The sequence below is a fragment of the Plecotus auritus genome, assembly GCF_963455305.1.
Source record: "Plecotus auritus genome assembly, chromosome: X".
In the NCBI taxonomy this organism is placed as follows: Eukaryota; Metazoa; Chordata; class Mammalia; order Chiroptera; family Vespertilionidae; genus Plecotus; species Plecotus auritus.
The window spans coordinates 108,489,481-108,611,376 of NC_137784.1; the positions used below are offsets into that span (position 1 = coordinate 108,489,481).

Sequence of the window (121,896 nt, forward strand, 5' to 3'; positions counted from 1 at the left end):
GGGGGGAGTGTTTTACTCTTCTCAGGACAGATTCATCAGGGTGGGGGCCCTAATGTGCTTACTGCTGTCACTGTGACAGGAGACCATGCTTGGAGCCCGCCCAGAGCCCAGAGTCCAGGCTGTGGGGTTTGGGAGGGTTTGCTCTGTTACATAAAGGCGACGCTATTGTTCTTGCCGAGGTATGTCTAGTAGAAAATATGTCTTTGACTCATTTAGTCTTTCACGTCAGGGTTCTGGGGACCAAACTTCAGGTACTGGTGGAAATGTGACCTTCAACTGAGGCTCTTGACGTCAGGAGCTTGCTCTGGGGCAGGTATTAGAGGCTATTTTCTGCTGTCAAGTAGGATGAAGCCAGGTATCTCCAAGGTCATCTTGGTGGTTTACCTCAATAGCCCTGGGACCTCAGGGCACATGTGGCTCTGTCCAGCCCTGGGGTATGTGTATGTGTGTTGGGAATGGGAACAGCTCCTTACAGCCATTTTAGCACCACTGATTGCAACACCTCTGCTTCTTCCAGCTCTCACTGCAGCGCTCCAGCAGTTTCAAAGATTTTGCCAAATCCAAACCCAGCTCCCCAGTGGTGAGCGAGAAGGAATTTAATCTGGATGATAATGTGAGTTTCAGAGCTTCCTTGGAGTGGGGAGGCTGGCTGCAGGCCCTGGGCAAGGGAGTGGCTGGAAGGGAGAAAGGGAGGGAGGAGGGGAAAGAGGAGATTTTTAAAAATTAAATCTTTATTGTTGAACGTATTACATATGTCCCCTTTCCCCCCCATCCACCCTTTCTAGTCTACTCCTGCCCACCCCCACACACACACGCCCCAGGCCTCCACCACCCTATTGTCTGTGTCCATGGGTTACGCATGTATGCATCCAAGTTCTTTGGTTGATCTCTTCCCACCCACTGGCACCCCTGCCTTCCCTCTGAGATTCAACAGTCTGTTCCATGCCTCTATGTCTCTGGATCTGTTTTGTTCATCAGTTTATTTTGTCCATTAGATTCCACATATGGGTGAGATCATGTGATACTTGTCTGGGAAAGAGGAGATTTTAGGATTGTTGAGGCAAAGTCTGCTTAAATACAGAAGGTCCACCTCTCCCACTCACCAAAATCCTGGGCCCCAAGAACCCACCTGCTTCCTTTTCAGTTACAAATTAATTATCAAATTAATTACCCATTAATAGGGCTGAGGACAGGACTGGAACTAAGAGGGAAGGGGACAGGAACTTCCCATTCCCACCCCTCCCATCCTCTGCTGGGGCCCAAAGGCCTCTTTCTATCCCTAAGTCCTGGACACAGGCAGTCATCAGGGTTCCTGGACTTCTTGTTGTCACAGATTCCAGAAGATGACTCAGGTGTCCCTACCCCAGAGGATGCTGGGAAAAGTGGCAAAAAGCTGGGGAAGAAGTGGAGGGCCGTGATTTCCCGAACCATGAACAGGAAGATGGGCAAGATGATGGTGAAGGCCCTGTCAGAGGAGATGGTGAGGCCTGGGATCCAGGGGAGGGGTGGGTACAGGTCCCACTCTGACAAGGTGTGAGCATGGCTACCTTGACAGCCACTGCTTAGATACCATGTCTGAAGGCTCCATTAAATATGAGAAGGAAGGTTACGTGGGAGGGGAGCTCACTCAGCCATGGACAAGGCACCATGGTCCAGAGGGAACAGAGTTAGGGTCTAATGAGGGATGAAAGTTAGAGTAACAGGAGCTTCCTGAGGAGGCAAATCTGAGGAAAGTGGGCCCTGGGATTGGAAAGGCTTGATTTAAAGAGGGGCCCCTATGAGAGAAAATTCGAGAAGGCTGGCTTTGGCACAAGGAGGGAGGGTATGACAGACATCTGTAGGGCAGTCACAGCCAAGCAGCTGAAGTCACACAGTGATTCTGGCATGTTCTGGAGTCAGTACTGGCTTATACCAGCTCAGGAAAGCAGCTGGCCAAATTTTCAGCAATTTTGCATGGAACATGACATTATTGAAAATTAAATGATATAAACTAAGAATTAAATAAATGATATTAAAAACAAAGGGACTACAGTCAATGCTCAAAACTGATCCCTTCCTAATTCTTGGACTGCCTTTCATTGTTCTCTATGCCCCTGAAGTTATTTGCATCTATAGTCTCTGTGTGGAGGAAATAGCCTATGATGATGCACTGCTTGGTCAGTGACTTCACTATAGTAGTCAAAGGTAGTAACTCTTCAGCACTACTGTATATTGGCCATGGTGGGGAGTATTAACAACACAGAGATTGATGACTTCTACACATAAAGGAGGAGTTCCCTCTGCACTAAGGTATGGTGAGGGGGGGGTGCTTTGGAGTCAGGCGGACTTGAATGGGGCCTGGGGCCTGGCCTTGGGAATGTTCCTCTATTACTTCTCATCTGAAAACTTGGGACAATCAAGTACTTATCCTCAAGTGAGGATTGAATGAAATGACAGATGTGCTTGGCACATGGGAGCACAGTTGAAGGTAGTAACTCTTCAGCACTACTGTCTGCATGACTGTGCCCCAGCGACAGCTCGGAGTCCAAGCTCTGGCACCAGCCTTCTCTGTATGTGCAATGGCTCTATCCACTGAGCCAAACCAGCTAAGGCTACAATGGCACTTTAAATGGACAGAGTATATTCACAGGGCCTCATTCTGTGAGATGGGCAGGGCAAGGACTTTTCACTCCCACCTTACAAAAGAGGAAGCTAGGGCTCTGAGAGTGTCATGCTGCCTGTAAACTGGGGATCCAGCCAGGGCCCAGTTCTCCGTCAAGCCCAAGCCTATTTCTTCTGCACCTGGGCTGCCCCAGTGCACCCCAACAGAGACTGCTCAGGGCTTCCTGTCACCCTTCCCCTGCAGGCAGACACTCTGGAGGAGGGCTTAGCCTCCCCAACATCTCCAGACTGCAGCCTGGACAATCCTGGCCCTGAGAAAATGGCATTGTCATTTTCTGAGCAAGAAGAGCGTGAGCCGCCAGCACTCAGCCGCCAGACATCCACTGGTAAGTAGTGGAGGTGCGGGGAGTCTGGAGAAAAAGACTGGGTTAGGGCAGTGCCGGTCATTGTCTGGGAGGGGTTAAGAGAAATGAACCTTTATGGTTTACCTGCTGAGAACTTTCCCAACCCTCTTCATGTTAAATCTTTACAACTTCATGGGGCCAGTACTATTATTATCCTCACTTTATTGATGTGAAAACTGAGTCTCAGGGAGGTTAAATGACTTGCTCAGGGTGACCCAGTCTTGAACTCAGTTCTGCCCTAAAGGAGCTTAGTTTGCTGTCCCCAAGCCTTGGAGGGCTCAAGGGCAGAGGAAAGCTCCCTTTGCCTTCTTTTTTTAAAATACATTTTTATTGATTTCAGAGAGGAAGTGAGAGGGAGAGATGGAAGCATCAATGATGATAAGAGAGAGTCATTGATGGGCTGCCTCCTGCACACCCCACACTGGGATTGAGCCTGCAACCTGGGCACGTGCTCTTGACTGGAATCGAACCTGAGACCCTTCAGTCTACAGGCTGATGCTCTACCCATTGAGCCAAACCAGCTAGGGCTCCCTGGACCTCTTGAACCAGCCCACTCCCACCCTTCTAAGCAGAGCTAGAGGTTCCAGCTGCCTGGGCCTCTGTCATCCCAGGCTGGTGTGGGGGTATAGAGCAGCCTTGGGCAAACTACGGCCCACGGGCAGGATCTGGCTGTTCTATCCGGTTCTCTTGCTCTCCCCTCCGCTCCTTTACTTTGAATTTATATTAGTTTACACAAACATTCCATCCATGCTTTTGTTCCGGCCCTCCGGTCCAGTTTAAGAACCCATTGTGGCCCTCGAGTCAAAAAGTTTGCCCACCCCTGGTATAGAGCCTCCAACTGTGAAGATTCAGACTCTTGGACCCCAGACCTTGGATTGCTGAACTTAGGGCACCACTTGGCATCTTCTAGATGTCCATGGGGCTAGGCGGGAGATTCTGACAGCCCTGCCTAAAAGAGCGACTGAGGCCTCTGGGCTGCAAACCTTCAGAGGCACTGCCTTTCCCACCCCTCAGGCTAGTACCAAGTTACCTGTTCTTTCTCTAGTTCCCCAGACCTGCCTGACCTGTCCCCCATCCCCTGCACTGAAAGCCATTTAAAATAAGCTTCATCCTGCTCTTCCCTGAGAGAAAGACCCCATCTGAGTTTCCAGGTAACTGGACACTGAGTTTTATTAAGAAAGTTAAATATTAATGAAGGATGTGGCTTCCTGGGTGGAAGGAGCACTAGAATGGGAATCAGGAGACCTAGAGCATAATAGACCCAGTGCTGCCAATTATAAGATGAGATGGGCAGGTCACTTGGCCTGTCTGGCCTCAGTTTTCCTCCTCTGTTCAGTGGGGTGTTGGCCCAATTGGTCTCTAGAGGCCTCCCAATTTGCCTGTTCTTTGGACTCTGAGCCATTTCTCCTGTGGTCAGCCATTTCTCATGTCTAAAGCCTCAGAAGTGAAGCTGTGCTCCTGCAGGGTGGCCCAGGAGATGGGTCAGAATCCCTGCCACAATGTGAGACTAACCAGCACCTAGCTTTCCCCCCCACTGTGTAGCCCTGGAACTTCTAGACAGACTCCCTGCAAGGCACCTGCTGAGCGAGGCCCCAGCTGTCCTGGGACAAAGGTGACTCTCCTCCCTGCCCCATATCTTGCAGGCAGTGAGTTCTGCAGTCCCAGCCCAGGCTCTAGCAGCTTTGGAGAGGAGCCACCTGCCCCCCAGTACACAGGGCCCTTCTGTGGCCGGGCCCGAGTCCACACCGACTTCACTCCCAGCCCCTATGACCACGACTCACTGAAACTACAGGTAAGATTGGCATCCAGGCCCAAGGTTGCGTGCATAGAAGGGGCTGGACTGAGTCAGGGTAGGACAATGTCAGCAGAAGCTGCGGGACCGCCCTGGCCTCTCTCTTAATCCACTCTGTTCTTCTCCCACAGAAAGGTGATGTGATCCAGATCATTGAAAAGCCACCTGTGGGCACATGGCTGGGCTTGCTCAATGGCAGGCTGGGCTCTTTCAAGTTCATCTACGTGGATGTGCTACCTGAGGAGGCTGTGGGGCCTGCCCGCCCCAGCCGCCGACAGAGCAAGGGCAAGAGGCCCAAGCCCAAAACTCTGCATGAGCTGCTGGAGCGCATTGGCCTGGAGGTCTGACCTTGGGCCTGCATTAGTGTCTAGAATCAAGGGACTCGCCCTTATCCCAGGGATGGTGGCCAGGGCACATCAGCTAAGTGGGGAGGGAAGGATTGGGGGGTTTGTAAACTGCCTAGCTGGTGGCCTGCCTCTGCCCACAGGAGCACACGTCCACCCTGCTGCTCAATGGCTACCAGACACTGGAGGACTTCAAAGAGCTGCGAGAAACACACCTCAATGAGCTGAACATCACAGACCCACAGCATCGGGCCAAGCTGCTCACTGCAGCTGAGCTGCTGCTGGACTACGATAGTGAGTAGGCTTCGGAGCTGGGTGGGGTGCCCCTGGCGGTCCAGGGAGGGGAGGCCTCTGCCCCGGGGCCCTGTGCAGTAGGTAGGAAGGCACTTTCCACACTTATTTTATGTCTTAATTTTATTTTTTAAAATATTTTTGTTGATTCCAGAGAGGAAGGGAGAAGGAGAGAGAGAGACAGAAACATCAATGATGAGAGAGACTCATTGATTGGCTGCCTCCTGCATGCCCAACACTGGGGATGGAGCCTGCAACCTGGGCATGTGCCCTGACCTGGAATCAAACCATGACCTCCTGGTTCATAGGTTGATGCTCAACCACTGAGCTATGCCGGCTGGGCCCCTTTCCACACTTTAATCCTAGTCTCAGGCAAAGTTTGTGGGGAGAAGGGGTTTTAGGGATGAACGTGCCCCACTTCCTTTGGGATCCCAGGGGAGACTTAAGGCCAGAGAAGGTAAGGCAAGTACTCAAGGCCTCAAAGCTGGGCAATGACAGAGGCAGGTTTTGGGGCTCTTGGCTTAGTGCTAAGAAGTTTAAGTTCTTGAGCCTGGAAACTACAAGAAGGGCAGAGATGGTGACAGGTGCCCAGAGGGAGAGACTGCCTACAGTGTCCCTACCTCCAGAGCCCCTATTCCCACACAGGGCTCCCTGGGGCTTCTGACCCACTCCCTTCCAAGGCCCAAGGCCCCATATTCCATCTCCCACCCTTGTCCTTGGCAGCCGGCAGCGAGGAGGCAGAAGAAGGTGCTGAAAGCAGCCAAGAACCAGCAGTGCACACCCTGTCAGACCCCAAGGGGGACATCCCACGTGACTCAGGCTGCTTCGAGGGCTCAGAGAGCGGACGTGATGAGGCAGAGCTGGCAGGCACTGAGGAGCAGCTGCAGGGCCTCTCCCTAGCCGGGGCACCTTGAGCACAGGTGGTGGCGGGCCAAGGCTGGGCCCGAGCAGCACATTCAACAGGGATGGGCCTGGCCTGCAGAGGTGGCCCAGGCTAGAGGACTGGCAGAGGACTGGTGCCTAGTCTGGCCCTGCTCCCCTTCCCTCCCCCCGTAGCACCAAGGGCCACAGCAGCTGGCCAGGGCCTGCAGACTTGGCTGGAGTGGATAAGGAGCCGCTGAGGACACACCACACCTGCCTGGCCCCTCTCTCCACCAGCTACTGACAGTACAGCCCACTCTGGCCACGGCTACAGCAAATAGGGCACCGAGGGATTACCTCACTCGTCCCTCAGCAAGAAGGCCTCCAAATCCTCCTCACTCCCACAGTACCTTCCCCTGTGGCACTGTTTCTGAAAAGGGACCAAGTATTTCATGTCTGTTTCAGGACCCTAAGGAAGTTGGCCATTTAAAAGGATTCTAATTGATCACGGGGAAATCCAGATTGTCCCCAATAAGGTTTGAAGAGAGCAACATGTACCTTTCCTACTTTCCTTCTTAACTTCCTGAGAGGTTTAGCCACTAAATCACCATGTGACTCAAATCAAATGCCTTCCCCAATTTGGGTCTAGGACTGGCTGGCATTAGAATGGATAGACACTGAGGGCCTTGCCAACTCGGACATTCTGTGACATTAAATGTCTGCTCTCCTGTTACCTGTGGCCCAAGATACCAATGGGGCTTAGGAAGGAGGCTGGGAGACCTCAGGCTCCCAAATGAAATGCCTGTTCCTGCTCATCAATTCTATACCTCCCCACATAACTCAGGCCATACTGCAACTTACTCCAGCTTAAAACAATGCCCATATCTTATAGAGTGTGCACTCTCCCTTTCCACTCCTGGCCCCCTCCAATGACACTTCTCTCAAGGGTGATGGCAGATGGCCAGACTTGGCTTCCAAAGATAAAATGGTCCCTCAGAAGCCAGATGTAGGTGCGGGCCCTGACTTGGCTTCTTGTGTGGGTCCTTACAAGCCAGGAAAGCACAAATTTGACATTGGGGAATCCATTACCCCACTTTGCTTGTTAAAGGTTTTGATGTGCCCTGAGCTCCCGAAGGGGAGGGATAGTATCTATTGGTGGGGGGCCTCCCTTGACCCCAGTACCGAATCTGTGCTCTGAATTCGAGTAACCCTTCCCCAGGGCCAAACTGGCTCAGGGACAAACAGTGCCTACTACATCTAGGACTGCTGGCTTAATGGACACATTTCTGGACCCACTACCAGGAACTTTGGTAAAGCTAGCTTGTGGGGGGAAGGGATTAGTGTAAATATGAGGGGGGTGAGGGGAGATAGGTTGGCAAAAATAAACGTAAGTAGAATGAAATTATCATCTCATTATCTTTCTTTTTTTTTATTTTGTTTTGTTAATTCTCACCCCAGGATATTTTTCCATTGATTTTTAGAGTGGAAGGGAGGGGGAGAGACCAAGAGAGAGGAACATTGATGTGAGAAAGACACATCGATTGGTTGCCTCCTGCATGTGCCCCAACCAAGGCTGGGGCTCCAGCCTGCAACTGAGGTACCTGCCCTTGACCAGAAACAAACCCAGGACCCGTTAGTCCAAGGGCCGACCCTCTATCCACTGAGCCAAACTGGCTAGGACTCCATTTATCTTTCTTATGGAGAGAGGGTTGGGAGAACACACCAGTCTCCTTCAAAGCTGGACTCAGCAAAACGTCCTCCATTGTCCTTTCAGGCCATCTGTCCCTTCCCTGCAGACCTAAAGCTTCAGTTTGAAGCTCTAGCTGGCTCTGCCCTTCCTGCTAACCAGCCCCCCTGATCTCAGGCTCCCAGGGCCATGGTCCTTGCTGGAGTCTGAGAGTTGGGAATATCTTCCTAGAACTATTCATTTAACAAGAGCCTTGAAGACCTCTACTCCATTGAGAAAGGGCCTGAATTGGGAGGTTGTTCAGTGTCCAGGAAGGGGAACTTTGAATTCAGCTGGGCCTTTCCTCTGAGGCCACCTCTTCCTGAGGCCTACCCTGTGATCACTGAAGCTACATCATCTCTTGGGAGGTGGGACAGAGACGGACCCCTGGATTCGTTTGTTTCTGTCAGTATTAACTCCATGAGAGATGAAAAACTGGAGTGAGCTGCCACCAGAGGGGAGACAAGGCCACTATGCTTCCAGGCTTTGTTCTCAGCTGCACTCGCCCCACAGCTGTAAGTAGCAGTGGGCCTCAGGAAACTGTAAGCATTATCTTCACCAAAGAAGCAAGGAGGAGCCCAGACGACCTCAAAGCCCCAAAGGCACTGAATAATGGCTTTAATTTAGTGAGTACTGACACATTTGCCAGGCATCAAGCGCTTTGCATTTCTTCTCATAATCATGTTATCCCCAAGATAGGTACCTTCACATTCCCAGTTTACAGAGGAGAAAACTGAGCAGCAGACAGGTTGAGGTTGAGTAGGAAGTCCAAAAAGCTTTCAGAGCGCCCCACCCCCACTCCAGCCCTCCAAAGGGCAATCTGACCCTCTGTAGTGTGCCTTTAACACCCTTTAACCCATTACCCTCCAAGGATTCGATCCACAGAAAGCCTTACAAGTACACACAGATACATGGACAAAGGTATTTGCAACAGCTTTATCTGTAAGACACTGAAAATAACACAAATGGGGAACTAGATACGTTATGGTCCGTTCACTCAATACCATGCAGTCATTAAACATGATGTTGTAAAAAAAATATTTGACACAGGGAAAACCTTTGTAATTTTTTTATTGTTTAATTTAATATTTTAAATTATACAATAATGTACAAATGTTCTTGTTGTAATAGAAGTCTGTGCTATGTTATGGGGAAGAAGCAAGTGCTAAAACATTATTTATAGGGTGATTTATTTTAAGAAAAGAATATCATACACAAGAATTAAGACCAGAAAGAACTGAATCAAATGGTAACTGGTGATGATCTTGTGAGGTGAGCTGAGGGTTGTGGAGTGCGATTGGGGGAGTAATGGAGAGAAGTGTTCATTTTCTACATTCTTGCTTTATTTCCATTTCAAAAGTATCTATTTTTTTTCCTTTTTTATCTATTATTTTTATATCTATTTAAAAAGGAAAAATATTTTAACTTGGGGGGAACTAAATAAATCAATACGTCCAAGCTTCTGGCCTCTAATTTGGGGTAACAGCAACGTCATTATCCTGCTGCCTTAGGCTCAGGCTTCTGGAAAGATGGGGAGTGGAAGTGAATAATGCCCCAAGTATTTTATTTTATTTTATTTATTTATTTATTTTTGCTGATTTCATCACCTGTTTTTTTTTTAATTTTTTATTGTTTAAAGTATTACACATAGTAGTACATGTATTTCCTTTTCCCCCCCATTGACCTTCCCCCCGTCTCCCCTACCCCGTCGTATGCCCTCATCCCACCCCCCCCAGTGTCGTGTCCATTGGTGTGCTTATATGCATGCATACAAGTCCTTCGGTTGATCTCTTCCCCCCCTCCCAACATTCCCCAGCCTTCCTGCTATAATTTGACAGTCTGTTTGATGCTTTACTGCCTCTGTGTCTATCTTTTTGTTCATCAGGTTATAATGATCTTTATTTTCCATAAAAGAGTGAGATCATGTGGTATTTTTCTTTCATTGCCTGGCTTATTTCACTTAGCATAATGCTCTCCAGTTCCATCCATGCTGCTGCAAATGGTAAGAATTCCTTCTTTTTTATAGCAGCGTAGTATTCCATTGTGTAGATGTACCATAGTTTTCTAACCCACTCATCTGCTAATGGAATGCCCAAAGTATTTTAAAACCACAAACACACCAAGGAGATTCCTAACCCTTTTAAAACCCTGGATAGCACCTATCTATTAAGTCTAAGCTGGGGAAAGGAAAATATCAGAAAAAGAAAAGTCAGGCTGAGAAAAGTATGTTTTTAACTCCTCCCCTGCCCTGGGGAGGGGACTGGAGGAGCTATAGGGTCTATAGGCTGAATGCAGGCTGAAAGGACTCTAATGAGTGCAGGTAAAGAGGGGCAACAAGGAAATGAAGACTGTAGGCCAAGACCTGAGGAGCCAAAAAGACAGTGCCAGGTGGGGCTATAGCCCAGGGCCTAATGCTCTTCTTCCAGGCAGGGCTGCTGGACCCTCCTGTCCAGCCCCATGGACATCCAGAAGATGGAAAGTGGCTCCCTGAGCCCTACAAACCAAGATCTGGGGTCCAAGAGGCTGAGTCTTCACAGATGGAGACCCTATACCCCCACCCCCAGCCTGGAATGTCAGAGGCCCAGGCAGCTGTAGCCTATAGCTCCCCTTGGAAGGATGGGGAGTGGGCTGGCTCAAGAGGGGCAATGGGGGCCTATGGTTAAGCATCAACCTATGAACCAGGAGGTCATGGTTCGATTCCTGGTCAGGGCACATGCCCGGGTTGTGGGCTGGATCCCCAGTGTGGGGCAGGCAGGAGGCAGTTGATCAATGATTCCGTCTCATCACTGATGTTTCTATCTCTCTCTCCCTCTCCCTTCCTCTATGAACTCAATAAAAATATTTTTTTAAAAAAAGAGGGCAGTGGGGTTCTTCCTCTGCCCTTGAGTCCTCCTGGGCCTGGGGACAGCAAGTGGAGCTCCTCTAGGGCAGGTAAGGCCTAGCAGTTAGGAGTTAAGGCCTACTTGAGTTCAAGTCTTGGCTTTGTCACTCACTTAGCTGGGTCATCTTGGACAAGTCACTTAAGCTCCTTGAGTCTCACTTTCCCCATCAATGAAGTGGGAATAACAATATTAGCACCAAGGGGTTGTTACGAAGATTGAATAAAGTAGTATACATGAAATACCCATAAAATCAACATTCAGTGAATGGATTCCTTAAATCTACAATACCTTGTACCTGCATTTCACTCCCTTCAAGGCCAATCTCACCTTGGACCCCTAGGTTAGTGTAGTGACAAAGAGCAAAGGCTTTGGAGTTAAACTAAAGTGTCTTCAAATCCTGGCTCCACCCCTTACTAGTTACCGGACTTCAGGTAATTACATACATACACATTTCTGAAAATAAGAATGATCTAGCTTGGCTGGCGTGGCTCAGTGGTTGAACATTGACCTATGAACCAGGAGGTCGTGGTTCCATTCCCGGTCAGGGCATATGCCCAGTTGCAGACTTGATCCCCAGTGTGGGGCGTGCAGAAGACAGCCGATCAATGATTCTCTCTCATCATTTATATTTCTCTCTTTCAATCTCCCTGTCTCCCTTCCTCTCTGAAATCAATAAAAAATATATTTTAAAAAAACAACAACAAAGTTAAAGGAGGTTTTTAAAGGGAAAAAAGGGCACTGATCACTATAGTCTCAGTGAGATTCAACACCTTTCCCCCCCGCCAAGTCAGGAAATTCAGGATGAGGTATGAGGTTTCTGAGCTAGGGAAAAGAAGTGGCTCTCCCACCTCCTTCACAATAGAGGCTACCTTCGCTTCTCACACAACGTCAGCCTCATTCTATACTATTCAGCCAACAACACAATCAAGTGGGAAGGAACTGCCTCCCCTCTAGACCCAGCCAAAACTCCTCCTCTAGGAAGGCCCTAAATAAAGGAATTCTATAGCACTTGATATGTAGGCTTCACCTTTTCCTATAACTTCACAGTTACCAATATAGCATTTGTATACCATTGCCTCTGGGACCTGCCAGGGATAGCGTCAGAAAGAGCCCAGGCAGTGGCCCTCACAAAGGGACAGCCAACTTGACTGTGGGAACCGACAAGGCAACTTCCTGACTTCCTGTGCTAAAGAAACCCCACCATCAGTTCAACCTAAGTGCAGGGGTGTGGAGAGAGAGTTAAGAGATTTAAGTTTAACACAAAACCCAACAACCACCCCCATATCAGCTCGACCATTTATAGTAAAGCCCTCTCTATGCCTAAAATGGAGAGACCATTAGTCAAATGAATCAAAAATGGCACCAAAAAACTTCTAAAAATCATTGCTGGTTCTCAACTCACTTACAAGAGAATGGGATCAGCAGTGAAATTTCTCCTAAAGTTAACCCTAACACATGGTCAGTTTTCAACAAGTATTTATTGAATGTTAAATAAATGAAAGAAAGGCTCATTTTAGTCAAGTGACACTTGGAGTTATTCAAACCCCTTTATCTGTGTCTGTACCTGGGTTATGCCAGAAAGCTCTCTGACAGGGAGTCCTGGCATCTGGGGTTCTGATCTTAGCTGTACCAGTAACTGTCTATGTGACCTGTGGTAAGTCACAGTACTTAATTTAATGAGTGAGTGCAAGTGGCACTGGCTACATGATCAATATGTTCCTTTCAGGGATATCATCCAACAGACCCTGGGTTTTATAATTAATAATCATCATGTCTGAATTTGAGCAAAAAAGTACAATGCTTTAAGTCATGTTGGAAGAGCCAGGTAGCTGTAAATGGACAGGGGCAGCAGGCTTGAAGAAAGTGAAGGGGGCCCTGGCCAGCGTTTCTCAGTGGTTGGAGCGTCGGCCTATGCACTGAAGGTCGAGGGTTCAATTCCCAGTCAAGGGCACATACCTGGGTTGCAGCTTCAATCCCCAGGCCCTGATCGTGTAGCTGTGGTAGGCAACCAATTGATGTGTCTCTCTCATATAGATGTTTCTCTCTCTCTCTCCCCTTCCCTCCCTCTCTTCCACTCTCCCTAAAATTAACAGAAGAAAATATCCTCAGGTGAGGATTAACAAAAACAAAAAGAGTCGGGCTGAGGTGGCTCAGTGGTTGAGCATCGACCTATGAACCAGGAGGTCACAGTTTGATTCCCAGTGAGGGCACATGCCCGGGTTGCAGGCTCAATCCCCAGTGTGGGGCATGCAGGAGGCAGCCAATTGATGATTCTCTCTCATCATTGATGTTTCTATCTCTCACTCCCTCCCCTTTCCTCTCTGAAAGCAATAAAAATATATTTAAAAAAGAAAGTGAAGAGGCATGGAATGTCAGGGAAGTAATTCTACTCCAGGTTCCAGAATTGTAAAACCACTTCTAAATCATGGCCCCCTCATTTCCTGGCCCATGGTGGAGTGTGCTATCAAACTCGCAATTTATGAACTGAGTAGCAAATTCCCTAATACCAGAAGGAAAATAAACACAGGATTTGGACAGCCAAGTTACAGAATAAAAATGGCAAGAAACAAGGCAAAGGGAGATGTGGGAAAATGTTTAAACTCATTATTAACAAAAGGAATAGAAAATAAGTGTAACTGAAATACCAGTTTACAATGATAAAATTATGGACTGTTTAAATGAGATGTGTTTAAATGTTTAAATGAGACATGAAGCAAGCTCTCTGAGACACTACTTGGCAGGACAAACTGGGACAGCCTTTGTGTGAAGCAATTTAGCCATATTTGCCAAAAGTCTTTCAAAGAACACTCCCTTTGACTCAGTAATTTCACTCCTAGGAATCTATCCTAAGGAAATAATCACAGATATGTTCACAGATTTTTTTAAAAAGCTCATCATGGCATTATTTATAATAATGACAAATGGGAAACTCCTAAATGTCTTGACAACAGGGGAAAAATTATGTACATATTATGGAGTCATGAAGAAATAATTTCTAATGATATGAAAAATGCTAATTTAAAAAAGCAGGATTACAAAACTATATTCATAGTTGAATTCCAGTTATGTTTAAAAATATACATGCACGGAAAGGACTAGAAAGAAATACACCAAAACACTGACAGTGATTATTATACCTTAGTCATGAAGTTATGGATGATTTTTAAAAATCTTACTTTCTTATACTTTCCCAATTTTCAATAATGGACATGAGTTACTTTTAAAATTAAAAAGCACATTACAGGTATGAAGGGAGGAAGAGGTTTGTTTATTTTCTAAGTTTTCCAAATATTTAGAAGTAGAAAGGGACATTTGAGAGTCCAATGGTTCTCAACCCTGTCAGCTCCAAACCTCCCTGGGTATATACAATGTTTTGTAATAAACCCTTTGCCACCCTGAAAGAAATTTCATAGTTATTATAACCTGCATATACACATAATTTCCAGAAGAGCAGTATAATACACTAACTATAATATAAAGGAGAAATAAAGGGAAAGTAGTTTATAATAAAATAATATGTATTTCAATATGTAAATGCCTGGGCAATACTATACTTTAACTCAGATGCTTCCACTTACATATGTAGATTCACTGTGGGTTCAACTGCTACAAAGGAAGATGAATACAGGTACATTATATTGGCAACTTAAAAATCCATGAATGGCATTGCTATTGGTGACACGATTTTCAAAGGACACAAATGTTATTAAAGTTTTGAACAAAATAAAGTACCATCTTCCCTGAATTGACACAATGGTTGCATTCCTGGAAACTCACTGTATATATTAAAACTGCAAAAACATGTTTTGTGTTTATTTGTATAATAATTAGGCCCAGTTAATTACACTAGGTTTTCCCACTTCCATTGATGTTCTATATGCCATTTGAAAGTTTACAGATACAGATTTTTAGTTCCCATTCTCCTTTCATATTTATTCGGAACATAAAATCTACAATGACTATCTTTTTTTGCAAGTTGGGCTTGCATCTTTTAAAGGTAATGATAGTCACAATTTTAGCCTTTGATACTATTTCTAAAACCTATCACCTAAGAACAGCAAGCAATGGCTAGAATGTCTTCTCAAAACTGACACAAATGTTTTTTGAATTATTAGAAACATTGCTCTTCTTTAATAGCACCAAAGCACGAGAACAAATTTTCATTTTAAAAAAACTATTTACTGTGATCCCTTGGTGATTCTCCCTAGCCTGGCCCCAGCCTCAGGAGTATAAAGTAAACTGAGCTGGAAGAAAAGAACTAACAGGGCCAGGCCATAGAGAGAGGGATGGGGGCTAAGTTGCTAGGTTACCACTTAGCCAACCCAAGTGGTCCCAGAGGGGTACCAGACACTAGACAGGCTCCTCTCTCTGCCCCACTAGGCTGAAAGCCCTCTCAAAGGAAGAGGGTCAAAAGGTAGGGGAGGGGGCCAGCCACTCATGCTAGGCACAAGTAAAGAAATGAGACAGAAGCACAAAGAAGCACACATCCCTGTATTTCTAAAACCATTCAAGTCTTCTTCATTAATTGGCTTTCCCCGAAAAGAAAGGGTTCTTTATTAAGAAATACCAGAGAGTGAAAAAACCACCACACGTACATATTTGTAGGTTCACACACAAATGCAGAGATTTACATATTAAATTGCATTTAAGTTAGAAAATAGATTTAAAAACAAAATACTTTTTCTTTCCCCAAAAAGGTAAAGCAATTTGGTCAGTAGGAAAAGGGCCCTTGGGATAAAGGCAGGTAGGTTAGCAAAGGAAGAATGGAATTTAGCTGCTATAGAATTAGAACCCACCACTTGCCCCTGGGGAAAAAAGCAAAGGGAGAGCAGATGCCTTCTGCTAGGGCAAGGAGGGCCCCAGAGCCAAATGGACATGAAGAAATGGTCTCAAATAGTCAAACCCCACCAACCCCGAAAGGTTTTGGACCTGTACCAACCATCCTCACCTGGGGAAGTGGGGTGCATAGGAAACTGAAGGAATGCAAAGGAAGGGAAGAGACAGAGAGAATGCAAGCCATTTAAAAAGACCAATTCTTCAATCTCCCCTCTGATCAAAACTCAGATGAAAGACAGTCCCAGATGGTGCATGGTATGAATGGAATAGATCTTCAGACCAAGGTCTTAAATACAGAAGAGTTATATAGGTAAAGAAAGAGAGCAGGAAGCATGAAAAAGCAGAAAACTAAAATATATTATTTCATACAAGAGATAGCTTTCCATGTTGACCCTTCACCTTAGAAAGAGAAAGCTCCTCTGACTGATGTAAGGGTCAGCAGAAGAGTGGTTGAGGTAAGTTAAGGGAGGAGAGAAATCAGTCCTAATCCAAGAGAGAAGATGGGCTGAGAAAGGATGGGCTCAGAACTGACTAAAAAGAGATTCATCTGAGTGGCAGGTTAACTGGAAAAATCTAATAGCTTCCAAACTCTCCAGGGTTGGCGTTATTTTGAACTAACTAAAATGTAACTACAAGGACTGAGAGAGCCAGAAAGAGAATGGTAAAGTAGAGGCAGAGAATAGAGGAATCAGAGTCTCTCTCTCTCTCTCTCTCTCTCTCTCTCTCTCTCTCTCAAATCAAATCCTGGTATAAGAAAAATAAAAAGACATAGAGAAAAATCTGGAAGCAGCCAAATTTCATTCATTCTGATTAACTGGAAAGAGTAAGATAGGAATTGGTAAGGAGTCTTGATTATAGACCTCTTAAAATGAAATATATACCTTCACTTATAAAAGATCACTAACAAAGTATTTCCCAGGAGAGGCGCTAATGTGCCTCCTTTAATAACCAAGGCTCATTTACAATTAACAGCATTCATCTGCATAAACACAACATCTCAATAAAGAACTTGTTCTCTAAGTGAATATACCCCCAACCCTCCCCATCTTACTAACATTGTATAATGCCTTGAAAGCCCTTTCTTTAGAGTCCAGAATAAGGTGAGCTTTGGCCCAGAATGTAGTAGAAATCAATGGAGAGTTTGGGAGCTATCTCTCCCACTCAAGGGTCCCCCAGAAAATGGAAGTATGGGTAGTAACTAGAAACCCCTTCTACTCCCACCCCAATCCCACCCTACCACACAAAGACACTCACGCCCCCATGGTGATTCTTGAAATGGAAGGGGAAGGAGGAGGCAGACAGTCTGCATTAGACACAGTTTAATCACTTTCAAATAGATTAAAAGTTCTGATTTACACGTCCCCCTCCCCGTAAGTCATCCAGACAGGACCCTGGCTTAGAAAGAGAAAAACACAGGTGCTTTAGGAAATACAGCCACATATAATACATAAATCTTCTTCCCTGAAATAGAACAGGTCCTGAGCAGAGCTGACAGGGGGGTCACAGCCCGCACCCAGGGGGAAGTGGCTCTGGGACTCTGCCTGTGGAAGTGGAAGTGCTGGAAGAGCGAGGCTGGCGGAAGCCCCTGGTGTGGTTATCAAGCCCGAGGTGGGCCAAGGCCTTGGAGTGGGTCACCCGGGAGGGCAGCAGTGCTGGGCTTTCCCTCCTCACTCAGCCGAGGCCTACTGGAAGTATTAGTTGTCTTTTTTTACTTTTTTCTTTTTTGAGGGGACATAGGGGGAGAGAAGAGGAGAGGAGATCCTCTCTGTGCCTTGGTTTCCCCATTTGTGCATTCAGGGCCTCTGCAGGCCTCACACAGGGAGTCTGGGGGGTGTAGTGTTTAAGTGAGCACTTGGGCTTATTCTGAGGAGAGGAATCGCCAAAGTGCAGACTTTTATTACTGCCATTCCTGCTCCTAATAGGAGCAAGAGTCAGAAGGAAAACAAATTAAATGGGACTAATGAGAAAGGAGGAGATAAGAGACAGAGAGTGCAAGGGGTGATGCCGTTGGCATCTCATGAATTCTTATTGAGAATGGCACGGGTATTAAAAAGTTTCTGGGTAATCTATAAGACATGTAAATTGTTATCTATTCTGCAACTACTTACATATCTCTAACTGGAAAAGAGTGGGGCTTGGGGATTAGAAAGTGGATGGCGGACAAAGGAGAAACTACATGAATAAATACAACAAGTGGAAGCTACCTGCCCCATTCCTGAAAGGATTTATGGGCAATGTTGGCACTTTGTAGCCAGGAGAATCCTCCAACCCCACTCTCCATCCTCTTCAATTATGAAGCCCCAAGAATCCAGTTAGGATTCCCTAGCCAGAGTTCTCTGTGACCACCTCTGGACTCGTGCCATGCAGCAGCTGGAGAGGATCTATGCCAGTCTCAAGAACCTTTAACCCCACAAATGGACCAACCACACCAAGCAGGAGAGCTAAGATCTGGAGGGAAGAAAGGGGAGCCCAAGGAGACTCCACGGAAAACCAGTGCAGGGGCCCAAGAGACCCATTTGTCCAGTTACCAGAGGTCACTGACATCTTCTATGACTGCCTTGAGTCCAGGAAAAAAAAAAAAACTTGCAGCAAGAAAATGCCAGTGTGCAATTGGCTGAATAAAGATCAAAGAAAAACAGCTTACTTGTTCTCCGTCTCAGGTTTATCTTCTCCCCTTAAATCTCTCACAGCCCTAATTAAACACAAACAAAAGTCTCTTCCATAGGTGGGCTACTTGTCAGCTTCAGCCACCTCCTGTGGTGGCTCTGGAGGTTCCGGGGGTGGCATCTCTTCAGGAGTGCTGTCCTCCGGCATCTCATTTGAGCTCAGATGTTCTGTTAGGGCCTAAGAAGGAAAATATATCAAATTCAATACAAAGCCCATCCTTGCTTGGCCAGTGTAGCTCAGCGGTTGAGCATCAATCTCTGAACCAGGCACATGCCTGGATTGTGGGCTCAATCCCCGGTGTGGGGCGTGCAGAAGGCAGCCAATCAGTGGTTCTCTCTCATCATTGATGTTTCTATCTCTCTCTCTTTCTCTCGTCTTCTCTGAAATCAATAAAAAAATTTTGTTTAAAAAGCCCATCCTCGCCCTAACTGGTTTGGCTCAGTGGATAAAGCATCAGCCTGCACACTGAGAGGTCCCAGATTCGATTCCGGTCAAGGGCATGTACCTTGGTTGTGGGCACATCCCCAGTAGGGGGTGTGCAAGAGGCGGCTGATTGATGTTTCTCTCCCATCAATGTTTCTAACTCTCTATCCCTCTCTCTTACTCTCTGTAAAAAAATCAATAAAATATATTTTAAAAAATAAAAATAAAAATAAATTAAAAAGCCCATCCTCAAAATCCAAATGGAGATAATCAGTAGACACTGAGCTCTTCCTCTGAACCCATCAACCACACTGATGTTACAGATATGCACCGGCACCAAACTCAGAACCAAGACCAGACTATTCTTATCTTCTCAGCAGAGTGCAACTGATGTTTCTTTGAATTCTTAACTGTTATGGAGAGATGCTTCCATTATTATTCATAATAATAATAATAGAGACCACAGATCATTACACAGGCCCCTCTCCTCCACAAGAGAATGTTATAACGTACTTGTCTAACAAGGCCTGACCCAGTGGGTCTCAATCTTGTTTCTGCCCTAACACTTGGCTCTCTAGAACAGTGATTCTAAACCAAAGAGAGTGGGGTGGCAAAATTTTCAGATGATATATGTTTGAAAATGCCCCCAAAGCAATTCTAAAATATCACCTTTTCCCACATTCAACTGAGAATTACTAATCTAAATTGTTATGATTTAAGACCAGACTTATCATAAACATTATATTCAAAATGATGATAATAAAATATAAAAACGGGTTTGCTGTAATTCAAAAAACAAACTTTAAGATATAGGAAAAGCAAAGTAGAGAACAATTATCTACCTTACAAAAAACATTCACCTCACTAGACAGTGAACTCCTTGAGAGCAGGGACATGGTTTTTGCCTTGTTCACTAGTGTATCCTGCATCTAGCACAGTAGAATGTCAAAGAAATGAGTAGATCCTAATCTATACCGCATGGGCACAAAGATCTGAGGCAATGTCAGAGCAAAAGCAGAGACAGGGAAGCTGGGGCTATTGAACACGAAATTGCCTAACTATCTCTAAGGTGTAAATTTAGCCTACACTCTCCATCACCAGCTTAGCTTTAAAATCTTAAAGTCGGGAACACTTACTGGGCTCTGTGGCAAGAGGCTACTACTGGTCTCTTGAGTGCTAGGAGGTCGACTTCCACTTTCCTCCAGTGGTAAAATACCTCTTCGATCCAGCACACTGAATAAGACAGGACAGTTAATAAAACACTTCCCATTCCCCCCTCCAGCCACCTACCCTCTGAACCTTGCAGTGTGGACTGGAAAACATAAACCTACCCTTTGGCAGTCTAGCCTAATCCTAACACATGCCTCCTATCTTCCACTCACTTTTTCTTCCACAAACCAGGGCATACCACATTAACCAGGGTAAGAAACAAATGAAATAAGAATGAAAGGTCATCTCTTTAAAACAATCATCCTGTGGTCTATGGTCCATGTAGATATGGCACCAAGGGACAATCCCTGGGAAGTCCTATTTGACACCAAGAGGTCACATTCAGAAGAAGGCATCATACCAAGCAACAGGATTGCTCAACCCAAGAGTCCCAGGACCTTCTAGTCCCCTGAGTACCTGGGGGGCAAGGGGCCACACAGCACTTCACAGCAGTTCTTCACAATGTTGCCATGGCTGTAGGGATTCTGGACTCGATTCTTCCCTGTCCATGAGCCTTTGATCTGCAAGATAAAAGTCAAGACCTACATTAAAATTTATGTTGAAGAAAAACATGCAGCATGGGAAGTTGAAAAAGTTATGGAGATGGGTGATGGTAATAGTTGCACAACAATATGAATATACTTAATGCCACTGAATTATACACTTAAAATAGTTAAGATGGTACATTTTATATAATGAATATCTTACCACAATAGGAAAAAAAAGAAATACAATGCATAGCCATGGGACAATGTCCACAATAGAGTAAAAAAAGCAGATAACTAAACAATATGTATCTATTTTAATTTAAAAATTCAAAATATATAGTCACATAAACGGGAACAAGTCTAGACAAGTCTAGACTATAAATCATATCATTAACAATGGGGATGTATAGAAGGTAAAGTTTCAGGGACTTATTTGATATGTTTGCTCATCTGTCTTTTTTGATTTTCTGCAATGAACATGGGTTAATTGGTAACTTTTAAAAAGCAAGGATTTATTCCGTGCACCTGTCCTTGTCCATCCCTAATCCAGAAGCACCAATTAGCCTTTAAAGATCTATGAATAGCTGAAGACCTTGTACCTCCCCTACCATTCAACCTCTTCTTCTTAATTCTCTACAGGCATTCAGCTCTAAACAAAGCAGTCTGCTTTCTTCTCCACACTTCAGATTTAACAATCTCCCACACTAGGTTTCTGCCTGCCTCAACCTCCCAGGCCCTGGAGATTCAGTTCTCTAGCAGGTAACAAGAGAATAGGCTTTGGAGAAAGAATATGTGATGAGCCCTAGCCAGTTTGGCTCAGTGGATAGGCAGGGGTCCTCAAACTTTTTAAACAGGGGGCCAGTTCACTGTCCCTCAGACGGTTGGAGGGCCAGACTATAGTTTAAAAAAACAACTATGAACAAATTCCTATGTGCACTGCGGGCCCGGGACGAGTCGGCTGCTAAGCAGGACAGGCAGCAGCACCCGGCGGGCTGGATAAATGTCCTCGGCGGGCCACATGTGGCCCGCGGGCCGTAGTTTGAGGACCCCTGGAGAGCGTCGGCCTGCAGACTGAAGGGTCCCAGGTTTGATTCCATCAAGGGCACATGCCCAGATTGCAGGCTCGATACCCAGTGGGGGGGGGGTGCGTACAGGAGGCAGCCAATCAATGATTCTCTCTCATCATTGATGTTTCTATGTCTTTCTCTCCCTCTCCCTTCTTCTCTGAAATCAATAAATAAATATACATTTTTTAAAAGAATATGTGATGAGAAGATGGGAAGGTTGACTCACGTCTTCATTGGTTGTCTGGTTGAGAGCCACAAGGAAAGTGTGAAATCCAGTTAGTCCCACGACGGACCAGAGTGTGAAGAAACAAATGAGTACTTCTAGAACAGTGAGGTATGTTAAGGAATGTTGAAGCCACACCAACAGACTCAATGCTTCACCCTTCTCTTTACCTCTCGGAACATGTCACAAATGGCTAAGTATCCATACATAACAGATGAATTCTAAATTCGCTGGGTACATCCCTTATGACAGGTAAAGGACTCCTGTCTGTTCACTATGAGTAACTCTCTAACATCTCTAGCATATTTAAGTGTTCCTCTGTTTTTAGATCATTAGCTTTTTGAAGGGGATGTTTAGGAGGGGGCCAAAGCTAAATAATGCTGGCCATCACTGCTAATGGAAAATCCATCAAAAAATAAACTTTATAAATGAAAAAATTGGTGGGAAAAACAGGATGTGATTTATAGAAATCCCATCTGAATTTCCTTTTCAGAAATACAACTGCTGTACAAAGTAAGCGTTAGCGATAACAGGAAGGTGGACTTCCAGCAAGTGACAAGAGATATATTGAGGCATAGATAGCCCACTACAGAGGCAGGGCTGAGTGTGTGATCAGAAGGAACTGGAAGGGAGGCAGTAGAGAAGGGGGTAAAGCAAAGGCCACCCTTTAAGTCTTGGTCATCTTCCATTCTGATTGCTACCACTAAGACTACACTTTTTCCCCAGAATTTGGCACTCTCTGATGTCTGAAAAATGAGATGATGGGATAACTGCAGAGAGAAAGCATGCTGGAAAGTAATTTAAGAAGGATTCACAGGGACATACTGCCAGGGGAGGATATGTTCCAGGAGTTTCTTTCAACGTCTCCAGGAAGCCAATTTTCAAGGATTCTATGAAATTGGGAGGAGTAGTAGAGAAAAAAATTAGTGACTTTAATTTTAAAAATGCACACTTATCCTAGTACTTACTCACTTCCTCCTCCCTACCCCTTGTTACAAGCTGGCAAGAAATAAGCCCTCACTCAGACAAGGGACTCACACCCCCAAGGAGGTGGTCTCTTGACCAAATGCAGGACCCGGCAATAGTCTAGAGCAGTGGTCGGCAAACTCATTAGTCAACAGAGTGACAAACCGCGGCTCGCAGTTTGCCGACCACTGGTCTAGAGAGTCGGGCAGAAGCCAAGCATCTGGCTCCCCTCCCTTTTCCTTAGTCCTCACTATGGGCATGCAGGTGGATATTCATTCATAGATAAAATAAATTAGAAACACCCCTAAAAATCCTCTCTCCTCACCAATCCGTGTCTTCCCTCCCTTGTTCAAAATCCAGCTGAGAACTCATCCCTTCCCAGGAAGTTGTTTTGATTAAGACCACTCCTTTAATTCCACATCCCCTCTGCCCTTATTTGTTATCTGCTTATTTATGTGTGTGTATGTGTTTGTGTACATGCACACACATAGGTGTGTATTTTCTATCTCCCAAAGTAAACCAGGAGCTACTAAAAGGCATTTCTCAGATATAACCCCTTCTACCACTTGGCACAGGGCAGATCTTATAAAGCAGAAGAAGAGAGGATGCAGACAGCCAAAATACATCCCCTACCTTTGGGATCACCTCAGAAATGCCTAGTACTCTGGGTACAAACCAGTTATTATGGCCATGGTCCCACTCAGTAAATACTGATTGATGTGAGCTAGGTTTGGAGCCCTACTCAAGAGCAGACAGTAGTGCTTATTTCTAGCGGGTCCTAACACACCTTCACAATGGTAAAGTCCCACCAGGAAACCCAACCACTCCCTTAAGCTGTCCTCAAGTCTTCTCCCATCCCACCCCCACTCCAACCATAGGCACTGCCCTGCATACTCACTGAGGGCCACATAGACGATATTGAAGGCGAAGACATAGATGGTGAGGAGGGAGAGAGAAAGGATGAAGAGGTAGAAGTAGCGGTAGTTCCTCTTTCCAACACAATTCCCCACCCAGGGGCAGTGATGGTCGAAGCGCTCTGTGGGAAAAAGAGAATCTAGTGTCAAAGCCTCCAAAACACAGTGCAACCCCACCATTCACATCTGAATAACTAATGCAAAGACCCCAGATCATTGCCTATTTGTAAAAAACTGGTTTCTATTTTTCTCTTTTACACAATGTTTTTTTTAAAATATACTTTATTGAGTTTTTACAGAGAGGAAGGGAGAGGGATAGAGAGTTAGAAACATCCATGAGAGAGAAACATCGATCAGCTGCCTCCTGCACACCCCCTACTGGGGACGTGCCCGCAACCAAGGTACATGCCCTTGACCGGAATCAAACCTGGGACCTTTCAGTCCGCAGGCTGACGCTCTATCCACTGAGCCAAACCGGTTTCGGCTCACAATGTTTTCATAGCCATCTCATTTGACCCCCACAATCACCCTAGAATTTGAGAAAAAGAAGATATCCTTTTCCCCATTTTACTGCAGAGGAAACTAAGGAACTGAGGGGTTAAGTGATCTGTCTCACTGAGTCTCTGCTTTTCCAAAGAAAAATCTTAGTAGGTGGGTCTACTAAGTTCAGGAAGAATAAATAGGTGAAAATAGCCAAGCAATTTTTAAAAAATGAGTAGTGTGGTTTTTCTTAACCTCCAGTTAGTAAAAGACATAAAATTACAACACTTAAAATGGTGTGGCATAGCCAGAAACACGCTCTACAATATATAAGAATTTACTGTCTTAATAAAAGCAGCATTACAAAATCAGTGGTGAAAGGAAGTACTTTTCCATAAACAACACTGAGACAATAGGCTATTTGGTGGAAAATAAGGTTAAAATTTTCCCCCTCACCCTATTTATCAAAATGAATTCCAGATGAATTAAAGAGTTAAATATAAAAACAAAGTGAGTTCAGCAACGTCCCATGCACCAAGAAGTCACCAGTTAGATTGCCAGCAAGGACACATGCCTGGGTTGCGGGCTCAATCCCCAGTGTGGGGCTTGCAGGAGGCAACCGATCAATGATTCTCATATCAATGTTTCTCTCCTCTCTCCCCCTTTCCCTTCCTCTCTCTCTAAAATCAATAAAAACATATTTAAAATTTACTTTTAAAAAAGAAGGTAACCGCCTGTAAGACAGAGAGGGAGGCCTCACCAGAAATCAACCCTGCCAATACCTTGATCTTGGACTTATAAATGTCAGAATTAATTTCTGTTATTTAAGTCACCCAGTCTGTGTATTTTGTTATGGCATCCCAAGCAGACTAATACAAGTATATACCCACGAGTGGAATTGCTGGACCATATGTTAATTCTATGCTTAACTTTTTGAGGAACTGCCAAACTTTTCCACAGTGGCTGAACCATTTTACATTCCCACCAGAAATGTATGAAGGTTCTAATTTTACCATATCTGTATATTAAATAATTTTGATTACAGTGTTATAATAATGAATAAAATGGAATCATAAATAATATCTAATGATAGGAAACTGCCTTAAAAAACTAGAATATAGCCATGTGATAGATTATATACAGTCATTAAACTAAAATATTCAAAAGACATGTACTAAAGGTGTAAAAAAATGCTTAAGATATAATGTTAAATGACAAAGGTAGGAATAAAAACTCAATCATGTGTGATCTAATTTCACAAACAAGAGTGAGGCTGGAAGGAAATATAGAGAAATGGAGAGTGAGTTTGGGATTAGATTTTATTTACACTTTCTGTACTCCCTGTATTTTCTACAATGAACATGTATTATTTAATGAACCAAAAAGGCACAAAGAATAACACATATCATTTTTAAAGGACAATGAACTGCATACTGTCAAAAATAGTAAGAATGATACATCTCCCAGTTAAAGGGCTACAATATATCTTTTCAGAAAAGAGAAGGAAAATGTAGAAAAGAATGACATGTTCAAGTCTTACTCTAAACAAACCTGTCATATAAAAACACTGGAAATGTACGTTTATACAGATATATTTTTACTGTACTTTAAATCACATTTTTTTCTTATAATACAAGCAATACAAGGAAACAAAATCACTCATAAACCCACAACCTATAGATAACAAACTAAGAGCATTCTGGAGTATTTCCTTTCATATCTCTTTACACATATTCATATTTTTAAAATGTCTAACTGAGATCACACTATACATATAGCCTGTCTTCTATTTTATTTCATTTCACTTTCTGGCATAAGGTTTTCCCATAAAAGTCCCCTGTATGAATGTTCCACAATTTATTCAACCATTTATTTACTGGTTGACAATGAGATTTATTCAAATTTTCATTATTATAGTAATCCTGAGGTACATATTTCCATACCTAAATCTTTTACCACATTCTTGATTATTTTCTTAGGAATTTCTAGAAAGGTAATCATTGACATCAATGTTTTAAGGTTTTTATCAATCTTACTAGAAGCCCAGAGTGTGAATTCGCGCGGCATCGCCCACCCACCTGCAGCCCTGCCTTGACACCCGAACCTGTCCAGGCAGAGCTCCAGCGCGCCTGGCCCAGCCCCCAAACCCTCTGGCCTTCTCTGGCCACTTCAAGCCCTGCCCTCAGTCCCTCAAGTCACCTCGGGCTGGTCCCGCCTTCTCTGGGCGCCTCCCTGCTCCTGCTCCCTCCACCACCCCTCCACCCCCCCCCCATCTCTGGAGCAACGAGGCAGCTCCGCCCCATCATGGCGCAGGAGGAGAGAGTGGAAGCCTCCCGCCTGCTGGGCTGTGCTCCTTCCCCTGGCAGGTGGGCCGCAGGGCACTCAGAGTGCCAGCGGTGGGTGGCAAAGGACTGGTGAGGGTGACGCTATGGGCTCTCACCCCTGCCCTCCCAGGCATGGGATGGTCCCGCCTTCTCCAGGCACCTCCCCGCTTCCACCCTGTCTCCAGAGCAACACCCCAGCTAATATGCTAATGACCTGGTCATTACCCATTAAGGCATCCTGACCATTAGCATATTAGCTGTTCATTAGTATAGATTAGGTTGCTTCCAAAAAGTTTGCTCCAAATTACACTCCTACCAATGCAGCACTAAGCATTACCAGGTTTTCCTTGCTTATTATCTAGATTTTAAAAGGTCCTGCTTTAATTTTTATTTCTTTGATATTTAGTAGGGATAAAATTTTTTCATGTTAACTAGCTAATTGTATTTTTTTATTTTGTAAACTGTCCATATTTCTACTGAAATTTAGTGGTTATTTTTTAAAAATCAATTTGTGCCCTGGACTGTTTGTCAGCACACATTCTGAATGGTCTCGGGTTTGATCCCTGGTCAAGGGCACGTACCTCAATTGCAGGTTTGATCCCCAGTCCCGGTTGGGGTGTGTGTAGGAGGCAATCAATCGATGTGTCACTCTCACATCGATGTTTCTCTCTCTCCCCCTTCTACTCTCTCTAAAAATATCAATGGAAAAAATATCCTCAGATGTAGATTAATTAAAAAAAATTAATTTGCATGAGTTCTTTATATTTAATAATATTAATAAGGAGAGGGAATTCTTTATGAAAACCTTCACATCAGACATTCTTGAAACATTAAGTTTCCTGGCTTATTTAAAATGGGTTTCAATTTGCCTGGCAAGTATGGCTCAGTGGTTGAGCCTCAACCTATGAACCAGGAAGTCATGGTTCGATTCCCGGTCAGGGTACAGGACCAGGTTGCAGCTCAGTCTCCAGTGTGGGGTTGTGCCCACTGATGATTCTCATAATTGATGTTTCTATCTCTCCCTCTCCCTTCCTCTCTGAAATCAATAAAAATATATTTTTTTAAATAAAAATAAATAATTAAATAAAATGAGTTTAAATTTCTAAAAATCCTACCTACATGTAGCTTTTTACCATATAAAGTAAGATATATTTTCAAGCTTTGTCTAAAGAACTGGATAATAAGAAGAAAGCAATGTACTCAGGCCTATTCTATGATATATATAAAGAACGCTGGAAGTAAGCCTAGTAATAATACAAGGAATTGATCATATTTGCCTATTGATAGACACATTTACAGACTGTTTCTGATCTTTCCCAGAGCTCAGTACACAGTAGGCAGTGATTACAACTAAGCCACATACATGTGGCTAAAAGCCCAGATACATTATGCAGACACATACACCTGAAACCCTTGTTAACAGCAGCAGAGAAAGAAGAAATGAGTTTGAGAATCATACCTATTCCAGCTTCATCTCTTACTAATTATATGAACCCACATAAAGGTGCTTCACCTATTTCCTCATCTATAAATGGGGATAATACCTTTTTCTCCTGGGATTCTTACAAGCCTTAAATGAGAGAAAGTGAAAACACTTCACACAGTGCCTAGTATATAGTAGGAACTCAATAAATGCTAACAATTTTCTTCTTGGGAATACTACTTCTTACAAAGTCCTTCCTTCCCCGATGCTGCCCTCCAGTAGACTAGGGTTCTCCTCCCCCTATGCAAGGTGGGTTCCACTTGAAACAGATCCAGTAAAGAAAATATAGATTTGAAAAACAGGTAATTTGCCTTAGCCGGTTTCGCTCAGTGGCTAGGCAGGCATCCTCAAACTACAGCCCGCGGGCCACATGCAGCCCGCCGAGGACATTTATCCGGCCCGCCGGGTGCCGCTGCCTGTCCTGCTTAGCAGCCGACTCATCCCGGGCCCGCAGTGCGCATAGGAATTTGTTCATAGTTTTTTTTTTTTAAACTATAGTCCGACCCTCCAACGGTCTGAGGGACAGTGAACTGGCCCCCTGTTTAAAAAGTTTGAGGATACCTGGGCTAGAGTGTCGGCCCACAGACTGAAGGGTCCTGGGTTCGATTCGGGTCAAGGGCATGTACATCAGTTGCAGGCTCAATCCTCAGCATGGTCGGGCATGTGCAGGAGCCAACCAATTGATGTGTCTCTCTCCCCGTCTCTCCCCCTCCCTTCCACTCTGTCTAAAAATCAATGGGAAAAATATCCTTGGGTGAGGTTAGTAAAACAAAAACCCAACAGGTCATTTATTTTCCCACTTACCAAAAAGGTTGTTTTTTTTTAGACTGGCAGATATTTAAATTCCAATTTGATCTACAGAAGTACAGTTGATTTATAGTTGTTCAGATGCTTGTTTCCTGTCTAATTCTAGCTTTCCTATCTACCCCTACTAACTTTTTCAAGAAAAAATTACCTTTACCCTCTTCTTCAACTCAGCCTTTCCCCCAGACAATGCCCTAATGATTTTACTCACCCACACAGTTGTCACAGATGCTGCAATGGGAGGCCCGGGGAGGCCGGAAGATCTTGCACGTATAACAGTATTTCAGCTTTACAATCTGGTTGTTAATCTGGAAATTCTTGATACGAGGGGGTGGTCGTTGGCCCTGGGGCACCGCACCATTGGTAGCTTCTGTAGATCAATAAAGATTGTTAACATCACTGCTAGCCATTGTTTGAACCCAAAGGTCTCACCAGTTGTCCAAAAGCAATGGGAGTATTCAAAGGTTCCTTAGGCCCACTGTCTTCTTCATACTAACATTTCCAGAGTAGACTCTCAACATCAAATTCCACTGAGTGCCATGCAATCCTTCTGTATGCATGTGAAAAAGTGTGTCTTCAAGTTTTTGGCTGATTACAAAGAAAAATATTCATAAAAGAAGAAATAAAATGGCTAAAAACAGAAAAGGAAAACATCCTACTTCGTTCATAATCAAAGAAATAAAAATTAACACAAAGATACCACTTCCACCTACTGTATTAACAAATATTTAAAAGAATAAAAATACCTAGTGAGCCCTAGCTGGTTTGGCTCAATGGATAGGACACTGGCCTTCAGACTGGGTCCCAGGTTCGATTCCAGTCAAGGGCACATGCTTGGGTTGCGGCCTCGATCCCCAGTGTGGGGTGTGCAGGAGGCAGCCAATAAATGATTCTCATCACTGATGTTTCTATCTCTCTTTCCCTCTCCCTTCCTCTCTGAAATCAATAAAAATATATTTTTAAAAAAATACCTAGTGATTCCCTGGCCAATGCTTCTAAGTGGTTAGAGTGTCCGCCCTCACACTGAAGTGTCATGGGTTTGATTCCTAGTCAAGGGCATGTACCTGGATTGCAGGTTCGATTCCCAGACCTGTCAGGTCACGTGCGGGAGGCAAGCAATTGATGTGTTTCTCTCACATCAATGTTTGTCTCTCTCTCTCTCTCTTTCTCTCCCTCCCTTCCACTCTCCTTAAAAATCAATGGAAAAAATATCCTCGGGTGAGGATTAACAAAAAATAAAAAATATCTAGGGTTGGCAAGGACAGGGAAAGGGTATTTTTATACATTACCAGTAAATAATGTAGCAGTGGCTACCAAAATTTTAAATGTGTTTACTTTTTGACCCAGAAATTTTACATTTAGGAACTTATCAAAATTTCAAAGACTTGTATAAAAGATGTTGACATAAGGATATTTTTCATAGAGTCCCTTTTATAGTGAAAATCTGAAAACAACTTCAATGTCACAATAGGAGGTTGGTTAAGTAAATTATGATACATGCATAGGATGGAATATTATGCAGCTTTTTAAAATGGTGTAGACAAGTGAATGATGACAGGAAAAGATTCACAATATCTTGCAAAAATAAAATATATGCATGGAAAAAAGGCTAATACTTAGAAAAACAATTATTTTAAAATAAGAATAATACATGTTTATTGTAAAAATTTTGGAAAAACAGAAAATGTAAAGAAAAAATAAGGATATTTTTTTCAGCTCAAGGATATTCATGCATTTTAGTGTATTTCCCTTTATCTTCCCTTAACAGATAAACATTTATGATTTTTTAAAATTTGGGATCATGTTATAAATGCAATGTTATACACTGTGTTTTTCACTTAAGATTATACAATAAACATTTTTTCTATTATTTTTTTTCTGAAAACATTATTATTGGCAATACAATATTCCATCATATGCATGTACTATTATTTATTTACTCATTAAAAAATTATGCTACATTCAAAGTTATGATATTACAAATAACGCTAAATTCCCTTGAACACCATACCCCGATCCCAACCCCCTCCTCCCTTCCTCAATAATACATTCATATGTTAAAATTAATTTCTAAAACATAAAGAAAAGCATGTTGAAGTCTGAGCAGTAATATATGAAGTTGCCAGCATTAAAATAGCTAGTGGCATATTAAGATGAAAAAGAAAAAAGAAAAATGATGTACTAAAAATCCTTCTACAGTAATTTGTGTAAATCTGTCTATTTCCTTTAGCTAAACCCTGACAGAAGTGGAATTACTGGGTCAAAGGGTATGAACCCTTAAAGCCAATATTACTATTGCCAAACTGCTTCCCAAATTGATAGATTTGCACGCCGCCCATCTGCAGCATATGAGAGTGCCTGTCTTGTTGCACCCTCCCTATGCAGGGTAATTCTAAAAACAGAATATTTTTTAATTCATTTTGGTTTTTAAAATATCTGCCATATGGTACATTTTTCCCTTTTTTGAAGAGTGGGGTGGATGCTGTGAAATCAAACAATAACAGTGTTTCATAAGTCTTACAAGAATGGGGATAGCTATTCATTAGAGGATATGAGTACCAGCATGGCACCTGCCACCTTAATATTCCTTTGTATGTGCTTTACATGAAGGCACCTGGAAGACAGTTCATGGTTCATCCTCCCTATGAAGTACTATGATGCAAGGGAATCACCCGCTTTCTTCTCTCGGTTCTCCTCAACCATAACATACCCAGTACAGTAAGTCCTCACATAGCATCTTCGATAAGTTCTGTGACTTTAAGTGAAATGACATATAATGAAACCAATTTTACCATAGGCTAATTAATATAAACAAGAGTTAAGTTCCTATGGTATCTCATCCATGTTATAATGAAACTATGTTGAATAAAACAATGTTATTCGAGGACCTGCTGTACACTGCTGAACACTGAATGTAAGTTGACAAAAACTTGTTAGCATAAAAATAAACATATGCATGAGTATGAACTCAAGAATGCACTCTTCTATCGAGAGAAGCATGTTAAATGCAGAGGTCACAAATATGATGTCTCATGCTTGGCCCCCAAACCCAGTGATCTGGCAAAACAGAGCTAACCTTGCTAAGGAACCTGTTGTGACATGCAGAAACACAAGTCAATTAATTATTTTTTTAGCCCAGCCAGCATGGCTCAGGGGTGGAGCGTCAACCTATGAACTAGGAGATCATAGTACGATTCCCAGTTGGGGCACATGCCCAGGTTGCAGGCTCAATTACCAGTGTGGGGCATGCAGGAGGCAACCGATCAGTGATTCTCTCTCATTATTGATGTTTCTACCTCTCTTTTCCTCTCCCTTCCTCTCTGAAATCAATAATATATATATATATATATGTGTATATATATATATGTATATGTATATGTACATGTATATGTATATGTATATACATATAAAATTATTAATGGACATAAAATTCAATCTGAAAATATAAAAAGACACTATTTTTTGGATAAGCATAAAAATGTAAATTCTCGCCCTAGCCGGTTTGGCTCAGTGGATAGAGCCTGCGGACTGAAGGGTCCCAGGTTCGATTCCAGTCAAGGGCACATGCCCAGGTTGTGGGCTCAATCCCCAGTAGGGGGCATGCAGGAAGCAGCCGATAAATGATTCTTTCTCATCATTGATATTTCTATCTCTCACTCTCTCCCTTCCTCTCTGAAATCAATAAAAAAATAAAAAATAAATAAATGTAATACCTATTAGAACCCCGACAGGTTTTTGTTTTGAATTAAATTAAATAAAATTTAAATTTAAAAAAATAAACAAACACACACCCTAAAAGAACTAAAGGCTAACCACAGACGGGTGCTCAACTGATGTAGCTTTTAGTCTTATAAATCCTGGGTCCCTTTCTTCTGCTCTATTTGGCTTGTATGCTGACTCAAGCTACTTGGGTACTGGAATTGACAACAATTTAGGCAGGCACTGTTGTTGGGTCTAGTGGGCTCTCAATCCCTGCTAGTACTGGCATCGCGGCTTTCTTTCCCAGTGTGAGTTCCCAGAGTATCCTCTCTAGCCCTGGGATGTCCTGCTTCGATTCCCGAAGCCACCCTGGCTCCTGGGCAGTGTAATACTCTATCTCTGTCCCAGAGAGTCCTACCCTTTGCTGCAGACTGCTCTGTAATGAAACTATAACTGCTTCCTTATCATTTCTAAAATACTCAATGGTTCCTGGCATCATAGTTGACCCCTCCCACCTGTGTGTTCTCCTAAAGCAGGAATTCTTGGTTATGGACCCATGAATGTGCTTCAAAAGTTCTATGAATCCCTGAAATTACATCCAAAATTGTATGTATGTGCATGTAAGGATACTAAGAGAAGGTTTATAGCTTTCATGAAAAAAATCAAATGAGTTGATGATGACCAAAGAGTAAAAAAACAAAACAAAATAACCATCCTTTTGGGAACAGTGCAGCAGACCTTGGTAACAAATCCCTCCCGAAACGCAACCCAACACAAGAAAAAAAAAAAGGAAGCATGATTTTCAAACCTTGTTTCAGCTGCCTTAGCAAATTCACAAGGCGGGCATGATCTCAGATTCAGGATCTCAGAGGGAAAAGCCTAGAAATAATTATTAATCTGCAACGACTATTATGATGCCACTAGTGGCCCGGTGCACAAAATTTGTGTGCATTAAAAGGGAATTAATTAGAGGAAATATTTTAATATTGCTATTTGCCCTCTCTCAATAATAGAAGTGTCAGAAATGAAAGAAAATTAGTAAAATGTATATGAAAATCTCCCTCCTGTCAGAGTCTGGGGCGTGCCGCGGGATCCAGAGTCAAGTCCCTGCCCACCCGCATGCACTTCAAAATCGCAGGAGACCCAGAACCGGCCGGCCCCACCCCCATCAAGCCCCTCTGGGCGGGGGGAACAGCCTCAGGTCCCTCAGCCTGGCACCGGGCGGGGGGCGCAGCCTCAGGTCCACTGGCCCGGCACCAGGTGTGGAGCGCAGTCTCAGGTCCCCTGTCAAGCCCCGCCAGGCGGGCGGTGCAGCCTCAGGTCCCCCAGCCCAGTGTTGGGGCGGGGGGCATGGCCTGAGTTCCCCTGACAAGTCCCGCTGCGGCCTGAGGTCCCCCATCAAGTCCCGCTGCAGCCTGAGGTCCCCCATCAAGTCCCGCCATGGCCTGAGGTCCCCCGTCAAGCCCTGCCAGGCGAGGGGGCATGACCTCAGGTCCCCCGGCCTGGCGCCGAGGTGGGGGTTGCGGCCTGAGGTCCCCCAACCTGGTGCCAGGGAGGTGGGCACACCCTGAGGTCTCCCATCAAGCCCCACTGAGTGGGGACGCAGCCTGAAGTCCCCCAGCCCGGTGCTGGGGCGGGGGGTGCAGCTTGAGGTCTCCCGGCCCAGTGTCAGGGCAGGGGATGCAGCCTGAGGTCTCCTGTCAAGCCCCGCCGGGTGGGGGGAGTGGCCTGAAGTTCCCCATCAAGCCCCACTGGATGGGGGGCATGGCCTGAGGTCCTCCATCAAGCCCTGGCGGGCAGGGGGCCCGGCCTGAGATCCCCTGCCCAGGGCAGGCACCATGCAGCCTCAGGTCCCTGCTGTCCAGTTGTTACGTGAGGGCATCCCAACTAATTTACATATTATCCTATTATTAGATAGACTAGAGGCCCGGAGCACGAAATTCGTGCACTGGGGGTGTGTCCCTCAGCACAGCCTGCACCCTCTCCAATCTGGGACCCCTTGGGGGATGTCCAACTGCTGGCAGTCAGACATCCCTCTCATAATCCAGGACTGCTGACTCCCAACCACTCTCCTGCCTGCCAGCCTGATCACCCCCTAACCAATCCCCTGCCAGCCTGGTCGATGCCTAACTGCTCCCCTGACAGCCCGATTGCCCCCAACTGCCCTCCCCTGCTGGACTGGTCACCCTCAACTACCCTCTGCTATAGGCCTGGTACCTCCCAACTGCCCTCCCATGCCAGCCCGGTCACCCCCAACTTTTCTCCCCTGCCAGCCCGATCACCCCAAACTGCCCTCCCCTGCTGGCCTGGTCTCCCCCAACTGCCCTCCCCTGCCGGCCTGGTCCCCCCCCAACTGCCCTCCCCTGCAGGCCCGGTCACCCCCAACTGCCCTCCCCTGCCAGCCTGGTCCCCCCCCAAACTTCCCTCCCCTGCAGGCCCAGTTGCCCCTAACTGCCCTCCCCTGCCAGCCTGGTTGCCCCCAACTGCCCTCCCCCGCTGCTGGCCTGGTCACCCCTAACTGCCCTCTCCTGCTGGCCTGGTCACCCACAACTACCCTCCCCTGCTGGCCATCTTGTGGTGGCCATCTTTAACCACCTGGGGGTGGCCATCTTGTGTGAGGGTGTGATGGTCAATTTGCATATTACCTCTTTATTATATAGGATTCCCTTACTAATTAAAGCACAGCATCTTGCCAGCTGGTTAGAAAACCCACCTATCTCCATTTCTATGAAAGCTGCTTCATCTGGTAGAGCTCGAGGGATCACTCCAGGGTCACTGAAGCTGGTCCTCAACAGTGTAGCCATGGAAAAAAGGAAGAGCATGGCAGCAAACACAGGGATGGCAGGAGATAGCTGGACAGCCAAGTAACGGCATCTGGAGAAAGCACGCAATTGAACATTTAGTTATACCTAATCCTATATGGACCACGAACTGTTACCAGTATGTCAACAAAACAAGCAATACCTTGAGGGCAGACAGCTTGCTTTTTACTTCACTTGAATCACCCAAAACTCCTAACAGTGGTTCTGTACATAACGGGAGCTCAACAAATACTTAATTGGTTGATGCCATCTATAACATACAGAAGACAGTCTCAAGGGACCTCTCCTACCCCCAAGCCCAGTCCCTTCTGTCAGCCTGCTGGGAGTTACATTTCCTCTGTGCCTGAGGAAAGGCTCACAACTGTTAAGATCAGGGAAGCCACTGAGCCTGGACCTGTAAGCATCACAGGTTGCTCTCACTCTGGGAATGTCTCGAGCTTTTCCTATGCACCCATATGGCATTAGTCCTGAGCTCCAGAAGGAGGAAGGAAAGATCAGGACTAGTCATGAAGAAAGGTCCAAGTGTCAGACACAGAGTATGTTCAGCATGCTTCAAGGCCAATAAAAAGCTTCAGCACGGCTCAGTGGTTGAGCGTCGACCTATGAACCAGGAGGTCATGGTTCAATTCCTGGTAGGGCATGTGCCCGGGTTGTGGGCTCAATCCTGGTGTGGGGCATGCAGGAGGCAGCCAATCAATGATTCTCTCTTATCATTGATGTTTCCATCTCTCTCTCCCTCTCCCTTCCACTCTGAAATCAATGAGAGTATATTTTTAAAAGCTTCAGGGCTGCTGACTGACTTTGCAACATCCATTCCTCTTCTCTCCTCAATTAGCTCAGCTAGTAGGTAACTAGTGACCATAAGGAAATAAGAAAATTGTTTCTTCTGAGCACCCCTTCCCAACATCATGTTTGCTCCCCTCTTTCTTCATAATTCACCTAGAAGGCCATACCTCTTCCTTTCTGGATATCTCAGCCCTACTCATCTGTCAGGTACCAGAGACATCAATGTCATCATTGTCATCATCACAACCATAATTTACTGACCACTCACCAATATGCCAGGCACGGCACTAAGCTCTTTATATGCATGATCTCACCAATTCTTACACTAAATCTATGAGGTAGAGTCCATTATACCCATTTGATAAATGAAGAATCTGGGATTTAGAGAGGTCTTGTCTCCTCCAAAAGGCTTATCCTAAGCTGCACTAATCTGTCCACATCATCCTCACTGCCAGAGCCTTGTATTGTTTCCTAACTGTTTTTTACTATGTTGACCTCATCTCCCCCAACTGGACTTCCTAGGAACAAGAATCTTCTCTTTTTGGAACAGGAATGTTTGGGTTTGAATTCTGGCTCTACCAGATCCTAGCTGGTTGTCTTAATTACTTTCAAACTCTTTATCTGTGAAATGAAGATAATAATAGAACTTCATGGGGTCGTTGTGTGGATCAGATGCATGAATATAAATAAAGTGCTTAGAACTGCACTTGACACACAGTAAATGCTAAGTAAATGTCAGCTATTAACATTATCATCACGGTTCTATATCTCCCAGAGCTTAATGCAAATATGTGAATAAAGAAGCTATCAACAAATACTTGTTAAGTCAAAGTAAATTTCCAACCAAATAAATGGGAATGTGTGATGAGAGTTACCACTGACCTATTTTTATTCTCTTCCTCCTGGCACATTTTCTCCTTCAACACAGAGATCTTCTCTTGGAGGCAGACTATAACTGAATAGCAAGGGCCAGAGGGAGAGTGGAGAAAGCAAGCTAAGGAAAAAGGCTTACTTCACTGGCATGGGGATCAAGCAAGCTGCTGTCCACTCTGAATGTTTAACCCCGGGTTGTACATTCACCACAGTTTTGGAACAGTCCCCAGGAGATCCTCCCTGCTTTCTTGCCACACACATGACTCCATGGGTATGCAAACCAACTATACTATAGGCTGAGCTGTTTGTCATGAAGGTGAACACATATAGTGAACTTGCAAAATGATTTTTGTGGTTTTTTGTTTGTTTGCCTGCTTATTTGTTTTTAAGAAAATCCTTGGTCATAGTTTGCTTTTGTATGATTGACTTCCTTCTCCTAAACACCAAGGGTAGAGGAAAATGTTTAGAGAAATGAAGGATATGGCTAACTGAGTTCAGGGTAATTAAGGAGCTTGTGGAGTACCCTCTTTTCCATTGTTCCCCTTCACTGTCACAGATAATCGAGAAGTAAATTCAGAAATGAAAATCCCCTCAACTTATTAGGGACCCAAAGGCCACAGTAAAAACACAAGGCTCCGGTTCATGAACAAGCCAAGTGAAATCACCACACTAACAGAAATCAGCCATCTTCCTAAGATCATTCTTGAAAACAAAGAAGTAATGTCTCCAGGACTCACACTGCCTTGGTGTACAGTCTCCAATCAAAAGCCTAAGAAAAATCAGAGCCATCTGATTGGACACCAAAGGGAGTGTAAATTGCTTTATTATAGGGAAAAGATATGGAGAGAGTAGAACAAGCACACATACAAAGATACAGACACACACACGTACACACACACAAATTAATGTGGTCTCCATGCACAGAAGGACTCACCCAAGCTGAACTAAGTCCCATTCCAACACGTGCTTGTCAATCAGACAAAGAACAACTTAGATTTGAATTACGCTACACCATCATGGATAAAGGTCTCTGTAATCTCCACACAGCCTATCTTCTGCATCTGCTAAAACAATCCACTCTGTATGTCAACAAGTACACAACAGGCCCATTGTATTATTCTCCAGAGATGAGGCTACTGGCAGCCCGTTGTCACTAGTGAGTGGGTGTGTCTGGGAAGGCAGATGTGGGACCAACAGGCCTTTCTACTCTGAGTAAGGGGAAGCTTAGAGAGCCAGCAGCTAAGACTCTTGTGAACTACAACCCATCGTGCCTGTCTTTAATAGTTATGATCCAAAAATATCCCCCAGGTTAGTCCCATCATTGCAGTAAGCTGGAGGTCTGTCTCTGACAGGAATAAGCTATGGGAAGATTTGGGAGTAATTCCCAATATCAACCTCAAAAGTCAAGAGTATCCTCATATATCACTAATTTATCTTAATGAAAGACTGGATCTGTCATTCACATAAGCTAACTGTTTTTAAAACTCCCTAGTACTTTCCATTGATATTGCATCTTGGAATAATGATATCCATACACTTCTGCAAACAGAACTCTCCTTTGTCTTCAAAGTACCAAGAGGCCTTCCCCTTCCCAGGGGGTTGGAAGTTGCTTTTCTCCCTTGTAAATTTCATATGTACAACTCTGTCCCCACTAAGTCTTCATTTCTGCCACCTGAAGAGGCATCATCATGATAGGTCCCCCTCTACCAAATTCTCAACTGGCCTCAGGCTTCCATAGCAGGTTTAGATTACTGTACTCCCACATGTCCCACAGACCACATGGTGGTACTGACCAGCAATAGCCAGCAGTGCCAGGCTGGGCTGGTGTGTCCTGTACCATCCCCCATTCCTAGCATGCTAGTTCATTGGAGGAACAATGATAATGACACAGACTTGAGAAGACTCAAAAGAGGTGCATGAGTGGAGCTAGTAAAAAACCAGACAGATTCCATGGCAGGGCTCTGGTACAGACTGGTAACATGGACTGATTATCTATATAATACTCTGCTTCCAAGTCTGCCCAATAACTTTCTTGCTATGTTTTTTTTTGTTGTTGTTCTTTGATCAGTACACTCAATCAACCAACAAGTTTTTATGGGTCTAACAAATGAAGAACAAGAGAAATAGGAGTTAATTTTGTGGGAGAAAACATAACTAACATATGAAATAGCTAAAGAATAAGATAAGACCAATGATGACGTGTTAAGGGTGGCTGCTTGAAACTGCTCCCATAGCAGCTGTTAAGGGTGGCTTTAAGGAAGAGCTGTGCTTGCAATAACAGGAAGCACTCAAAGATTAGAGAGAGTCCCACAATGGCCCTTGGTCCCACCTAATAGAAATAAGCCTTTGCTATAAGCTTCCCTGATATAGATGGCTGTCTGTCCTCTTAAACACAGTAAACATGTAGAAACACCCATAAGACTGGTTCAAGTTTCTTCTGATGACAGGGTCTACTGAGAGGAAAAAGTTTCCTTAGACACTAAAAACATAATTTAAAACCAGCCTCCAGATTTACTGCTATGTAAAAGTCAGAGGAAAATGCATAACACTGTTTTGCTCCAGTAGCAATGGTGAAAATGAACCAAACAGGGGCATTTTCTTTCTTTTCTTTGTTCTCTTCTCCTCTTTTCTCTCCTTTTCTTTTCTCTTCTCTCTCTTTCTTTTAAATCCTCTAGGATATTTTTCCATTGATTTTTAGAGGGAAAGACAGAGAGAAATATCGACGTGAGAGAAACACATTGATTGGTTGCCTCCTGCACACCCCTGACCAGAGCCAGGGCCGGGAAGAAGCCTACAACCGAGGTATATGCCTGTGACCGGAATCGAACCTGGGACCCTTAAATCTGCAGGCAGACACTCTATCCACTGAGCCAAACCAGCTAGGGCGACATTTTCATTTTTAAGGCAATGAACCATCCTCTAACTTGAGGAGGACCAAAGTTTCTATCCAAACCTACTAAGTTGCCTAATTTCAGTTATAACAAATTTCACATTTCAATTATAACAAATTTCAAATATAACAAATAACAAAATTCAATTATAACATACTCCTGCTCAAGAACTTAGAACAATTTCCTGCTGCCTATTATATTAAGCCCCAAACTCCACAGGCCAGTATTCCGAGACCCTCCATCAACTGGCCTTATCTAATCACCATTGTGAGGTGCTTATCTTCTCATTGCTCCATTCCAGAAGTATTCCCCTAATTACCCTGAATTCACTAGCTTCTTTCTGTTGCAAGAAGCATAAGGTGCCTCCTTAAACACAATACTTTTGAGGAGGAAGATTTAGGAGGTCTCCTCTCTCCTTCAATAAACACCTCAACTGATGTCAGCATGTTCTTTGTGCTTGCTTTCCCCAAAACAGAAGTTTGCTACACTCAATTAAGACTCATTCTGCCCTGGCCAGGTAGCTCAGTTGGTTAGTCATCCCTGTATGCCGAAGTTGCAGGTTTGATCCCCGGTCAGGGAACATACAAGTATCAACCAATGAATGCAAAAATAAGTAGAACAACAAACTGATGTTTCTCTCTCTCTAAAATCAATAAATAAAAAAATGTTTTAAAGACTCATTCTGAAAAGATGGGAGATACATATAATAAAGATTGATAACATGAAACTCATTACCACTAAAGGTAATCGAGGCTGATATATTCAGATAAATTCTGAATGACGGAACCACAAAGAATTGTTCAGGAGACATAACCCAATCCTTCTCCAGGAATGTGCTTAATCAGGAAGTTGAGCTTAGCTAAGTACTATAACAGATTGATATCAAAGAGGCAACTACTCCTTTCTTAAAACTTTCATTTGGTTGGCCAAGTCACAGAAAGAATCTTGGGCTAGATGAAGCACAAGACTGAACCGCTACAGAACATTCTCTATAGAAGGCTCTGTTGGTTAAAGATCATGATGCAGTCACTCTTTCCTCTTCACAATCTTACCTAACGAACTTCAGGAACCTGGACCTTGCACTATAAGCACAGATATTCTGTCACATGAGTTTGGCTTTAGTCTGCATAGTCCTGTGCCTCCTCAAACCTGGTACCTTTGTGTTGTCAAATTGCCTTTTCTCTTCCATCTGCCCTCAGGGACATGGTGCCCCTTTCATCGGGTTCACCCACAGAGTAGCAAAGTATGAATTTTGCTCTGAGCCCTCCTCATCCTGGCCACAGAGGTGATAATCCCTCATAACTCACAAAGCTTACTTTCTAGGTTCACCTTAGAGATGGGCTTCCCTGCTCTTGCAAGGCTATCAGAATACCATGCTAGCATGCTATCAGTGTTCTACAAAGATGCCTTCATTTTCTAGGAGCATGAGCTGGGGAAGCCCGAATAGCCTAGATGCCATTAGGTAACAAATACTAGCTACCAAGAACCCAGAATATGCTGGTCTAGCATTCGGCCCTATGTACAGCTTTAGCAATCTGAACATCTTCAGGACTCCATATTCAAAAGCTAACATTGAGATGAAAGGTAATGTCATATAAAGGCAGTGGCTGGCCAACAGATCTTGATGAAGAAATCTCACTTCTGTGGGTCTTGTTTCCTCACCTGCAAAAGAATGGGCATAGTCTCCAAAGTCCCTTCCAGCTCTATTATTCTATGACTAGAGGCCTGGTGCACGACATTCGTGCACTGTGGAGGAGGGGTACTTCAGCCCAGCCTTCGCCCTTCTGCAGTCCATGACCCCTCGCTCCCTACCGCCCGCCTACAGCAGAGGCAGGAGAGGCTCCCGCCACCACCGCTTGGCCGCTTGGCTCACCAACCGTGAGCCTGGCTTCTGGCTGAGCGGTGCTCCCCCTGTGGGAGTGCACTGACCACCAGGGGGCAGCTCCTGTGTTGAGCATCTGCCCCCTGGTGGTCAGTGTGCCCAGTCATTCCACTGTTAGGTTGATTTGCATATTAGGGTTTTATTATATAGGATTCTGTGAGTCAAGACTGGTACATTTTAATTGCATCCAGGATGTATTCATTCTGCAACATTTATTGACCACCGACACTGTGGGGGCCACACAGACACAGGAAATAGTCCCTCACATTGAAAGAGCTCAAAGTGCAATGACCATAGAAATCAGAAATGTAAGAAATGTCATATGATTATGTGTTAAATGAGTGGCATGTACAATTAGTCCCATGAATGCAGAAGTTACTAGAAAGATTTCATAAATGAAGACTCAAGGGACTTGAAAGAGAGGTAGAGTTGGGAGAGGCTAGAAGTGGGACAATTACTAGGCAGTGCTACAAAGCATTTTTCAGTTCATCCAATTCAGTGACTCCTCTGTATATCATAAGCACACATGTGTGTCAGTCCAATGAGATTTGATAGTACCTTGATATGATTTCTTCCATATACAGAAGTGAGGCATATGCACTAATCATAGCAGCAAACTGCTTCTACTTCAGTGGTCAAGAGTCATACAATTTTTCTTGCCACAAGAGAAGTCTGGGGACCTTGACCCCACTAGCAATCTGGTCACAAAGTTAAAAGAGGCAGCTAGGGACTAGCTGGTGTGGCTCAGTGGTTGAGCATCAACCTATAAACCAGGAGGTCATGGTTCAATTCCTGGTCAGGGCACATGCCCGGGTTTCAGGCTTCATCCCTAGTGTGGGGTGTGCAGGAAGCAGCGATCAATGATCCTCTCTCATCATTGATGTTTCTATCTCTCTCTCCCTCTCCTTTCCTCTCTGAAATCAATTAAAATATTTTTTTAAAAAGAGGCAGTTAGGAAGCCAATTCCAAAAAAACAGTGCACTCAGTCCTTTCTCCAAGCTTTATCATGAAATGGAGATTAACTAAATACCACTGGAAAGCTCACAAGCTGTAGCTGGAAAGCTCACAAGTTGTCAGTGTCATTCTGCTAGCAGTGGTCGGCAAACTCATTAGTCAACAGAGCGGCAAACCGCGGCTCGCAAGCCACAGTTTGCCGACCACTGTGCTATAGCATCCTGACATTCCTGGCCAAGCTATTGGCTATGTGTTCATCATACAAGCGGGGCAGAGTTTGAGCAGAAAGGACTGAGAAGGGTTCATGTGCTCAAAGCTGAAATTGGCAGACTCACTCACATTGCCTAAATAGCTCACCCTGAGAATAAATTAGGAAATCCTTTTTTTAAACACTGTACAATTTTCATTCTGCTTTAAATTCAAATATATTTACCATGGATACAATTATACTTGAATACATAAACATATTTAAATACACTACCTACCTGTAATCTTCTAGCCTCTCCTTTTCTATATTTGACTCTTACAGTCACAAAAGTTCTACAGAATTTCAGACTTTCCGAGTTGCAAGAAGTTTATAGACAATTAGCCCAATTTCCCATTCCGGGCAAAAATCCACTCTGTGACAGCAGCCCTGAGAGATGGCCACCCAGCTTCTTTAGAAACACTTCTAACAATACAGAGCTAACTAGCTACTGAATGAACAAACTCTTTTCATTCTATGTATTCAACCTACTGTCTGTCCATTAAAAAGTATAGTCCCTCTTTTGAGAAGTCTAAACATATAAAGGCAAAATCCAAAAATAAAACTATTTCCACTGGCACTACTAGCACTGCACGATTTTCATCAAGGGGCACACGTATGCCTGACCAGATTTCTCAAGCCATCTGGCTGACCCAGGGCTGTGCCACAGGCAGCTACAAATCAACTCGCACTTGTTCCTAAGTACCTGCTGCAAAGCAAGACCCTGTTACTAAAATGCATATCCAGATGTGCCTCAGGATCTGGACTCTCTTCCCCAAGGCAAAAATGCAGCAGCCAGAGGAAGTGATGTCTATGCTTCTGGACAAACTGATGAAAATAACCAGCCCTTTGTCACCCTCACCTAGCTTGATCAGCTTACTTTCTGAGGTGTCCCTAAGTTCCAATACTATCTAAGGAGCCCATATTTCACCCCTCAGACCCTATCCCCCACTGTGTTCTTGGTAGTAAATTACAGACTCCAAAGAAAAAGGTTGACCAGAAAGTGACTCCATTATTCAGAGGCATGCTGGTTTCCTTTGTATAGCCTGTCATTGGCAAGGCACAAGGCAGTCAGCATGTAGAGTATCTGTGTGTCTGTATGTCTATATATGTATCTCACACACACACACACACACACACACACACACACACACACTCACTCACAAACACAGATTCCACCATTCTCAGTGAAAAGGATTCATCACCAGGGTCCTCTCCCCTTTGGTCAGAGTTATACTTCCCCATTCCATTCCTCAGCTAATATATTTACTTCCTTCTCCTCCCCCCTTCTACCTTCCCCAGCCCTACCCTCAAAAATATTTACTCTATTGCACAGACAGCTGGAACTCCGAGCAGTTTACAAACAACCTCACCCTTCATATCTGAGGACAATGTGTGAGAAATAACTTGGGGGGGGGGGGAGTCGTCTTGGCAGAAAACTCAACCTGCCTCTGTCAAACTGTAACTTGGCTAATTATAAGCTCATCCCATGGACAGTTTTCTTCAGAAGCCTTTGGGGCTAAGTGGTACAGACCCAAATCAGACTCTGTCTGGCTCCCAGATATAAAAAGGACCAAACACCAATAGCTCCAAATTTCAAATTCCCCCGGCCAGTCAAACCAGAGGTTTCCTGGGCCCAGAATTATCAGCTCACTCAGGGTCAGAAAACAAATCTCATTTGTTTTGAATGGTTTCAATCACAACAAATTAACCCCAAGGCAAAGGGGTAGGGGGTAGGGGCAGAAAGAGCTAATGATTTCACAGGGGAGGACGCACAAGACAGGGATGATGATAGAGAGCAGAGTTCAGCTCTGCACTTCCAAAAAGAAGCAAGGCAGGAATAAAGCAAAGAAAACTTGGAGAGCCCTGGCCGGTTTGGCTCAGTGGATAGAGCGTTGACCCATGGACTGAAGGGTCTCAGGTTCGATTCCAGTCAAGGGCATGTACCTCAGTTGCAGGCTCTATCCCTGGCCCAGACTGGGGCCGTGCGGGAGGCAACCAATAGATGTGTCTTCTCTCACATCTATGTTCCTCTCTCTGTCTCTACCCCTCCTTTCCATTCTCTAAAAATCAATGGAATAAAATATCCTCGGGTGAGGATTAACAAAAAGAAAAAGAAAACTTGAAGAGATGGGTCGGGGGAAGAGGGGAGATTATTTCGACGTTATCCATATGCCTGCCTGACTGCACATACTCACTTGTACCTCACACAAGTACACAAGTACACAAGTACACACACACACACGCACACACACACACACACACACACTCAGCCATGAGATTCAGAATGGAAAGCAGCTAAGAAGCCATGACCAAACTGCCTGACTCTGCCAAATACTTCACAAAGTCCACAGCAACAGCAGCAAAAGTGCCTTTGACAAAGCTCTTCTGACCTTACTTTCCTAGCCCTGTTATAAATTGGGTCCCCTTCCTCCCCCTACTGTTACTCAAGCCAGTTGCAACCATCAAGAAGTCTAGCAAAGCAGCTCAAAAAAAATCACTCTTGATGCACTGGGAAAGCCTGAAGCTCTTACAGAAGAAAGACAAAAATGAGCCCCAAGAGACCAGAGCTCATTTTAATTACCCACAAAGGCTGGCCAAGGAGCCCCCTCCTCCCTGCCATGGCTGTGCTGCAGTTCCAGGTCACTCATGTACATGAACTACAGCAGGTTCAAGTTAGGTGTGGCTCACAGCCTACACACACCTCGTGGCTCCTTAAGGCCCTCCTCATAATAACCCCAAACCAATTAGCATTGCTCCCATCCCCAGAGTACATAGCATTCTCAGAACAACCAGCAGTGATGTCACAGTATCCTAGAATCCAACTAGCCACCTCCCTAACAGGTGTCTTACAGTGGCTCTAGTATTGGCTATTACATCACAGAAAAAAAAAAAAAAACTCCAAGGCTGGTATCAAGCACACACAAAATAGAGGGTTATATTGAGTGATTTTAAGTGAATAAAAGAACAACTCACAGTTAATAAGCACATATGTGCCACACACAGCTAGTTTGTAGCATAGATGAGGCTGGAACCAATCTGCAGGTTCCCAATTCAGTTGGCTTTTCAATTTAATAGCTAGCTGAGAGCTAATCCCTAAAGTACATAGGACCCAGAATAACAGAATAGGTGACTATCGTGGGGTGGAGTTATGACCACAAGGGGTTCCCCTGGGCTTGGGAGGGGTGGGGAAGAGGCAGCCTGTCGCTAAGAACCTAAGGAGACCACTGAAAAGTGGAAGTGAGTAATAAAAACAAATTATTTTATTTCCCAAGGGTGTCAGTAGTAGCCCCAAATCAGTGCTATAATATTGGTATCAAAGGTCTTGGTCTTTTTATGCAACACATACTCTGCTATAAGCATAAAGCAATGAATTCAGTTGACATGATCCATAGACACTGCTCAAGAGGACAGTGACAACCATCCAAGGAACACCCACAAACTTCCCAGAAAGAAGGTTCTTCCCCTAGATTCAAAGTAATCATTGTCAGGTGACTCTACTCAATGGAAACTCACTCGAAGGCAAAGAAGAGTGTACATGTCCCCAGGATGAGGAAAAGGGTCAAGTAGAAGATGCCCTTTTGCCGGGCCATCATGACACGGCCATCGCAGCAGAAGGTGTTCCTGCCTGGGAGTTTCTCCCACTTCCGTGTCACCTTCTTTCTCACCACCATCACAGACATGATTGGAATTCCTGGTCCAGATGCTCTTTGTGATTACAAGATGGAAAAAACAGAGGCTGAGCTCAACTTTAAAATCACGTTGCCTGCTATTGCTGCTGCTGGGTCAAACATCATCAAAAGTCCAACTTCTAACCCTAAGAGAAAAGATTAAAAAAAAAAATGAGGCAGGAACATGAAAATTCAGTTCAATCCTCCTTCCCCAGAAGCAAAAGATAATCCTGAAAGGGTGGGGAAGTGGGAAAAGTTTATTTCCAATCTATGTTTGTCCTCTAAATGGAGAAAAGTTTACAGGTTCTCCAGAAAAAAAAGAAGAGGAAAAGGGCTAGTATACCTTCTTAAAGAAACCCCCATAGTTCCAATATAATACTGGTGGTTTGTTCATCATAGAACCTTGGAGCTAGAAGAGTTTTTATAGGTGATAGCCCCATTAATTGGTTGAAAATGAGTAAAGTGAAAACCAGAGTGAGAAAATAATTTATCCAGGGTCACACAACTGCAAAGCTAAGTAAAAATACTTGTCTGCAGACTTTTAATCCAGGGCACTTTCCACTACACCACATTGTTCTATAATCATCATTAAAAGGGCTAAAAATAATAGTTTATGTCCTTAAGGAGCCATTCCCTCCCCTCCTCCACTTCTTCACCTTCTTTCTTCAATTAACCAATCAAATATGAATCACACCAGGGAACAAGTCATCCTCTGGCAGAGCTAGGAGGTTCTGGACACTCTGGACACACATCCAGGTACTTATTCAAAACAGATTTCCCCTAATCAAACCCTTGGTAACTTCCTGAGTTCAGGAAATGAACCAATTTTGGGGGTCAAGCCTAACATTTGTGGGAATCTTAATAAAACCACATCACAGATCTATAGGTGGAAGGCTGACTAAAACAGGAGAGGTCTTGAAAGGGTTGGAGGGGGAGGAACAAGACAGCAATTAAACAGTGTTTTCTGGGATATTTCATAAGTACCATCTCTACTTAGCATCCTGAATCCCCAAGCCCAACCTTTCTCAGCCACTGCCACCCTTCTCATCCTCTCAGGTGTGGTGCTGTGGCCTCTACTTACTGACACCACATGCCCCACGCTGGCACGACTGAGGCGGAAGCCTGCAGCCTGACTGACTGATGAGAAACAACCAACTTGAAATCATCCCCCAGCTGGAGAGGGCAAGGGTCCAAACAGAGACTAGGCGATGTGCCTGGCAATCAGAAGGTGGAGGGCTTGGGAAATGGGAGGGGGCAAAAGGTTTAGAAACACTTCCTTTGTGTAAAACTAACCTGGAAAACAATCTTCTCCCAATAACCCGGCCCAGCAGGAGAAGAGACCAGGAAGGGGAGCCAGGCCAGGGAGAACAAAGATCAAAATCCGTCCAGAACCAGCGACCGCCCACCCGCCCGGGGCCAAGGCCCGAGTCCGGGGCAGGCAGCGGGCGCGGTCTCGGGAGGCCCGCCCTGCCTCCGCCACGCAGCGGACCACCGCCCCAGGCAGCTCGGGACGCGCGCCACCTCCACACGCTCGTACACACTCACACACGCTCCGCCACGTGTAGTCACCACGGCTGGGGGCTCCACCGCTGGCACCCTGAGCCGGGCAGTGCCCAGGTCCGCGCGTCCCGATGCAGCGGAGGGGTTGGCAGTCCACCATGCGGCCAAGCCCAGGAGACCCCCAACCCCCACCCCTTGTTACCTGAACCTGGGAGCCTAAATTCGGCCAGAGACTGAGGGCAGGAAGTGGACTGTCGCAGGGGACCGCGTCAGCCGCCCGAGATGGCAGCGACCTCTCCTCCCAAGCCCGGAGGCTGCCTTCTCCGGACAAGGAGCCCCTATGATCGGGGCCCTAAAACAGCTGTGGCAGCCGCCTACTGCTGGCCGAATGGAACGCTCCTCACGTCACTAGGTCGCTCCAGTAGTTTCTCGCCTTCCATTGGCTGATAGACCTCAGTGTCTCCGCCCCTGCCACCGCTGCCCCGAAGTACTATTGGCTACTCCGAACGCCACTCAACAGTGCCTCCGCCCCACTTTCCCACCCATTTCCCGGCTTCGTGCCCACCAGCCAAGCGCTGCAAGCTTCCTTTTGGGGTCCAATAGCCTGTATGTGAAGTGTCGCCTTCGCTTAATATAGTTTCACAAAGACGGAGGTGAAGGATAGTTGGGATAGGACAAGGGAGGACTGGAGACCAGCCTCCCCCACACACACCGTGAGACGCTGAAGCAGCACTGGCTCTCAGATCCGGGTGCTCAACCCAAACTGGGCCTCTACTGTCCTACTTGCACGAAAGCAACCGCTACTGGCATTTTACTCTTGCGGAACAAAGCAAACAAATATAAAAGGGAACTTGAAAGCGATAACTGTTCTCAAGAACATAGAATAATTTTTGCAGTACCTACAACAAATAATTGACAGTGAGGAAGTTAGAGAAAATCTACTGACAGAGCATACATTCTTTCAGGTAGATAACGAAGTATAAAGATTGCCAAAAAGGTTGGAAATTACTACTCGCTTTGGAGAGTTTATGATAATTGGGGAGAGGGAAGCCAGGATCCAAGGCAGAATCTCCACCCATCAAACACATTCATTCTTTTCTTTTGCCCCTTCCTCTGCAGTTACTGCCACAATGAGTCACTGCTACTGATCCCAGTGAATCACATCCTTTAGAAATTCAAGATTGGAGTGGGGGAAACAGTCCAGAATCATGGCATTGATATTATACGAGGGACTTTAAGAAGCACTGCTCTGTTTCCACTAGTATGGCTCTGGGCTTCCAAATATAAGGAGAAATATGAGAAAGGGCTGAAGGTTGCCTCTCCTTACCTGAGCTTGAATAAAGTTTCTCTAGGGTGAGGGTGTTTGTAATTAATACGGAAGAGATTGCCAAAGGTCTTCCCAAAGCAGTTTTTTGTGTTAGTTGAAGAATCATGGTCAAGAACTATTTCTCCTTTACATTATTTGGGTCCCACATGATATGAAGCAAAAAGCTACCTAATGATAATTACATTTACCACTTTTATGCACCCTTCCAAGAAATATTTAAAAGGATTAAAAAATCACTAGGTAATTTTTATGACAGAAATGTCATTAATTAATTTGTAGGAGAAAGTATGTTTTTATAAAGCTTTTATTGTTCCTTAGCACTCATGCTGGTTAGAATCATCAGTTTATTTGTTTTTATATATACATATTTCTATTGATTTCAGAGAGGAAGGGAGAGGGAGAGAGAGATAGAAACATCAGTGATGAGAGAGTCAAGCCCGCAACCCAGGCATGTGCCCCGACTGGGAATTGAAGCGTGACCTCCTGGTTCATAGGTCGACGCTCAACCACTGAGCCACACCAGCTGGGCCATCAATTTATATCTGATAAACCATGTGATGGATATCATTGTCTCCAATCCCCGCCCCGGCCTTTGAATCCTGGAAGGTACTGATATTGTACACACTTGGTATGGAAGGGAGAGGAACTCCCACAGCCCTGGATTCCTGAGCCTGTGTACTCCAGACGCCCATGGCCAGCCCAGCTGCCATCCTCCTGACTGTGGAGCAGTCAAAAATACACCCCTGCAGCACCCAGACATACTTTGTCCATATCTCAGGTGCAGGTGAAGCCTAGGGGATCCTGGAATCGATGTGTCATGGCAACACATTCCTGAGCTCTGCCCCTCCCTGCTCTGGGTCACATTCCCTCTGGGATTAAGTGGCTGTGTAGGTCAGGCTTGTTTTAATACAATCTGTTATTTGTGTTCACCACTAAAAAAATATAAGGAAAATTTCTATAGACAAACATTCCATAAGACTTCCTTCTATGTAATTACATCATTTTATATAATCCTGAAAGTCTTAATACACACACAACTAAATTGTGACTATAAACTGAGTTTGTTTCTTTTCTGTTTTCTTTTCTCTTTTCAATAAAACTCCAGACTTTATGCATCCAAATTAGGGTTGGTTTCTTTCAAGGGGAGGCAGAGTCCCAGTGAGCACTAGAAACACCCCAGGAATAAAGGTTCAAGCTTCCACAGTGTGATGGCATACATTCTGGTGAGCTTGGTTAAAAATGCTTGATGCCCAGCTGGCATGGGTCAACCTATGAACCAAGAGGTGACAGTTCAATTTCTAGTCAGGGCACATGCCCGGGTTGTGGGCTTGGTGGTCCCTGGTGTGGGGTGTGCAGGAGGCAGCCAATCAATGATTCTCTCATCATTGATGTTTCTATCTCTCCTTCTCCCTTTCTCTACCAAGGCACAAGAACAAAGATAATAAAAGTCAAGAAGATAATAAAAAAGACATAAAAACAAAAGGATACAGATAAAAATGGTTATCTATGGGGAGGAGAACTAAATAATGGGAAATAAAAAGGATGGTGATGCAGTGTAAGTGAGCTAAATCCCCATCTATTAGAGTGGGAAGTCACTAGATAATGTCTAGAGCTGGTAAACCGAGGAAGTGCAGTATAGGCACATCATTTAGAGAAAGTGGACTATTACAACACTCCCCGTACTAGTCTCCCTGCTCCCACTTTTGCCCCACTTGGTCTATTAACACGGTAGTTAGAAAGATTCTTTTAAACATTAACTCAGACCTTGCCACCCATGACTTGTCCAATGGCTTCCCATCTGTGAAATAATATATACTCTGCCCACAGTTCCTGGAGCAGAACTTCTAAAACCCTTGTAAATTTCTAAATGATAAGAGCAATAGGAGCATCTTTTTTCCTAATACTTACTCTTTGTCCCCAGTTCCTGACACAGGGTTCCTGAAACCTTTGTAAATTCCCTGGGTGATAAGAGCATCTTTTATTTATTTATTTAAATATATTTTTATTGATTTCAGAAAGGAAGGGGGAGAGAGAGAGAGAGAAACATCAATAATGAGAGAGAATCACTGATTGGCTGCCTCCTGCTTGCCCCTCATTGGGGATTGAGCCTGCAATCTGGGCATGTGTCCTGACTGGGAATCAAACGGTGACCTCCTGGTTCATAGGTTAATGCTCAACCACTGAGCTATGCCGGTTGGGTGGAGCATCTTTTATTCTAATGAGGCGACTCTGGGTGGCTCCTTGATGAGGGCTGTTCACCTGAAAAACCAAGTCATGGAATTAGAAGCTGAAATTTCCATCACCACCCCCATTCTCTTGAAAAGGGAGAAGGGCTGTAAATAGAGTTAATAATCGATCATGCCTAGGTGATGAAGCTTCCAAAAAAAATCCCAAAAGTATGGTGTTCAAGGAGCTTTTAGGTTGCAGAACACACCATGTACCTGGTGGGTGACACATCCCAACTCCACAGGGACAGAAGCTCCCTCGCTCTGGACCCTTCCAGATCTCACCCTATGTACTAGTATCTGTATCTCTTCGTCTGGCTGTTCATCTGTATCCTTTATCATAACCTTTAATAAACTGGTAAACCTAAGTAAGTAAATGTTTCTCTGAGTTTTTTTGTTTGTTTGACTGATTTTCTTTTAAAGCAAGTGTGGTTTTAAAAAAAAAATGTTTTTTTATTGATTTCAGAGAGGAAGGGAGAGAGAGTGAGAGATAGAACCATCAATGATGAGAGAATCATTGAAATGCTGCCCCCTGCATGCCCCCTACTGGGGATCGAGCCTGGAACCAGGGCATGTGCCCTTGACTGGTATCAAACTCTGGACTCCTCTGTCCGTGGACCAACACTCTTTCCACTGAACCAAACCGGAAAGGGCTCCCTGAGTTCTGTGAGCCACTCTAGAAACTTAATCGAAGCCAAAAAGGGGATCATGAGAACCTCAGAGCCGATAGATCAGAAGCACAAATGACAACCTGGATTTGCCATTGGCATCTAAAGTGGGATGGGAGCAGTCTGGCAAGATGAGCTCTTAATCGGTTGGGACTGATGCTATCTCCAGGCTGATAGTGTCAGAATTGAGTGAAAGTGTAGGACACTCAGTTGGTGTCACAGAGAACTACTCATTGTAGAGAAAATTCCTCACACATTTGGTATCAAAAATGTTGTGAGTGTGGTAGTAGTGTGAGAGGAAAAGAGAAACCCAACAGGGAAGAATGAGCTTTTTCTAACACACCATCTCACTAAGAACAAAAGCCAAAGTCATTACTATGACTTACTAGACCTCATACAATCATCCACGCCACCACCCCCTCACCCCTGCTATCCCATCCTCACACTCACTCTGCATGAGCCCCAGGGGCTTCCTTGCTGTTCCTTGAACAAACCGGACATGTTCTCCCACAAGCCCTTTGTACCAGCTATTCTTTCTTCCTAGAATGATCTCTCTCTCCCTATATATCTGCATGGTTTGCTAGCACCTCTTTCAGGTCCTTATTCAAAGGTCCTCTTCTCAGAGAAGTTTGTCCTGGCTACACTATTTGAAATTGCAGCCCCCAACCAGAACTCCCTTTCTCCTTTCTCTACTTAATTTTTCTCCATAACACTTACCATCTTTTAACATACTATATATTTTAATTATTTTTAAAAATATATTTTTATTAAATTCAGAGAGGAAGGGAAAGAGAGATAGAAACATCAATGATGAGAGAGAATCATTGATTGGCTGCCTCCTGCATGCCCCACACTGGGGATTGAGCCCACAACCCAGGCATATGCCCTGACCAGAAATCGAACCATGACCTCCTGGTTCATAGGTCGACACTCAACCACTGAGCCATGCCGGCCAGGCTAATCACCATGTTTATTATTGCTCTCCCCACTAGAATATAAAGTCAATAACAGAGGGGATTTTCATGTTTTGTTCACTGCTGTATCCCCAGTGACTGACAACAGTATGTGTTCATTTTGGGATGAATTGCTTTTCCCCAAAAAAAATTCATATGTTGAAGTCCCAACTTCCAGGACCTCACAATGTAACCAAATTTGGAGATAAGGCCTTTAAAGGAGGTGATTAAGTTAAAATTAGGCCTTTGGAATGGGGCCCAAACCCAGTATGACTTGTGTCCTAAGAAGATAAAGAGATGTTAGGGATGCTCATGCACAGTGGGACAATCACATGGAGAGAGAACAGGATGGTGGCCATCTGCAAACCAAGGAAGAGAGGCCTGCAATGCCTTTTCTGCAACTTTGAGGCAAGGTTTCTCCCTTCTGTCATTTACACAGCACCTCTCTCATTAAATCTCCAATTACTTGGAAAAAAGAGAACAATTTCTCACTGATTCTATCTAACATAGAAACAGAACCTCCTTCTTGCTCAACAACCTACCAAAAGCACCTACTTTTATACATACATAACTAAGTACATTTTTTATACATTTGTATTGATTTCAGAGAGGCAGAGAGAGGGAGAGATAGAAACATCAATGATGAGACAGAATCATTGATCGACTGTCTCATGAAACTGGTTCTCCAACATCCCCCGAGGGGTCCTGGATTGCAAAAGGGTGCAGGCCAGGCCGAGGAACCCCACTGGTGCAGGATTAGGGCCAGGAAGGAATGCAGGAGGTTGGCCAGCCTGGGAGGGACCACAGGAGGGCTCTAGGGTATGTCCGTCCCATCTCACTCAATCCCAATCTGCCGGACCCAAGCAGCAAGCTAACCTACTGAGCGTCTGCCCCCTGGTGGTCAGTGCACATCATAGCAACTGGTCAACCGGTCAATTGCCCCCAGTGGTCGAGTGGTTAATCAGCCTTAGCATATCATTAGCTATTACACTTTGATTGGTTGAACAGATGACCAGACAACTGGACACTTAGCATATTAGGCTTTTATTATATAGGATGGTCTCTAAAGCAAGTCTTACATTTCAAAGGGCTGAAATCATATTATCACAGTAGAATTAAGCTAAAAATCAATAACAAAAATATAACAGGAAATCTCTATTTGAAAATTATATAATACATTCCAAATAACCCAGGGTTCAAAGGAGTGCCCTGGTCGGTGTGGCTCAGTGGATAGAGCGTCGGCTTGCGGACTGAAGGGTCCCAGGTTCGATTCCGATCAAAGGCATGTGCCTTGGTTGCGGGCACATCCCCAGTGGGGGGTGTGCAGGAGGCAGCTGATCGATGTCTCTCTCTCATCGATGTTTCTAGCTCTCTATCCCTCTCCCTTCCTCTCTGTAAAAAATCAATAAAATATATAAAAAAAACAAACAAAACAAAGGAGAAATAAATGTACAGCATAGGGAATACAGCCAATAATATTGTAATAACTACATATGGTGCCAGCTATGATGACCCAAGGGTGAACCCTAGGTAACTAGGCTTAAGTTTAACAACAAGAATTTTTTTAAAAACTGAGCAGAGATTCCAGTTGTCATGCACTGCGGAGTAGATAGACACTACATAATTAGTCCAGGAACATCACTAAAATAAATAAATAAATATTTAAAAACAAAGAAACAAGACATAGCCCATACAGAGGAAAAAGCAGCTTATATACATTGTCTCTGGGCGGGCCTAGATAAAGATTTCAAATAAACTATTATAAATATGTTTGAATAACTAAAGGACACCATGTTTAAAGAATTAAAGGTTAATGGGGGGAAAAGAGGCATATGTAAAACTTTCAACAATAAAGAATTTAAAAAAAAAGAATTAAAGGAATGTATGATGACAATGACTCATCACATAGAGAATATTAATAAAAAGATACAAATTATGGAAATTCTGTAGTTAAAGGGTATAAAAAATAAAAAAAATTACTCAAGGGGCTCAACAGTAAAAAAGAATGAAGAAAACTGAATAATTTAAAGGCCTGTGAGACACCATCAAACACACAACATATGCATAATGGGAGTTCCAAAAGAGGAGAGGGGGGGAAATGACATAAGTATTTGAAGAAATAATGGATAAAATTTCTCAAATTTAATGAAAAACTTTAAACTACACATCCAAGAAGCTCAATGAATTCCAAGTAGAACAAACACAAATATATTCACAGCTAGATAGATATTAATCAAATTATTCAAAGCCAAAGCCAAAGAGAAAAACTTGAAAACAGCAAGAGAAAAATTACATATCATATGCAAAGGAACCACAATAATATTAACAGCTGCCCAGTCATCAGAAACAATGGAGACAAATGGAAGCAGCCAGGTGCCCATCAATAGAGGAGTGGATAAAAAAACTTGTGGTACATATGTACAGTGGAATATTACTTGGCCATAAAAAAAGAATTGAATCTTACCATTTGCTATAGCATGGTTGGACCTAGAGGACATTCTGATACGTAAATAAGCCAGTCAGAGGAAGACAAATACCACATGATTTCACTTATATTCGGAAACTAAATAACAATATAAGCAAACAAACAAAAAACAGAAACAGACTCATAGATACAGAAAACAGACTGATGGTTGCCAGAGGGGTGGGAGATTGGGGACTGGGCAAAAAAAGGTGAAGGGATTAAGAAGTACAAATTGATAGTTTCAAAATAATCACAGGAATGTAATGCATAGCATAGGGAATATAGTCAATAATATTGTAATAGCTATGTACTGGGCACATGCCCAGGTTACAGGCTCGATCCCCAGTGGGGGTGTGCAGGAAGCAGCCAATCAGTGATTCTCTTTCACTCTAACTCTCTGAAATCAATAAAAATATATTTTAAAACATTTTTAAAGAAAGAAAGAAACAATGGAGACAAGAAGGCAGTGTTATGACATGTGCAAGGTGCTGAGTGGGGGGACTGCAGCCAAGAATTCTAGAATTCAGTTCACCATGGTAACAGCTCATGTCAACACTTTCTTCTCCTCAGCTGTGGGTGACCCTTCAGGTCTTCTGCTCTAAGATGTGCTGATGAGAAGGGCGTGGAGAGGTCTCTGACTTGACACTATGGGTGACAACTTTGAAGGTATGAGCATTGAACAACTAAAACTGGAGTTATTGGAAGAAATCCATAAGAAAGACTTGGTAAAACTCTCAATAGATGAACTAACATACAAGATAGCGGAACAGAAAGCCAACTTCATTAAAAACAATGAATGGAAAATCCGTTATGAAATACAACTTGAAGTGAATGATCAACTGAAAGACCAAATAGTTACTCTGAAAGAGAAATTGGGAAAACTCAGTGCAGATCCTTCAGATATACAAGGGACTATTCAGGTCTACAAGCAATTGTCAATGAAATATTTAATGAAATTACTTAGAAAGCTACTCCAAGAGAAAAGACGTCTTGAAAATCAAGTGAAATACTATACACTTAAAGTGGAACAAGAAGCAAGGGCTTGCAAAAAGATCAAGGATGAACGCCAAAAACACCTCGATGACCTATTTCAGGCCTTACGCTTATACCAAATTTTTAGAAGACAACATATGGATGAATTCCATAGAATGAAAGAGATTCCAGTGGAAATGGGAAGATACAATACAGCTAATCAGAAGATAGGAAATGCCAAGAAAGAACCAGCAAAAAAGAATAAAAGATCAAGCCATCTTCCAAAAATCAAGCCATGATTCAAGAATTGGATGGGTTTCTATTTCTTCCTCTTTCTCAATTGTTATGTTCACCTTGTGACGTTAATATTCAAAACGTTTTTTCAGGGAATGAAATAGATAAGAGCTATTAAACCTCTTTTGCTCATCTTTCAGAAGTTTGTTCCTTTGTCTGTGTGAAAGTAATTTTCTTCGTAATTTGGTTTAGTTTCAAAAATTATTTTCAGTGTTTGTCATTCTTAAAATATCCTAAGAAACCTTAGTGAGGGACATTTAAAATTAACCCAATCATTGCAATAGTGTATTAGTTGCACATCGTATCATAGGGACTCCATCATGTTTAAGTGTTAGTTCTACAGGAGCTACTTTGGAATACTTTCCAGATGTTGGAAAATGTCTGTGTTAGAGTGATGGCATGCATGTTGGTGGGGTACTATAAAGAACTGAAATGGGAGACACTCTAAGATCTCTGTTCTGTTATCAGTTTTGCCACTGACACTATGGGTGACAACTTTGAAGGTATGAGCATTCTGACTTGGAGTAAATCACTTTGCATTGCATCACTTTCAACATTTATACAGTTGGGAATATTTACCTACTTCCTTGAGATTGCTGTGCAGATCAAGGATACTTACTAAATATTTATTTATTTGTTTATTTTGTTATATTAGAGAAAAAATTTTATCTAGTTCTAAGCTCTGAAGATAATTTGTCATGTGAGGTTTTATAAGAAAATGAAATTATTTATTGCAATAATAAAAACAAAAATGCAGATTGTGGGCTCAATCCCCAGTAGGGGGCTTGCAGGAGTCTGCTGATCAATGATTCTTCCTCATCATTGAAGTTTCTATCTCTCTCTCCCTCTCCCTTCCTCTCTTAAATCAATAAAAGTATATTTAAAATATGTATTAATATCAGTATTTTTAAGTTCAGAATTCATAGAGCAAAAATTAGTATAACAATATTTAATATGTTTTTTATTTATTTCAGAAAGAGGAAAGAAAAGAGATAATGAGAGAGAAATATCAATGTGAGAGAGAAATGTTTATCAGTTGCCTCCCATACATGCCCTACTGGGGATGGAACCTGAAACATGGTTGTATGCCCTAACTGGAATCTAACCCTTCACCTTTTGGCATACGGGAGGACACTCCAACCAACCGAGCCACACCAGCCATGCCTTTAATATGTTAGAAATTTTAAAATGTCTAAATATTGTACAAAATATTAAGAACTACCATTTATAAAAACAAATGTTGCTATAATAAAAAAGAGTGCTAGCAAGGATATGGAGAAATTGGGACCCTCATACATGGCTGGTGGGGATGTAAAATGGTGCAGCTATTTTGGAAAATAGTTCCTCAAAAATTAAACATAGAGTTATCATATGACCCAGAAATTCCATATATATATATATCTCCAAGAGAAATGAAAACCTACATCAACATAAAAAGTTGCACACAGCCCTAGCCAATTTGGCTCAGTAGATAAAGTGTCAGCCTGCGGACTGAAGGGACCCAGGTTTAATTCTGGTCAAGGGCACATGCCCGAGTTGTGGGCTCATTCCCCAGTAGGGGACATGCAGGAGTCAGCCAATCAGTGATTCTCTCTCATCATTGATGTTTCTCTCTCTCTCCCTCTCCCTTCCTCTCTGAAATCAATAAAAATCTTTTTTAATTAAAAAAGTTGCACACAAAAGTTTATAGGACCATTATTTATTCATAATAGCCAAAAAGTAGAAACCACCCAAATGCCCATCAACAACCCAAATGAACAAATTGTAGTATATCCAAACAATGGACTATTATTCAGCAATAAAAAGAAATTAAGTACTGATATATGCTACAACATGGATGAACCTTGAAAATAATATCTTGAGTAAAAGAAGCCAGTCAGAAAACATCACGTATTGCATAATTCCATTTATATAAAAGGTCCTGAACAGGCAAATCTACAGTGACAGAAAGTAGATTAGTAATTGCCTGGAGCTCGCAGGGCCAGAGGGAGGGTAGGTGATGGGGAGTGACTGCAAAGGATACAGGGTTTCTTTTTGGGATGATGAAAATGTTCTAAAATGTATTGTAGTGATGGTTGCACAACTCTGTGAATATATTAAAAACCATTGAACAATACAGTATATTTTAAATGGGTTAATCATATGTAAATGATTTATCCTATATAATAAAAGCCTAATATGCAAATTGTTCAACCAGGAGTTTGACCGCTCTCTATGATGTGCACTGACCACCAGGTGGCGGAGTGGAACCTGGTGGGCATTGGCAACACAGCACTGGCAGCAGGCACCATTGGAGGCACTGCCAGCCCCCATGGGCCCCAATGAGAGTGGGACCACGGTGGGATGGTGGAGCAGGTCAGTGGGCTGCACCAGGCCAAGGCGGGTGCGAATGGGGGCCAGATTGCCCCGCCAATCGACCCACAGACAGCAACCAACAGCAGCGGCAGGGGATGGGACTGCCACCCGGCTCCCAGGCGCTGAGGGAGCTGGGTGGGGGGCCTGGCCCCGATAGATTGCCCCACAGGGGAGATGGTGGAGCAGGTGAGGGGGCAGCACCAGGGTGTCAGGTGGGGCTGCGGGGCTGTGAGCATGGAGGCATGAGCTGGGCCCGATCCCTGAAGGTCACCCCAAGGGACCCCACCTGTGCATAAATTCATGCACCAGGCCTCTAGTATCTTTTTTTTTCTATTTTTTAATTTTTATTATTATTTTTTACATATGTGTCCTTATTCCCCCATTACCCCCCACCCCCCACTCATGCCCCACCCCCCTGTTGTCTGTGTCCATTGATTAGGCTCATATGCATGCACACAAGTCCCTTGGTTGTTCTCTCCCCCTTACTCCCACCGACCCCCTCCTTCCCTGAGGTTTGAGGTTCTGATCAACGTTTCTCAGTCTCTGGATCTGTTCTTGTTCATCAGTCTATGCCGTTCATTATATTCCACAAATGAGTGAGATCATGTGATATTTATCTTTCTCTGCCTGGCTTATTTCACTTAGCATAATGCTCTCCATCTCCATCCATGTTGTTGCAAATGGTAGGAACTCCTTCTTTTTTACCACAAGGTAGTATTCCATTGTGTAGATGTACCAAAGTTTTTAATCTACTCATCTGCTGATGGGCATTTAGGCTGTTTCCAAATCTTAGCTGTGGTAAATTGTGCTGCTATGAACATAGGGGTGCATATATCCTTTCTGATTCGTGTTTCTAGTTTCTTGGGATATATTCCTAGAAGTGGGATCACTGGGTCAAATGGGAGTTCCATTTTTAGTTTTTTGAGGAAACTCCATACTGTTCTCCACAGTGGCTGCACCAGTCTGCATTCCCACCAGCAGTGCAAAAGAGTTCCTTTTTCTCTGCATCCTCGCCAACACTTGTCATTTGTTGATGATAGCCATTCTGACCGGTGTAAGAAGGTACCACATTGTTGTTTTGATTTGCATCTCTCTGATGATTAGTGACTTTGAGCAGGTTTTCATGTGTCTCTTGGCCTTCCTTCTGTCTTCTTTCAAAAAGTGTCTATTTAGATCAGTTGCCCATTTTTTGATTGTGTTGTTTATCTTCTTTTTGTTAAGTTGTATGAGTTCTCTGTAAATGTTGGAGATTAAACCCTTATCGTTGATATCATTGGCAAATATGTTCTCCCATGCAGTGGGCTTTCTTGTTGTTTTATTGATGGTTTCCTTTGCTGTGCAAAAGCTTTTTATTTTGATGTAGTCCCATTTGTTTATTTTCTCTTTAGTTTCCATTGCCCTAGGGGCAGTATCAGTGAAGAAGTTCCTTCGGCATATGTCTGAGATTTTTCTGCCTGTGGATTCCTCTAGTATTTTCATGGTTTCCCGTCTTATGTTTAAGTCCTTTATCCATTTTGAGTTTATTTTTGTGTATGGTAAAAGTTGGTGATTTAATTTTATTTTTTGCATGTATCTGTCCAATTTTCCCAACACCATTTGTTGAAGAGACTGTCTTGACTGCATTGTACGTTCATTCCTCCTTTGTCAAATATTAATTGGGCATATTGGTTTGGGTCGATTTCTGGGTTCTCTGTTCTATTCCATTGATCTATATGTCTGTTCTTGTGCTAGTATCAGGCTGTTTTAAGAACAGTGGCTTTGTAATACAGCTTGATATCTGGTATTGAGATCCCCCCGACTTTGTTCTTCTTTCTCAGGATTGCTGCAGCTATTCGGGGTCTTTTTTTATTCCAGATGAATTTTTTTTTAAATATATTTTATTGATATTTCACAGAGAGGAAGGGAGAGGGATAGAGAGCTAGAAACATCGATGAGAGAGAAACATCGATCAGCTGCCTCCTGCACACCTCCCACTGGGGATGTGCCCGCAACCAAGGTACATGCCCTTGACCGGAATCGAACCCGGGACCTTTCAGTCTGCAGGCCAACGCTCTATCCACTGAGCCAAACCAGTTTCGGCCAGATGAATTTTTTGAAGGTTCATTCTAGGTCTGTGAAATATGCCATTGGAATTTTATTGGGAAGTGCATTGAATTTATAAATTGCTTTTGGTAGTATGGACATTTTGATGATGTTGATTCTACCAATCCATGAACATGGCATGTTCTTCCATCTGTTTATGTCTTCCTCTCTCTCTTTTTTCAGTGTCGTGTAGTTTTCCACGTATAGGTCTTTTACCTCCTTAGTTAAGTTTATTCCTAGGTATCTTAATTTTTTTGGTGCAATGGTAAATGGGATTGCTTTTTTAGTCTCTCTTTCTGTAAGTTCATTATTGGTGTATAGAAATGCCATAGATTTCTTAGCATTAATTTTGTATCCTGCTACATTGCCGAATTCATTTATTAAGTCTAATAATTTTTTGATGGAGTCTTTAGGGTTTTCTATGTACAGTATCATGTCATCTGCAAATAAGGACAGTTTTACTTCTTCTTTTCCAATTTGGATGCCTTTTATTTCTTCTTCTTGTCTAATCGCAATGGCTAGTACTTCCAGCACTATGTTGAACAGGAGTGGTGAGAGTGGGCATCCCTGTCTTTTTCCTGTTCTTAGGGGAAATGGTTTTAGTTTTTGCCCATTGAGTATGATGTTGGCTGTGGGTTTGTCATATATGGCTTTTATTATGTTGAGGTATGATCCTTCTATTCCCACCTTGCTGAGAATTTTTATCAAGAAAGGGTGTTGGATTTTGTCAAATGCTTTTTCTGCATCAATTGATATGACTATGTGATTTTTATCTCTCAATTTGTTTATGTGGTGCATCACGTTTATTGATTTGGGAATATTGTACCATCCTTGCATCCCCAGGATAAATCCTACTTGGTCATGGTGTATGATCTTTCTGATGTACTGCTGGATTCGATTTGCTAGAATTTTGTTGAGGACTTTGGCATCTATGTTCATGAGGGATATTGGCCTGTAATTCTCTTTTATTGTGTTATCTTTATCTGGTTTTTGTATTAGGGTGATGCTGGCTTCATAGAAGGAGCTTGCAAGTGTTCCTTCCTCTTGAATTTTTTGGAATAGTCTGAGGAGGATAGGTTTTAGTTCTTCCTTGAATGTTTGGTAAAACTCCCCTGTGAAGCCGCCTGGCCCCGGGCTTTTGTTTGCTGGAAGCTTTTTGATGACTGCTTCAATTTCTTCCATAGTTATTGGCCTATTGAGAATTTTAGAATCTTCCTGATTGAGGTTTGGAAGGTTGTATTTTTCTAGGAATGTGTCCATTTCCTCCAGGCTGTCTAGTTTGTTAGAATACAGTTGTTCATAGTATTTTTAAACAATCCTTTGTATTTCTGTGGGTTCTGTTGTTATTTCACCTCTTTCATTTCTGATTTTGTTTATTTGGGTCCTCTCTCTTTGCTTCTTGGTGAGCCTGGCTAGAGGTTCATCAATCTTGTTTATCCTTTCAAAGAACCAACTCCTGGTTTCATTTATCTTTTGTATTGTTTTTTTGGTCTCTATGTCATTCATTTCTGCTCTGATCTTTATTATTTCCTTCCTTCTGCTCACTGTGGGCTTTTCTTTTCTTTTTTTTTTTTAATATACATTTTATTGATTTTTTACAGAGAGGAAGGGAGAGGGATAGAGAGTTAGAAACATCGATGAGAGAGAAACATCGATCAGCTGCCTCCTGCACACCCCCTACTGGGGGATGTGCTCATAACCAAGGTACATGCCCTTGACTGGAATCGAACCTGGGACCCTTCAGTCCACAGGCCGACGCTCTATCCACTGAGCCAAACCAGTTAGGGCACTGTGGGCTTTTCTTGTTGCTCTCTTTCTAATTCTTTGAGTTGTTGAGTTAGATGATTTATTACCATTTTTTCTTGTTTTTTGAGGTAGGCCTGTAGAGCTATAAACTTCCCTCTCAGGACTGCTTTCATTGTGTCCCATAGGATTTGCAATGTTGTGTTTTTATTGTCATTAGTCTCCAGGATGTTTTTAATTTCTTCTTTGATCTCATTGATCACCCAATCATTGTTTAATAGCTGCTATTCAGCTTCCAAGTGTTTGAGTTTTTTGGAATGTTTTTATTGTAGTTTATTTCTAATATTATACCATTGTGGTCTGAGAAAATGCTTGATATGATTTCAATCTTTTTGAATTTGGGGAGACTTTGCTTGTGACCCAATATGTGGTCTATTTTTGAAAATGTCCCATGTGCACTTGAGAAGAACGTATATTCCATGGCTTTGGGGTGAAATGTTCTGAAGATGTCAATTAGGTCCTTCTGATCTAGTGAGTCATTTAGAATTGCTGTTTCTTTGCTGATTTTTTGTCTAGAGGATTTATCCAGTGATGTCAGTGGTGTATTAAAGTCTCCTACTATGATTGTATTGTTGTCAATCTCTCCCTTGATATCTTCCAGGAGATTTTTTTATGTATTTGGGTGCTCCTGCATTGGGTGCATATATGTTTACCAGAGTTATATCTTCTTGTTGAATTGCTCCCTTTAGTATTATGTAGTGGCCTTCTGTATCTCTTCTTATGGCCTTTACTTTGAGGTCTATTTTATCAGATATAAGTATCGCAACCCCAGCTTTTTTCTCATTTCCATTTGCCTGAAAAATGTTTTTCCATCCCTTTGCTCTTAGTCTGTGTGAATCCTTTGCTCTGAGGTGGGTCTCTTGTAGACAGCAAATATATGGGTCATGTGTTCTTATCCATTCAGCTACCCTATGTCTTTTGATTGGTGCATTTAATCCATTTACATTTAATGTTATTATTGACAAGTACATGTTTGTTGTCATATTTTTCCTTAGTGTTTGTGTTTCTTCTTGCCTTTCTCTTTCTTCTTTTTATAGCAGTCCCTTTAGCATTTCTTGCATTGCTGGCTTGGTAATGATAAACTCTCTTAGCCCTTTTTTGTCTGTGAAGCTCCTGATTCCACCTTCAATTTTGAATGATAGCCTTGCCGGCTATAGTATTCTTGGATTCAGTCCTTGTTTTGCATCACTTTGTATATTTCATTTCATTCCCTTCTGGCCTGGTGTGTTTCTGTTGAGAAATCAGTTGATATTCTGATAGGAGACCCCTTGTAAGTAACTTGCTGTCTCTCTCTGGCAGCCTTTAAGTTTCATACTTTGTCATTGGTGTTTTCCAATCTAATTATGATGTGTCTTGGTGTCGGTCTTTTGGGGTTCAACTTGTTTGGGACTCTATGTACTTCTTGGACTTGCATAGTTTTTTTCTTGCCAATATCAGGGAAGTTTTCTGTCATTATTTCTTCAAACAGGTTTTCTATTCCTTGCTTCTCTTCCTCTCCTTCCGGTATCCCTATTAAGTGAATGTTGTTTCATTTTGTGTTGTCCCAAAGCTCCCTTAGGCTCTCCTCTTGCTTTTTAAGTCTTCTTTCCAGTTGCTGCTGTTTGTGTGTTTTTTTCCTACCTTGTCTTCTAATTCGCTGATGTGGTCCTCAGCCTCTTTTAGTCTACTGTTTAGGCCTTCCATTGTGTTCTTTATTGAAGCTATGTCGTTCTTCATCTCCTCTTGGTTTCTTTTCATGTTGGTGACATTCTCATTCAGCTCCTTATAGTTCTCATTGAGTTGTGTGTATTTGTCATTGAGTTGTGTGTATTTGTCATCCATATGTTTAAACATCCTTATAACCATTACTCTGAATTCTATCTCTGATAAGCTGCTAGCCTCGAATTCATTTAACTCCCTTTCTGGTGGTTCCTCTTTTTCTTTACTTTGGGGATTGCTTTTTTGTCTCCCCATGTTTTCCTATAATGTTTTAATTGTAGATCCAATTGCTTTGCTACCCAGGTTCTTTTGGGGATGGTGCTACTGGCATAATCTCTCAGCTCTCCTGGACTTGTTAATCTAGTGTAGCTCCCTACTTGAGCTATTTGGGTTCTCTTGATGTAGGCCTGCGAGCTTGAGAGGCACAACTGCGGTGTCTAGAAGTCAGCAGCGTGGAGGGGAGTGTCCCAATTTTTGCTGTCTTGCACCCTTAATTGAAATCACGTGTGCCCAGCAGGGACTCACAGTGGCACCCAGGAACCGTCTCTTAGGGTGATGGGGCTCAGGGGGCCTGCTCTCTGGAAAGACGTGACTGTGGTGCCCAGAGTTCTGCAGTATTGGGGTGGGTAGACCCAGCTTTTGCTGTTGCACCTGTGGTGGATAGGCGCTTACTCCCAGTGGCGGCTCACAGGAGCACCCGTGGTACGTTTGCCAGCGAGGCACACTGAAGGACTCTGAAGGGCCCTGGCAGTGTAGCCAGCAATTGAGGAGCCTGTGGGCCGGTATCCAGGATGAGTGAATTCAAAACTTCTACTGCTGGGGGGGAGTGCACCCCCACTTGTTCAAGATCACACCAAGGGAGAGCTCACAGTGGCGCCCACTAGCGCCCTGTGGGTAGATGGGCTCAGGGTGCCTGCCTGTTGGAACTTCTTCTCTGTGCAGGTGCGCTTGTCGGGTGCAGAGTTCTGATGCACTCTGAGGGGTCCTGGCACCGCGGTTGAGCCGCTGGGGTGAATGTGGGCAGTTATCCAGGAAGAGGGAATTCAGAATTTCTACTGAGGGGCTGCGTGCCCTTGTCTGTGCAGAATCACACCCTCGGGGGCTCTCAGCAGCTCCCAAGCGCTGCCTAAGGAGTGGAGTGCCCTGCGCAGCTGGAAACGCACGAATCCGCCTGCAGTGCCGCTGGGGAGGGGGAGGTTGCACTTACTGCTGCCGAGCGGTGTACCTTTGGAGGTGGAGGTCCCAGGGTCTGTGGGTCTGCAGATGGGGTAGCAGGATTTTGGCTGGAGTGGCTGCTGGGTTGCGGGGCAGTTTCAAGGCCAGTCTGGTTGGTGGTGTTGATGAGTTCCTAAAAAAGGCCATTCTCCCCTTCAAGATGGCATGGGCTCCGTGCTGGAGTCCCACCGTCTGGGGAGTGCCCGCAGCGGTGGTAGTCTCTCCTTGTCAAGGAAAGCCTGTCTGCCAGCCCCTGCTGCTCCTGCGAGATTTAACTTTCCCTCACTCACTCACACACACACCACGCAGATCCACACAATCTCTTTTCATACCCTCACTCATTCACTTCCTCTCCCTCACCTCTGTCCTGCCAGCTGCCATCTTTTTCTCAGGCCTTTAGTATCTTAATAATGTTCTTATTTTGTTAAAAATCTGTACCTAGCCGAAACCGGTTTGGCTCAGTGGATAGAGCATCGACCTGTGGACTGAAAGGTCCCAGGTTCGATTCTGATCAAGGGCATGTACCTTGGTTGCGGGCACATCCCCAGTGGGAGGTGTGCAGGAGGCAGCTGATCGATGTTTCTAGCTCTCTATTCCTCTCCCTTCCTCTCTGTAAAATATCAATAAAACATATTAAAAGAAATAATAAAAAATAAATATAAAAATCTGTACCTACCAAAATAACCCTTAAAAAAATAAAGGCCCAGAAGATTAAAAAAAGAGTAAGTGGATGCTGCATGGACATGCTCCCAGGAATTACAACTAAAATACAGAAAAACTTCCTGAGTAATCAACAAAACTCACAGGAGAGAACCCTGATACCCGAGGACAGAAAGTGGAGACCACACAGAGACTGAGTTTAAAAATAAATAAAATAAAATAAAATAAAATAAAATAAAATAAAATAAAATAAAATAAAGGCCCATGAAAAGACAAACCCAGAAAGAGAAAAAAGCCTTAGAGATCTAATTGCTATCAGACTTGCCTTCTAAGAAATAAAAGGAATTCGTCAGGCTGAATAGAAATTATAACCCAAACACCAGTAAAGGTAATTACATAAGAAAACATAAAGTACAATATAAATACATTTTGCTTTCCTTCTCACAACTGCTTTAAAAGACATCTGCACAAAACAATAATTGTTAAATATTGTTAGCTATAGAATATATAAAATACACTGTCTATGATAATAGCACAAAGGAGGGGAGAGGAAAGGGAGCTATCCTGGAGCAGTTTCTGTATACTACCAGAAATAAATTAGCATTAATGTGAAGTATATTATTTTAAGATGTATAGTTAATATTCAGAGCAACCACTAAGAAAATAATTCAACAAATAGAGTAAATAAAGAGAATTTAAATGGCACACTAGAAAATGTCTATTAAGTGCAAAAGTAAGCAGTAAAGAAGAAATAGAGAAGAAAATATACATGAGACATACATATAGAAAATAGTTATAAGTAATTACATTCATATTATAACCAATAACTATATTAAATGTAAATGAAATAAGCACTACAGTAAAAAAACAAAAGATTATCAGGCTAGATTAAAAACAGAATCTAACTGTATACTGTCTAAAACATATACACTTTATATTTTTATTTTATATTTTTAAAACAGAGAGAGAGAAATGGAAACATCAATGATGAGAATCATTGATTGGCTGCCTCCTGCACGCCCCCAGTGGGGATTGAGCTCAAAACCCAGGCATGTGCCCTGACCAGGAATCAAACCGTGACCTCCTGGTTCATAGGTCGATGCTCAACCACTAAGTCACACCAGCCAGGCTTTTAAATATGTTTTTATTGATATTTAGAGAGAGAGGAAAGGAGAGGGAGAGAAAGATAGAAACATCGATGAGAGAGAAACATTGATCGACTGCCTCCCACACACCCCTTACTGGAGATCGAGCCTGCAAGCAGGGCATGTGCCCTGACCAGGAATCAAACTGGTGACCTCTTGGTGCATGGGGCAACGCTCAACCAACTGAGCCACAACATCTGGGCTAAAACATATACACTTAAGATTCAATACACAAATACATTGAATGGAAGGAAATGATACATAAGAGGAACCATAAGAGATCTGGAGTGGCTCTCTCAATGCATTAGTTTTCTACTGCTGTGTAACAAATATAGCTGCTTAAAACAATACCCACTTACTAGCTCACAGTTCTATAGGTCACAAGACCAAGGCAAGGTCTCTGCTTAAGCTCTCAGAAAGCCAAAATAAAGGTGTTGGCCAAATTGCCTTCTTGATCTGGGAGCTCTAAGGAAGATCTACTTCCAAACAAACAAAAAAGCAATCTGCTTCCAAGTTTAGATTGTTGCAAATTTTATTAGAAATATGCTCACTTCAAAGTGGCAGATCTGGCAGTTATGTCGTTGGGGGTTATGAACTGATATGTATATATAAAAATTAGTGTATTTCTGTGTAATTAAGGGGAAGGAGTTGTGGTGGTCACAGTCAGAGATTGTGGTGGAAATGTGGAGGAGAGTAGTAGAAAAAGGCACTGGGGATGAGTGGTCCTTTCCCCAAGAGTTGAGGAGTTGACTGATATGAGGCAAGTGTCTCCTTGGGAAAGCAATAATCACCATTAATTTTTAGAATGACATAGATGGTAGTAACCAGACTTCCCTTTATGCATGGGAGTGTAGGAGTGTACATTTTAGCAGGGATCAAGAAGTATACCAGGATCATGGGCTAAGCTCAGGAAATATAATAGGATCCCTAATATCAAAGGAAGTAAAGCAAAAATGTCCTCTGTCCAATTTGTGCCTTAGGAGAGGCAGTCTCTGGGCATTGTTTAGGTGGAGGTCAGTCACAGGAAGTGAAGTCCTTTCCAATAGTGAGGTCTTAGGTTGGGGTGATATCCACTGAGACAATGTCATTTCCAGCAGCAAGTTCCTGGGCCATGACAATGTCACCTAGGATGTGAGACTTGGGGTATCCTTTTAAAATATACATCCTTTCTAATAAAAGAGTAATATGCAAATTAACCATCACTCCGCTACACCCACCAGCCACGCCCACCAGCCAATCAGGAGTGAGTATGCAAATTAACCCAACCAAGATGGCTACAGCCACAGAGAGCAGGAGGGAGGCTTGGGTTTCCCCGGCGATAGAAGAAGCCAAGCTTTCTGCACACCCTGGCCGGCCCAGGACTCCACTTAAGGCTACAAATTTTCAATTATAGAAGATAAATAAATTCCAACAGAAATGGCTGCCACCAGGGAGTGAGCAGAAGGCTTGGCTCCACTCCAGGCTACAAAGTTTCAATTGTAGAAGATAAATAAATCCCAGATACCAGGGCCTCCGCTTGGGTTGCCAGGGGGCGTGGCCGGCCTGAAAACCACCACAAGCCCCTCGCCCAGGCCACTCCATGCCCCAAAGGAACCCCCACCCTGATCCGGGACACCCTTCAGGGCAAACCAGCCGGCCCCCACCTGTGCACCAGGCCTCTATCCCATCTAATAAGAGAGTAATATGCAGATTGACCATCACTCCAACACACAAGATGGCTGCCCCCATGTGGACACAAGATGGCCACCACAAGATGGCCAGAAGGGAAGGGCAGTTGGAAGGGACCAGGCCTGCAAGGGAGGGCAGTTGTAGGTGATCAGGCCAGCAGGGGGGGGGGCAGTTGGGAGGGACCAGGCCTGCAAGGGAGGGCAGTTGGGGGCGATTAAGCCTGCAGGGGAGGGCAGTTAGGGGTGACCAGGCCTGCAGGGGAGGGCAGTTAGGGGTGACCAGGCCTGCAGGGGAGGGCAGTTGGGGGTGACCAGGCCTGCAGGGGAGGGCAGTTAGGGATGACCAGTGATGAGAGAGAATCATTGATCAGCTGCCTCCTGCATGCCCCCCACCGGAAACTGAGCCTACAACCAGGGCATGTGCCCTTGACCAGGGTTGTGGAATCAAACCTGAGACCCTTCAGTCTGCATGCCGATGCTTTATCCACTGAGCCAAACCAGCTAGGGCTTAAGGTATCTTTTTTAAGGAGATAACCACTCCAATTGGTGTGGGTTTTAGCATTTATCATGTTTGGCTGAAACAATGGGTTACTTGGAGGGTTGAGTCTCTGGATTATAAACCAATGAAATCATCCAGACCAGTGGTAGTAAGACCACAGTCACCAGAATGGTGTGCAGCTGCACTGGACAAGAGTTTTGGTGGAAATTTAGGTTCAAATGGGTCATATATCAGATGAACAACTGCCTGGCCTATGTGACAATCTATGGTTAATGGGTTCTAAGAAAATATGCACCCTCAATCTGGCCTCCAGCCCCTATGGGGCAAGGTCAAAAATTTATAAAGAAAAGTTAAGGCACAATGGAATACTATGCAGCTGTAAAAACGAAGGATCTCTTACCCTTTGAGACAACATGGAGGGACCTGGAGAGTATTATGCTAAGTATTATGCCAGTCAGAGAAAGACAAGTATCACATGATCTTACTTATATGTGGAATCTAATAAACAAAATAAACTGACAAACAAAACAGAGCCAGAGACATGGAAGCATGCAACAGACTGAGGATTCTCAGGGGGTCGAGGGTGGAATTAGCCAAAGAACTTATATGCATATATGCATAACCCATAGATACAGACAATAGTGTGGTGAAGGCCTGTGGAGGGGGCATGAGTGGGGAGGAGGGGCCAGTGGGGGTAACAAAGTGGGACATCTGTAATACTTTCAACAATAAATCTCTATATATAAAAGCCTTGCCATAGCCGGTTTGGCTCAGTGGATAGAGCGTCGGCCTGGGGACTGAAGGGTCCCAGGTTCGATTCCGGTCAACGGCATGTACCTTGGTTGCAGGCACATCCCCAGTAGGGACTGTGCAGGAGGCAGCTGATCAATGTTTGTCTCTCATCGATGTTTCTAACTCTCTGTCCCTCTCCCTTCCTCTCTGTAAAAAATCAATAAAATATATAAAATAAAATAAAATAAAATAAAATAAAATAAAATAAAATAAAAGCCTAAGTGACTGGCCAACTGGCAGACCGGCCAACTGGTAGCTATGACATGCACTGACCACCAGGGGGCAGATGCTCAACGCAGGAGCGAAAACCACAGGCATGGAAACATGGAATAGACTGATGATTCTCAGAGAGGATGGGGGGAGGTCGAGAAGAGATTAAACAAAGATCTTATATGCATACTAGAGGCCCATGCACGGTAGGGTCCCTTGGCCTGGCCTACACCCTCTTGCAATCCGGGACATCTCGGGGGATGTCAGTGAGCTGGTTTTGGCCCAGGGACCCCACCGGTGCACAAATCCGTGCACCAGGCCTCTAGTTTTAAATAAATATATAAGAATTCATAAAAATATATTTAGAAAAAAAAAGATAAGTCAACGAGTGGGACAAAATAGATACTCATTTAGGAGTTTATTTAGACTGACATTTGAAAAAGAATTGAGGAGACCATTATGTCTCTTAGTTAAATGGGCTATTTGGGATCTATTGAGTGTTGTTGTTTTTTTTCCAAGAGCCCAGCATTCTGTATTTTGAGACGTGAAATGTGCACCTTGATTACTATTAATAATATTTATAACTCCAAAGGTCCTGGCAAGACCTTATAGTGTGACCTTAATATATAGAAAACATGTGTGATTTTGTATTTTTTTAAAATATATTTTATTGATTTTTTACAGAGAGAAAGGGAGAGGGACAGAGAGTTAGAAACATCGATGAGAGAGAAACATCGATCAGCTGCCTCTTGCACACCCCCCACTGGGGATGTGCCCGCAACCAAGGTACATGCCCTTGACAGGAATCGAACCTGGGACCCTTCAGTCCACAGGCTGACACTCTATCCACTGAGCCAAACCGGTCAGGGCTGTGATTTTGTATTTTGAGTATCTGTGAGGCAAGAGATTCCCATAGTTCTTTAATCTAAAAGAGACCATTTTTAGGCCAGGGATCAAGCCTACAACTGAGGTACATGCCCTTGACTGGAATTGAATCCAGGACCCTTCAGTCTGCAGGCCAATGCTCTATCCACTGAGCCAAACCAGCTAGGGCCAAAAGAGGATTTTTAAAAAATTTTATCTTGAAGGTGATGGGGATCTATTTGCATCATTTCAGTAGGGGAAGGACATGGTCAGACTACATGACTAGATGAAGAGAGAAAAGACTGAAAAGCTGGTAAAAAACATAATTATAATAGCTAACATTTATTGAGCATTTAATGTGTAACAGGTATTATTCTAAGAGCTTTGCATTTATTCTAGTGCTTTATGTATATTAATTCATTTAGTTCTCACAATTAGCCAATGTATTATCATAGCCATTTTAAAGATGAGGGGGAAAGACACAGAGAGGTTAAGTGACTTACTCAAGAATTACAAAGCTAATAAGTAGCATAGATAAGACTCAAACCCAGTTCAAAACTCGTGTTCTTCATCAATATGATTTAATGCTCCCCTTTTCTATAATAGATTAGGGCAATAACACAGGCTTGAAATCGCAAGGTTCTGATACATGGCAAAAATGATGGGAAGATGGAGAGATTATGTGAAAGCGATTTGGGAAACAAAAACTGACATTGTGAGGGAACAACTATGAAGCATAAGGGAGAGAGGAATCCAAGATGACTCTGACTTTTGCCTGGCTGGGGGTGGCTCAGTGGTTGAGCATCAACCTATGAACCAGGAGGTCATGGTTTGATTCCCAGTCAGGGCATATGCCCGGGTTTCGGGCTCAATCCCCAGTGTGGGGCATGCAGGAGGCAGCCTATCAATGGTTCTGTCTCCCTCTCATTTCCTCTCTGAAATCAATAAAAATATATATATTAAGATGACTCTGACTTTTGACTTAACTAACTGGGATGCTGGTCATGGAGATGCAAATATACATAACTCTGGCAGGCAAGATAGAAATTATTGGACACTTAATATTGATGTGCCTGTGTGACCAAAAAATGATTGCAAGGAAGCAATCGGAGATACTAATGTGGAGCTCAAGAAAAAGATCTGAACCACAGATGGAGATTTAGAGTTCTCCAGCAAGTGTTAAAGGCTTAGGAAGAGCATGTGGAATAAGCAAACAGGGTTGAGAACACAACCTGGGGAGCATTATCATTTCGAAAGTAAGAACAGAAAAAGTAGCCAGCAGAGAAGACTAAGGAAGATGGTTCATACCAGGAAAGAGTGGAGTCATGAAAGCCCAGGGTGGAGTTTCAACAAAGACAAAATTGTGTTTAGTCCCATTAGAAAGTAGACTATGTAGCCACGGAATATGTCTGTTCTGTACACCAAAGTACCCCCAGTGCCTAGATGCATGAAACATAGTAAACGGTCAAAAACTTTTCCTGAATATGAATAAAAAAAGAAACCAATAGTATCAAATACCACACAAAGTTCTGGGAAGGCAAAGACTGAGAAGTATCCATTTTATTTAACAACCTCAGGTGTTACTGATCTTGTCCAGAGCAGTTTCAGTGGAATGGTGGAGGGAAAGCCAAATGGGAGGAGCTTAAAAGAATCAATGCCGCCCGGCCAGCGTGGCTCAGGGTTTGAGCGATGACCTGTGAACCAGAAGGTCACGGTTCAATTCCCCGTCAGGGCACATGCCCAGGTTGCGGGCTCCGTCCCCAGTGGGGGGGTGTGCAGGAGGCAGCCAATCCATGATTCTCTGTCATCATTGATGTTTCCGTTTCTCTCTCTCTCCCTTCCTCTCTGAAATCAATAAAAAATATTTTAAAAACAAATAAAAAAAGAATCAATGCCAAGAATGTTTCAAACATTACTTTGCTACTTTTCTTTCATTTAAAAACCTTTCCTTTTTTGTGTTTTAGATTATTAGAACTCTGGCTTTAAAAATTCTGCGTGTGATTTTGCAGTATTTTGAGCAGAGGAATAATATCATCTGACTGACATTTTAACAGGATTCTGCTCGGTGGGGGGGGTTGCTTGCTACATTGAGGATAGATTGTGGGATGTGAGAGGCATGGGCAGAAGTTGGCAGATCCACTTGTGAGGCTATTGCAATAATTCAGGCAAATGGATGATGGTATATGGAACCAATATGGTGGTAGTAGGAATGATGAGAACTGTTAAAACTCTGGATGTATTTTGAGGGTGTCAGTGAAGAAGAGGAATCAAATAGGTATTAGAATGATAGGAAAAGGAGTCGATTTTAAAGTATCCTTTCTAATAAAAGAGTAATATGCAAATTAACCATCACTCTGCTACACCCTCAAGTCACGCCCACAAGCCACACCCACAAGCCAATCAGGAGCAAATATGCAAATAAACCCAACCAAGGTGGCTACGGCCACAGAGAGCAGGAGGGAGGCTTGGGTTTCCCCGGCGATAGAGGAAGCCAAGCTTTCTGCACACCCTGGCCAGCCCAGGCCTCCACTTAAGGCTACAAAGTTTCAATTATAGAAGATACATAAATCCCAGCAGAAATGGCTGCCGATACGGAGCAAGCAGAAGGCTTGGCTCCGCTCCAGGCTACAAAGTTTCAATTATAGAAGATAAATAAATCCCAGATACCAGGGCCTCCGCTTGGGTCGCCAGGGGGCGTGGTCGGCCTGAAAACCACCACAGGCCCCTCGCCCAGGCCGCCTCATGCCCCAAGGGAACCCCCACCTTGATCCGGGACACCCTTCAAGGCAAACCAGCTGGTTCCCACCTGTGCACCAGGCCTCTATCCTATCTAATAAAAGAGTAATATGCAGATTGACCATCACTCCAACACACAAGATGGCTGCCCCCATGTGGACACAAGATGGCCACCACAAGATGGCCAGCAAGGGAGGGCAGTTGGGAGGGACCAGGCCTGCAAGGGAGGGCAGTTAGGGGCGATCAAGCCTGCAGGGGAGGGCAGTTAGGGGTAACCAAGCCGGCAGAGGAGGGAAGTTGGGGGCGACCAGGCCTACAGGGAAAGGCAGTTGGGAGGGACCCAGGCCTGCAGGGGAGAGCAGTTGGGGGGTACCAGGCCTGCAGGGGAGGGCAGTTAGGGGTGACCAGGCCTGCAGGGGAGGGCAGTTAGGGGTGACCAGGCCTGCAGGGGAGAGCAGTTGGGGGGTACCAGGCCTGCAGGGGAGGGCAGTTAGGGGCAAACAGGCTGGCAGGGGAGCAGTTAGGCATCAATCAGGCTGGCAGGGGAGTGGTTAGGGGTGATTAGGCTGGCAGGCAGAAGTGGTTAGAGGCAATTAGGAAGGCAGGCAGGCGAGCAGTTGGGAGCCAGCAGTCCTGGATTGTGAGAGGGATGTCCGACTGCCTGAGGGGTCCCAGATTGGAGAGGGTGCAGGCTGGGCTGAGGGACACCACCCTCCCCCGTGCACGAATTTCGTGCACCAGGCCTCTAGCTTTAAAATAATAGCACAAACACATACACACAGACAACCATATGGTGATAGCCAGAGGCAAAGGGGAATGAGGGGAGATGGAAGAGAGCAGAAGGGGGATAAATGGGGATGGAAAGAAACCCCACTTCAGGTGATGGGCACATGATGCAGTATGCAGACAATGTCCTATTGAGTTGTACAGCTGAAACATGCATGGTCCTGCCAACCAATGTCACCCCAATAAACCCAACAACAAAAAATAAAATAAAAACAATAGCACAGTTGATAGGATGTTGCAAAAATTGTGAAACATAATGAAAGGAGTCAGTGACCCCAATGATTTTAGTCTGAACAAGTGTAAGTGTAAAGCCATATTATTGTCTGTACTTGTCTATGTTTGAAATATTTTATAGCCCTAGCCGGTTTGGTTCAGTGGATAGAGCACTGGCCTGCAGACCAAAGGATCCCAGGTTCGATTCTGGTCAAGGGCACGTACCCTGGTTGCAGGCTACTCCCTGCAGGGCCATGGTCAGGGCTCGTGCAGGAGGCAACCAATGGATGTGTTTCTCTCACATCGATGTTTCTCTCTTTCCCTCTCCCTAAAAATCGATGGAAAAATACCTCGGGTGAGGATTAACAAAAAACAAACAAAATTTATGGGAGATGAGGGAGTTGCAACCACCCACAGCCCAATCTTGGATGAAACTTTGTTATATAAGGAAGGAGGAACCTAGGGAGCTGCAATGACAAGAGGGCACAGGAGGAGAGGGGATCTTTCCTGAAGAGAAAATTTGCTTTGTTCACTGATGAATCACAAGGGCATAGCACGCTGCTGACCACCACGCAGGTGCTCAGAAAGCCTGCAGCTGGCCAGAGGCGGCTAGCAGAACGCTGTCCAACACTGACGGGAGCTGGAGCCTGTCCTTTCGGATCCAGCAGGGGCAGCGAATTCTCGACCCGTCCCTGGCCGGACAGCACCCCTGCCCTAAGGATCGCCCACTTTGGGCCGCTCGGAAACCAGGTTCCTGAAGGAGGGACACCCATGCTGGAGACACAAGAAGGGTGGGTGGGTCCAGCAAAGCTCCGCCCAGTGGCAGGCTTTATCATCCAGGCTCCGGTGTCCCCGCAGGCCCCTCCCGAAGCAGCTCCGGTTCCTTGCAAGCCCTGGGCGGGCCGGAAATGACGAGACTCGTCACACGTGATTGGAGGAAGCAGAAATTGCTTTGCGGCCGGTACGGAAATTGCCTTCCTTTTAGCTTCCGCTCCTGGTCCATGTGAGGGGCCAACGGCAGAGATGAGCGGGATTCGGGCTGCTAAGAGGTGAGGGTTGAAGAAAGGTCGGGAGGCTGCATTTCAATGGGGGTCGGATTTTGAGACGTGGATGTCGCTTAACAGATTATACTTGTTTCCCTCTCAGAACTTCGCTATTCGTTACTGTTTCCGCGATCCATCCTTTAAAACCCTTTTAATTTAACTTAATTCTCTCCCTAGCTGTATTCTTATCCTTGGGGTCCTGATGCGGTCTCTCCTCTCCAGCTAAGTTAATATGTTGCATTGCTCTCATCACGTGACTCTTTTCTGCCTCTTCTTCCGCGCGTTTCAGTCCTCTGTGCAGGCAGTGCCTGTGCTGTAAACTCTCTTGTCTTGTAAACCTTTGCTAATGGAAGCCATCTGCGACGTTTTTCCAGTGATGTTTCATCCCACCCAATAGGGGAACTAAATATAATCCGTTCAGCACAACTTGCCTTGCGAAGACTGATGCAGATTCCATAACTCATTTCTGGGTACCAGTATTCCTTAGTTAAGCATCTGCTTTCATCCAGTTCTGTTTCCTCATTCCTGGGAACAAGTGATCAAGATGTCACTTCTGAGTAAGCTACACCTATAAAGGTTTCTTCCATATGGAGGATGTTTAGAAATATTAAATGGTGAAACTGCCTTGCCTCGGGCCAGCAACAGCATCTTCTGACACCTTCCTTAGGGTCTGATATTTTTACAGCCTCCCAAAGGTCAGTGGGAAATGCAGTGCCAATCACTGGAGGGTGTTATATCTTCTTCATGCAGTTCTGTGTGGGTATCACCAACCACTGTTCACCTCTTGTTATTTCAACTGATAATATTTTTCTTTTATCTTCTTTAACAGCCTTCTGGCTCTAAGGGAACAGGAAGAACTAGAAGATTTGCCAAATGACTACCCCTCGAGCAACAGTGAAGATGAGGTGGGCAACAATTGCTAAACTGTCTTCTCCAGTTCCCTTCTGCCTCAAAGTTAGGCAGCACATTCCTAGAAAGGAAATAGGTGGCGAAATTGTTTATATTTCTTCAGGTCTTGCAAATAAATTACAACCACTTGTTTAGTGTTTCATGTAGAAGATACTATATTAAGTGCTATGAGAGTCTGAAGACTATAAGATACAGTCACTGTCTTCAAGTTAAATATAGTTGAGTATATAAGAACAAAACATACGGTCCTCATTATAGGATTTTCCTATTTCCCAGATTTGGATTTCTGTAGAGAGTTATTTTAAGTGTCTGACTGCAATATATATAATTAAGCTGGATCTCCAACAGATGCTATAGGAATTCCAACTCTTTATTCTCTTGAAAAAGCTACTTAGATTGGTTTTTTAATTTGAGAGTTTCTGAGTCAAATCACATTATGTTACATACAGAAACATTCCCATAGCACTTTTCTTCCCCAAACAAGTTAAGACAGAAGTATAACATTACTAAGGTTCTAATCTATAATGAGAGAGTTTGGTTTTTGAAGTAGTTCTTTCAGACCTGCACACCAGACCTCATCTGATTCACCACTGACCAAAAGATGGAGAGATTTTACATGGGCTTCAATTTCCACACTGCCTTTTCCCTCCCCTCATCATTCTGAATTTTTTTTCCTTTTCTGTGTCTAGGGGGATGGTGGTGGAGAGCGAAAGCATCAAAAGCTTCTGGAAGCAATCAGTTCCCTTGATGGAAAGAATAGGTAACATTCCCATCATTTGGACAGGTTGTAACCTGATTCCATGAGATTTATCTGCAACTAATATTCATTAAGTTCCTACGACAATGAAGACACAAGTGCCAACATCATTAAGAGCACATACTTTGGAGACAGACTGCATAGGCAAAGTTTGTGTCCTCTCTGCACCTCAATTTCTTCAATTCGAAAATAAGATTAATAATGGTACCTACCTTATAGGGTTGTGACATTTAAATGAGTTAATAAATGTAAAGGTCTTAAACTAATGCCCAGCATTTAGTAAACATTATGTAATTGTTAGCTATTATTGTGTTAGACCTCTGTGCTTATGAATTCTTACTGAATACCTAATACACATATTTTTGAAGCATTGAGTAGACATTACTTATCCCCATTAGAGAAGTTAATTGACTTCCCCCATAATCACTGGTCATAAGTGACATCCAGGATTCAAATCCAGGTATGTTTGTTTTTTGTTTTTAAATCCAGGTATGTTTAAATCCAATCTAATACCTTTTCCACTATGCCTACCTTGTATTGCCTTGTGTTTTTGAGGGTCTGAGTCTACATTAAGAGATGGTTAGAGTATCAGGTCCAGGTTAGGAACAGATTTCGTGGTTGTTTTGTGACAAAACTCTGGAAGAGAAATACAAAGAAATATTTGTTCCCCAGCAATATGTGTCCATTCTTTCTATATTTTGTTTTGCCTAAATTTCAGGCGGAAATTGGCTGAGAGATCTGAGGCTAGTCTGAAGGTGTCAGAGTTCACAGTCAGTTCTGAAGGTAAGTTAACAAAGGAAGCTATCTGTGCATGGAGCTTGTGGAGTTCCAAAAGTATTCTGTTCACTTCACCACCCAAGAACTGTTTTTGATGTGATTAATGGGTCATACTTCAAATATTTACCTCTAAGTGGGTGGAGAGGGTGGTCAGATGCCCTTGAGTTTCTTCCATTTCTAGAATAAAGTATAGAAGGCCACAGTCAAGGTCTCCCACTGAGCTTGATGAGCTACTTCAAGGAGAGAAGGACATGAATGAAGACAGCTGCCTCATTAGCTTAATCATGTCCATGGTTTCATTTTTATTTCAGTTCTCACAGTGCTTTGAGTTTTGACAGGCAGATAATTTCTCCCACTAGAGCTCCAATAAGTCAAGTTACTTACTTGAGAGCCTTCACCTAGTACAGTGGTCGGCAAACTGCGGCTCACGAGCCACATGTGGCTCTTTGGCCCCTTGAGTGTGGCTCTTCCACAAAATACCACGGCCTGGGCGAGTCTACTTTGAAGAAGTGTTGTTAGAAGAAGTTTAAGTTTAAAAAATTTGGCTCTCAAAAGAAATTTCAGTCGTTGTACTGTTGATATTTGGCTCTGTTGACTAATGAGTTTGCCGACCACTGACCTAGTACAATGTTTCTCAACCTTTTTTCTCTTTTTGGCTTCCTCGGGAGCCTTTTTATATACTTTGTTTCTTCACTACCTCCCCCACCCCTCTCTCGTCCCAGCCGGGAAGTCCAATACTAAGGAATGTAATTTTGTTGCATAGGGTTGAACTTCAGAGCAACACAAAACTTTGTAATATCCAAGATTCTTTTCACACACTCCCCCAAGAAACTATTTTTACCCCCTGGGTGAGGAGTGACCTCACCCCTGTGAGAATTCATGACCTAGTAAATGGCAGAGTTGGGATTTCAACCTGATACCAAGTCTAGATGCCAAGTCTTTGTCACCATATTCACAGCTTAAGAAGCTTAAATGAGTTATATTCTTTTGTAACCACTAAACTTATAACTTATAACTATAACTAACTATAACTTCCCAGAACAACTAACAATGTATTCTCCCAATGTTCATTCAGCAAATACTTAGTTTCAGAACAGTTTAGATCAGTGCTTTTCAACTAGTGTGCTGCAAGAATTTTAAAAACATGCAATACCTATTTAGTCAGTGACACTGACCTTTTCCCCCTTAGACTGTCAAATTTAAAAAAAATGACAGTGACAACAGCCAACACAATAGCCATCCAGTGTGAATGAATCAAAATTATATCAAAATTATACCTTTTCTTTGTCAGATCAAATATATATATATATATATATTGGTGTGCCGAAGAATTTTACTAATTAGTTTATGTTTGCCTTGTGATGATAAAGGTTGAAAATCACTGGTTTAGATATTGGGCTATATAAAGAATAATACACTGATCTCATGAGGCTTACATTCTAGTCTAGTGGGATGTGGAGACAACAGAAAATTAAAACAGGATGATGCAATAAAGAGATATGAATGACAAGAAGTCAATCATGCAAACAGGGGAAAGCATTCCAGGCCAGGGGGCAGCTGGTACAAAGGCTGTAAAGAAGGAACAGGCTCAGCATGTTTGAAGAATAGGAAGTGTGGCTGGAACATAGTGGAGGTGGGGGTGACACAACATTGGAATGACAGACCAAGATCCCATATAGGGACCAGATCCCACAGGGCTGTGTCCTTTAGATCCATGTAGTTGGCCTTCCATATCCTTGGTTTTCACATCATTGCCTTCAATCAACCATGGATTGCAAATATTCGAATTAAGAAACACCAGAAAATTCCAAAAGGCAAAGCTTGAATTTGCCACACACCGAACACTAGGCTGAATCCTTGCGAATAAAGTGATGTGTAGGCATGCCCTGCTACAACCTATATGCAAAATATAGGTTACAGCAAATATGACACCATTTGATATAAGGGACTTGAGCAGCCTTAGATTTTGGTATCCACAAAGTCTTGTAACCAAACTGCCAAGGGATGACTATAATTCCAAGTATAATGGGAACCATTGGAGGATTTTCAGCAGGATCATGATATGCTGTGATTTGCATTTTCAAAATATCACTTTGGATGCTGTGTGAAGAATGAATTGCAGTGGAGCAAGAGTGAACGCAGAAAGACCAAGAGAAGCAAATGACTTTTTAAAATAAAGTAATTTTCTTCTACCCTCCAACACGTGTGAGAATGAAGGAACGTGATCATGCCACTATATCTAACGACTGAAGAGAATTATTCCTGCTTCCCTGCATATTTGCCTGTCTGCCAGCATTTTCTGCCTAGGCATCTGCCTGTGTGATATTGAGATCTGGCCTCACTTAATCAGTCTGACCAGAAAGTTTGGCCTTTCTACAGGATCAGGAGAAAGGCTAGTCCTTTCAGATCTGCTTGAGCCGGTTAAAACTTCATCCTCGTTGGCCACTGTGAAAAAGCAACTGAATAGAGTCAAATCAAAGAAGACTGTGGAGCTACCCCTTAACAAAGAAGAGGTTGAGCGGGTGAGTTAAAAAGTATCCATTAAGAGGAAGAAATTGAACTAATGAGGAAAAACAGGGTAAGAAGGGAAGGAGGGAAAAAGCCTCACAAATGGGAGGGGAAGTTGTGATTGCCTCACCATGGAAAAGATTAAAACTAATCCCAGGGAAAGTGCAGTCCTGAGAAGTAAACAAGAGCTTATCTCTAGCATCCTGATCCTTCCTTGGGCTAAGAAACATTGCCTCCTAATTTCCCACTAGTCCTTTGAGTTTGTTGCCTAATGTTGTGGCTATTGTGTATCTTGCCTGTTTCAGATCCACAGAGAAGTGGCATTCAATAAAACCTCACAGACACTCTCCAAATGGGATCCTATCGTTCAGAAGAACCGACAAGCAGAACAGCTGGTTTTCCCCCTAATGAAGGAGCAGTCGGCCTTTGCTCCCATTGAGCATGTGCTCAACGGCTGGAAGGTAAGTGCTAGGAAACCGCACCTTGGAAAGTGAAGTTACGCAATGTGGAGATTGCAGGGTCTGCCATTGATTTGGTTGGGCATGTTAAACTGAAATTCCAGCTGCGGTCATTGTAGTCTATCAGTCAGAAAGGGAGAGAAGGGGTTAGCAAGATTCATTGTCAGCCATGCAATAGCCAATCACAGTTGGCTCTATAGTTGCTCTTCATCAGTTTGTAGCATACAATACACATGGTTATTTCCGTGTTTTTGTGTTAAAACATCCAATTGCCATTAGAGAAGAAACATGATGCATTCTTTTTCACATCCCAGTTTTTATTTTTTTTTTTATTTTTTATTTTTTTTAAATATAGTTTATTGATATTTTACAGAGATGAAGGGAGAGGGATAGAGAGCCAGAAACATCGATGAGAGAGAAACATCGATCAGCTGCCTCCTGCACACCTCCCACTGGGGATGTGCCCGCAACCAAGGTACATGCCCCTGACCGGAATCGAACCCGGGACCCTTCAGTCCGCAGGCCGATGCTCTATCCACTGAGCCAAACCGGTTTCGGCTACACATCCCAGTTTTTATAGTAAAAAGCTTTCAAAGCCACATTCTGATCTGGAGGAAATCAGGAACTCAGCAGACCCAAAGTTTGCTTATAAAGGAATATAACCTTAAAATATAACATTGTGCCCAGCCAGCATTGTTCAGTGGTTGAATGTGGACCTATGAACCAGGAGGTCACGATTCCATTCCCAGTCAGGGCACATGCCTGGGTTGCGGGCTCAATCCCCGGTGTGGGACGAGCAGGAGGCAGCTGATCAATGATTCTCTCTCATCATTGATTTTTCTATCTTTCTATCCCTCTTCTTTCCTCTCTGAAGTCAATAAAAATATATTTAAATTAAAAAAATAAAGCGTGGCTGAAGGGAGACTTCAGAAAAAAATTAAGAGATAATGTAATTTGCAGGATTCAAAAATGAAAATATAGATGATAGCCCTAACTGGTTTAGCTCAGTGGATAGAGCGTTGGCCTGTGAACTGAAGGCTCCCAGGTTCAATTCTGGTCAAGGGCATGTACCTTGGTTGCGGGCACATTCCCAGTAGGGAGTGTGCACAAGGCAGCTGATCGATGTTTCTAACTCTATCACTCTCCCTTCCTCTCGGTAAAAAATCAATAAATATATTTTTTAAAAAAGTATAGATGATATATAGTGAAAAGTCTGACTTACCTCTGACCTCATCTGATCATTTTTACCCCATATTCAACTGGATGTAACCATTTCTATGAGTTTTTTGTTAATTGCTAACGTAAGAGTTTTACTGATATATTTGTGTTTATCTTATTTTTGTCAAAAAGGTAGTAGTGCGCTACTACACACTCTGCACCTGGCTTTTTCAAATGACAGTGTAATCTTGGAGGTCGCAGGAAAATGCTGAGTTGAGTATTAAGGATGAGATGTGGGGGCGAAGATTGCACTAATAATGGTACCTCTACTCTCCAGGAACTCCCTGTGCAAGACATAGTGGCCCAGAGACTGTCCATTGAATCTGTTGGACCATTCATGCCAAGATTCATTTTTTGAGAAATGACGCCAGTGTGGCACAGAGAAATAAGGAAATGCTTAGGTCAGGGGGTGCTTTCTAGCTAGCAACTCTCAGTTCTCTTCTTACAACTTAGAATGCAAAGTACCAAGGACCAGTAATATATTAGTGTTTCTGAAGATCAAGAATCCAAAAAGTCACCAGGCCAGTGTGGCTCAGTTGCTTGAGCATCATCCCATGCACTGAAAGGTCGCTGGTTTGATTCCAGGTTGTGGGCTTGATACCCAGTTGGGGTGCATGCAGGAGGCAGCTGATGGATTTTCTCTCTCACATCAATATTTTTCTCTCTCCCTTTCCCTTCCTCTCTCTCTAAAATTAATAAAAACATAATTTTTAAAAAAGAAGCAGCAGCCGAAACCGGTTTGGCTCAGTGGATAGAGCGTCGGCCTGCGGACTGAAAGGTCCCGGGTTCGATTCCGGTCAAGGGCATGTACCTTGGCTGTGGGCACATCCCCAGTGGGAGGTGTGCAGGAGGCAGCTGATCGATGTTTCTCTCTCATCGATGTTTCTAGCTCTCTATCCCTCTCTCTTCCTCTCTGTGAAATATCAATAAAATATATTTAAAAAAAAAAAAAAGAAGCAGCAGCCCAGCCGAAGTGGCTCAGTTAGTTGAGCAGTTCAGTTGGTTGAACATTGTCCTGTACACAGAAAAGTTGCCAGCTTGATTGCCGGTCAGGGCACATACCTGGGTTGTGGGTTCGATCCCCAGTCAGGGCACATATGGAGGGCAACCAGTCAATGTTTCTCTCTCACATTGATGTTTCTCTCTCTCTCCCTCCCTCTAAGTATGTCCTTGGGTGAGGATTTTAGAAAAACAATCCAAAAAGTCTTGGTTCAGCTTTCTAAAATTCCATTAGACTCTAGCTAAGAAGAATTAAATGGGATAATGCGTGTGAAAGCATTTGTAAACTGCAAAGTGCTAGAAATGATGTAAGATAACTCTTCTCAGCCCCTCTCTCCTTCCCTCCACTAGAAGCCTCCACTAGCACTTTGCCCAGTTTTCACCTCAAAACCCTTTTTTCTCAATATACCCTCAAAAGGGGAGGGGGAATCCCATTGCTAGAAAATGCTGCCTGTCCCTACTGGAGATTGGCGATTCACAATATACATTAGCCTTTTAAAGGCTATGAAAAGATAGTAAAGAAACCCCTTTGACTTACTCTAACCCAGAGTGTACAAACTGCTGTTATTAAAAACCAAATAAATTAATTTTTAAACTTTTTAAAAAATGAAGTAAATCTTGTTAGCTGATAAGAAAGGACCATACTTTGGGAAGAGCTGGTCTCCACTGCTTCTGTGTTCTCTCTCCTTCTTCCCCTACTGCCCTACTGCAACTTCTTTCTTATTTAGTTAGTTAGTTAATCCTCACCCAAGGATATTTTCCCATTGATTTTTTTAAAAGAGAGAGTGAAAGGGAGGAGGAGAGACAGAGAGAGAGAGAGAAACATCAATGAGAGACACATGGATTGGTTGCCTCCCTTGGGCTGACACTCTATCCACTGAGCCAAACTGGTTAGGGCCTAAAACTTCTTTCAAAGGCCATTGATGAGAGACCTCTTAGTCACCACATCCCATGCCCTCTTCAGTCTTCAGCCAATTTGACACTATTGACACATTGTTAAAAACGCCTGCCTTGGCTTCTGTGACATACTCCTGATTTTTATCTATCTGACTTTCTTAGTCCTTTTTATTCTTGCTCTGTAAATTCCGTGACTTTTTTTTAAAATATATTTTATTGATTTTTTACAGAGAGGAAGGGAGAGGGATAGAGAGTTAGAAACATCAATGAGAGAGGAACATCAATCAGCTGCTTCCTGCACACCCCCTACTGGGGATGTGCCCACAACCAAGGTACATGCCCTTGACCGGAATCGAACCTGGGGCCTTTCAGTCTGCAAGCCGCCACTATCCACTGAGCCAAACCGGTTAGGGCAAATTCCGTGACTTTTGACTATCACCTGTATATGCTACAGATCACTCTCAACCCCTTCCTTCTTCTGAGCTCCAGTCCCAGATTACATATGACTAGCAGGCCTCACCTGGGTCTCCCCTATGCATTTTAAATTGCGCACACAACAAAGTAAACTTGGCATTTTCCTTCCCCAGACTCCCAAACCTGTACCACCACCTTCATTCTGTAACTCAGTCAACAGCATAACTCCATACCTCAGTCACTTTGGTTGGAAATCTCAGACATCTCATTTCTCCTTCCGTCGGACTCCTCCCCAGACCAGGCAGTGAGCTAGTGTGTGAATTCTGTCTCTGTAACAGCTCTCAGATCCCTGGTTCCTTTTCTCATTTTCATTTTCAGCTTTCATTTGCAACTTTACATACAGAGTAGGGCAAAAGTAGGGAAATAATAACTAATTAATAAATAATAATACAAGAATAAACTCTGTGTTTCGTGTACTCATAATTGTAAACCTACTTTTGCTCCACCCTGTATATCCTCTTACACAATCACCAGGATTTGCTTTCTGAAACATAAAACTAATTGTCACTCTCCTGCTTAAAATCCTTCAGAAGCTCTCCACTTGTAGAATGAGACAAGCACTGAGCATTTTAGCTTACATTGTCCGCTTACATACTTCTCCTTTTCATATATCTGTTTTTGCTTATACTCATCTCTCCACTTGGCCCTCTCCTTTACAGAATTGTACTTAGACCTCAAACAAAGCCTAATTCAAAAAGTCTCTTCCTTCCTCAAGCCTAACTCACCCCCTGATCAGAATTAATTGTTTCTCTGTGATTACTCCTTTGGACTAACATTTAACCTATTATGTTGTTAGTGATGGATTTGTCTCTTTCCTCTGAAAGGCTGTGAGCTCTATGAGGACAGGAATGAGCTTAATCAATTGTGTATTCTAGCACCCCTTACAAGTACCTACAATGTAGCTGCAATCAATAAATGTTTGTAAATTGAATTGAATTGGAGGGAGATTACAACACTGTAATATAAATCACTTTGTAGCCTGTGATTGATCACTACTACATATACTAAAAATGGAAGAATGTGTACCTTTACTATTCAATAGAATAGGTTTACGGTTAAATCAATAGCAGTGTGTAATGTATGATGATGTGTGTTTATGCATTTGTCTAGATATTTGTAAGTTTGAGACTGACCATAATATATATGAAAACCACATATAAAGTGTGTATGAGGTTTGAAACTGGCTCTGTTGCCTAGGGCAGTGGTCGGCAAACTCATTAGTCAACAGAGCCAAATATCAACAGTACAATGATTGAAATTTCTTTTGAGAGCCAAATTTTTAAAACTTAAACTATATAGGTAGGTACATTGTTATTAACTTAATTAGGGTACTCCTTCAATCGCACTGTATGTGCGCGCCCACACGTGGTATTTTGTGGAAGAGCCACACTCAAGGGGCCATAAGAGCCGCATGTGGCTCATGAGCTGCGGTTTGCCGACCACTGGCCTAGGGCTATCTTTGTACTTTGCCAAAATGGACTGTGTCATGATTGGCCTGATTATTTTAGCCATCCTTACATTATCAGTCAAGCAGTAAATGAGGTGTTTGGCTGACATGTGAAGTAACTTGTCCACAGTCCATTCGTTTCATGCATGTAGACACTACCTAGCATGCAAAGTTTACTGGAAACTGAGGAACTGGAGCCCAAGTTAGAAGATGACTAGAATTAAATTTGAACTGTCAGGAAGCCAGTTATGTGAATGTCATATTTTTAAAGGCAGTGTCTTTTTGTGCTCATCTGAGACCTAATCTCCCCTTCCCTCTAGAAATATTTTTAAAAGGAGCCTTATATGAAATCTGAGATTCCTATCTATGCCATATGCGTAACAACACAGGGGCCATTTTGTTTTGCAACTATCAAAACTGATATGTGGTATTGCTCTTCCTCTTTCCCTGCCAGCATTTACTTTAAGGGCATCCTGCTTCTATTCTTAAGAGAATGGCATTCTGTTTTAAATATGTTAATCCAAATACAGAGTGATACGCAGTAATATAGAAACTAGCCTCAGAGTCTCCTTGCTGAAGTCTTAAATCAGAATAAAATAAGGCTTTATCTGCACATCTGGGCAGCAAAACTGGAACCCCTTCTCTTGCTGTGATAGCCAATCCTATCCAGTTAGTGATTCCAATTATGGCGTCAAAGTAGATGGTCATAGGACTGGAAAGAGGGAAACAGTGGGAGCATGGCTTAAGACTCAGGATGTTTTGTTATGTCTTTAAGGCAAGAACACCCCTGGAGCAGGAGATTTTTAACCTCCTTTGTAAGAACAAGCAGCCAGTGACAGACCCTTTACTGACTCCTGTGGAAAAGGCCTCTCTCAAAGCCATGAGCCTGGAAGAGGTGAGTGTGATAGGCCTTTTATACACCCAGGCAGGGCCTGTTTCTCCCAGCAATTTGCTCACAAGCCCAGGAGTCACTGTAAATCTCATTTATTGTAGGCTAAGATGCGCCGAGCAAAGCTTCAGAGGGCCCGGGCCCTGCAGTCTTACTATGAGGCCAGGGCTCGAAGAGAGAAGAAAATCAAAAGCAAAAAGTAAGGAGCTATACCTGAAACTCATATAATTTTATTAACCAATGTCATCCCAATAAATTCAACAAAAAAGTTTTTTTTTAAAAGAAGAGCCCAGCCAATGTGTCTCAGTGGTTGAGTGTTGACCTATGAACAGGAGGTCATGGTTCAGTTCCTGGTCAGGGCTCGATCCCCAGTATGGGGCATGAAGGAGGCAGCCAATTAATGATTCTCTCTCATCATTGGTATTTCTATCTCTCTTTCCTCTCCCTTCCTCTCTGAAATTCATAAAAATATACTTTAAAAAATAAAAATTGGTACAATTACCATTTAAAATAACAATTTAAAAAAGGATATGGAGACCCATGCTAACTAGCCTTGAGTTTCATGAAAGAAAGTGAAGTGGAAAGAACCTTTGACATGGCAGTTGAGGTCATATAGAAGAGGTCACAAATAGGAGTGACCTTTCTTTTCCCTAAGACCAACCTCATATAAGTGTTGCCTGCTTCACTGGTGCCCTCTCCACTGGCTTTGGCTTTCTGTCTTGGTTGTTGCTAAAAAAGAGGCCTGCGCAATTACTTTCTCTCCTTTCCAGGGCGTGACAGAGTGATTTCTGTAGAATGAACTCTGAATTCTACAGCTGTTGAGGCCAGCAGGGCTTCCTTCCTATCTTTTTGCCTCTTTGGAACATGTCTTATTCTTCCTTGCACTATAGGTTTGCTCTGCAGAGGTCTGCCCTGTGGGCTGCAGGGACTGAGAGGTCTGCCAGCGCTCTCAGGTCCCAAAGTGGTTCCCTCCAGTCACCTAGCTCTGTGATGTCCATTCTGGCCTCTGCACAGAGAAACCTCTTGGTAGCAGGGACACTTTTGTGTGTGGCATCAGTGTTTCCACTGAATCTCTTTCCCTGTACCCCTCTCATTACCCTGTAGGTATCACAGAGTTCTAAAGAAAGGAAAGGCCAAGAAAGCCCTAAAAGAGTTTGAGAAGCTGCGGAAGACCAATCCTGCTGCTGCACTGGAAGAACTGGAAAAACTCGAAAAGGCCAGAATGATGGTGAGGCTGCCTCTTGCCCTACCCCTGAACCACCTTTCCCCAGAAAGCAATACAGATCTCACTCTCTCCTTTCTTTCCAGGAGCGAATGAGCCTTAAGCACCAGAACAGTGGAAAATGGGCAAAGTCAAAGGCAATTATGGCCAAATATGACCTGGAGGTAAGAGACCATCAGGATGAGAGAATGGGTGGAATTGGAGGAAAGAAACAAAGTTGGGTAAGAGCCATGAGAAGGGATGGAAAACCAGGAATCTAAAAAGGCATCAGAAAAAAAATAAAATAAAAAGGCATCAGAAAAATCTCTAAGGCAAAGAGGAAAATGACCAGGAATGAGGTGGAAAAGGAGACATGAAAGGGGAAAGAGCATTGAAGGCAAGTCCAGTTAAAGAGGAAAGGAACTTTTTATATATATATATACCATGTTTCACATATTGGTTCCTTGAGGACAAAGAATTTGACTTCCATTCTATTCCAGAGCTAGTAACACAGTGGTATATGTACAGTTTAAACAGTAGGCACCAGTAAGAAATACTGGTCAGATTGAGAGGAGGCAGCTTTAAGAAATGGACCGGGAAAGGTATTATTGCGATTACTAATGACAAGGCACACGTGCTGTGACTCCACCCTCCAGGCTCGCCAGGCTATGCAGGATCAGTTGGCCAGGAACAAAGAACTGACGCAGAAAGTCCAGGTGGCCTCTGAGAGTGAGGAAGAGGAGGGAGGTGAGGAAGAAGAGGGTGATCTCCTTGTCCCTGATGCGGTGAATGAGGCACACATGACTGCAGATGGACTGAACCCCTGGATGGTCAGGAATCACTCTGGTGATGCAAAAGAGGCTGAAATCCAGAAGGACCCTGAACAACTTCCAGAGCCCATGGCCAACGAGGCTTCTGAAAGTGAGGAAGAAGAAAGACCAGTGGCAGAGGAAGAAATTTTGTTGAAAGAATTTGAGGAAAGGCGATCGCTTAGGAAAAAGTCGGGGCTCAACCAGGATGCCAAGCCAGTGGGCAGACAAGAAACAAAAGGTGAGTTGTGGTGGACCGGAAGGGAGAGCTTGGTACAAATGCTATGGACCAACTGTGATAGGAAGACTGCCCACCCACACACACTGCAGAATGATGAGGCTCTAGGGCAGGAGTGGGCAAACTTTTTGACTCGAGGGCCACAATGGGTTCTTAAACTGGACCGGAGGGCCGGAACAAAAGCATGGATGGAGTGTTTGTGTGAACTAATATAAATTCAAAGTAAAGGAGCGGAGGGGAGAGCAAGAGAACCGGATAGAACAGCCGGATCCGGCCCACGGGCCATAGTTTGCCCAAGGCTGCTCTAGGGACTTTCAAGAAAGTGCTGTGGGTCCTGAAGAGAAAACAGATGATCATCATTACCATTTTTCTTCAAAGGCATTTAATAAGTGGTCATCTGCATGGCTGTATAATGTGTGTTCCAACACGCTTTCTGCTCTTGAGGGCTTGCAGTCTTCAGAAAGGCAGGACTACTACAGCATCCTTGAAGTCAGGGTGGGAGTCACCATTACTGGTAACCACAAACCAGAGAGAAGTGCACTGGGGGGATGGCAAATCTGAAAATCACTCATGCCCACAGACACAGGTGATTTTGTTTTTGTTAATCCTCACCCAAGGATATTTTTTTCCATTGATCATTTTTTAGAGAAAGTAGAAGGGAGGGGGAGAGAAAGAGAGAGAGAAACATTGAAGTGAGAGAGACACATTGATCGGTTGCCTCCTTGCACATGCCGGAGTTTGAGCTTGCAATTGAGGTACGTGCCCTTGACTGGAATCAAACCCACAACCCTTCAGTCCGTGGGCCGACGCTCTATCCACTGAGCCAAACTGGCTAGGGTATGAGGCATTATGAAGCATCTTCAAGTTATGGCTGTAGTGTTCTGTTTGTGAAGTAGGAGTGGCATTTTTAGCACTTAAATGCTGGCTGATACATGATACGGGGTAAGACTTTCTGGACAGAAATTAATGACTTCACAAGGTATGTGGTAAATTAGAATGTTTACCCCAGTGCTCAGACTTCCTTTGCATATTATATTTTCTACCAGTTATCTTGAAGAGATTTTACATTAACAGTGTAGGTTAGCACCCTTAGACAGGTCAGAGAGCTCCCATTCTGGGGACAAAGCAGGTCACTAAAGCCTGCTTGGGAAACTACCTACATTCAGAATCACCTGGCTATCTGGACAGAATCACTGGTCTGATTGTATTTCCTATAGGAATAATGCATTTGGGTGACAGCAGGAATCTGTTTTTATTTTTTTAAATATACTTTTATTGATCTCAGAGAGGAAGGGAGAGATAGAGATAGCAACATCAATGATGAGAGAGAATCATTGACTGGTTGCCTCCCGCAAGCCCTGCACTGGGGATCTAGCCCACAACCCAGGCTTGTGCCCTGACCGGAAATCGAACCATGACCTCCTGGTTTATAGGTTGACGCTCAACCACTAAGCCATGCTAGCCGGGCAGGAATCTGTTTTTCCATGGCCAAAAATGGTAAGAGTTGTCAGCTGTCACTTAAAGTGTATTATAGGGCCTTTACTTGGGATTTTCAGCTAGAGAGTTCTGGGGTTAATAGTTACAATCAGTCACTTCCGAAGAGGATTTTGGAGAGCAGTACTGTAGGCCAAGGTCATGGGGCAGTGTCTCTACAACGACAGGAAAGTAGCCACATCCTCCTGAGCCCCCTCAGAAACTGGCCATCTAGCTAAATGTGTAGAGCAATTGCTTGTGGTATGGAAGGTGGATTTGGATTTCCTTGGATGATAAAAATAGAATGTTCCCAACCCTTTGGGGAAATAGTGGGAAGTCGTGGATCCCAAACAAAATGGACAAGGAAACTTGGTCCTTGAAGAATAAACATAGATTTATCCAAAGTCCAGATCTCAAGTAGCTTCTTCTGGCATCAAGCCAGAGCTAGAGAGCAGGTTGAACTTGGGAATGGAGGCAACTTGAGTCAATTCAGAGGACAATTAAGAAGTGTGTCACTGTCATGTTTTCCTCGGGGCTCTCAGATACCAGTGGTATTTACTCATATGTTGCCAGTGACTGGAAAGTACAAGCTACTTAACTCAGCCACAACAGGTCATGAAATACTGCTTTAAGATAAAACAATGCTGGATAAGATTTTTACAAATAGGACATTACAATGTAAATTATAAATAGTAAATCACACATTTTAGGAATTACAAATATTAAATTACAATGAAGTTGCATTCAGAGGCCACCTGTTCAGTTCCAGGTCAGGGCACATGCCCAAGTTGCTGGCTTGATCCCAGGTGGGGGTACGTGCGGGAGGCAGTGGATCAATGTTTCTCTCTCACACTAATAATTATTTCTCTCTTCCCTCTCCCTTTCTCTCTTAAAAAAAATCAATAAAAGCATATTTAAAAAAAAAAAGTTAAAATTTGGGATTTGGGGCCATTTTCCCAACCAGGGTTTATTTACTGTATGAGGCAAGTAAGCCACAGTTCTTGTTATAGAGTGAGTCATTGGCAAAGTTGGGAATAGGGCCCAGGATATCTGCTTCCCAACATGCTTCTTTTAACTACTCAACTCCATTACCTGCTACTTGATAGGTAATTATTAGTGAGCTCTCCTCTTCATTGGTATGCCTGTGCCCAACCCCCAGTGGGTGCTCTACAAATGCTCACAGAGAGTGTTCAGTAAGTGCTCATTGACTAGGCAACATCCAACCTACTTTTCTGACAGCTTTCATTTCTTCCTCCAGATCCTAGCACCCAGGAGGTGCTATCCGAACTGAGGGCACTGTCTCAGAAACTCAACAAGGACAACCATCAGTGCAGGAAGCAAAACGTGGGTTCAGCGAGGACTGTTTTGTCTGTCCAGAGAGAGGGACCTGCTGGGGAAGAAGAGGAGCCCCTGTTGCTGCAGAGGCCAGAGAGAGCACAGACTCTGGAGGAGCTAGAGGAACTGAGCAAAGAAGGATGCTTTCAAAATGAGGAGTTTCCCAGGCCTGCGTTAGAAGGGCAGCAGCTGGAGAGGAATAATCAGCCTAGTGCTCCCAAGAAGAAAACGAAGGAAAAAATGATTGACCTACAGAACATCCTAACCACAAAATCTCCTTCTGTGAAGTCTTTGGCTGTCCCCACAATAGAGGAGTTGGTGAGCAGAGCAAGGGTCCAGGGTGTCTTGGGCCATTGTGGGGGAGCAGAGCTGGTGAAGAAAGTGACCTTCTTGTACAAGGAATAGAATCAGTGAAGTTTGTTGTGCTGGGATCACATGTCGGTAGTTGAGAGGCCCAGAATAGTATGGGGCCACGCTGGCTCCGGTGACAATTTGATAGATGCAAATCTCTGAGTGCTACTGAGACTCCAACATCCTAAATCCTGAACCACCAAACCCTTTCTGGAGTTACTCTAAAACTGCCTTCAGAGGAAAGAGGGAGGCACTCAAAGCTCTGATGAGATCCCAGGCAGGACATTCAAAGGTGAATCAAGGAGTTCTTGCCAAGGTTTTGTGTTACTCAGTGGGATCTCAAACGGTCCAGGACTCCCTGAATAAGTAATAGAAATTGCTCAAGTCAGGAGCCCTGACCTTCCTTTTGAGGGCTATAAGCTGAAGGATGCCCGCATACTGGCTAGGCCACTTGGAGCTCCTCCTCCTAACACAGTCCATTCATTCCTCCACCCTGCAGCTTCCTTACTGAAAGTTTAAAATTGTGTCATATGATAATGAGCTGGGGATATTGACCCTAGAGAGAAGAAAATTGGAGCATGATTGGCTACCAATCTGTATTGCAAGACCATCATTGTTCAGCACTTTCCCCCTAGAGGGCGCTAAAATGTCACCACCCAAAATTCAAGCACTCTTGCCCAAACCACTACTCTAATGCAAGCAGTAGCTACAGAACCTCTTAACCACAGTATCTCCTTCCCTGAAGTCTTTGGAAGTCCCCATGACAATAGAGGAGTTAATAAACAGAGCCAGGATCTTAGACTATCGTGGAGGATCAAAGCTGATACAGAAAGTGCCAGAAAGGAGATTTTGTGGTTAGGAGGTTCCTACTTTACCCCAAACTCCCCTCTCTGTTCTCACTCTTGTTTCTTCCCAGGAAGATGAACAGGAGAGAGAGCAAAAGCAAATGATAAAGGAAGCTTTTGCTGGTGATGATGTCATCAGAGATTTCTTGAAAGAGAAGAGAGAAACTGTGGAGGCGAGTAAGCCAAAGGACATGGACCTGACTCTGCCTGGCTGGGGCGAGTGGGGCGGTGTGGGCCTGAAGCCCAGTGCCAAGAAGAGACGCCGGTAAGAACAGGGAAGAAAGCCCGTCAAGAAGGGCACCAGGTTCGCCCAACTCACCGTCAGTGCCCTCCATGCCCTTTTGATTAAGTCCTAAGGCTCTTAGACATCCTGCTCTTTGCTTTCCAGGTTTCTCATTAAAGCACCTGAAGGTCCTCCAAGAAAAGACAAGAATTTACCAAATGTGATTATCAATGAGAAGCGAAACATTCATGCAGCAGCTCACCAGGTAAGGGATGTAGAGCTCTTTAGCTGCCTCCTCTTTGCTGCCCAGCTCTCTTGCTTGGGAGGGATATTCTAGTGCTCTGTGGTCTAGGGGGACGTGTGATCTTGACCACGGAATCAAATCTATTTTTGTTTTTACTGACTGGCTCTGAGATGAATAATTCCAGATCAACTTTGCTGTTTTAATTACTGACTGGGAAGAAAGGTTGAGACTTACAGGGATAATCTCTGCATCGATGGTGAGGCCTTCAGATCTGTGTTTTCAACTAGTAGCCCAGCTAACACTGGTGAAAATGGGTCTCACCAAAGGAAGAATTACTGTTCTTCAGGCTGGTATTTATGTCAAGGTAATGTCCAAAGACTATAAAATTTGAGCTATATCTTAAGAAAAATGAAGTCAAACAGGTACTTGTTCAGTATAGTGCAAGAATTTTAAATTGTGTCATATGATAATGAGCTAGGGTTGTTTTCCCAAGAGAGAAGCAAATTTGAGCAGTATATTGAAGGCTGTCATGTGGAGTGGAGTCATATAAAGTAGAAGTTAGAGGAAAAGGCAGAGTTCAATTCAAGGAAAAACTTTCTGCTAGTCCAGAGAGAATGTGTTGCTCTGGGGTATGAACATGTGTAGAGAGGACTTGGGAATGAAATTAGACTTAACAACTTTTATGTTCCCTTCAATTCTGAAAGTCTGTGACCCTAAGATCTGCCCCTAGCCAGTATAAAATGACTTATATGTTTCTTTCTAAAAAAAGGGGGGGGGACTGTTTAATAGGTACAAAAAGAGATAACACTTTATTGATTTAATTTTGTAAACCAGTCACTGCAGAAATTGAATTGTAAACGCTGTATTCCCGGTTGAGGGTACATAACCAGAAAACGCAATGAACAGGCATGTATAGGATAAGAGCGAGCGAAAGGGGGTGCTTCACCAGGCCAGGATTATAGGTGAAGGGCAGAGTGTGGAACTCAATAGGATCACTCTTCCCTTCCAGGGGCCTTAGCCATTTGTTTTTTAATGCAGTCACAGCAAATTGACAAATAGTTTTCCAGAATCTCCCTTGTTTTTTTGTGTTTTTTTTTTTTTTTTTACACTGGTTTCAGAGAGGAAGGAAGAGGGAGAGAGAGATAGAAACATCAATGATGAGAGAATCATCGAGCCTGCAACCCAGGCATGTGCCCTTGACCGGAAATGAACCTGGGACCCTTCAGTCCACAGGCTGATGCTCTATCCACTGATCCAAAGGGCTTCCTCATCTTTTTAATAAGCTATAGACTGCAAGTCCCAGCATGCAATAGAATAAAACGTGCTTTAAACTAAAGGGGAGACCTTCCAAAACGGAACACTCTATCCATGTGTGTTTTTTCCTCTTGCCCTGGGTGACATGTACAGATCTAGCTATCAACCCCAATAAAACTTCACCTTAACCTAAAGAGAATCTGTCCTTCACTACCATCAGGACCATCTGGCAGTACTCAGCTTCTTTTGAGTGTTCCACTGAATATCTCCAAAGACTACTGATTGTAACTTCCCCATTTTTTTGCTTTCACCTTTTTTGTCCTCTTTGGCAATTGGGGAAGTCTTTAAAGATTATTTAAATGTCTGAAGATGGTGCTGTGGTGAGTGGAGAAGAGTGCTGGGCAAGGCAAGGATCCTGGGTTCTGCTGTCCCTGAGGCTCCTCTTTTCTTGGATAAATCACTTCCTGTCTCTAAGCCAAACTGTGGGTTTGAAGCAGATGACCTTTGTCATTACCTTGGGCTTTCTAGCTTGGACAGTTTGTGATGCCAATGGAGGATGAAGCTAACTAAGTGTAGTAGCCTAGTAGAGTTTAGGGTTCAGGAGTGAACCTTTAGGTTCCTTAAAATATCAGTCCTGACCCTGGCCGATGTGCTCAGTGGTTAAGAGTGTTGGGCCTAGCACCAAAGGGTTGCAGGTTCAATTCCCAGTAAAGGGCATATACCTGGGTTTTGGGGCTTGTGCGGGAGGCAACCAATCGATGTGTCTGTCTCACATTGATGCTTCTCTCACCTTCCTCTCTCCCTCCTTCGCTCCCTCCCTCCCTTCCACTCTCTCTAAAAATTAATGGGAAAAAAATATCCTCAGGTGAGGATTAACAAAACAGACAAAAACAAAACATCAGTCCTGTTTATCAAGGACAGGAAAGGGAAGGATGGAGAGGGTAAGAGGGTCATAAAATCTACAGGGATACACAAATGCCCGGGTGTTTCTTGAAGTTGCAAGGCACAAGAATAGGAAGGTTGTGTAGAAGACCCACTTGAGGACAGTAGCCATGGAGCTACTGTAGTGTTCCTACAGATATGGGGGGCAGTGTCAGGGTGGATTTTCAATCCCTTAGATCAGTGGTCGGCAAACTCATTAGTCAACAGAGCCAAATATCAACAGTACAACGATTGAAATTTCTTTTGAGAGCCAAATTTTTTAAACTTAAACGTTTTTCTTCTAATGCCACTTCTTCAAAATAGACTCGCCCAGGCTGTGGTATATTGTGGAAGAGCCACACTCAAGGGGCCAAAGAGCTGCATGTGGCTCGCGAGCCACAGTTTGCCGACCACTGCCTTAGATTGTTGGATAAGCTTGGGGAGAGGGGAGTCCTAAATCCAAATTAGGCCCCTCTACTCCCCAGTGTCCTCAAACAGATTAGGACTCCTAAGGCTAGATGGAGGCATTGAGATGCCTTGACCTCTCAGTAGCTTCACCCACTGCCTCCATCACGTAGAACTGTGGCCTGTGTGCCAACACTACCTGACCGATTGCCATTATACACCTGCACCCCAGACCTGCTCATGCCTCGTCACTCTGCCTTCTTTTCCAGGTGCGGGTGCTTCCATATCCATTTACCCACCATCAACAATTTGAGAGGACCATCCAGACCCCTATAGGATCTACATGGAACACCCAGAGAGCCTTCCAAAAGCTGACTACACCCAAGGTTGTCACCAAGCCAGGACATATCATTAAGCCTATAAAAGCAGAGGATGTGGGTTACCGGTCTTCCTCAAGGTCGGACCTCTCTGTCATACAGAGGAATCCAAAACGACTCTCCATACGTCACAAAAAACAGCTGAAGAAAAACTAAAGATTGAGTTGCTGGAGGAGTGACATCTTGGTGCCCAGAACCAGGACCCCACCCAGAGTGCTCCTCCATTGGCTGGGTTTTACTACAAGCTACAGAATCAATTACAAAATTTGTTAGCACACATTTTAGGAATAAAGGCATTTTTATCTATTTCACTGGAGTATATTCTGTGTCATCTTCCAGTTGAATCATTTTCAAGTCAGACAAAACGCCTTTGGATGTTCCCCATTGCACTTCTCCAGGTGTACTTGTCAGGGGAACTTTATTTTCTCACCAAGGATTTATATAGTTAGTGCTAAGTTGGAGTGAAGTAAACCTAAACTATGATCTTAAATATATCACATCAGGCATGATCTACTGTAAATAACCATTTTTTTACACTTGTAAATAGTGACTAATTATTGTATATTAACCTCTGAACCTATAAACAATATATACAACCCAAGATATTGGATTTGGGGCTGGTCATAGGATGGTGCTGAAGCTGGGTTCAGCTTTAAGTCTAGCCACTGTCATTTTCTTGTCGAGTGAGCCTCTCAGCTTGCACAGGTCTTAGAGAAGCTAGCACTTTTCTCATTCTTAAGATAATGAGGTTTTACCCCTACTTTACAGATGAGGTAGAAGAGTTTTCAGAAGTAAAGCTCTATTCCCTTCCTAACTCAGGGCCAACTCCTCCCCATTGATTTGATTCAAGCATTAGTCTGCTCTATGATAGTTCACCTGGGCTTCTCAGCTCTGAGGAACCTGCCTTTCTTTGGGTGACAAGAAATAGATTTATGGACAGGGTCCCTGCAGCCAAGATTCCCAACAAGGAATTGGAGAACCCCTTTCCCCTGATTTCAAAGGAGCACTATTGTACTTCACCTCCTGCCTTGGAGGTTGGTGCCTCCAGCCTTTTTAGACCAAGACTGGGGGTTACAGACCCCCCTGAGAATTTAATTAAATGATGAACCCTCCCCAGAAAAATGTACATATACACCATCTTGCATACAGTTTGAGGAGCTTTACAGACATTCAGAATCCCTGGGCCAAAAGCTCTCTGCCATTGAGTTTTCTTTTGCAATTTCTCCCATCAACAAGCTCCTCTTTTTCCAAGCATACCACTCTCCAAATAGGTTCCAAAATGTTTAGATTGCCAATGTAACTAGTCCTGATACCTTTATTTTATAGACAAGGTCTCCAGTGTTACACATTAAATTAGTGGCTGAGTAGGCACTAGGACCTTAGACTAACTTTGAAGCCCAAAAGGCACGCTATAAATGTCTATGGAATTCCCGTGGTAGCTCTGGGCCCCTATTACTATTGCTTATCCTCTGAAAAACCAGCCCAGAGCTGGGAATTAAAATAAATACGTTCGTGTTTAGAGCCCAAGGGGCATTTTAAAGTTATCCACTGGGTTGATATTATCAGCGATCTACTTGCTGGGTAGACACCTAAGTCAGTGGCCAGTGGGGGAAGGGGAGATGGGGAACTCCTGCCTCCGTTTAAAACACCATAAACTTCTCTTTAGAGTACAAAGCTGCCACCTCCGTCCCACTCACCCCCCAAATTGAAGCGTCCAATCAAGTGCCCCCAGTAAACGGCCAATCCCCGTGTACTTTCCCGGGACCCTCCTCAGCTCCCCGTACTCCCCGAAGCCAGGAGTGATGCAAGTGACCCCATCCTTCAAAGGGGAAGGCAGGCGCCAGAACATTTATAAACGACGCCCACTTCCAGCCTTCTATGCCCCCAAACGGATTCGACTGTTGTTCAGTGGGGCTTTTTTTTTCTTTTCTTCCTCCGAACCTCCGAAGTGTTCTCCCTTCCCATTGGCCAAAGCTGCCCCTTGACGCCACCCTGGCTTTGCTCGTTGATTGGTCCATTCTGGATGTGCCCAAGCCTTTTTCCCAGGGTGTGGCGCCCCCCCCCGCCCCCAACGGGGCTCTGACCCCTGGCTCCTCCCTCCCCCCCAAGCCCCCCTCTCTGGTCCGAATGGTATTGCCCTGGCTTCGCTCCCCCACGGCCCAGGCCGCTGCCCTTAGGGCCCCCGGACGGGGCGGGGCACGCTGGGGACGGGCAGAGGGCGGTGGTGGCGCCTTCCTGCCGAGCCCAAGGCCGCCCCCGCTACCCTTCTCCAGCCCTCGTAGGTCCCACTTTCTCTGAGGCAGTTTTCGTCCTGCCTTGGTAGCCCCGTGCCGTCTGCACGGCCCCCACCGTGGTCTTTGGGTCATCCTGATCAGCAGCGTTAAATCCCTGCCCTCAGCGCTCCCCACACGCCCATCTGCCTCCACCCTCAGGTCGTCGCTGCACTCCCTTTCGCAGTGTCTGCTCACCCGTACCCTCCCGAGCCTGCTGAAGCCCCGGGCTCCCCTTCCTCGCGGACTGACCATCAGCAGGGTACCCCTCCCTGTGTGTGGCCATTCCTCCCAGCGGCCTCCCCTTCGCGGCCTCCCCTCCTCTCTGTAGCCAACGTGGTGGAGCACTCCTGGCCACCCCTCCACCCCCGTCGTCCCGTACCCCCGCGCTCCCTTCGTGTGTAGTCCCTTCACGTCCCTAAGCCCCTCCCACATCATGCCCCCACAACACACATACCCTCCCTCCTAGGCGTCCCTCTGTGCCCCTCCCCTACCCCGGCTAGTCTAAGCCCCTCCCACCCACCCCGTCCTTTTGTCTCCTCTTTGGTCTCTAAGTCCCCCGCCCCTCCCTCCCGCCCTCGCTCCCCGCTAGCAAGCTCTTATCACTCCCAGGTCCCGGAGCCCCGCCCCCGGGCCGCACCCCGCAGGCCCCCTCCCTCCCGCGGCCCCTTCTCCGCCCCCCGGGCTCCGCCTCCCTCCCCCCAACCCCCAGGGCGGCTCGCCCGCCAGCCCTGCGGACCGCCCAGGTTCCCCGCTCGCTCCTCCCGCTGCCGCCGCTGCCGCTCCCTGACCCGCCCTTCCCGGGCCAGCTTTTCGCGCGCCCGCGCTCCCCCCTCCCGCACACGCGCTCCCTCTGCCTCTATCGCCAGGCCCTCCAGCGGCCCCACGCAGCGTGCAGCCCGCCTTCGAGGCAGCCTCGGCACCCCACGGCCACGGGCACCGCAGGGGCCAGCGCACAGCCAGGAATGCGAACCCGGCCCGGGTCGCTCCCGCCCAGCCCGGCCCTTGCAAGCGGCCCGGGACGCAGGCGCCCGTCGGAAGTGTTTGGGGGACGGGCCTCCTGCGCCCAGGCCTGGCAGGCGCGCCCTGCGGAGAGACGCGGTGACCCGACCTCCGAGGATGACTTTACCCTGAGCCTCCTCCGTTGCTCCCGCCCCAAACCGGTGCTAGAAGCGCAAGGCGCGCAGCTGGGATTCACAGCTAGCGGAACAGGGCTGGAGGACTGTCCTGAAAATGCCTCGAGCAACCTTTGCTTCGGACCCTGAGGCCCAACGAGGCGAGGGCCGGTAACACGCCCAGGCCACCCACGGAGAAAGGGCGAGCCCACGCCGGGCGCCCGAGCCCCCAGCCTCCTGGCCCTGGTCTTCCCACCAGCGGCGCAGAGCGAAGTTGCCTCTGATCCTTTGTATGGACCCCGCGCGATCAGAGGGCTGGAATTACACCCGCAATCGAGGGTGGGGCGCGGCTCAAGTGGACAGAAAACCCAGACATGTCAATAGGCACTTTTTAAAAAGCTATTAGAGAATGCCCAAGTTCACCATGTTTCCTCCCCTAAACCTCTTCTCCCAAGCCCTCACTCAGTCTTACCTATTTACCCACCAGACTGGAAGCTGTTTGAAGGGGGCCCAGTTTGTTGCTGGGGCTCACTCAATGGATCCCTTGTGATTGGCAGATAAGTGGATGCATTTGTTAACTGCCCACCTTTGGGATCTGTGTCATTATTGTGTGACTTAAGGTTGTAAACTCTGGAGGGCCACAACTGGGTCAGGATTACTAGCTCGTGCCAGGCACAGCATGATGCCCAAAAGGACCAGCGATCAAAAAAAAATTTTTTTAAGACTGATGTAGCTAATTGTACAGGAGACAAATGCCTACCTCCTCTTGGTTCCCAGAACTGGCAGTTCCAGAGCTGGAGGTCCTGAGTGAGGAAGAAACTAAGAGGCTGCCTTAGCTCTTTCCCAATTCGAGGCCAACTTGCTGGGGCCAGACCCAGCTGCACTCACCATCTGAACACACAGAGTGATGTGACTTTCTAGTACTTGGAATGGGTTTGCAGGGAGCCCTAAACTCCCCACTTTAACTCCCAAGAGTTGGCAACTGGAGCTGAGAGAAAGGAAGTAGCCAGTTTTTGCTCAGTGTGAAACAAACTGTCCCATTTAAGGATCAAACCTGTAGCTCTTCAACCATTTACCCCAAGGTTGAGCTGAATCCCATGTATCAGAGGAATGAGGCTGCAAGCAAAGGGGACCCGTCAACAGCAGTTAACTCCAGTGCTCCTTCCTCCCATTCCACTACCCCTCTGTAACCTGGCCACTTTAGAGTCAGTCCAAGCTCCCTGCCCACCTCACACATCAGCCCCCAACCAGACAGGTTCTCTCTGTCCTTCCTGAGCCCTCCACTGTCTTTACCCAAGCCAGCCTGCTCTAAATGGACATGGTCAGTGATCCAAGCAGAAACTGAAACAGTAACAATCGGACAGTGTCAAGAGACTTGGGCAGAGACGCCTCGGAGCGCCCGGCCTCCTCCTCTGCCTTGGCACAGATGTTCTTATTGTCCTGGAAAGAAATACGAAATTCCCTCCCCAGGCATGGAGTGGGGACACTCCAGGACTTAGCCCCCAAGGACGGAGTTGCCGACCCAGCACAGCCTCCCTGCGCCCTAATTATTCAGAATGGGACTGTCACCATGCCTCTTCCCCATCCTAGCTAAGGCTGGCCCTCTGGACCATTTGTTCTCCTCACCAAGGAGTTTAAGGGTAGTGGGGCTGGAGCTGCATGAGACAATTACTAAACTGTTCCTCAGTCCTCTTTAGGTACCGTTAGCACATCAAAATACATATGTGGAAAAAGCTTGCAGTTAACACTGGAAGAAAAACAGTAAACACAGTGTCACTTTGCCAGGTTCAACAGTTTTGTTTTGTTTTGTTTAAATGCTAATGGCCTCAAATGGGGAGTAGCATCCATCAGTTAAATAAACAAGCCATTAGACAGAGACTAGAAGTGTCAACACATGACTAATCTACTAATTTGGAGATGGCATCACTAGTGAGGAGTGAGGCAGCAAAGCATGCTGGAGACTGTGGAGCAGACTGATGAAGCACATGGTATGTGGGTGTTGGAGCCAACATGACCTGAATGTGAATCCTGCCTCTCTACCAGTTGTTAGCTGTGTGGCCTTCAGTGAATTATTACAGCTTTTACTTCCCTGAGCCTCTGTTTTCAATTCTGTAAAATGGGGACAATAACAGTATCTACAGCACAGGGCTGTTATGTGGATGAATAGATAATATAAGTTCTTAGTACTGAACCTGCCATATCATGTGTTCGATATCTCTTAACTATTATTGATCTTACTAAAGTACCTAGCACATGGTAGACACTCAAAAATGTTAGCAATGAAAATGAAAAAGATGGATGCCAGATATTAGCCATAAAAAGTGAAGATGAACCCAGACCCCCTCCCCGGAATACAACTGACAAAGGGATGCTTTGCGTTAGCTAATTCCAACTTCTTAAGACATCCCTTTAACCTGGGATTAGGTCCAGCCATTAAGGATCACTATCCTGTCCCAGGGTTGCTGTATTGTGGGGCCTTCTCTCCTATCATCTGCCTAAGAAGCTTGAGTTAAGCTGGCCTTCGCAGGCCAAGACCAACCTGGCAGCATCCTGGGCATCCTTCTCCAGCCATCCAGATCCATCCTGTAGAGAGTATTCTGGGCTGTTCTTGATTGCATCCTTCCTGTTGTATGTGGAGACAGGTGTGGATGTTAGAATTGAGAGGGGCCAGAGTGAGGAGGAAGGGGGCACAGAGGGGCACACAGGGCCCCCAGGATAAATAACTGACCTAGACAAAGTTGTTGGTCTGGCTTCCTTGCCCCTTTCCTTCCCTTTCCTTTTGAAGCCCACTGCCCTTCCTCCCTGTCAACTGCCAAGAAGGATTCTTCCTCTTGATTTGCCAGCCCTGTTCTGCACTGACACGCTCCTCTCCCCTCCTCCCCTACTGTTTGTTCCAAGAGAGTATTGTTCTTATCTGAAAGGTTGGTTAAGTACTGGTTTAGAGAATTCCCTCTGCATAGGTAAGGAGTTAAGCTAATAGTGGCTTAACGTGCCACCCCCTCTTCAGGTCTTGTAATTGCATAGGAGCCTCTTTAAGTTGAAAAAAAAATCCTCAAGGTACCTGGAAAAGAATGAAAACAGATGGCCAGGGATTTCTAGGCCTTCCAGGCTGAGGTGGCATGCGCAGGAGAAATCTTTTACCCTTCGTTGTCCATCATGTTGCTGTGCCTCCTTGTAAGTTCTGCCTTGAGCTCTGGGAGTTGAGCAGACCCACCCGACCCCACCAGGCACTCTCCAGTTCTACACCTGGAGTACCGCCCACACACACACACACACACACACACACACACACACACACACCCCTACCCCCCACCCCCCACCCCCCACACACTTATATCCCAGCAACTAGTTTAGTTAGCAAGCTCCATTCTCCTTGATCCACATCTCCCAGCTAAGCCCTGACATAGAAACCCTCCTGGCTCTGCACTTAACTAGCAAAAAACAGATTAACTTGATAAATTAAGCCCTCTGCACAACTTTTTATTGAATGCTAAGGGGTTAATGCATGCTCCCTCCTGCCACACCCAATTGGACTGCAGTTCTCAAAGCACACCAGTCACGTTCTGTTCCAGAGCCTGTGCTGTTACAACTACTCTCCGAGCCTGGACCACTGTAACCAGGTCCCCCACCCCGTTCTCTGCAAATCAAACTCTCTTTCTCAAAGGAGCTGCTCCTGCCTCCAAGAGGCTGCCCTCCCCTTCCCCCCACCACCATCCCCACCCCCACCCCCATGGGTTTACAGCACTTCAAAGTCCCTCTTGGAGGGCCTCCTTGCACATTCGGCCTGGCATAAAAATTAGTTGCAGCCTTGTTTCTCTCCTAAGAAATATACATAACCTTCTTGTGGACAAGAAGTCCTTCTGCTTCTTTTTAATAGTTTGTTTGGGTTCAAATCTATACAAACAAGTAGACCCCATCACTTGAGTTCCACAACTTTGCTACATTTGTTTCAGCTTCATGTTTTTTATCTTCCAAACACACAAACAGTGCCTAGCACTGCCTTGAACAGCATTTTCAACAAGGGAACTGGGATGTGGCAGCGGGGGGGGGGGGGGGTGGCGGGGGCGGGAATGGTGAGCATTCGGGCTTGCGGGACAGGCTTTTGGGGGTGACATAGGCTGGGGGAGTGGGGAACTAGTATCAAAAGTTATCCATGCTGAGTAGCTATGATGAGCCAGGTGCTTTTCAATTTATCTCATTTCATCCTCACCACCTTATGGGATAGGTACTGTTATCCTCATTTCATAGAAGAGGGAATGAGACTCATAGATGTGAAGGGTCCCCCAGATGGGTAATGTCTGAGCAAAGATTTGAATCCAAGCCCTGAGCTCTTCTCACTGTGCTATGCAGCCTGCCTCAAAGGGGACCAAACAGGCTTCCACCTGCTCTGCTTCAGTTATAAACAGTACAAGACATGTTTTGTGTGTGCCCCTGCAGAATAGGATACACACACACAAGCATGCACACCCACAGGTTCACAGTAGGACTGTAAAATCATTGCAGCAATTTTTGTTTGTGGGGTCAGTCTCTTCATCCTGTAAATACCCCTTAGTCTTATAAGCCTGGAATGGAGGGGAGAGGTGGGAGGGGGCTGAGGGATGAGTCTGTGGAAAGGGGCAGGAGTTGAGGGAATTGGTGAAGGCTCCACCAAGGTCTCCTGGAACCACGTGGTTTTCAAAGGGGAAACAAAGTCTCTTTCCTCCTACTAGCACAGTACATTCTCTTCAGATCTCTACAATGACCTTGCAGCCGGCATCCTCCTCTTCAGCCATGCTACCTCCCTCAAAAACATTGCTCTTGCAGCCTTTGTTCTGTCACAACACCCCACACCCTATGGATTCATGTTGTTCCTCTAGCCTGGGATACGCTCTCCACTACCCTCCATACCTAAATTCTCCAACTCAAGGTTCAAGACTCACTTCCTCCCAGAAGTCTTCCCTGATTCTGACCACCTCTTAACTTTCCCATCTGGTATAATTTTTTAAGATATATTTTTATTTATTTTAGAGAGGGGGGGGAGAAACATCCGTGAGAGAGATTAATGCTCTGCTCTCTGGTCTTGTTCTCTAGTTGTTTCTTTCTTTTTTATTTCAGAGAGGAAGGGAGAGGGAGAGAGAGACAGAAACATAAATGATGAGAGAGAGTCATTGATCAGCTGCCTTCTGCACGCCCCTACCAGGGATTGAGCCCACAACCTGGGCATGTGCCCCTGACCAGAATCGAACCTGGGACCCTTCATTCCGCAGGCCAATGCTTTATCCACTGAGCCAAACCAGCAAGGGCTCTCTAGTTTCTTTAAAGCTATTTCCTGGCCTCTTGAGCTCACAGTTTCTGCTACAGAGAAATAAAGAAAGTCTCTCTTAAAAATTTTTTTTTTATTGATTGCTTTTTTAGATAGAGAGAGGAAAGGGGTGGAGAGGGAGAGACATAAGTTGGTTGTTCCACTTATTCATGCATTCATTAGTTGCTTCTTATATGTGCTAAATGTATGGGGCGGACACTTGAACCAATTGAACTACCTGGCCAGAGCAGGAAAGTCTTTCGAGAAAGACATGTGCCCGGCCAGTATGGCTCAGTGGTTGAGCTTCGACCTGACCTATGAACCAGGAGGTCACGGTTCAATTCCCAGTCAGGGCACAAGCCCCCGTTGTGGGCTGGATCCCCATTGTGGGGCATGCAGGAGGCAGCCGATCAATGACTCTCTTCATTGATGTTTCTCTCTCTCCATCTTCCTTCCTCTCTGAAATCAATAAAAATATATTTAATTTTTTTTAGAAAGCCATGTGATTAGCTTCCCTTTTCCTCCCATGTTCCTCTTGCTTCCTCCATGTTGTCACCTGGGTTTCTAGCTTTGCTGCCACTGGCATCTTTTCTACAAAGATCTGAGATAAAAAAGGAGATTTACATGTTTACCTTGATCTCTTAAACCACAGAAAATTCCTCCTGAAGCTACTCTGGGTCTTTGCTACTCTTTTTTTTTTTTTTAATTATGCGGGCATCCGGGTATAGTTAACAACAGAGTTGTTAGGAACCAGGCCCAGGATGCCAGCCAGCTTCCAGCTGCTGTTCTCCCAGCAGTGTAACACTTACCTAGGTACTTTGCTACTCTTTTTGTCCAAGCATTTATAGAAGGGGAAACAATCTAGTGGGCATGTTAATATATACAACCTTACCTCCCACTTCCCTCCCCTTTATCTACCTCAGCCCCTCCCCTTTCCTCCCCACCAGTCTCACAATAAACAACCCCCCCATACATAGTTACAGCTAGAAGGGACAGCCCATTTTCCAGATTTGGGGAACAAACAGGGAGGTGTTAGGCAACAATGTTCCACAGACTCAAGATGAGGCCATCTCATGCCACCAAAGGAATTCTTTCCAGTTGGCAAAATGCTGGGCATTGAGGGGTCACCTTAATCTTTAAGCAGTGACAGTTGGGATAGGTCTCCCCTACTAGGCTAGGGAAGATAAAGAGATAAGACTTGAGCCCCCTTCCCACTCCCCACCTCTGAAATTTAAGGGGGGAAGCATGTGCTAGCCCTTAAAAGGCTTAGGCCAAATGCCCAGCCTTCCAGTAAAGGCACCAAAATTGATTGTAACTCTCTTAGTGTTCCGTGTATCTCCCTCTCAGCTGATCCTGAAACTAGAGATGCCTCAAGAATGTTGTACCTGATTCTGTCTTATGCATGCTCACATATCCCCCCCCCACCCACACCCACACCAGGAAGGCTGTTGCTGCCGCATTGCGCAGATGGGGGTAACTGAGGCAGTGAGGGAGACAAGACTGGCCCAATTATCTTGAAGGAAGGGAAATGCCTTTCTACCTTTGGGGACCTCCTTATTCCTGGGGCAGTGCCAGTCACCTCCGCTGGAGTTCCCAGCACTGGGGAGTTCTGACAGAGCTTCTGGAAATAGAGGTGAAGAGGGAATGGATGCTCCACTGTTTTCTGTCTCCCCAGTTCTTTAAGCAGGCGTCAGGGGTCGCATCTTCTTCTCCCCACCTCCCCTGCTCCTCCCCGCGATCTTTTTTGGTGCTCCTACAGCAGCTTTCAAGACTCCCTGCCCCTGTTTCCTAAAGGCCTTTCAAGAACCACCCTATGCCTGGCCACTCTCTCCCCTCAGCTAATTCAGGGACCTAGGGTGATGGAGCAAACTGAGAGCCCCAAATGGGCACATGGACTAGTGAGAGAGATGTTCTCAAAAAAGCCAGGCTCTCCCCACTTAAAACATTGGTTCTGAGCATCCTCTATAGGAGCTGTGGACTTGCCCTTCTAGTGCCTGACTGCCTATAAGAAAGTGCTGCCCTTGACCCTTGAGGGAAGGAGGTTGTTCTGATTCACCCATATACTACTCCTTCCCCTTTCTTTTCTCTTTCTCTCTCTATATGTTTCAGAGAGGAAGGGAGAGAGAGAGAAACATCAATGATGAGATCTGAATCATTGATCGGCTGCCTTCTGCATGCCCCATATTGGGGATCAAGCCCACAACCCAGGCATGTTCCCTGATGGGGGCAATTGAATCGTGGCCTCCTGGTTCATAGATCGATGCTCAACCACTGAGCCACGCCAGCCCATCCAATCCCCCTCTCAACCATACAGATTTGTATGATGGGAGAGGGGGAAAGGAGGGAGAGAAAAAGGCTCATTGTGCAACACAGATCAGAATTCAGACTCACCTGGATTGGGGAGATTGTTCTGTGTGAAGTTGAGGGGTCCATTGCCCCCAGCCTAGATTAAGAGAGGGGAGAGGGTTCAGTCTGTGGCCAGGGTTAGAACTAAGAGTAGAAGTCAGGGCAGTTGTCCCATCTTTGAGGCATTCTATTCGAGAATGTGTAGTCACAGTCCCTGTTAGGAACTGGGTTTAACTGGGATCCTTCATTCTAAAAGACAGTGAAAGGTTCCTAGAGTTGGCCACAGAGCCTTAACTTCCAGTCCTGGCTCTAGCACTCATTTTCTTAATATATATTTTAATTGATTTCAAAGAGGAAGGGAGAGGGAGTGAGAGATAGAAACATCAATGATGAGAGAGAATTATCGATCTGCTGCCTCCTGCATGCCCAGCACTGGGGATTGAGCCTGCAACCTGGGCATGTGCTCTGACCAGGAATCCAGCTGTGACCTCCTGGTTCATAGGTCGAAGCTCAACCACTGAGCCATGCTGGCTGGGCTGTAGCACTCATTTTCAGTGTGTGTGATGGCATTAAGCAGGTTACTTCCCATTTCTGATCCTCAGTTTCTTCATCTAAACAATGGGTAATCTGTCTTAATATCTAAGGTTCCATCCAGTTCTGAGAATGTAATACTTTGGGTCTGTGGGAATATAAAAAAAAAAGCTCTTCTATTGACCTTGTAGGTTTAAAAATAAGACAATGTAAGGGAAAGAATCTGAAAAAAAGTGCAAAGTATGAAAAAAATAAAATACTATTTTTTCTCCATTAAAATATTATAAAAGTATCACATTCTCACTGCAAAAATTTCATTTGTAATCCTACCCCATAACCATCATTAACATTCCAGTCTTTTATTTATATTTAGTATATATTTTAAACAAAAATGGAATCAGACTGTCTTTAATTGCTTTGTAACCTGCATTTTAAAAATACATCTTTATTGATTTCAGAGAGGAAGGGAGAGGAAGAGGGAGATAGAAACATCAATGATGAGAGAGAATCATTGATTGGTTGCCTCTTGCATACCCCCCACTGGAGATCAAGCCTGCAACCCAGGCATGTGCCCTGACCAGGAATTGAATTGTGACCTCCTGGTTCATAGGTCAATGCTCAACCACTGAGCCACACCGGTCAGTAACCTATATTTTTAATATGAAACGTGTATTGCATTTTTCTTTTTTAAAAATACATTTTTATTGATTTTAGAGAGAAAGGAAGTGAGAGGGAGAGAGAGAGAGAAACATCAATCAGTTGCCTTCCTTATGCACACCGACCAGGGACCAGACCAAAACCTGGGCATGTGCCCTGACTGTGACAACACTCAACCAACTGAACCACACCAGCCAGTGCTGTATATTGCATTTTTCAATGTCATTAAGTATTCTTACTTTGTAAACATGATTTTTGAAGACTCCATAATATTCCATTTAATGAATGTGCCATAATTTTATTTATTCAATCTTGTGTTGGTAGTTAGGTTGTTTACTCTTTTACTGTTATAAATATAATACCTTATGAGCATCCTTTGTGCATATATGATTTTAGGAACAACTGGATCAAGAAATATGTGTATTGAAGTTTTATGATGGAAACTTTCAAACATATACAAAAGTAAAATAGTATAACAAACTCCCATGTACCCATCTCCTAGTTTCAATACTTATTGACTGATGGCCAATCTTGTTTCACCTACACCCTCACCCATTTCTTCCATGGATTCTCTTTGAAGCAAATCCTGGACTTAAGGTGATTTTGGTATGCATATTTTTAATATTTTGACACATGGTACCAAATTGACATATTTCAGTAGTTTACACTCCCACCAGAATGTTCATACTAGCTTTATTTATAACAGCCCTGTTGCCACAAACTGGAAATAACCCAATGACTATCACCAGGTGCATGAATTAAACATGACATATTTATTACATTGCAAATACCACTCAGCAATGCAAAGGAACAAACTACTAATACATGCAACCACATGGATGAATCTCAAAAATATTATGCTGACTGAGAGAAACCAGACCAAAATACTATATACTGTATAATCCCATGACATACAATTCTAGAAAATACAAATGAAACTGTAGTGACAGAAAGCAGATTGATGGTTACCTCCTGGGGACAGAGGTGGAGGAAGCGATGGACTACTAGTATAAAGGGGCATGAGCAAGGTTTGGGGGATGGTGAATATGTTCTGTATCTTGATTGTGGCAGTGCTTTCTTGGGTGAATATATATGTCAAAACTCATTAAATTGCATAATTTAAATGGATGTGGTTAATTGTAGCTAAATTATCCTTCAATAAAGCTGAATTTTAAAACGTGCTTCCCTGAACTCTTACTGACAGAGTATTATATGCATAAATAAATAAACAAATATTAAAATAAGATTACATATGTATTTGCTAACTTGATGGGTAAAAAATTGTATATTGATATCTTAATATTTGAATTTGTGCTTCTCTAGTAATATTGAATATTTTTCCTAGTTTATTGGCCACTATTATTTCTTGTTTTGTGAATTGCCAATTCAGGTCCTTTGTCTAGTTTTCTAATGAAATGTTTGTTTTCTCTTATGGATTTGTATGTCTTCTTTATATATCAGAGATACAAACACTTGGTGATATATTGCAAATACTCCTTGCTAGTAGGTCTTCTAATTTTGCTAGTGGTGTTATCATTTTTAAAATATACAAGTTGATTTTTTTGTCAAAGACAAATACCATATGATTTCTTTTTATGTGGAATCTTTTTAAAAAGCTCATAGATTAAGAGGACAGATTGGGAAGGTAGGGGAGGGTGGGGTTAAGGGGGAGAGATCAACCAAAATACTTATATGCATGCATATAAGCATAGCCAATGGGCAGAGACAGCAAGGGGGTGAGGACACATATGTAATACCTTAATCAATAAAAAAAAGAGAACAGATTGGGAGTTGCCAATGTTTGGGGAGGTGAGAGAAATGGGTGGAGTTAAAATGCAGAAGTTTGACATATTTTTGTGTCCTTTATCATTTACTCATTTACTTTTATGTCTAGAAAGACTTTCCCTACTCTCAAGACCAGAGGAATACTCATCTATTTTCTTCTAGGTTGCTTATGGCCTTATTGTTTGCCATTTTTCACCACTCTGGAGCCGAGTGGATAAGCAAAAGTTTCCACTCTGGAGTCAGACGGACCTAGGACCAAATTTCAGCTCCACCCCCCTTACTTACCAGCTGTGTGACCAAAGGCATCTTCAGCTTCCTCCTGTATAAAGTGGGGATAATAATAGTTTCCAACTTACAGGGTTGTTTTCAGGATTAAATGAAACAATATATGTAAAGCAGTTGGCCCAGCACCTAGTACATAGACAGTAACATCAGTGACTGTAATTGGGACACTTTGGGTTTTGGTTGTTCAGTATTCAAACACCCTGATAATCTGAAGAGAATCCTGAGAGGCATGGAGGCAGATATTCTCTCTCCCTATCCACTGACAACTGGGCATAGGGATGTGGCCCAGGGTCTGCCTGTCCTTTGCTAGCTCTCCCTCTGGACTTTGGAACTTGAGCATTACAGCACTGTAGGGGGACAAGCAATTATTCCTGGAGGTCTCAGAAGCCAGGCGTCCAGAAGTGCAGGGGCAAGTCTCAGAAGGGGACTGTGTGATAAAGGCATCCTGAGTAAGCCAGTCCTGACTGCCTACTTCCCTTGGTTCCTATCCTTTTCCTGAAGCAGATTCTTCACATTTCCAGTCACAGTGAGATCCCCACTAGCCTTCCAACAAAGCCCTTTTCTGCTAGTTAGTTAGAATCAGATTCTGTGGTTTGCAACCAAGAACCTGACTGATCAGGCTACTATGATTTAACTCTGGAATTTACTTTGGCAGATGGCATAAGTGCTAACTCTTTTCCCCCAAATAATCAGATATCCCCAGAATGTTTGTTAAATAACCTATTCTTTTCCCACTGATTTGAAGTGGGTGGCATTTTCCATTGAATGAGCACTAACTCTTGGGACTGTCCCATTTACTAGAATCCCATACATCTCCTAGAATCCCAGAGAGTTTTTTATTCTCTTCTCCCCAAAGAAAGTCTCATGTTCTAGAACTCCTGAGTGCCTGCTTGATACTGACCCCTCTGGGTATCTAAGGATTTCCCTGTCTTGAAGCTTGAAGGCTGCATTCAGAAATATGTCTCTGCCTTTAGGTCTCCCCATAGCAAGCCATCTATTTGACAATTCCAGCCCCAATTTGGAAAATCTCAGAGGGGTTAAAAGAAATGGTCCAAGACAAGTACCCATTCCCCACTCCACATCCCTCACTGGCTCCCTGTAATTCTCATTCTCACCTGTGTCAAGGTGAGAATCAAACTGATTGACCTTCTTCCAGACACCGGAGCTTGATCTGACCCTCCCAAGACCTGTCAGTGTCTACAGTGCTCGCTTCCTGGCCTACTTTCTGGGTGACATAAAAAAAAAAAACAAGTTTGTGCCCAGCCGGCATGGATTAGTGGTTGAGCATGGACCTATGAACCAGGAAGCCATGGTTTGATTCCCGGTCAGGGCACATGCCTGAGTTGCAGGCTTGATCCCCAGTGTGGGGTGTGCAGGAGCAGCTGATCAATGCTTCTCTCTCATCATTGATGTTTCTATCTCTTCTCCCTCTCCATTTCTCTCTGGAATCAATAATATATTTAAAATATGTTTAAAATAAACCAAATTTATAAAACACTGGAGGTGCCATTTCTGGCTGGAAGCGTGGAAATGGGATGATGTCCAGAGAATCCTTGAAGAACCGTTAGCCCAGGCTTAGGGGGGATGGAGAGGCAAAGATGCCCAGAGGAAGGAAGAGAGGGTCCTCTGAAGCCGGGGTTGTGTTGAGTTACAACACAGCACCACAGATCTGAAAATGTCTTAGTTGCCAATGAGTGTATGGAAGGACAGACACTTGTGGAAATGGCTAAGTAAAAGGACCCATCCTAACCAATGTCTCAGGAAATAACTGGCATTGAATGTGGTGTTGAGGAATAGGTTGTTCCATCATTGTCTTCCCCAAGGACCTGGTATGACAGGGGTGGTCCTGGATAAAGGATAAAGGAAACAAAAAATTAAAAATAAATTAATAAGTTAATAAAAAAGAATACAGGAAACAGTAGTCCTAGGAGCTTTTATTCTTTATTTTCCAGCTTTATTGAGATATAATTGACATATAACTAGGGAGCTTTAAAAAGCAACAGAAATCTACACAATGGACTACTATGTGGCTACTAAAATGGTATTTACAAGGACCTTTTAATAACATGAAAAATTCTTGCTATAATTTTAAGTAAAAATTTTAAAAGGCAAGCTATACAACATTATATTGAATTGAATCACAAACTGTAAGGGAAAATGTGGGTTTTAAAAAAGACTGGAAGGAAATGCACCAAAATGTTAACAACAGTTAATTTTTTTTTTTGGATGGTAGTTATGTAACAGTACTAAGTACATGCAAAATATTAAGGGTCTATTAAATTCCAGATTCTATGCGTGGCATTTTTTTAAAAATTGTATTTGTTGATTTGAGAGAGAGAGAAACATCAATTGTTCCACCTATTTATGCATTTCATTGGTTGATTTTTGTATGTGCCCTGACCGGGGATCAAACCCACAATATTGGCATATAGGGACGACATTTTCCGGGGTCCTCAAACTATGGCCCGCGGGCCACATGCGGCCTGCCTAGGACATTTATCCGGCCCGCCGGGTGCCGCTGCCTGTCCTGCTTAGCAGCTGACTCGTCCCGGGCCCGCAGTGCGCATAGGAATTTGTTCATAGTTTTTTTTTATTTTTATTTTTTTATTTTATTTTTTTTAATATATTTTATTGATTTTTTACAGAGAGGAAGGAAGAGGGATAGAGAGTTAGAAACATCGATGAGAGAGAAACATCGATCAGCTGCCTCTTGCACACCTCCTACTGGGGATGTGCCCGCAACCAAGTTATGTGCCCTTGACCGGAATCGAACCTGGGACCTTTCAGTCCGCAGGCTGACGCTCTATCCACTGAGCCAAACCGGTTTTGGCTCATAGTTTTTTTTTAAACTATAGTTCGGCCCTCCAACGGTCTGAGGGACAGTGAATTGGCCCCCTGTTTAAAAAGTTTGAGGACCCCTGCAACCAACTGAGCTACGTGGCCAGGGCTATGCATGGCATTTCACTTACATAATTATCACGTGTTTACACAATAACCCTGTGAGACAATTACTCCTACTTTACAGGTTAGAATATGGAAGCTCCCAGAGGCTAACTAAAATCCATACAGCTCAGAAGTGGCATAATTGGAAATTATTGGTTAAAATTTTTGTTTCTGTTTTTATCTATTTTTCAAAATTTTGTTTGTTAATCCTCATCTGAGGGAAAGACAGAAACATCGATGTGAGAGAAACATATCAATTGGTTGCCTCCTCATGAGCCCCACCAGGCATGTGTGCAACCAAGCCATGTGTCCTTGACCAGAATAGAACCCGGGACCCTTTGGTTCGCAGGCCAATGCTCTAACCACTGAGCAACCGGCTAGGACTATTTTCAAAATTTTTTACAATGAACCTGGGCCTTTCTGCCTTTATCCATTATCTCTTTCTTTATATAATTAATCCTTTTTGGATTAGGAACTAAGTGAAGCATTCTCTCCTGCTCCTTAGAGTTTGTGATCGCTTTCTCAGTAGAGCAGAAGCTCCTGGTGTGGAGGCACCCAGTCCCCAGTTGTGAGCAGAGTGGTATACAGTGATGCTGAATAGATGTTTGTGGAATACAGGACTGAATGAAGAAATAAATGAGGAACAGTCATGAAAAAGTTAATTGAAATAATGTTGATGCCTTGAATACACAAGGTGTTGGGGGAAGGGACAGTCTTTTTTTTTTTTTTTTTATGAGGATGATCATTTTATTTTGAAACCGCGACAGTGAGTGTGGCCACCCACCGGGCTGACCCGGTGGCACCAGCCCTGGTTTTCCAGCTGCAGGAGGAGAGGGGATGTGGGCCAGTCTCCCGGGAGGTCAGGCAGGGTGCCTGATGTAGCTGCTCTCTGAAGGTCTTCAGACTCGATCTCGCAATCCTGACGCCCTGGCTGCGGCTGTGTGGGAGTGGGGAGCTGCGGGGGGTCAGGTTGGCAGGTGCAGCTAGATGATGCCACACTGGGCCAGCTCGTGCAGCTCCAAGTGGTTGAAGGCCTCCCACGGGCAGATGACGGTGATTTCTGTCCCCAGGCCTTCCTTTCCAGGGATGTCGTCCCCAAACCCTTGGACACCTTTCCTGGGGGGCTTGCTCTTGAACTGCCTGGTTTGCTGCTGCTTAAATTTGGGGAGCCCTTTCCTGGGAGTGATGCCCCCCCCCCCCCGTCACCCTAGTGGCCGAGCGGATCTCGGCTTTGGGTGGCTCCAGGTTCATGGCCAGGCTGGCAGAGACCCTGTGGTGACCTTGGGCTTCTGGACTCCCTCAGGCTGGGCACACGCACTGGGAAGGTCTCAGAGGCATCGGCGTGAGTGGCGGCCTCACTCACCAGGGGTCAGCGGGCATTTATCCTGTGCAGAGTGCTGCCGCCTCCAGGAAGCCCGTGGCACCACTCCCAGCTGGCGAGTCAGCCGGGCCCGAGCACAGGGAAGCTGAGGCCGCCGCCCGGCTGCCCGTGGCTACACTCCGGGGACAGTCTTTTAAAAAATATTTTTTTTAAATTGATTTCAGATAGGAAGGGAGAGGGAGAGAGAGAGACAGATAGATACATTGGCTGCCTCTTGTAGGCCCCACACTGGGATCCAGCCTGCAACCTGGGCATGTGCCCTGACCAGAATAGAACTGTGACCTCCTGGTTCATAGGTCAATGCTCAACCTCTAAGCCACACTGGGCTGGGTGAAGTGATAGCCTTTTTTTAAAAAAAAGCCTTTTTTTCTTTTCTTTTTTAAATATTTTTATTTATTTCAGAGAGGAAGGGAGAGGGAGAGAGAGAGATAAAAATATTAATGATGAGAAAGAATCATTGAGTGGCTACCTCCTGCACACTCCCTACTGGGGATGGAGCCAGCAACCCAGGCATGTGCCCTTGACCGGAATCGAACCCAAGACCCTTCAGTGGGCAGGCTGATGCTCTATCCACTGAGCCAAACCAGCTAGGGCGGGGCAGCCTTTTTACCAGGATGTTGAGAAGGGTGCCTCTAGGATTGTAGCTTTCCTATGAGACTTGGGTCACCTTGTCCTGAGAAACCCAGCCAGCCATGCCTCAAGTGATATTCCTAGCCTTAGAGGCCCTTCCATGTAATGGTCCTGCCCTCCCAGGTTTGTAGCTACCATGCCCCTTCCCCTAATGAAATATCCCTGTGCTTGTCAGGCCCCAAGAAGCACAGTGGCTGGAGGAGGGAGGGGCTAAGGTGAGAGAGATGCTGGAATCTCAGAGCACCCTGGTAGCCTTTGTAGATAACAGGGAGTTGACTATATTTTGCCAGCTTAAAATGATAACAGATAAAGGAATTCACGCTTAAAATGCAATAAGTAAGGACCAGCCCATGCGCCTGGCCCACATGGCTCAGTGGTTGAGCGTGGACCTATGAACCACGAGGTCACCGTTAGATTCCAGGTTGGGGCACATGCCTGGGTTTCAGGCTCAATCCCTAGTGTGGGGTGTGCAGGAGACAGACAATCAGTGATTCTCATCATTGATGTTTCTATCTCTCTCTCCCTCTCCCTTCCTCTCTGAAACCAGGGCGGCCAAGGAACACCTAACCTGCTCATAGGGACCTGGAATCTGGATTTAGAATCCCTTCCCAGTGATGCCAATGGTGAGTCCATGCTTGTGATGAGAGGGAAGGGCAAAGCCAAGAAAAACTTCTTGGTGCCCCTGGTCCATGCTAACTGAGTGGCTGACCACCTCCTATCTCTGTGGGGCAAGGGAAAAGGGTACAGGATACTGGCTTTGTTTCCTCCTGCCCCCTGCTTTCCCAGAGCAAAAATTGGGCTGAGGAAGATTTTCATTGAACTGGCAGCACTTTGGAAAATTATAGCAAATTCCCAGGAATCAGCACCAACAAGGGGTCAGCAATAGGGCCTGCCATTAGATAAAGAAAAATAGCAATGTTCACCATCTACTTTGTTTTAAAATGACAGATTTACCTTTATAATTATGAACCAGTGCAGGTTCCTGCTAGAAAAAGCTGGCCAGGGCTTCAGGCCTTGTGCTCAGAATAATCTCTCCACCTGCACCTCAAACCAGGGACTCCAGAGCTGTCCTTGGGCCTCAAGGCCTTGCTCAAATTGTACTTCCTCCAAGAAGCCTTGTGGTTCCTCAGTCATTTCTCCTTCCTCCATGTGCCCTCTAGCACCCATTAGAGCCCCTTTCAAAGTCAGCTCTGTCTGTGTCTGTCTGTGACCTCCTCTCCAGTCTAGGTCCCAGAAGGGAGGTCATAGCCTTTCATCTATGCTGTCCATCTCGGCAGCTGCCTGTACCTAAGCACAGTGCCTGGCACAGTGACCACCGCACCTGAGCCTCATTTGTTGTTGCTCAATGGACTGGACTCACCTTGTCAGGGACCCAACGCCCGGTGGACTTGGGGTGGGGGCAGCTCTAAGGTCTGGGAGATTCCAGATTTCCAGGCAGGGGGTGGGAGGAGCCCCCTGCGGATAACGGGGAGTTGCCCTTACTTTGCTAGCTACAGAGGAGTATTTACCAGGATCAATTACAGCTGACTTTGTCGGTCAGGGAGTGAGGGAGCGGCCAGCTGAGCTGCAGGGGCAAAGTGAGCCAGCGGGGAATAAAGGGCTCCTACGTTGGGCGGACAGGGGTCCCCGGGCCCCGTTCGGTCACGTCCCTCCCCCACCCCAATGTGACACCAGAGAGTTGAGGCAGGAGAGCGTCAGGAAATGGGGGGCCGTGCTGCCCTCTTCCCTCTCGCTCTTCCTTTCTCTTGCTGTCCCTGCTGGCCTCCCTCCTGGGCTCTTTGTCTGTCGGTCTGTCTGTTGGCTTTCTCTCAGCTGGCTGTATGGACGCTCACTCGTCTCTCTCTCTCTCTCTCTCTCTCTCTCTCTCTCTCCCTCTCTCTCTCTCTCTCCCTCTCTCTCTTCCCTCAGCTCACGTGACCATCTGCTCTCAATGGCTCCGATCACCTCTTCCTGAGGCTGCACCTTCAGTTGGTAACAGGAGACACTCGGGTGTTGGGGGCAGGATGGGTTTCCTTCCTCCGCGTTTTCCTCCTCGCCTTCTCGGGCAGCTCCGGCCGCACCTCGGGCTCAGCCTCGGCCCGCCACCCCTCCCGCACCTCGGGCTCAGCCTCGGCCCGCCACCCCTCCCGCCTCTCCCAGCCTCTACTGAGCTGATACCTTCCTTCCCCTCCCCCCTGCCACGGCCTCCCTCCTTCCCTGCCGCCTCTTTAGGGAGGGGGCTTCGGCGCGGGGGACAGACAAAAGGACCTGGACGAACTCGGGGGCACCCTGTGAGGCGCCCCACCACGTGGCCCCTCCCTCTGCGGGCGGCGAGCTGCTCCCTCCTCCCCAGCGGGAGGTCTGGGGAGCTCTGGCCCCTAGGCATCGTTCTTTCCGGGCCCAGATAGCGCCACTTGCTCAGCCTCGGTGCTGAGCCTCCCGGCACCTCGGACACCGGGTGCCAGTGAGGGAGCCGCTCGGAGGGCTGAGGCCGTTCTCCTGTTTCCCAGGCTGGGGACCAGCCAGCCTAAAGGGGGAGACTCGGGCCCCGCCGTCGGAAGGCTCCTGGTCCTGTGGGGGTCTCCAACCTCAGGGAGCCTGGGTCTGATGGGAGAGACTCAGTCACCTTCCCCTTTGCAGTACAAACTCAGTTTTAAAAAAAGGGAGGGGATCCAAAAGTGTGATGAAAGTGCCCTGCCAAAGCACAGCTGGACACTGCACGTTCATGAACTTCTGACAGAAGCAGATTGCTTTCCTGCCCATCTTGCCCAGCACTGAGCTGCTGCTTCCCAGCCTACCAGCCCCCAAAGCCGAATTTTGAAATTAAAAGTGAACTCTTCTCTCCTTCCATACCAGGGTCCAAGGTAAGGTTCTCAACAAGAGCCATTTAAGATAGGAGTTCTCAAGTAAATTGGACAAACCATTTTCAAAACTGTCACTGTAAATGCACACTTAGCTGGTGGCTATAGCCAGGGGACTAGCCTGGTTCCAGACACATTGGGTATGCATTTTAGAGCCTGTGGAGGAACAACTTCCCTGAGCCTCCCAGCTGAGCCCTTAAAACCATTTCAGGCAATAAAGCTAAATTCCCTCAGGGTATATTGCCTGTGGCCAGAGCTACACTTGCTGCACCTTTGGCATACCCCAGGCCGATCCTGATAACAAATTATCCAAATTCTGGGAGTGGAGGGGTGCCAGAAGAAATTCCATCTCTCTGTGATCTTAGGGAGGAACTTGGGCTGAGAAATGTTCCAGGCTTGACAGGTACCAGGCAGAACAGTACTTGCTTTCAACAAAATCTAAAAAGAATGGTCACCACAGCTACGACTTATTGAGCACTTACAAAGTGCCATGCACATAGTGCACATCATATTTAATCCCAATAAGTCTCATGTGGTAGGTAGTATTATTATCCCTTTTTAACAGATAAGGAAACTATGGCTCAGAGAAGGTAACTGGAAGAGGACGCACAGCTGGCTAGTCGCAGAACTGGGTTTGGAATCCAGGTCTGGCCATTGCGTCTAGGTCCTCAACTACTATATTATCCTACCTCTTTCCTACAGGCAGTGATTCTAAAATTCTCCCAGAAGGAAGGGGGACAATCATGGGTTAAGTCATACTCTTGCTGGAAATGAGCTATTTACCAAAATGTGTAAGGGTCAACAGGGGCCCAAAGTCATCCTCCTGGCTTTGTAAATGCCACAGACTCCCAAATAAAAGTCCAGACTGTTAGATACCTAACCTAGAATCCAAAGGACATGTCCTATCTGCCTATCCCCACAGAAGTCATTCCATTTCCGGTTTCTGTTGTTTGTGGGTAGTGTTGAGATTTGCAGGCTGCCTGGCCATGAGTGAGCTTCTTGGAGACAGTGTTACTGGGGTGGGGGTGGGCTTGATAATGGACCCCCACTGCCCTACCCCCAGTCCTCCCTGGAGGGAGGACAAATAGGCGCATTGATTTGAAACTCTCCCAAAGGGCATTAGAGTAATAACTCTGGACTGTGTGATGCCTACACCCCCTTTGACCTCCTGACTGACCCCTGCCCTGGGAGGTTCCAAAGGCCACAAATCTCTGTTGCTTGTGGGCCATGTGGTTTGTGGCTGTTTGTAGTTTTGGAAGGGAGGGGGAAATGACAGGGATAGGGGATACTTCTTCTCACTGTGCTGGGCTTCCCCAGAGAACTAGTAAGGGGCTGGCAGGGCCCCTTCCAAACCCTGCCAAGACACACTGCAACTACTGATATGGCTCCATCATTTATTTTTGAAAGCAGCAGGGCTCTTGGCTCATTTGCATAAATGTTTGCACTGCCTGCTATATTTTGGTTCCAGAGAAGGGCACCAGGGCACAGACCATACAGATTTGTAACTGGGCAGCTCAAGCCTGCCCCTGACTAGGTGAGTTAACCAGCCAGCCACTGATGGCCCTTCACCTTCTGTGTTCTACTTTTGAAATCCCCTCTGAGTGTAGAGTCCAGCATGAGGATATGTGGCAATAGTAAGATCTTGCCCATAAAGGGGTGCTTCTAAGCCAGGTGTGTAGGTGAATAGGTAGATAAGAGCATTATGACTTGAAAACATCTGGGAGTCTGGACTCTTGATTTCTACTGTTCAACAAAGAAACATTTATTGAGTGTCATCTATGTGCCAAACACTTAAGTAGGTAGGCACTGAGATAACAAACATCAAGATCCTGTCTCCATTATTGAGGCATTCATAGTCTAGCATGGGTGACAGAAACATAATCAAATAACCTTAGTGCAGTGTGGCATCAGAGAGAAGATGAGAGGATTGCTAAAGCAGCACTCACTTAGAGTCTGAAGAGACTTGGTGGGAGAACGTAATTGCTAAATCCGAGTCTTAAGCATTACTCCCCCCACCCCCATCTCCAAGCTGTTTTAACGTCTAT

General features: G+C 44.6%; 4 protein-coding genes and 1 pseudogene across 5 annotated transcripts in view; 3 read left to right on the forward strand and 2 right to left on the reverse strand.

Moving 5' to 3' along the window:
• SASH3 (SAM and SH3 domain containing 3) overlaps window positions 1–7,696 on the forward strand; it is a 15,180-nt gene extending 7,484 nt beyond the window's left edge. The window contains exons 2-8 of the mRNA XM_080652580.1: window positions 518–613; window positions 1,334–1,480; window positions 2,846–2,987; window positions 4,649–4,797; window positions 4,929–5,138; window positions 5,285–5,435; window positions 6,156–7,696. Of these exons, the coding sequence (XP_080508706.1) occupies window positions 518–613; window positions 1,334–1,480; window positions 2,846–2,987; window positions 4,649–4,797; window positions 4,929–5,138; window positions 5,285–5,435; window positions 6,156–6,346 (1,086 nt within the window). The 3' untranslated portion in view covers window positions 6,347–7,696. The remainder of the gene's footprint in view (window positions 1–517; window positions 614–1,333; window positions 1,481–2,845; window positions 2,988–4,648; window positions 4,798–4,928; window positions 5,139–5,284; window positions 5,436–6,155) is intronic.
• Window positions 7,697–17,040: 9,344 nt separating this feature from the next.
• ZDHHC9 (zDHHC palmitoyltransferase 9) lies at window positions 17,041–48,527 on the reverse strand. Its single transcript, XM_080653393.1, has 10 exons — window positions 48,310–48,527; window positions 46,453–46,753; window positions 35,198–35,358; window positions 28,997–29,155; window positions 23,679–23,816; window positions 22,656–22,704; window positions 21,818–21,920; window positions 20,454–20,557; window positions 19,964–20,060; window positions 17,041–18,581 (listed from the first exon to the last, which is right to left on the reverse strand). Exons 2-10 carry the CDS (start codon window positions 46,617–46,619, stop codon window positions 18,468–18,470), a joined length of 1,092 nt encoding a protein of 363 aa, XP_080509519.1. The 5' UTR covers window positions 46,620–46,753; window positions 48,310–48,527; the 3' UTR covers window positions 17,041–18,467.
• Window positions 48,528–56,391: 7,864 nt separating this feature from the next.
• LOC308240240 (coiled-coil domain-containing protein 169-like) lies at window positions 56,392–57,015 on the forward strand (the record flags this gene model as incomplete). The annotated part of the gene is made up of 1 exon (XM_080653138.1): window positions 56,392–57,015. One exon carries the CDS (start codon window positions 56,392–56,394, stop codon window positions 57,013–57,015), a length of 624 nt encoding a protein of 207 aa, XP_080509264.1.
• A 19,639-nt stretch (window positions 57,016–76,654) lies between these two features.
• Window positions 76,655–98,098, forward strand: UTP14A (UTP14A small subunit processome component). The gene is made up of 15 exons (XM_080652657.1): window positions 76,655–76,784; window positions 77,608–77,683; window positions 78,377–78,447; window positions 79,163–79,227; window positions 81,601–81,743; window positions 82,035–82,190; window positions 87,998–88,117; window positions 88,216–88,310; window positions 89,216–89,339; window positions 89,420–89,497; window positions 89,969–90,362; window positions 93,091–93,485; window positions 94,435–94,628; window positions 94,752–94,851; window positions 97,680–98,098. Exons 1-15 carry the CDS (start codon window positions 76,759–76,761, stop codon window positions 97,941–97,943), a joined length of 2,301 nt encoding a protein of 766 aa, XP_080508783.1. The 5' UTR covers window positions 76,655–76,758; the 3' UTR covers window positions 97,944–98,098.
• A 17,885-nt stretch (window positions 98,099–115,983) lies between these two features.
• On the reverse strand, window positions 115,984–116,251 carry LOC308239736 (retinal rod rhodopsin-sensitive cGMP 3',5'-cyclic phosphodiesterase subunit gamma-like; annotated as a pseudogene). Its single transcript has one exon. The product of its transcript is annotated as a retinal rod rhodopsin-sensitive cGMP 3',5'-cyclic phosphodiesterase subunit gamma-like (transcript).
• Window positions 116,252–121,896: the final 5,645 nt, after the last annotated feature.

Coding starts and splice junctions, on each gene's coding strand:
- UTP14A (XM_080652657.1), top strand. CDS start 76,759: ATGAGCGGGATTCGGGCTGCTAAGAG. Junction 78,448..79,162: donor TCCCTTGATGGAAAGAATAG/GTAACATTCCCA, acceptor CCTAAATTTCAG/GCGGAAATTGGCTGAGAGAT. Junction 94,629..94,751: donor AGTGCCAAGAAGAGACGCCG/GTAAGAACAGGG, acceptor TTTGCTTTCCAG/GTTTCTCATTAAAGCACCTG.
- ZDHHC9 (XM_080653393.1), bottom strand. CDS start 46,619: ATGTCTGTGATGGTGGTGAGAAAGAAGGTGACACGGAAGTGGGAGAAA. Junction 29,156..35,197: donor TTTCATAGAAATGGAGATAG/GTGGGTTTTCTA, acceptor ATTGATCTACAG/AAGCTACCAATGGTGCGGTG. Junction 23,817..28,996: donor CATCTGTGACAACTGTGTGG/GTGAGTAAAATC, acceptor TTTTTCCCACAG/AGCGCTTCGACCATCACTGC.